General features: G+C 36.6%; 1 protein-coding gene and 2 pseudogenes across 1 annotated transcript; 2 read left to right on the forward strand and 1 right to left on the reverse strand.

The window, feature by feature from the left end:
• Nucleotides 1-7553: 7553 nt before the first annotated feature.
• Nucleotides 7554-7870, forward strand: LOC113632248 (60S ribosomal protein L36a-like; annotated as a pseudogene).
• A 20820-nt stretch (nt 7871-28690) lies between these two features.
• On the reverse strand, nt 28691-97471 carry ETNK1 (ethanolamine kinase 1). The gene is made up of 8 exons (XM_027129435.1): nt 97075-97471; nt 73489-73748; nt 64075-64215; nt 59514-59656; nt 50440-50523; nt 48495-48655; nt 34732-34805; nt 28691-34402 (listed from the first exon to the last, which is right to left on the reverse strand). The coding sequence occupies exons 1-8, from the start codon at nt 97228-97230 to the stop codon at nt 34330-34332; spliced, it is 1092 nt and encodes a 363-aa protein (XP_026985236.1). The 5' UTR covers nt 97231-97471; the 3' UTR covers nt 28691-34329.
• Nucleotides 97472-101242: 3771 nt separating this feature from the next.
• LOC113632249 (S-phase kinase-associated protein 1 pseudogene) lies at nt 101243-106824 on the forward strand (annotated as a pseudogene).
• Nucleotides 106825-125920: the final 19096 nt, after the last annotated feature.

Raw genomic sequence — 125920 nt, forward strand, 5'->3', positions numbered from 1 at the left:
GCCTGGAAGCCTAAAAGAGCACAACATATTTGGAAACTTCAAGTGGCTCCGTATGTCCCGAATAAAAGGTTGTGGAGCAGAAGATAAGACTGGCAGAAGTCTGTTAGAGGCAAATTAGGAAAACACTTGTTCTTCGTGACAAGGAGTTTGAACTCCAGGCTATGGGGAATCAGTAAAGAATGTTAAATGAGGAAGTGACATGATTGACATTCTTTTTTTAAATTTTATTAATCAGCTTTGTTTTAAGCAGATGTGGTGTATAATTCCCTAGAATTTTAAAAAAAATTTTTATTTTATATTAGAGTATGGTTGATTTACCACGCTGTGTTACTTTCAGGTGCACAGCAAAGTGACTAAGTTATACATAGACATATATCTATCCTTTTTCAAATTCTTTTCCTATTTAGGTTATTACAGAATATTGAGCAGAGTTCCCTGTGCTATACAGTAGGTCCTTGTTGGTTATCTGTTTTATACATAGTAGTGTGTATATGTCAATCCCAAACTCCCAATTTATCCCTCCCCCCCTTTTCCCTTTGGTAACCATAAGTTTATTTTCTGATTTGAAAAATTACTCTGACTGAAGTTGAGGATGAACCAGAGAAAGGAGAAAACATAAGAAAGAATAGAGAGGAGACCTGTAAATGGTTTGTTTCTTCCCCTTTCCCTCTCCTACCTTCTCTCTGTTCCTTCTGAAATAGGAAATATGTCTAAACAAAGGTGATACGTGTGAGGAAGAGATGAACCAACAGATTTCAGAGGTAAGGAAGTAAAATCATCATCAGTACTTTTTGACCAGTCCAATATGGGAGGGAGAAGGCTCTAAGTCTGCCCCCTGGGGCATCACAGAATTCTTCCCTATGATAAATCTTCAGTCATTTGAGAATAATTACCACATTCTTTCCCTCACCACTCAAAAAAGCACTCCTCTTCGAACTAAGAACAATAAAATGCCATTCCCCATCCTACTGTCCTCCAGTGCTTTGATTAGGTAAAGAGGGTGCCTTATCTAAAATTCCTCAACTCAACAATATACCCAAACTCAGTAAGTAGATAAATGCATTCTTCTTCAGCCTATAGGTATTTACACCAGCCAAAACATCCCCCTCGCTGTTCAGCTGTCAAAAAAATATATTAATGCTTCTAAATCAAGAACAAAAATAAAATCACTCAGAAATAAGTTTAACATTTCATATTTTTGGCACTTAAAATATTCCTCTATTGGTGCTATCCTGAGCATATGACTTGCAAAGTGAAGTAGCCATAAATCAGGCTACTCTAATACCGCTCCTCGCAGACATTTGTCAGGAAAAATAATTAACATACTGGCTAAGAGAACACTAATAAAGCAGTGTATTGCATTTCATTTGGTCCTTATTCGACAACAGCAAAGAGTTCCAAAGCAAAAGACAAAGAAAATTAGAATGATCATTATCCTATACCCTGTCCTATTGATGAAGCACATTCTTAATGCTGGCAAAACTCCTGGACCTGATCTTTATTTTTTAACCTACTGATTCTTTTCCATCAGTGACAGACTTGTTCTGCCACAAGAGATGGGTTTCCAACTTGGCCTGAGGGAGGCATGTGGGTTAGAAACAATATTGTCATTGGCCTACTTTTGGCAAGATTGGTGGAAAATCAAACAACTGTTATGTTTTGGAGTTGTGGGCTAATAGTGCCCTCTGTTTTCCATTTTAGCTCCCATCAACAGAATTACCAGATGGCTAAGAAGCCACTATAATAGAGGTAATGTTCCAATATAGTGGGAAAAGACCAACCCAATAAACACGCTAACATTTATCTAGTCACTTAAAATAGCAATCTAAATGTTTAAACATAAATTTTGTTAAAAGAATACATAGCAGAAACTCTTGAAGCCTCACTCCTTTCACCAGAATACTTGGTCTTTTTAGAGCAATATATTCATTGCAGATGCCAGCACTCTCAAAATATCTCATCCATCCTCCAAAATGCCAAACCTTATAACCCAGTGGACCACAATCACCTGCAAGATTTGTAAGATTCTTCCTAAACCCCCCAGAGATTCTGAGTCAGTGGGTCTATGATACAGCATAAGAATCTGTAATTTTAAAGAATTTTTCCAGATGACAGGGGAACCATTTAGAGAAGTGTGAGGTCTACCTCTGGGAGAAATTTTTAAATAAGGGTGTTGGACAGGGAAGCAATCATTTGGGTGGATTTTCAGTTTACATATATCCTCTCCTCCCACCCACAGGTTTCTTCATGCCTCCTAGTGGATGGAGGGTGAAGTACTCAGGGTGGATGTGATCCCTTGATGCTCTTTGGAATAAAGAATCATGGAAAAACAAAAACAAAAAGCTTCCTCTCTTCAAGTGTGAACATGTAAAACTAGTAGGATTCAATTATAGAACCACTGTTTTCTTCAACACCCTCAATTTTGGTTCATTCTATGGGGTTAATGCTTCCTCTGCTCCCGAAAGAAATTCTGGGAAGATGGAATTCGTTTTCGCAGGCATTCTCAGATAAGAAAGTCATTTTGTCTGAAAAAGAGTCTCATAATTGAAAGTCAAAATTACAGAATTTAAAGCTAAAATTTCCCTCCTCCCCCTGTTCGGACCTGCACTCCCAATGGGGACCCACACATTCAGCCTTTTCTCAATTTCCCCTCTTGCTTCTCCCTTTCCTCCATCTCATTCAGTCAGCTTCCTCTCCCCTACGCAAGATTGAAGGTGGAACTGGGGTCAGGAGAGGGAAGGGAGAAGAGGTAAGGACACAGAGAGGAGGTCTTGCCTGACTAAAACCGATGCAATCTGCCACTGGCTCCCTCTGGCTGGCTACTGTGTAAAGCTGACTCACTCATGAGGTGCATGAGTGTTCTTTGTGGAGCTCGTGCCCTCACTGAGACCTGTCACACACAGAACTAGGAAAATCGCTTTGCTCTGGCTCCTGGCTCACAGGTCCTGCAGCAGCTCCTGACTTCCTGCCGCCTTTCTCGATGAGCTCTCTTGCCCTACCCGCCCCAAGTGCTTGGGCAGGATTCAAGGCAGTCCAAGACCAGCTTTCTTTCTCACAGGTGGCCCACATTTGATCCATGGAAAAGACTCATGTCATTCTCTGTCCCATCATCCAAGCAGGGAGCTCTAACCAGAGAATCTTGCTTTTAGGTGCTTAAAGCATGTGTCAGACATCGGTCAACTCTGCCCCGTGAACAACAGGAAACCAATGTATTCCTTTGAAGCATATTTTGCTTGACTTAAAGCAAGAAGAAGCCTCTCCTACTTCATCTCCATGAGGAAAGGGGATGAGCAACATACTAAAAACTCTCTCTAAAGAGTCGTCTCTTATATCTCCAACAAAGTCCTCTCAATCTCTCCAACTTCTTTCATAGACTGGCGCCAGATGATCTGCAAAATCAGTCCATAACTACCATCTTCTCAAAATGTGTCTAAGTGAGGCTGCACCTCACTTGGCATGCAGTGCTCCTATTGTCTTGCGGCCTCAGGGATTTAAAGAGTTCCCTTTTACATTCGGGTGGCTAAAATCCTAGTCTTTTAGGCTGCCAAACTGAGAAGGGCAATGAATTTCCATTAGAGGATCTGAACATGCCCTGCATTCACTTGGCCCTTTGACATTTGAAATCTGGGCAGACTGGCAGGTCCCGTTTGCCAAGGAGCAATTACTTCTGTAGTAATTAGGTCTGAAATCATGTTGCCTCTTTGAATCAAAAGCAGTTATCTGCACGATATAACATTCAACCAGTGCAGACACAGAAGAGAAAATAAACAGCCAATGTTTCTTCCACCAGATGCAGCACTGAATTTCACACAGATAAAGATTCTGAGAGTATTAAACATTACAAGACTATAATCATAAAAATACCAAAGACTTTTTTTTTTAAATTTCTCTTTGGCTGCGTTGGGTCTTTACTGCTGCACTCGGGCTTTCTCTAGTTGCGGCAAGCAGGGGCTACTCTTTGTTGCAGTGCGCAGGCTTCTCCTTGCAGTGGCTTCTCTTGTTGCGGAGCATGGATTGTAGGCGCACGGGCTTCAGTAGTTGTGGCTCGCGAGCTCTAGAGCACAAACTCAGTAGTTGTGGCGCACAGGCTTAGTTGCTCTGTGGCATGTGGGATCTTCCCCGACCAGGGCTCAAACCCACGTCCCCTGCATTGGCAGGCGGATTCTTAACCACTGCACCACGAGGGAAGCCCCCAAAGAGATTTATTGACTAAAGCCATATTATTGTTATTTCTACTACAATAGGGAAAGAACAGGGGAGCAAAGTGAGGAAAAAGAAGGAATCTTAAGTGGTAAATGGAAAGCAAAAATTTAGATATATCAAGTACTCTGAAGATCAGCTAGTTTGATTGCTTTGTTTTACATAAAATAATAACAATAATAATAGGCAACCCTACTGAGCATTTACTATGCCTTAAGCACATTCTATATGTTAGCTCATTTAATCATCACATATATATGAAAGACTGTGGTAGATTAGATTATTGTTCTTGGGTGTTCACTCATTCCCATTCTCTGCTATGCAACCTCACGGCACGTTATAGAGGGCAGAGTATATTTCTCTACCCCATTGATGTTGGGCTTGGCCATGTGACTTACTTCGACTAATGGGTTGTTAGCACATGTAACACAGATGTGTTTGTGTAATTTGACTTGTCATCCTGAATTCTTGAGATTGTTGTTGGTTCAAGAGGAATGAAGAAACATATGGAGCAGACCTAAACTCAACCTGAAACCTAGAGCCAAGGTCAACCAACGAGCATCTTCAAGCAGATATGACCAACAAACTTGCAAGACCATGAGCCAGGAAAATTAATGCTGTGTAAGTTGCTGAGTTCTGGGCAGATTGGGATGTGGCATTATTTTGGCAACAGCTGACTAACATGGAGACTTAGACAAAGAAAAAAAAATTTTGCCTATGACCACTACCAAAATAGAGTTCAGAATAGTCATATTCCCAGTTTTCTCCCATACTACCAACTTATCTCAATTTAGATACCTTGACTCTAACCTGTGGTCACTGCTGGATGTTAAGAATTTTATTGGGTAAAGAATTCTATATGAAACTCACAGAAATTCTGAATTACTAAGAGAACTAAAAATTTCCTCCTCCCTTTTTTTGTTTTGCTTTTGTTTTTGCTGTGCATGAGATAAAGACAAGCAAAAGGACATCTACAGTTTGACTCAAGCAACATATCAGCTTTAGAATGAACAAGAATAAAGCAAATTGGCAAAAGTTTTTCATGCAAAATGAACCATCAAATCCCAGGACTAGAAGCATATAAATCCTTGGCATTAATCAATGGGTATTTATTGAGTGCTCATGCAACGTTAAGCTGAGGGCAAAGATGGCAGTGGGGAGTGGTTGCTTACTGAGTGGTTAAAAATAAAAGTATGAAAGAGAGATCTTCCCTTGAGAAATTTTATCCTCATTAAAAAGTAACTCTTGGGACTTCCTTGTTGGCGCGGTGATTAAGAATCTGCCTGCCAATGCAGGGGTCATGGGTTCAATCCCTGGTCCAGGAAGATCTCACATGCCACGGAGCACCTAAGCCTGTGCACCACAACTACTGAGCTTGCGCTCTGGAGCCCGTGAGCCACAACTACTGAAGTCCGTGTGCTCTAGGGCCCGCGTGCCGCAATTACTGAGACCAAGTGCTGCAACTACTGAAGTCTTTGTGCCTAGAGCCCGTGCTCTGCAATAAGAGAAGCCACCTCAGTGAGAAGCCCATGCACCTCAATGAAGAGTAGCCCCCAATCGCCACAACTAGAGAAAGCCTGCGCGCAGCAACGAAGACCCAACGTGGCCAAAAATAATAAATAAAATTTTTTTTAAAAAAAGTAACTCTCATAGGTTCAAATCATTGCTTCAAATCCCAAAACAAAACAACAACAAAAAATCCCAAAACATTCAGAACTGCATGGAAAGTCTTAATTTGCTTCAAAAATAAATTCCAAATTTGCTAACAAACAAAAACATCTACCCCACCCTCAAATAAAACCTACAGCAAACATCAACACAATAGTGAAACTTTTAGAGCATTAACTTTAAAATTAGAAAAAAGGCAAAAGCCTGATATCACCATTTCTATTCACATTATACAGGATATCTGAACCAGTAAAATAAGAAAAAGAAAATAAGTCAAAAACATGAGAACTAAACAGGAAAAGTCAACAGCCATCATTTTATGCTTGTATACATAGAAAACTCAAAAAAAAATTATATAGGTAAAGTGTTAGAACTATTAAGACTTTTATTTTTTTTTTGGCGGTACGCGGGCCTCTCACTGTCGTGGCCTCTCCCGTTGCAGGGCACAGGCTCCAGACGCACAGTCTCCGCGGCCATGGCTCACTGGCCCAGCCGCTCCGTGGCATGTGGGATCCTCCTGGACCGGGGCACGAACCCGTGTCCCCTGCATCGGCAGGCGGACTCTCCACCACTGCGCCACCAGGGAAGCCCACTATTAAGACATTTTAACAAGGTACCTAGATATAAGATTATTAGTTTTAAAATCCATATTAAAAAGTTGATTGTACATTTACACACCAGAAACATTTACAATACACTTTTAAAAATACCCCCCTTAAAAATCAAAAATTAAAAAGAGTTGTATAAATAAATTTCACAAAATCTTTGCAAGATCTCCAAGAAGAAAAATATATTACTTCACTGGAAGGCATGAAAGATGACTTAAATAAATGAGAGACATACCATGTTCATGGATTACATGAACATGTATATATTCTAACCATATCAGTTATCCCTAACATGTTCTGTATATTCAATTTAATTCTAATCACAGTTCAGTAGGTTTTATGGAACACTAAAAGCTAATTTTTTAATCATATGTAGATTAATGGGTAAATAGAGAGATGGACAGTTATGTGACAAAGCAATATGGCAAAAGGTTACTTATAGAATCTAAGTAGTGGGTTCATGGGTGTTTGTTTGCTATAAAATTCTTTCAACTTCTTTTCATTCTTGGAACTTTTCATAATAAAATGTTGGGGGAAAATCATATGGAAATGTCAACAGCTCAGAATAGCCCAGACACTCCTGAAAAGGAAGAGCCAGGTGCTTTACCACACAGGAAAATTTTGAATAAAAATTATAATAATTAAGAGAGTGTGGCATTGGTATGGGAACAGAAAAACAAATCAATGGACTATAATAGAAATCAGGCATTTATGAAAACCTGATTTATTTCAGATCTGACATTATAGATCACTGGGAAAAGGGTGGATCATTCATTAAATGGTTCTAGGAAAACTGGTATGCAAATAAAAAATAATTAAAATGTTAACAACAAAACTTTAAAACTCAGGAAAAAAATCAAGAGAATATCTTTTAAATATCTTTAAATTAATCAAGGCACAAAAAAGTATATAATAAAACCTTTTGCAAAAAGACTTTAAAACAGAGAAGATATATATATATATATATATATATATATATATATATATATATATATTAGGGTTACTAAAAGGATAAGGAAAACATTATTAAAATTTATGGAGTGTTTTTCTTCTCATGCCAATAACACTCTTGCAAACATGGTGAACATTTTTAAAATCCACTGGACTTTCTGTAAGAAGGGTGGCAACACCAACCCCCCCAAAATGACAGTGCAAGAAGGGCAAGAGTCCTCAGTATGCCCAGGGAAAGCAGCATTATAACAGGAATCAGAGCGACTATGGTAAGCATAGACTAAGCTGTTTTTTCTGGAAAAGGCTAAAACTACAAAGAAGATTGCACTAAGGCTTGAACGCATTGAGCCCAAATGTAGATCTAAAAGAATCCTGGATATTTAGAGATGCAAGCTTTGGAACTGGGAGGAGATAAGAGAAAAGGCCAAGGGATCCAGATCTAAGCTTCATCTTGTGTTTGGTTATGAAGACAATACAATTTTGAGGTTATGTTCACTTCATTTGGTTGCTTTGTTCTTCGGGGAGGGAAATAAGCTAGTGTCATCAACAAAACTCCCCTTGTGGGGAAATTTACACTTTAAAAAATTGTGTGGAGTGGAGGGATGAGGATACAATTTGGAATGAGCATATCAGGAGCCACAGGTGTAGTAGTAATGATCTATTTTTTTAATTGGGTGATATATATGAATGTTTATTTTATTTATAGTTATAAAACTGGATACATACTATTTTATATATGATATAATACGCAAATTAAAGATTTTAGGTCAAATGCAGGATGCTAAGAAACCTAATAGGAAAGTAAAAAATCTAAAAAGCTAATCGAGATAGAAAGATAAGCAAACTCTCTTAAAACCTTAACGTTTTCATGTCCCTCAACTTTAAAGAAAATAAGCCAAAATAAAGGTGGCACTAGCTTATATTTTACTTTAGTAAATTTGGTAAGGCATCCATGAAGTATAATCTAGAAGCTTAAAAACTACACAGGACTTCATGAAGTTCTTTTTTATTAGCCTTTCAAAATTTATGAATTGTAGCTAAGTATGTCTTTCTGTCTTAGGAAAGAGAGCAAGGGAGTGGAAATTATGACCAAATATCCTTCCCTCCCTCCTTCCTTCCATCCTTTCTCTCTTCTTCTGTATTAATTTTAATTTTCTAATACTGTATAACAAATTACAAAAAGAAGAAGAAGAAGGAGAAGGAGAAGGGGAGGAAGAAGAAGAAGAGGAAGAAGAAGATATTAGAATATCCATAGGAGTTCTGTTTTGCGTTAGCACCAGAGGTGTTTTCAAGTGTATCAGACCTCCTCGATGCTGTAAAACAGAATTCATTAACTCAGTCTCGTTTAATCATTCTAGAAGCAACAGTAACAGCAGCAGAATGAAAGTCAAATCCAGAGTGAATTAGTCATAGCTTTTCTGTGATGCTGGTTTTGTTTTTTTTTTTTTAATGGCATTAGCTAACATTTTTATCCCACTGACCCCTGTACCGTCCGAATTGTATACAGCATGTATACTCACCACGGAGAAGCACACTCCTCTTCTGTCTTATTTCTTCCTCGTCTCTTTACAGCCTGTGGTGCTACCTTGGGGCCTTAGAGGCATTTCATCCAAATATCCACATTCGCACAAAATGTTCCAACACCTTCCCAGTACAATCCTTGACATTTTCCCTGCCCTCCCTGAGAAGCATGTGCTGTGAACCTGCTCCTTCTTGCATGTGAAATGGCAGCTGGGCTCATTAATGGTTCCCTCAGATCCTCTACGTCCTTTATTCCTCAAAACAAACTCTTTGGCTCCATTCATAACAGGTCTGATAGCACCCTAAATAAAGTGCCGAGACTTTGCTTCCCATTAAAGGGTACGGGTTAGACATGGATGGAGGTATAAAATGGTACGTGTCCTATCAAAGTATTCCCAGATTCCCTTAATTACACTTAGGGAGTTGTTCCCTTTGAATCCCCTAAACAGGTGGTGAGTGATGTTTTCTTTTTCCCTCAGGGGCTACTAGCCTACAATATAATCATTTAACTGGGAAACACACGGGTTATGCTGAAGTCATTCATTGTATATATATCTGGTATACCTAGCATTACTGAGCATATATGGTTACCATGCACTGTGTGAAGCAATTTATATGTATTATTTTTACCAATCTTTATAACTCTGTAAGTTATGTTTAATTACCAATATCCATTTAAACATAAGGAGACTGAGGTACAGGGAGTGTATTAATGTGTCCGAAGTCACTCAGCTAGCAAGTGGCCAGACCAGGAATCAGACCTGGTCAGTCTGGCCCCAGAGCCTGAGCCATACTCACTGACTGCCTTCCCCTTCACCCTGGGTGAAGCTCTGCAGTAGGTCCTAGAGTCATGTGCATGGATGCTGAAGACAATATTTCTGCCCCACATCCACCAGAGCATAAATTCGAAGAAAAACACCTTAAAATCTATTACAGAGCTAAGAACAGAGTGGTGGTCCAGCATGGAAAGTGGAATAACTAACTCAGCCTAGAGGATTGAAGAAAGCTTCCCCAGGGGAGTGACATTCAAGCCACAAATGTGACAAAGAATATCTGAGGAAGAACAGACTATAAAGTACAATGTTATAAAAGGGGATGTACCAGGAAAGGCAAGAAGCTTGATATGATGGCACGAGACGTGGGACCATGGAGAGAGGAAGAGGATGAGAGTGACAAGAGACTGAAAGGTTAAGTTAGGCCTTAACTGTGATGCTAAAAAGTCTGCATATTGTTTTCAGGTAAGGGAGCCAACTGCTTTTAAGCAAAAGTATTACATTATTAACGTTAACTCTTGAGTTGCTTTTTTTTTTTTTTTTTTTTTAAAGAATATTAGCCAAGTTAAAGTACAGATAATGGAGTAGAGAGAAAGACCAGAAGAAAAGGCACCTGTTTGGAAGCCAAGACAATAGCAAAAGCAAGACATAAAGAAGGGCGGCTTCCCTGGTGGCACAGTGGTTAAGAATCCACCTGCCAATGCAGGGGACACGGGTTCGAGCCCTGGTCTGGGAAGATCCCACATGCCACGGAGCAACTAAGCCCGTGCACCACAACTACTGAGCCTGCACTCTAGAGTCCATGAGCCACAACTACTGAGCCCGCAGTGCTGCAACTACTGAAGCCCACACGCCTAGAGCCCGTGCTCTGCAACAAGAGAAGCCACCGCAATGAGAAGCCTGCGCACAGCAAAGAAGAGTAGCCCCCGCTCGCTGCAACTAGAGAAAGTCCGTGTGCAGCAACGAAGACCCAACACAGCCAAAAATAAATAAAATAAAATTAATTTTTTAAAAAAATGCTTTTAAAAAAAAAAGACATAAAAAGGGCCTGAGGCAGACCAGTGGGAAGGAAAGGCCAGAACAAGACACAGGAAAAAATTTCTCCACACGACTTACTCCACCATTTCCATACCATATAGTTACTTAATAATTTGTTTATTTTCTGTCTCTCACTAGATTATAAGTTCCATGAAAACTTACAAGGATTTTTGCTGAATCCTTAGTGCCTAGAACACTGCCCCACAGAACCTCCATAAATATGTTTAGAATAAGTGAAGTAAATTCAAAGGAATTGAGGGATAAATTGGATTTAAGAGATGAGAGAGTTAAATGACTGAAACTTCTAGCTAAGGAAACTGAATGGATGGTGATAGAGCTCAAGAACCCACAAGACAGTTTTAAAGTGTCTACAGAATTCAGATTGATATATGTTGAAGGCTGTTTAATGTTTGGAACTGGAACACCAGGGAAAAGTTGAGACTGATTTTAGAGATTTTGGAGTCATCAGTATAGAGTTAGAAAGAGTCCTGAAGTCATGGAAATGGACAAAACCAGGCAGAGCCTGTGAGAGGGAAGGAGAAGAGAAGTAAGGAAACCACGAGCAACCACAAAATTTAAGAGATATTATAACCAAGAAGGACTCTATGGGGCTTTCCCAGGAAAGACCCCCCACCTCCCCTCCCCATGTCCCCTCTGCCTGCCTCTTGTCTGTAGAAAAACTTTAGCCAAAGAAAAATAAATTTAAACAGAGAAATGAGAAAATGCAAAAAGCAAAGGAAAATAGTCAAATAAGACAAAATAATAATAGTTCAACCATTAAGCAAAGTCAAGGACCTTTAGTTCCTCCTCAAGGGCTATAGATAATATTTGGAGCCATATCCTTCGAGCTGCTTTGCAGATTCTGAAACCCCCACCAGGTGGAAGGAGTTAACTACATGATGACCAGACTGTAGCCATGACATGAGTTGCTCCATCTTACACAATTCCGAGAACAGGTTTCAAGGGAAACGGGAAGGAACCAGCCCTGGAACTGAAGATTAACTGTACCTAAAACAATCAAGATGACACTGATCAGACCACCACATGACCAATTTCAAGATGATTGTTGGAGCTGACTGTGCTGTTCTGCATGTAACCCCCTCTCTCTGCCTATACACCCTTGAAACTCCCCTTTAAAGGATCCTGCCCTGTGAGGGGCAGTTGGGAGTTGGTTCTTTGGGACATGAGTCCACCTTCTCCCCAGGTTGCTGGCCTCCTGAATAAAGCGACCTTTCCTTTCCCACCAACACTTCTCTCTCAAGCATTGGCTTTCAAGCAGTGAGCAGCCAGACCTGAATTTGTTGACAATAGGAGAGCCTGTAACAGAAATAAAGAAGAAACAGTGAGAAAGCTAAGAGGAAAACTGGGAGAGAAGGGTGTTCTGGAAAAACCAGAGGGGAGAGTCTTGAAAAGCAGAGCCTGGGGTTGAGTTGTGCCATTAACCTTATCTGAGTAAAATCAAATGAAGATAGAAATCAACTATACTTCAATAAAAATTTTTTTAATAAAAATAAATAAGTAAATAGAAAAAATTGAATGAAGATAGAAAATAGGACTTTTTTTCCTTTATTAAAAAAAAAAACCACAACTTGCACCAGAGCACATGGACTGGAAGGCAGAGCAACACTTCCCCTTGAGCCAAGGATCTTTGTGAAGGACAAAACCTGCTGGACTCCCAGGAGGTGGTCCTTGCTAGGAATTAGGCAAGGAATTATTTCAGGGTAGTGAGACCAGAATGCAAGGACCAATAGAGTCATCAATCTAAGATAACGGAGAAAAGAAAAGTAAAGGAGAACAGGGCAGGAGATGGAAACGATCCATCTTTGAGTTTAAGGAGCATGGGGAAGGTTTGAATCAGAGGAAGATAGAACTTGTTAAAGGTTAGAAAAAGGGTGATCTGATCTGTATTGATAGTTCACCTGAGGTTGGATCCTAGTGCCACAAATTGCACAGGTGTGTAATTTTTTCCAACAGGGTTCAGAAGTTCAGTAACAGGAGCAAAGAAAGCAAGTGGTTAGCTTCATCTTAAATTTCTGTAGAAATTTACATAATGCTCTACTACCCATTTTAAAAATTGACAGCAATCACAAAAGTCTAGACTGTAGGAAACTATAGGAAAAATAATTTTAGTTCCCTAAACAAATAAATCATAAGTTGAAAGAGAGAGAAAGAAAGCAGGAATCTGTACATTGAAAAAATATGAAGAGAAGGAGCAACGCATCACAATGTGGGGACATATTTGGATATTGATTCCAGCAGACAAATTATAAAATAATATTTAAAAATTGGCATGACAGGCATTAGAAATGTGAACATTAACTGGGTTTTGTGCTATTAAGGAATTACTCACATTTTTGGAGTAACATTGCCATTGTGGTTTTGCTTAAGAGTCCTCAGGTTTGAGAGATTGATACAGACACACTTACAGATGAACTTGGTACAGGGCTGGAGCTTGCTTCAAAATAATCTGGGAAGGGCTTCCCTGGAGGCGCAGTGGTTGAGAGTCCGCCTGCCAATGCAGGGGACACGGGTTCGTGCCCCGGTCCGGGAAGATCCCACATGCCGCGGCGCGGCTGGGCCCGTAAGCCATGGCCGCTGAGCCTGCGTGTCCGGAGCCTGTGCTCCGCAATGGGAGAGGCCACAACAGTGAGAGGCCCGGGTACGCCCCCACCAAAAAAAAAAAAAAAAAAACCTGGGAAGTGGGAAAGTGGGTGGGGACATAGGTGAAGTAAAATTGGCTATGAATTGATAACTGCAGCTGGGTGATAGGTACGTAGGGATTCATTATACTATTCCATGCACTTTCATATAGGTTTCAATTTTTCTATAACAGATTTTGTTTAAGGACAAAACAAGATTCTATTCAGTGAATAATGGAAAAATTGCATTACTCCTAATCATGGCCAGTTAGGGAGATAATGAAAGAGAGGGGAAATTTTTAAAGGGAGGATACACAAGTCAGAAAAAGGCAGAAAGATGAAAAGGACTGGAACACAGAGAAATAAAGGCATAAATACAAACAGAAAAAGAGGAAGCAACCAAGTGAAAGACAGACTTGTGAAATGACATTACCACCTTGTGGTCTTTTAGGATATTGCCCCTAAATACTCCAGCCATGATGTTTTTTCACACCTGTAGGCATTTGTGGGGATGTCATGCCTACACTTGCACCAGGTGTAACTGAGGTCATGGCCATACCTAAGCTTCTGTCTGGAGGTTTATTATTTGTGACTGAAATTTAGTTGACTCTCCTAATATTTTCAGACTGTACTTCCACTCATTCTCACAAGGTTCCCACATTTACTAAGTTTTATCATCCTGAATGTCCCACTTTATATATTCAGGATTAGCTTCTAGTTTGGTATTTCAGGACTTTGTGAACAAATCTTTGTTCACCTTATCCAAACCCTTAGTATTTTATTTTATTTTATTTTTTAAAAAACAGCTTTATCGAGATATAATTGATATCCAAAAAATTGGACATATTTAATGCATACAATTTGATGACTTTGGAGATATGCCAAAACCATCAGGACAATCAAGGTAATAAACCTATTCATCACCTCTATTTGTTATATCATCTACTTGCCACTCTAACTCCAGCCTAATCTTAATTTCCAATTCCTCCATCTCCTTGTGCAGTCTACTCACGTTTCTCTAACCTTGTCCAACTCCACAGAAGTTACTTTTCATTGCAGTATATGACAGAGCAGCATACGGTATTCATACAGTGTGGGAGTGCCCCCACGAGACAAAGGAAAGGATTGGAAATGTGGAACCAAAGGGATTCTATAGCTAAAGTGGCCCCACTATTCAGTCAGATGACCCAAAGAAGAACGTTCCATCTCATACTCAACAGCCCAAATAGCCCCGATGTGATTGCTATCACCTGGTATTATCTTTTAAATTCCGCCTCCTCTCCATCCACACTCCTCCTGTGTGAGCTCTTGCTGGACTCCCTGGCATGGACTATGCTAGTCTCCAAGCTAGCCTCCTTGCTTCCATCCGGTAGTGCCCTCACCTGACCCTCCACACTGCATCTAGTTACTTCTCCAAGATGCAGAGCAATCCTGTGATTCTCCGCTTAATACCTTCCAGGATTTCCTAACATCCACGAGAAAAAAAATCCTAAATGCAGACCGCCAAGCTCTTCCCAACACAATTCCTGCTTTCTAGTCTTATCCACTGCAGTGTCCCCAACGTACACACTCCGCTCCAGCCATGCCAGCCTGCTTGCTATTCCCAAGAAGGCCACTGAATGTGTCACACTCCCTTGCCTTGGCACAGATTGTTATTTCCGTCTGAAAACCCATTCTTATGCCTGGTTAACTCCTAATCTTGGTTTGTCTTAACTTAGACACTGAGTTAAGACTCAGACCTAACACAGCTGACCGCACTTCCCACCTGAGTGTTCCCATAGCACCTTAACGCTATTCCACTTAACTTATTGTGTTGTGATGATGTGTTTACAGGTCTCTCTACAGCCCTGCCTCTAGCCCCTTTAGACTCAAATGGAAGACAACTGGAACTGTGCTGTACTTATTTAAGCTTTCCCAGAACTTAGCACAGTGGCCCGCAAGGCGTGGGTATGCAATAAAGATTGGCTGCCTTCTCCTCTGCAGCTATTTGTGGAAATCTGATCTCCAAAGTATAGAGTGGGTGGCCAGAGCTTTAATGAAGAAAAGAGATACCATTTGGAGCTGATTGGGTTGGGTATTTTTTAATGATTCTTAGCCAGTGTTAGCAAGGATTCTCTCTTAAACTTCAGCGAGGAAGTAAAAATGTGTTCAAGTCTTGCAGAAGTAAATACAACAAAATATATCAAACATATGTATATCATTAAACCCAGAATTCCACGTGTAGGAACTGAAATTGACAATATGCACAAAAAGCTTGATACAAGAATATTTGTCACTTGACAATATGCACAAAAACCTTGATATAAGAATATTTGTCACAGCAGTATTGATACAGCCTAAAAAAAATCTGGGAACCCAAAATGTCGAGAATAGGAGCTTTAAAAAGCAAATTGCAGTATAACCATATGATGGAATTCTAGGCAGTCATTAAAAACTATATAACATGAAATTTAAAATTATTCTCTTGAAAAGCAAAAAACAAACGCTGGTTATAAAACAACTGTGGCCAACTTAATAGTGCATGCATGTGTGTGTGTGTGTGTGTGTGTGTGCACATGTGCATGCATGTGTTTATTTCTATCATGGACTAATGCAATAGACTTATGTACATACATACACTTATACACAAACATAAGATACCCATGCATAGTCAAAGTTTGGGAAATATGTATAACCAAAATGGAAATAGGTTTATAAATAATGTAATTGTTGGCTCCTCTGTACTTTCTTTTCTTTTCCCCTGTATTTTATTTATTTATCTTTTAACATCTTTATTGGAGTATAATTGCTTTGCAATGGTGTGTTAGTTTCTGCTGTATAACGAAGTGAATCAGCTATACATATTTCTCTGTACTTTCTGATTTTTCTCCAGTGAACAGGTATTGCCTTTAAAATAAAAAGGGGAAAAATAAAGGGTGGGTTTTTTTTTTGTTTTTTGTTTTTTTTTTAAGATAAGAGGAAGAAGAAAGGAAAGGCGGCGGAGTCCCTGAGGCCGTCAAGAGAGAACCTAGGAAGCTGGCCTGAATCTAAAAGAGCATCTGAATCTTAATAACACAAAAACCAATGGAGTTTTATAGAAGGTTAAGCCAATTGGTCATATGTGCCTTAGTGTCAAGTACTCAGATCAATATGTACTTGAGGTCAGTGTCAGTGAATGGAAATGATTTGAAGAGGAGGGAGCTAGAAAGAGGAGGTGATATCTGTCAATATTATGGGTCAGACTGTTCACATAACCCTTGTTTCCTTGGTTGCCCTAGCTCACCCCTTCACTCGCCTCCATCCTTACTACAGGGACTTGGAGAATACTAGAAACTTCCTTTATTCATGGAGAACAGGAGGGATATCTGTGGAAGTAGTGCACAAAGAATATCTAGGCCAAGTGTCTGCCCAGACTATCTGGATCTTCTTCACCAGACCTGGGCATCCCTCCCCTAACCCAGAGCTCAGTGGACAGAGCTTAGTGCTTGGAAATTTATTAAGTTTAGGTTTCATCAAAAATTTCATACTGTTTGATTTACAAAGAAAACCAATAGGGAAAATCTCCTGTCTCACTAGAATGGATATCAAATATTCATTTTGAAAATTCTTTTGTTCTGACAAAAAAACCCCACTAAAATCATACTAGATGAAAGAGGGAGTTGAAGGTTGTGATGATTAATTGTATGTGTCAACCTGACTGTGTCAAGCGATACCTCGATGGCTGGTTAAACGTTATTTCTGGGTGTGTCTATGAGGGTGTTTCCAGAAGAGGTTAGCATTTGAATTGGTGGACTGAGTAAACCGGATGGCCCTCCCCAGCGTGGATGGGCATCATCCAACCTACTGAGGGAGGTGAAGGAAGGGAAGCTGTGCCCTCAGCTTGACTGTTTCACCTGGACCATCAATCTTTTCCTGCCCTCAGTGCTTCCTGTTCTCAGGCCATCGGACCCAGGCCGGAAACTACACCATTGACTCTCTAGCTCTCGGGCCTTTGAACTACACCATCGGCTTTCCTGGGTCTCCAGCTTGCAGACAGCAGACCATGGGACTTCTCAGCCATATGTATATGTATATATCCTATTGGTTCTGTTTCTCTAGAGAAATCTAACTAATAGAAAGATGAAGTAGAGATAGCAAGCATACACTAATTTTAAAGAACTTTTTGGCTGTGAAGTCGAGAGAGAAGGGTGGAGGTGAAGAGAGGTATGCATTGTTATTTTGTTTGCTTTAAGGCAAAAAGAGACTTTTGCATTCTCGTGTCTCATGAGGAAAGCTATTAGAAGGGAAATATTGAACATAAAGGAGAGGACACAGAGGGAGGCCTTGGGATCGAATGAGATGGAGAGCATTAGAGCATCTCTACTTCCAAGGTTGCAGAAAAGTAAGTTATGGAGATGCATAACATTTGAAGTTTTGAAGATGTACTGTGGTGGGACTTTTTATTTGATTCTTTGTGAAATTAGAGGCAAGATCAACTGCTAGAGGGAAAGGAGTGTACAGGGGGTGGAATAGTCGTTTTAAGAGCATGATATATTTTTGGATAATGTTTTCTTGGAAAAGATACTTCATCACAGGTGGTGTTCTCTGGGAAGCAGACACTGGGACAGAGTCGGGGGTACAAAGGATCACTAGTAAGTAACACCTGTGAAAGAGGAATTATGCTGTACCAGAAGCTCAGGGTTGTTCTCTATTGTTGGACATTCAGAGGAAGCAGATCCGACTTGGTAGGTAGGAATTCATGCTATTAAGCTCATACATCATAGCCTTCATCATAGCCTTCATCACTGTTAATGTGGTCACATCATCTATGTGCCCATCGTGCTAGCCCTAGCGTGGCCACTGATATAGGCTGGCAACGTCAAAGCCCAAGCCATTCTGACTGCTTATTTGCTTAGTGCCTCTCCCATGGTGGATTCTATCTGGGCCATGGCTAATGTAAGAATGATCTTTACACATCATGTCCACTCCCATATACTCATCCATATGTCTCTTAGATCTTGTCACCAGTCTCCCGATCTTTTTTCCTTCTATCTCTGACCAACTTGTCACTGCTGTTAGTCCTCATACAGTGTAACTTCCTTCCACACGAAGTGGACAGCCTAGTGTACCATCCACTGGGAATATTTTCCTTCACTGTAATTTTTTCAAGACCACACTGAGTGGAGCAGTAATTCAGCTGCTGCCCACACCAAGCTTACATCTACAAAACAAGCCAAACCGTCTATCAAGCTAGCTGAGGATTTTCCGCCTTCCTTCAGCTGGTCCTACAGGCCCTCCCACGTGACCAAAGGTGTGAACTGGAGGGGCAGTGGTGCGAATATGATGGATAATGTAGGGCGTGGGTTATCTGCTCATTCATTCTGCTTGAATCTTTTGGTCCTGCTCATACTTGGTCCAGATGTATTATTTCCAACCTATAATGGACTGCCACTGAGCCCACCTGACTTTATAACCTGGTATGACCAACAGGATCCAGATCATGATGGCCATTTTAAGACACATGGTTACTTGGGGTCCCATGTTCAACTGTTCCATCTCTACTGGGGACCAGTAGCACACTAACAGCTATTTTTCAAAAGGCAATTAATTCTCTGCTGCAGATGGCAAGACTTTACTCCCAAACCTCAAGGGGCCAGTTTGTGATTCTTCCACTGGGAGAAACTCCTCATTGAATCTTTCTCTACCATTGACACCTCCAACACTGTAAGGTCTATGAAACCATACAGCCCAAGTGGCTGAGCTACTTACACCAAAGTTTCCATTTGTTGCCGAGGTTACCAGTTCTAAGCCCCACTCGAATCTGGCAGTCTCCCATATCACTCACTATATGGGAGGAAGCAGTATTCTTAGGTGTGGAATGTGGTGCCTCTGGAATCCAAACAGACCTATTATGCAGTGATTCCTTCTTCATAGTCAAAAATGCACAATATAGCATTTTCTCATTTCCTTTGGGAGGGGACATCATTCCATATTCTGACCACGGGACTCCTAGAAACTTTACTTAAGAGGTAGATCTATGAATCATCTTAGGGCTTATCATGTATGTGTTTTACCAAGGCCTCCAGCACGCTAGCTACCCCTGACCCCGTTTATCTTGCCTCATCAGCAGAATGTCATTGCTGTAATGGATCAATATGATGTTCCAGGGGATGTCCAGATGGTCTAGATCTATTCGGACTATATTATGTCAGAGAATGAGAAAGTTAAACATTTCCTGGAATAAGATTACAAATATATATTGTTTTTCCTTCCGTGTAAATGAATACTCTCTCTGATCCTGGCATGGCTTAAGTGTGTCTCATGTCAATCAGAGGCAAAAAAGGACATCAATCAGAAGTACCCATTTGCATCACAGAGCAATGGTCTTGAAAGCCCTCAAAGAAGAGAGGTGCAATGCAGTCACCCTGGGAGAACTGCCCAAGTCTAAGGAGTGCAGTAACCACCCTGAGTACCAGCAGAAGAAGGGCATGCAGAGTAAAGGATGCTAAAAACCACGCTCCCTGCCCTTGGGTGCTGTAGACCAGAGCCAGTACCATGGTCAAAACATATAGTAGAGAATCAATGCATGGGCCTACAAGTGGTTCAATCCCAGGAGTCAGCAGTAGACCATTGGTAACCCAGAACCCTACTCATTCTGGTCATACGTGAGAAAGAGTCATTTTAAAAGCAGCACATGAGAACTCTTCAGGCAGTGGTCTTGAATGACCCGTTGATGTGCTGTAGCTAGCTGATACCAGCTCATGAGAGCCAACTGTTAGCATCTCTTCCCAACTCTGCAATCAGTGACATCAAGTTAGTAGCCTGAAATTGGCCACGGTGAGAGTTTTTATACCATGGGAACTGGCAAACACTTCAGGGCTTTCTTGTGAGATAGCTGGTTGTTAAAGTGCTCTTAAAGGCCAAGCTACGTTGGAGACTACGAAACTGTAGGAGCATCAACTAGCAAAATTGTGCCCCCAGCAGGGCCAGCCCCAGAGGCAAGAGTGGATGAGGCATATGGTTGGATATATCAAAGCCTAAGGATTGGTTAGACAATGATGGGAGAAAAACAGAGGTGGCCAGTGGGTGAGGATGCTGGTAGGAGGGCCTGAGGTGACACACCAGAGTCTAGGCTATATAACAATGACAGGCCAGAAGAGGGATGTTTGGACAGAAAAGGAAGAGGTCCAAGTTCTGGAGGTTTTAATGAAGGAAGAGAAAAAGTAAGGTGGAAGAAAATGAAAATGGAAGAAGTTAGATGAATAGGAAAGTGTAGCTAACAGTTTTATATTTCTGGGGTGCATTTTCAGATGACGACCTAGGCATAGACTATGATCAACCAGATAGGACGCTGATATGAAATGGAAATGTTAAAATTTGAAGAGGGTAAAGAACTTCCAGCCTGGGTTGCTGGAGAGACATTCTCAGGTACAGCTAAGTTGTCCGTGGTGATGACAGCAGTGGGGATGAGAGAGGACTGTGACTGAGATCCTGAAGCCCCTTGTGGGCAAGGAGGCCTGACCAGAAAATGACAGTAAGAAGAACAGGTTGAGTATGGCATAGTTCATGAACTTCACATAAGGCAAGTGTCTGCTGGAAAGAAACAGTAGTGGAAGGCTAAGAAAAATTCTACAGTGCTCTGGGCCCTAGGCACACAGATTAAAGAAAGCATGAGCAGCCTCTGCTCTGGGGACTCTGACTAAGTGGTATCCTCAGGAGAGAAGCTGTTCTCAGTTCAGGCAAAGAAGAAAATACCTTGTGAAACAGTTAATGTTTTTATACACTCTTTCCTTAAACCCCACCCCCTAACACACCCACACATACTACCTACTTGCCTTCCCTACGTACAACAGAAAAACCCTAAGATAGTCTGTGTTCCTGCCATCTGTATCAGTCAGCTTGGGCTGCCATAACAAAACACCGAATTAGGTGCCTTAAACAATATTTATTTTCTCACAGTTCTAGAGCCTGGACATCCAAGATCAAGGTGCCAGTTGATTAGATTTCTAATGAGAAACCTTCTTCCTTTCTAATGAGAAACTCTCTTCCTGGGTTGTAAACGCTGTGTGCTCACAAGCCCTTGCCTCAGCGAATGAGCGCGTGAAGGGAGTGAGCAAGCTCTCTAGTGTCTCTTCTTATATGGACAGTAATCCTATTGGATCGGGGCCCCAGCCTTAAGAATTCATTTAACCTGAATTACTTCCTTAGAGGCCCCATTTCTATGCTGGGGGTTAGGACTTCAACATATGAATTTGGGGGAACACAAACATTCAGTCCATAAAACCATTCAAAAGCTACACAAAAATGACCCTTATTTGGCAAGATCCTACATAATATTTCAGAGATAAAAGACTCAAAGAAGTGAAACTCAAAGCCTGAGACCTCCAAAGACAAGGTACCTCCCTGCAGTAGCCAGTGTTCAGATAAGGTGAAGCTATGGGGAGGGTCAGCTCATGTACCAGCTGCGTGACTCAGCCGTTTAAGTAGGGGGCACAGCAAGGGAAGGGCAGGGATGTACCAAAGTGCAGAATAATACCGAAGAGTCCCAAGTTTTATACGGAATCTTTTCAAAAGTATTTTGGTTACTGTATTCTAGCATTTTAGAACTAGAAGGGACTCTAGCGGTAATCTCATTTAATCTGATCATTTTACAAATGAGAAAATGAAGTCCACAGGACTCCTGGTCATTACTGGGAGTTCCTGCCACCTGAACAGAAGGATCTTTCTACTATGTGACACTTTACCTCTAGTTTCTGGCTGTCTCCAAAAAGATGTTCTGAGTTGACAAGGAAAAAGAACAGAAACTAAACTCCACTCAACCTATACAAAGACTGGTGCTATTACCAACCCCCCTCTAAGCTTTCATTTTTTTATTGCAAAAGATAAAAGAGCTGCTGTTGTCAACATAGTATCAGGTAACATGAAGACAAAGGAAAAGAATGCTGCTCCTCTAACCTAGGAAGGACACTCACTGGCAAAGGTAGCCAAGTGGTTACTTTTCTTGTTGATTTTTCTTTTTAGACCATTTCAAAGCTGGAACTCAGAAATCTTTTTTAGCAGGATTGCTTTAAGTTGTTAGGGATGTCATAAAGACAGCCTTTTACAAGGCACCTACACAGCCTTCTGCTTCCATGTGAAAAAAAAAAAGAATAACTGCAAGAAGCACAATAAAATTTTAAATTCTTTTCAAAGTGTTACAAAGAGAAGAAAGAGAACAGTCTGAGTTAGATTTGTCAAATGTGGTGAGAATAAAAAGGCAATCCTTTATCAACTTATTACTAAATATATAGTTTTTAATAAAAGAGACTAAATCATTTTCAACTATTAAGATTCACAATACAGAGACTTCCCTGGTGGCGCAGTGGTTAAGAATCTGCCTGCCAATGCAGGGGACACAGGTTCAATCTCTGGTCCCGGAAGATCCCACATGCCGCGGAGGAACTAACCCCGTGTGGCACAACTCCTGAAGCCGGCACGCCTAGCGCCCATGCTCTGCAACAAGAGAAGCCGCCGCAAGAAGCCCGCGCACTGCAGCAAAGAGTAGCCCCCGCTCGCCACAACTAGAGAAAGCTCGCACACAGCAACGAAGACCCAACACAGCCAAATAACTAAATATTTATTATTAAAAAAAAAAAAAGATTCACAATACAAAGAGTGGAGAGAAACTGTGAGAGAAACTGCAGTAGAAACCAGAATGTTTGATTCATAATCTTGTGTTGAATTAAAGTACAGTAAAAATACTTGATATGTCGGAGTAGTTTTAGGTTGATTCCTCTTTTGTGATATTCTGGTTGGGTTAAGGGAGCAGAGGAGACAGTCCAATGTAACTGCCAAATCTTTAGTTAAAAAGTAGATTGTTACCTGCATAACAAGTTATTAATGATGGCCACTTTAAAAAATAAAGTTCTGGTATAAATCAATCATGTTTGGCTTGGGTTTTATTGACACTTATACAATATTATGAGAAAAACAATTATAGATTCTGACTGAAACTCATCTAGAGAGAAAAAAATCTTTCACTGCTTGTTTTAATGTTAGACATACATTTTAAAAAATATACACTGGTTGAGGGGGCTTGAAAAGCTGCTGGGATGCTAGATTCTAAGAACACTGAATTCTGGTCATCTCCAGGAAATCAACAACAGTTAACAAAATATCTCAAACTTTTCCAAATTTGGGCTCAACTATATAAATTAACATCAAGCCATGCAGAAGTATATGTAAAAAAGTAGAATGGATTTCTAACTTCCAAAGTAGTGAAGTATAGCTCCCCTAATGAAATCACTTTTCAGGTATCACATCAACTCAGGAAAAGTGATTCTGGATAGCCATTTCCGAGGCTCATCTGTCTCCAAGATCAACCACTGCCTTTTGATTTTACTTGCTTTTTGCTCGATTGGAAATATTTCCTAATTATTCAATACTTTGATTCATTCATTTAACAAACATAAAGTGAAGTCCCATTACATAACTAGCGCTATGTAAGGTTATGATACCATAAAGATAAAGAAGGCTCATGTTGTGAAGGCTCATAAAGTATACCTGGGGAGGCAAACTTATAGCCAGACAATCCTGGATACGTTCACTGATAAGAGGTGTCCTGGGCACTGCAGTGAAGCAGAGGAAAGGGCCAGAAGGGACAACGGCGCAAACACGGAGATGGCTTTCTGGAAGCGATACTTCCAAAGTAGTTTGCACAAAGTTTTTAAAAGCTTTAACAAAGTCAAGAATTAACCTGGTCAAGAGGATAAGAAACATGGAAAAAAGCACAGAGTTTTGAACAAGATTGACATGTCCCAGAACTATAAGTAGATGGGTGTTGCTCTATCTGAAAATATAAGGCAGTAGGTGAGAAGAATCTGAAGCTGAAAAGAAGAGATGAGACCAAACCAAGGAAGACTGTGCTTGGAGAGCCATTTTAAACAGTGAAATCGTCAACAAAAAGCACAAAAATGGAAAAAACGTGGTACTAAATACGTAACGAAAAGAACATTTACAGTATGAGAGCTAAAACAAAAGGCAGAACATCAGCTTGTTCAACCTCAGCTGGGAATTCATGTGTCAAGGGACTCAAATTTTTCATCACTCTGCACAGGCACAAGTCCACAAATGACCACAAAAGTGCCCCCAAAATTGACTTTCCCAAAAAATAAATAAATTTTAGCACGTAGGCGAATTCACAAATATGGAATCCATGGATAATGAGGATAAACTGTGTGTGTACTCACACATACACACATAAATATATACATGTGTAACACTACACACTGACAATAGAGAATACGCCTTCTTCAAGAACACAGGTTAACAGCGCCCAAAGTGAATCATATATTAGGTCAAAATATCAATAATTACCATAAAGTAGAAACAAAAACACTCTCTGATCACAATGAAATAAATCAAGATATTAAGAACAAAACCAAAATTAAAAAGGTTCTTCCACCTAGAAATTAAACTTGGGTAAAAAGGAAAATATATACAAATTACACAATTTCTGAATAATAATTAAAACACTGCAAGTTAGAATATATGGTTTTTGTTAACATCTGTGCTAATTTACCGTATCAGTTAAATTCCCAACTGAAAAAGCTACATTAAAGAGGTTCCACATTGAATGATGGAGGAATATCTCCTATTGGACCAAAGTTCTCACAGATAGCTATAAAATTGGGATATAAAACTACCTAAGAGCACTAGAAAGCAATAAATAGCAAAAGAAACCAGATCAGGATTTACATTTAGAAAAAGAGAATGGCACTGAGTTTCCCATATTATTAACCTGAGGGCAAGCCACAAGTCAGAGGTTTGTGGGGCACCTAAAACTCAAAAAACCTGCAGTCTTTACTTGACAAGCCAGAGGACAGAGTTCAAAGTAACCGCAACAGCTGGAAAGTATGGAAAGAAATTCTGAGAGAGACCCAGAGATGACACTAAAATCTGCATACAGACCGACCAAATCTCTGGCTGACTTGTAAACTACACAGGTGTGGGGCACATTCCAAACAGCCCAACTAAATCTAAAAAAAAAAAAAAAACTGATCAAAAATTTTAGCTGCTGTCCACCAAGGAGAGCCAGAGTTTGAGTACAGCCAAGTTACATGCCTGCTAAAACAAACAAAATCAATACTTTTCAGAGGATCATAGCAGAATCAAGAGTCTCTACAACATATCAATCACAAGTCCAGGAAACAAATCAAAACTACTAGACATACAAAGAAACAGGAAGATACGAACCATACTCAAAAGAAACCAAATCAACAGATGGTCCCTGGGATGATCCATTGTTGAAATTCGTGGACAAGGATTTTAAAGCAACCATGCTCAAGGATGCAAAGACTATACTTATATTGAATAAATAGAAAATTTAAAGAAAAATAGAAACTCTAAAAAACAATGAAATGGAAATTATAGAACTGAAAATAATATCCAAAATTTAAAAAGTCACTGAATGGACATAACAGCAGTTTGGAAATTAGAAGGGAGGAAAGAAGTCAACGAAGTATGAAGACAGATGAACAGAATAATCCAATCTGGAAAACAGAGGAAACAGACATTGGAAAAATAATGAACAGAGCCTTAGTGACCTGCTGAACAACTTCAGTCTAACCATGTGTAATTAGGGACCCATAAAGGGAAGAGAGAACGAGTCTGAATATAATACTTGAAGAAATAATGGCTGAAACTTCCCCAATTTGGTAAAAGACATAAATTTACAGATTCAAAATGGTCAAAATTCAAGCAGAATCATAAATACAAAGGAAATCACATCTAAATAATCAAATTGCTAAAAACCAATTAAATACAGGTCATGCAAGCAGCCAAAAAAAAAAAAAAAAACAAACAAAAACCCCAAAATACCACACTACAAACAGAGGACATTCATTTGAATGATCACCAACTCATCACAGGTCAAAACTGTTCTTAGGAAATACAAGTATTGAAATATTAAGGGGTAAAGAAGATTTATGTGTGTAAATTGCTCAAGTAATTCACAAAAAGAAATAGAAAATGGTAAAGCAAAGGAAGTAAAATATTACTGGGGGAATCTGGAAGAGGATATATGGGAGTGCATTGAAGCATTCTTCTGACTTTTCTAGTATTTCCTAATTCTGTCAACTGATGGAATTTAGAAGCAGTAATGCCCAACAATGAACAATTAAGGCAACCAGGCCTTAATTTCTAAATATTCTCTAAAAAAAAAAAAAAAAATGTCAGGGATCCGTGAAGAAATAGCTGAATTGAGGGTTGGGGCAGGGAAAGTACAAACCTAGCCTGGAACACCTTATGTTGCCAGAAAAGGAAGTGCTCTAAAAATGAGGTGGGCAATGTTGAAAGAATACAGCAGCCAACTTGAAGGAGCTCTCAATCACCAATCTAGAAATAAACTGAGGAACAGAATGACTGTAATAGAATTATAGCCCACAGAATATCCTTGTGTCCTTACTGCTTGGATAAATAAATAAAGGTAAATAATAAAGGTACAGCTCTTCCTTACAGTAAAATTCCAATTTATGAATGTAGAAGGAAAGAGAGAAATAGAAAATCAACATCATGCAAACATCACAATATTGCTGCAGGAAAAAACTGCCAGTGGATGCTAAAATTAATAGCAAAGAAACCACACAACTTCCAAGTATCCTCTTCTACCAGCTATTACCAATTAAAAGTAAAACGTGGGGAGAGAAACCTGGCAGACACTTCAATTAAGTAACTAAGGTTAAAACCACTAGTAACATATGTATTAACATCTTACACCTCATATGATACACTGAAAAGGACCTATTTCTATGGTAGTCTTGACAAAAATACCTATCTGTATTATCAGAGTAAGGAAATAAGAAAAACAAATATGAAATGGTAGAGGCAAGGAAGAACTCTGGAAAGCTGAATCAGAAACTGGAGGTGTCAGTATGGACTCAATTTCTAAAACATATATGAGTATGAGCATGTGTGCATGCGCACACACACACACGTGCGCGCGCGTTCCCTTGCTCTGCCAGCTAAAAGGGCCTAAGATCAGTAATATCCCAGGAGCAATGAGCATCCCTAGTTCTCAGATCTAAATTTCTAAATACTAACACCCCCAAAAGGAACCAGGCTCCTTGGAGAAAATGCCTGATTCCAGGGGTCAGGAAGGGAAGTACAAAATTAGTCTGCAATTTCTTGTTTTACTAGAAGGTAAGGAAGTGCTCAAAAAATTTCGGGGTATATCAAGAGGACATAGGAACCAGATTTGATGGGGTTCCCCCAAGCCAAATCTCAGACAATTTAACATCAATATATGTAAGTGTAGTAACAAATTATAATGCATTGAATAAAACAGAAACCCATGAGTATATACTTAAAATACGGTCCCATGCATGGCAGATCAGAGAAAGATAACAGACACAAGAGGATGATTCCTTACAGTAAACAGAGATAGATAGATGATAGACAAGATATTCCTTACAGTAAAAGGTTGATATACGTGAAGCATGCAGCAGCACTAGAAGTGACTATTTTGCAGCCATCACAATAAAGACTGGTTTAGATAATTATCAAGTATTGTTAAATCAGGGGAGGAGGACAGGAGATGTTTGCCAAGGAGCAAAATACTTAAATCTTAAAGTATCTCCCCACAGACTGCTTATTAGTTACCACAGGGAAAACAACTATACAGTGACGACATAGAACAATACTTTGACCAGGTGATCAAAATTAACATCAACATTGATTTCCTCACATGTGATACTCTAACAAGGACAAATCACTTCTGTAGTATTTTGGCTGTGATACATAACCTCAATCTAATCATTAGAAAACACCAGACAAACCCAAATTGGAAGGCATTCTAATAAAACAAACACACACACACTGCTGACTATTTTCATTATGGAAAATTGATCTTCATGATAAACATTATCTGAAGGTAGAAATCATATCTTATCTTTGTATCTCCACCATCTATCACACTACCTGACAATTAGAAACTGAGCTTAACTAACATTAGTTGAATGGATAGTCCTTGCCTAGACTGTAAGATGCTAAGTCCCAAACAGTGTCTCTATTCCTGCTTCCAGCCCCAAGCACAGTGAAAACACAAAGTATAGTGCCTAGAATAATGAATTTTTAAACTAGGTAAACAAAATTTGTTCATAATTTATACAATATTCTACACTCTCATCTCAACCAAATTTTCAAAAGTAAACTTTTTTCAAAACTTTTAAACACTATATTAAAAAACCAGAGATTAGAAATTTAAAGACTCACTTCAAATATACAAATAGTTATACACGAACATTTAAAAGCTTTTTCTACAATAGGAAAACCACAAAAATAAGTTGAAGTAACAAGATTTATGGATACAAGCAGTTAGAACTCAACTTTATTGTTACAACCAATTTTTATTTACAGAATATAAATCTCTTCAAAAAGATACATTCCTTTATTTAATCAATGATAAAAGGCCTTATTAAACAGAAATAAAGCCTAAACATCACTTATATTTAAACAGAAATACAGATTCATTAAAAGTTTATGAACACATAGCAAAACTGCATTTTTATTTAAGCAGTTACATGAATGAGGCTGTTTTTAATTTTCTTCACTGGTAACCCCATTTTAACCAGAGAACAAATTTTACTTAAATTAACAGTAGTAAAAATGTAAAAATTAAATTTTAAACATGAAAAGAAGCAACAAAAAACAGGAAGTATCTTCATTACCAAACAGATTAACAAGTTCCCAGACACTCAGATACTTTCTGAGGCATATCAAAACACCTACATCAAACGTTGCATTCATTTGAGAGGTATCAATACATTTTCAGTGCTGAGACTATTTGTAGCACTTACAGTATTTACAGAGCAGCATTATACTACTATGGTTCACATTTGAGAAACATAAATTTAACCTTTATGTCACAATTTCCCAATTCAACATACAGCTAATGCAATGACAATTATTCATTTTGGTTTTTTCTTCTGAAACTGATAAGGACATTGTCATTTAAGAATATGTAATAATGCCAGGTCTTCTTTCTTAAAATAATGGTATATTTTAAAATCCAAATACTTCAAATCATGGAAACTTCACCCAGCTACACAAAGGCTCCTAAATACAGTAGAGTTTAAAAGTTTCCTTTTTGCAGATTCTACCAATTTATAATTACTTTAGTACATGTAAGTAACAGGAAACTTCTTCAGATTGTTGAACAATAAAAATTACAGGGTGTCACTACGTAATTTAAGTAGCACCACAGTACAACCATGCAAGTGCTCTCATTTCCTCCACTGCTTTGGGGGTCTTTCCCAGTTCACAGGAGCTAGTTTACACAGATACTATCAGGTCTTAATCTCTCAAAGTTCCTTTTGAAATTTAACTAATGGAACAATTCAAATCAGCCACCTTTTTCTTACCCTTCACTAACTAGTTCAAATGTAACATGTAATGTTTTCAATTTGTATAAACACCTTGTGTTTTGTTAAAATGATTTATGGTATTAATACCATTAATGGGCAAGGTGTAGACAAAAATATGCCTACATTTAGGGATTAAGAGTATTTTACAGAGCAATTTTTTCGTAACTAGAAAGCCATAGGATGCATAACGAACACAGATTTTAACTTGCTGTTTGATAACATCAGTAGCATAGTAAGTGCATTAAGTATAGGAAAGAAGAGAAAGCAGATTTCAGGACAGAAACCTACTAAAAACTTGAATTCTGAATGCCTCAAAGTCAAAAGGGTATTTTCTATAAGCACTATATTATTTTTTCTATCCAAATAGTTTAAATCTGTCCATTTCAAATTATGATCCAGAAAGGAAAATTTTAGTGTTAAAAACTGTTCAGAAAAGTCTAATTCATTGTGTAATATATCTTATTAATTTCAGTTTTCAAGTATTCAAGTAATGCAAACTCAAGCATTTTCTTTTATAGCAATACATTTATGGACTAAACTTCAAAGATGGGGAAAAATTCATTTAAAATAATCGTTACACTTTTCTGTCTGAAGACATCAAACCCAAGACATAACACTGTAATCTCACAAGTGGTATGTAGCAGAAAAAAAAGGTGGTTCCATATAACTAATGTCTTTCGTTTAAAAAAGAAACAAAAACAAAAGAGATTGCCTTAATATGTAACTAAGTTTCCAGTCAAAGACATTCTAAAAATCTAATGAAGAAAATTCAGAGCAAATCAATTTTGAAATAAAGATAAAGCTGCTTTACCACATACTTATAATTCACTTTCCTTTGTGCATAAAAACTACTAGCATTTGCCTTTTGTGTAAAGTAGTGCAAGTTGCTGCCAATAACAAAACTCTCCTAGCATAAAGCATTGTTAACTTTGTCTATCAATTGAATGACTAATATTAAAAGCTTAAGTCTATATCACTTTGGAATGCAGTATAAAATGCTTATTAAAAGCAATTTAAAGCAGAAATCAAACTGATAGTTTTCTCATTTACATTATGAAGGAATTCAAAAATGGTACAGAAAGCTTTGTGTAATGTAAAAAAGAAATATCCATATAACTTTAAAAGTGGAGGTTTTTAACTTAATTGAGAGTGTTTGGGGGGAATTTTTCCTTTAAATCTGGAAGGTTTCATAATAAATATATTTATGAAGTTAAATATTTTTAGTTCAGCAAAAATGGAATTAGCAGTCATTAAAAGAGCACATACCTTTTCTGTGTTTTACAATCCCATAATGAACAACTTTATACTTAGAGAAGCCAACTGAGACATGCTTAAGTTGAACTAGGAGCTATTACTTATCATCTCCCTTGTATATGTGGGACTTAAGATTCACACTGAGATATATAAAAACTCAAAGGTTTTTTTTGTAGAAAAAGGTTAACAGCCTTGAAAACAGAAAAGGATAACACTTCAGTCTGCAATCATAAAATTATATTTTTAATTTGCTTTAGCTTAGAGTCATGACTCAAATAATGGAATTCTAACAATGTATTAATTTACTGCTTGCAGGAATCTAACCTCCAAAAACTAGTGGTCAACTAAAGTTTGAAAAAAAGTCATATTAGGCACTGAGAGGCTAAATAAATAAGTACTGACATTAACAAAAACTGACAAACCCTATTTCCAGTTCCTCTTGTTATCCCACTGTGCAGCCCGATTTGTTGGCTATTTCCAGTCTAAAACCAAAGAGCTGGATCATGACCTTACAGAAAAATGTCTACAAAAGGGAAAAGAATGCAAAACAATACACAATCTCATATGCAACATACAAGTCACACTAATTTACAAATTTTTATTTACACTGTTTTATATACATTCCAGGCAGACCTAGTTGATGAGTTTTGTGCTCATATTGATCTCAAATGATCATGTGAACAGTATGATTTACTACCACATCTCTTTAATTCCCAGAAAGTGGTGGTAGCATGGGGTCAGGAGGGGAAAAAATCAAGTATTACTGGTCAGTTAAGATCATACAAGTATGTAAGGAACAAAGGGAAAACAAACTGTGGAATTTTGCTTGCTAAAGCATCCAGGCCACTATGGTCTATTGACTAACACTGAGTATACATGAATGCCACTTCTCTAACAACCATTTTCATATTTACAAAATGAGCTTACTATCAGTTGAGTTATTAGGTAAGGCATTCAAGTTCCTTAGCTTAACATAAAAAGGCAAAAGACATCTCAGCAAGCCACAGGACAAATTTTAGAGGGATGTTTTCCCTTTAGAATCCCTTAAATGATCAATTAAAAGGGAAGCAAATTTTGAACCCTATTATTAGGCTGAAGCATGATCCCAAAAACCTGTACAGGAAGTGGGAACATCATAATACCCAAAATCTAGCCTAAAAGTGGGGGAAATATCTTAAATAGCTTATTTTGTTCCCAAGATTCATTGCCTAGGGCTAAAGTGAGAGCCTTTATTCCCCTTTACATTCACTTCTATATGAATCTCTCTGAACCACTTACAAGAGTATCACAGCTAGCAGCTAGGCACAATCTACCAGCAATGGCTCAGTGAATCTCTATTCAAAATAGTTTGAAGAATATGGAGTAAGGTAGAAAAATGATCTTCTCTCTTCCCACAGTTCTCCAAGATATAATCTGCACTTTTAAGAAGTCGGAAAGCAAGAGTACTACATATTCTTCATTGTTCTAAGAAAATGTTCCAGCCCCAGATGAAATTCCACCAAAAACAATTTTTCAAGTTCACTCTAACATTATATAAAAAGCTATTCATTGTTTAATTGGTTCCTTTCATTTAGTTAATTAGGTAAAATTCTATTGATCCTACAGTAATATGGTTTATAAAAACAGAAGTGAACATTTGTAACATTGGGGAGGTAGAAAACAAATCTTGGTCTAACACTGTTAATATAGACACAAAACAGATTTTAAGATTCTATTCATGTAACTAGAATTTACCATTTTAAATGGCCTGTAAGTGTTTCTACTTACTTTATTAGCTTTAAACATCTTGAGATAATCCAAGTATTTTAAAGCACTTATCTGAGAATACAAGTCACTTGGAATAATACATCAGACTCCCCAGAAGATTTCTCAGAGGATTAATTTGTAGTTGCATATTCTGAATATGCAGATCCATTAAGCCAACTTTGTACATGGGCACTTATGTGACCAAAGTGCAAAGCTTGTCAGACTCATTTTCTAAGTAAAGTTAACCATGACTGCTCAACTCTACACAGCAGTCTTCAAAACTGGATGCTTGCTTATCTATCTCAAAGATCTAAGTTCCTTCCAAATAATAACTGCCATCCTCTCACTCTCAAACAGACAAAAACAAACAAACAAAATCAAAAGAAATCAAACCAAACAGAAGCCCTCCTACCAGGAGTATTTTTGCTTAATTCACATTGTTATATCAGATTTTAAGTGTACAAGATTCATGTTCTAAAGGTTCCTTATTTAATTCTTTTAACCATCTCAACTTATTTCTCTGAAACTATTGATACATTTATCAAGTAATCATTTGCTATCATTCTAAAGACATGGAGCCAGACTAAAACATTAAAACCACACTGTAAGGAATGAATCTGAAGAAGTAAAAAAGAATTAAACTAAATGACATTTTCTTGTTCCCAAGTATGATAAGCATTGTTTCAAAAATTAACAATTGCTGTACTAGCTACTATTTAATAACAAACAAAATATACAACATCTCAATAAGTAAAACAAAATTTTTGGTTAGAAACAATTTGATATAGTAAAATTTTAAAAACAAACTGTAACTTAAATGACCATATATAGTATGTGAAAACATTATTTAATACAGATTTTGGTAACATAAAATCATCATATATCTATTCCAGGATTATATGGTAAATATTAATATTTATACTGCCAGACTATGTAGCAAGAGGGGAATTTAATTCTAAGATGTTCCCCCCAAAAAAATGCTTTCCAGTACTCCAGAAAGATGTACCACTAGCATAGACAGTGAATGTACTTCACTCTCCTAAACAGATATTTTTCTATGAACATCTTAATTTATCTAAACCAGTGTCTGGCATTCCAAGAGTAAATGATTCATTTAACTAACAGTGTGTCAAAATAAAAAGGTTACACTAAACACCTAAAATGTTTACTAAAATTAATGTTATTAAAGTAAAACTTAAAAGAAAATTTTCTCTGGAAAATTTTTGTTGCTTACACTCAACAAACAGATGAAACAGATGAAAACAGTCACAGAATTCATGTTAAATTTATAATAAATAATTAACATATAACATAGATTAAATTATCAAAGGATTAAACTGACATCTTTATACCTTTTTGCTGATTTAACAAACTTCTAACCCACCACATACTGAGAGCAGTAGGTGTATTTCTTAACATCATTCTATTTAAAAAATAAATTGGTTGTTTAGAAGCATAATTTGTAAAGCAAGATAACCAAATTAAAATAATTTTAACATATATTGGCTTTTTGGAATTTCTTAAAATATCCACAAGCATTGTTCAGCTACTTAAGAATAATTAAATGTCTTCTTTACTCAGGCACCTTTAATGCAGTAACCTCAGGCTTCATCTTAAAGTATTGGTTAAAACGAACAATTGCATACCTATTGAGAAAAGAGAGTAACAACGTAATTACAGCTAAAAACCTTAATCCTTTGTTTATTTCCACCCACCCGTTCTAAACTGATTTTTTTTAAGTTTTTAAATTTTCAAGGGACATATTTTTAGTTTATTGCACCACCTACTGGACACTTTTCTAATACTGAAATCATTTAACAGATTATACCAGATTTCCTTGCAGACCAATTTATTAAATGTATGCAACCTCTGCAACATTTGACTAAAAATAATAACTACAATGTCCCCTATAAATTCTAAATGTAAATCCCAAGAGTAGAGACAAATGTAATGCATACAGTAAAATTAAACTTACCCAAGGAAATCAAACTCAATAGTGGAGTATTTGGCTTGAATCAAAGCCCACAATCCCCAAAAGAAATGTGAAGCCTAAAAAAAGGGAAGAAAAATCAAGAATTATGATAATGCATTTCTTTGTAAAACAAATATTGAATTGTAAGTTTCTTCCTTTTTCATCAACTCCATGAACAATACTTTCTTGATGCTTTTTTAACACAAAGTATCTAAAACACAGGTAATACTGAAGTGTACAGTTATCTGGATGGCTATAGACCACTTTTGTCCACAAAAGAGGTTATAATAAATTATAATCACTAAAAAATAAATAGAGCCCAGTTCCTGTATCCTGCTTTGTGTGGGCAGTTTGGCACCAGCACTGATACATGTTGTTAGTTAAGTGTTTTTAATGGGTCATAATTGCTAACAGGATTTCCTATAAAATACATTACCAAAGGATTTTGTTTCTTAAAATATATACAAAAAGGAAAATCCAAATCTCAAAAATAAAACATATACTGAAACCTGAAGATGTTCAGGGGGTGACAAATTTCTGAAATCAATTTTTATTGACCCAACAATTCTGCGCAATCAACAATGATATAAAGTTACACAACTTGACTTATGTTGGAGAAAAATGAGTCTTAGGACTTAAAGAGTAAACAGATGACTGTATAATTAGGAGCTGCACAATAATTTTGTATGTGTGCTTTACAATCTATTTTCATTTAAACACGATATTTTAAGATTCTGAGGGAGGAACCAAGATGGTGCAGTAGAATGACATGCTCTCACTCCCTCTTGTGAGAACACCAGAATCACAACTAGCTGCTGGACAATCACTGACAGGAAGAAACTGGAACTCACCAAAAAAGATACCCCATATCCAAAGACAAAGGAGAAGCCACAATGAGACGGTAGGAGGGGTGCAATCACAGTAAAATCAAATCCCATAACTGCACGGTGGGTGACTCACAGACTGGAGAACACTTATACCACAGAAGTCCACCCACTGGCATGAAGGTTCTGAGCCCCACGTCAGGCTTCCCAACCTAGGGGTCCAGCAATGGGAGGAAGAACTCTTAGAGAATCAGACTTTAGAAGGCTAGAGGGATTTGATTGCAGGACTTCAACAGGACCGGGGGAAACAGAGACTCCACTCTTGGAGGGCACACACAAAGTAGTGTGCGCCTCGGGACCCAGGGGAAGGAGCAGTGACCCCAGGGGAGACTGAACCAGACCTACCTGCTAGTGTTGGAGGGTCTCCTGCAGAGGCGGGGGGTGGCTCTGTTTCACTGGGGGATGGGGACAATGGCAGCAGAAGTTCTGAAAGAACTCCTTGGTGTGTGCCCTCCTAGAGTCTGTCATTAAGCCCCACCAAAGAGCCCAGGTAGGCCCCAGTATTGGGTTGCCTCAGGCCAAACAACCAGCAGGGAGGGAACCCAGCCCCACCCATCAGCAGTCAAGTAGATTAAAGTTTTACTGAGCTCTGCCCACCAGAGCAACAGTCAGCTCTACCCACCACCAGTCCCTCCCATCAGACTTACACAAGGCTCTTAGACAGCCTCATCCACCAGAGGGTAGACAGCAGAAGAAAGAAGAACTACAATCCTGCAGCCTGTGGAACAAAAACCACATTCACAAAAAGATAGACAAGATGAAAAGGCACAGGACTATGTACCAGACGAAGAAACAAGATAAAACCCCAGTAAAACAACTAAATGAAGTGGAGATAGGAAACCTTCCAGAAAAACAATTCAGAATGATAGTGTAGATGATCCATGACCTCAGAAAAAGAATGGAGGCAAAGACTGAGAAGATGCAAGAAATGTTTAACAAAGACCTAGAAGAATTAAAGAACAAACAAACAGAGATGAACAATACAATAAGTGAAATGAAAACTACACTAGAAGGAATCAATAGCAGAATAACTGAGGCAGAAGAACGGATAGGCGACCTGGAAGACAGAATGCTGGAATTCACTGCTGCGGAACAGAATAAAGAAAAAAGAATGAAAAGAAATGAAGACAGCCTAAGAGACCCCTGGGACAACATTAAACACAACAACATTCGCATTATAGGGGTCCCAGAAGGAGAAGAGAGAGAGAAAGGACCCAAGATAATATTTGAAGACATTATAGTCGAAAACTTCCCTAACATGGGAAGGGAAATAGCCACCCAAGTCCAGGAAGTGCAGCGAGTCCCATACAGGATAAACCCAAGGAGAAACATGCCAAGACACATAGTAATCAAATTGGCAAAAATTCAAGACAAAGGAAAATTATTTAAAGCAGCAAAGAAAAATGACAAATAACATACAAGGGAACTCCCATAAGGTTAATAGCTGATTTCTCAGCAGAAACTCTACAAGCCAGAAGGGAGTGGCATGATATACTTAAATGGATGAAAGGGAAGAGCCCACAACGAAGATTACTCTAGCCAGCAAGGATCTCATTCAGATTCCATGGAGCAATCAAAAGCTTTACAGATAAGCAAAAGCTAAGAGAATTCAGCACCACCAAACCAGCTCTACAACAAATGCTAAAGGAACTTCTCTAAGTGGGAAACACAAGAGGAGAAAAAGACCTACAGAAACAAACCCAAAACAATTAAGAAAATGGTCCTAGGAACATACATATCGATAATTACCTTAAACATAAATGGATTAAATGCTCCAACCAAAAGACACAGGCTTGCTGAATGAATACAAAAACAAGACCCATATATATGCTGTCTACAAGAGACCCACTTCAGACCTAGGGACACATCCAGACTGAAAGCAAGGGAATGGAAAAAGATATTCCATGCAAATGGAAATCAAAAGAAAGCTGGAGTAGCAATACTCATATCAGATAAAATAGACTTTAAAATAATGTTACAAGAGACAAGGAAGGACACTACATAATGATCAAGGAATCAATCAAAGAAGAAGATATAACAATTAGAAATATATATGCACCCAACATAGGAGCACCTCAATACATAAGGCAACTGCTAACAGCTCTAAAAGAGGAAATCGACAGTAACACAATAATAGTGGGAGACTTTAACACCTCACTTACACCAATGGACAGATCATCCAAAATGAAAATAAATAAGGAAACAGAAGCTTTAAATGACACAAGAGACCAGATAGATTTAATTGATATTTATAGGACATTCCATCCAAAAACAGCAGATGACACTTTCTTCTCAAGTGCACACGGAACATTCTCCAGGATAGATCACAGCTTTGGTCACAAATCAAGTCTCAGTAAATTTAAGAAAATTGAAATCATCTCAAGCATCTTTTCTGATCACAACGCTATGAGATTAGAAATGAATTACGGGAAAAAAATGTAAAATACACAAACACATGGAGGCTAAACAATACGGTACTAAATAACCAAGAGATCACTGAAGAAATCAAAGAGGAAATCAAAAACTACCTAGAGACAAATGACAATGAAAACACGACAATCCAAAACCTATGGGATGCAGCAAAAGCAGTTCTAAGAGGGAAGTTTATACCTATACAAGCCTACCTCAAGAAACAAGAAAAACCTCAAGTAAACAATCTAACCTTACACCTAAAGGAACTAGAGAAAGAAGAACAAACAAAACCCAAAGTTAGCAGAAGGAAAGAAATCATAAAGATCAGAGCAGACATAAATGAAATACAAACATAGGAAAGATCAATAAAACTAAAAGCTGGTTCTTTGAGAAGTTAAACAAAATTGATAAACCATTAGCCAGACTCATCAAGAAAAAGAGGGAGAGGACTCAAATCAATAAAATCAGAAATGAAAAAGAAGTTACAACAGACACCACAGAAATACAAAGCATCCTAAGAGATTACTAAAGACAACTCTATGCCAATAAAATGGACAACCTGGAAGAAATAGATGAATTCTTAGAAAGGTATAACCTTCCAAGACTGAACCAGGAAGAAATAGAAAATATGAACCAACCAATCACAAGTAATGAAATTGAAACTGTGATTAAAAATCTTCCAACAACAAAAGTCCAGGACCAGATGGCTTCACAGCTGAATTCTATCAAACATTTAGAGAACAGCAAACACCCATCCTTCTCAAGCTCTCCCAAAAAACTGCAGAGGAAGAAACACTCCCAAACTCATTCTATGGGGCCACCCCCTGATATGAAAACCAGACAAAGATACTACAAAAAAGGAAAATTACAGACCAATATCACTGATGAATATAGATGCAAAAATCCTCAGCAAAATACTAGCAAACAGAATCCAACAACACATTAAAAGGATCATACACCATGATCAAGTGGAATTTATCCCAGGGATGCAAGGATTCTTCAATATATGCAAATCAATCAATATGATACACTATATTTACAAACTGAAGAATAAAAACCATATGATCATCTCAACAAATGCAGAAAAAGCTTTTGACAAAATTCAACACCCATTTATGATAAAAACTCTCCAGAAAGTGGGCACAGGGGGAACCTACCTCAACATAATAAAGGCCATATACGACAAACCCACCACAAACATCATTCTCAATGGTGAAAAACTGAAAGCATTTTCTCTAAGATCAGGAACTGGACAAGGATGTCCACTCTCAACACTATTATTCAACATAGTTTTGGACATCCTAGCCACAGCAATCAGAGAAGAAAAAGAAATAAAAGGGATACAAATTGGAAAAGAAGAAGTAAAACTGTCACTGTTAATAGATTACATGATACTACAGAGAATCCTAAAAATGCCACCAGAAAACTACTAGAGCTAATCAATGAATTTGGTAAAGCTGCAGGATACAAAATTAATGCACAGAAATCTCCTGCATTCTTATACACTAATGATGAAAAATCTGAAAGAAAAATTAAGGAAACACTCCCATTTACCATTGCAACAAAAAGAATGAAATACCTAGGAATAAACCTACCTAAGGAGACAAAAGACCTGTATGTATAAAACTATAAGACACTGATGAAAGAAATTAAAGATGATACAAATAGATGGAGAGATATACCATGTTCTTGGATTGGAAGAATCAACATTGTGAAAATGACTCTACTACCCAAAGCAATCTACAGATTCAATGCAATCCCTATCAAATTACCAATGGCATTTTTTACAGAACTAGAACAAAAAATCTTAAAATTTGTATGGAGACACAAAAGACCCCGAATAGCCAAAGCAGTCTTGAGGGAAAAAATCGGAGCTGGAGGAATCAGACTCCCTGACTTCAGACTATACTACAAAGCTACAGTAATCAAGACAATACGGTACTCGCACAAAAACAGAAACATAGATCAATGGAACAAGATAGAAAGCTCAGAGATAAACCCACGCACCTATGGTCAACTAATCGATGACAAAGGAGGCAAGGATGTACAATGGAGAAAAGACAGTCTCTTCAATAAGTGGTGCTGGGAAAACTGGACAGCTACATGTAAAAGAATGAAATTAGAACACTCCCTGACACGATACACAAAAATAAACTCAAAATGGATTCAGGACCTAAATGTAAGACCAGACACTATAAAACTCTTAGAGGAAAACATAGAAAGAACACTCTTTGACATAAATGACAGCAAGATCTTTTCTGATCCACCTCCTAGAGTAATGGAAATAAAAACAAAAATGAACAAATGGAACCTAATGAAACTTCAAAGCTTTTGCACAGCAAAGGAAACCATAAACAAGACGAAAAGACAACCCTCAGAATGGGAGAAAATATTTGCAAATGAATCAATGGACAAAGGATTAATCTCCGAAATATATAAACAGCTCATTCAGCTCAATATTAAAGAAACAGTCAACCCAATCCAAAAATGGGCAGAAGACCTAAATAGACATTTCTCCAAAGAAGACATACAGATGGCCGAGAAGCACATGAAAAGCTGCTCAACGTCACTAATTATTAGAGAAATGCAAATCAAAACTACAATGAGGTATCACCTCACACCAGTTAGAAAGGGCATCATGAGAAAATCTACAAACAACGAATGCTGGAGAGGGTGTGGAGAAAAGGGAACCCTCTTGCACTGTTGGTGCAAGAATGTTGATGGGAATGTAAATTGATACAACCACTATGGAGAACAGTATGGAGGTTCATTAAAAAACTAAAAATAGAATTACCATATGATCCAGCAATCCCACTACTGGGCATATATCCAGAGAAAACCACAATTCAAAAAGGCACATGCGGGCTTCCCTGGTGGTGCAGTGGTTTAGAGTCCTCCTGCTGATGCAGGGGACACGGGTTCGTGCCCCGGTCCGGGAAGATCCCACATGCCACGGAGCAGGTAGGCCCGTGAGCCATGGCCGCTGAGCCTGCGCGTCTGGAGCCTGTGCTCCGCAACGGGAGAGGCCACAACAGTGAGAGGCCCGCGTACTGCAAAAAAAAAACAAAAACAAAAAGACACATGCACCCCAATGTTCATTGCAGCACTATTTACAATAGCCAGGTCAGGGAAGCAACCTAAATGCCCACTGACAAACGAATGGATAAAGAAGTTGTGGTACACATATACAATGGAATATTACTCAGCCATAAAGAGGAACGAAACTGAGTCATTTGTTAAGACATGGATGGATCTAGAGACTGTCATACAGAGTGAAGTAAGTCAGAAAGAGAAAAACAAATATCGTATATTAATGCATATATGTGGAATGTAAAAAAATGGTACAGATGAACCGGTTTGCAGGGCAGAAGTTGAGACACAGATGTAGAGAACAAACATATGGACACCAAGTGGGGAAAGTGGCGTGGGGGGGATGGTGGTGTGATGAATTGGGCGATTGGGATTGACATGTATACACTGATGTGTATAAAATGGATAACTAACAAGAACCTGCTGTATAAAAAAATAAATTAAATTAAATTAAAAGAAGAAAAAGAAGCAGACTCACAGATAAAAGGAACAAACTAGTGGTTACCACTTGTGGGGATGGGCAATATAGGGGTGGGGGAAAAAAGGGTTATCATAGGGTTATATGAAGTCACGTGTGTGAAACTTTTGGAAATTGTAAAGCACTACAAAATTTTTAAAATCTTTCATTCAATAAAAAATTATGTACAATTAAAAAGAAAATCTGGCAGTGTTTTGGTCAGTTCAGTAAAGCTACACAGAAAAGACTGCCAAGCATATGCTGGCTCCTAGTTTTTATGCCTTTTGTGGTTCAGATGCATTTCTTTCATTCTGATTACTCAGGAAAAGTTATCTCCAGCTTGCTTTTTCCCATTATTTTCTGTCTACTTTACTGTCTTCAATTTATCTTGTTTAATGACAGATTTTTAAAGCAGTTGGTATTTTACTTTTTTAGTCATCATTCTTTTTATATCCCTACTTATTACATCTTATTAGAAAACCTATTTTGTTCTGTGTTTCAGTTTTTTCTGCTACATATTTATGAGACTTCCAATTGGCTTTCTCTTTGAAAGCATTAAACAGAATATTGGTATAAATTATATTGTACATACAAGCAAAAATAAAATAGTTGCATGTGTACTTTTTTAACATTTACATAGATAGATACTTGGCTTACATTTATCTCTACCTATGCATCTTTTGATTAGCTATAATCCACATCCAAATATTTAGACTATCTGTTCTCATATATTGAAAATGGATTGATCTATATTTTTCCCTACTGGAATCGTACCTTACTATATATCCAGCTTTAATTTTCATATCTTCCTATAGTGGTCAGATTCTACTAAGTTTTACCATTGCATTGTACTCCTTAGCTTTTCTAGGCTGGGACTACACAACACTGCATTAAACAGAGTTAAATATTTGATAATCTAAAAAAAAAAAAGTTTCTGATAACACTAAGACTTCACTTCCCAAGAAATACTCTATTCTAACTAGAAATACTATAACTAGAAAAAAATTACTAGGTGTGTGGTTGTAAGCAACTTAATTAACCCCTCTGTACGTCTGTTCTCTCATCTGTAAAATGCAAGTGAGATATTATAATTTATAATAAGATATAGACATTTGATCTTCATTCACTGTTCCTGGCTCATAGCTCCTTGGACTTTCCTAAGCATAGAGCAACTGGAAGCATCTTTTGTTACAATATTTGGTCTTTTGTCATTGGTTCCTGAAATAGTTCCACAGCTATAATGTGAAAGGAATGTCTTTGTTATTCTTAACAAGCCCCTTTCAACCACATGTTAATGAGGTATCTTTTGGAAAGCCCCTAAACTTGAGGGCTGGTTGCCAGGGGAACTAACCACATGATTAGAAGGTTGGAACTTTCCGCCCCACCACCTCCAGACTTCCAGGGAGGGAAGAGGGAATGAAAACTGAGATGGCCAGTGGTTTAATCAATCTTGCTTTGGTAATGAAGCGTCCACTAAAACCTAAAATGAAGGAGTTTGGAGAGCTTCCATATTTCGTGAACCAGATGACCTACGCACATGTTGGGAGGGTGGTACACCCGAAACTCCACAGGAACGTAAGTTCCTACACCCAGGACACTTCCAGACCTCACCGTACTATACCTCTTCATCCAACTGTTCTTTTGTATCCCTATAATATCCTTTATGATAAACTGGTAAACAAATGTAAACGTTTCTTTGAGTTCTGTGAGCCACTCTAGCAAATTAATAGGCCCCAAGGAGGGAGTTGTGGAAGCCTCCCATTTAAAGCCAGTGGACTTGCGAGTGGCATCTAAAGGGGCAAGGGGGCAGTCTTGTGGGACTGAACCTTTAACCTATGGAATCTGACACTTATCTCCAGGTAGATAGTGTCAGACCTGAGTTAAATTTGTAGGACACCCAATCACTGCCTACTGAGAACTAGAGAACTGATTGGTGTGTGGAAAAAAAAATCACATCGGAGCAGCTGGCATACAACAAACGTTCAATAAAATGTTAATTATTAATTATATGAAACCAGAATGACAAAAATGATGAAGATTTTTTAAAATGGTCTTCTTTCTGTCTAAGGAAGTGTCTCAGGTATTGAAAAGTGATTTATGAGATGAGATGCCTTCCTTCTTTTGAAAGTCTAAATCAGTGGTTCTCAAAGTGGTCCATGAATCCATGGAAGACTCTGAGGCCCAAAACTATTTTCATAATAATACTAATATGTTACTTGTCTTTTCGACTATGTTTACATTTGCAATGATGAAAAAGCAATACTGGGTGAAGCTCCTGGTACCTTAACATAAGTCAAGGCAGTGGTACCAAAATGAATTAGTATAGTAGTCTTATTCTTCACCACCACCACACACTCACAGTACAAATCCAGTCTCACTAAAGAATGTCCTTTAATAGTTAAAGTCCTTTAACTATTAATTTTATTAAATCTCCACCCCTGAGTACATGATATTCTGATATTCTGTGGGATGATATAGGAAGTACAAATAAAGCATGTCTGATGCATACCCAAGGCATGAAGGCTGTCTCAAGGAAAACCACATATGACTGAGTTGTGACCTAAACTTGCACATTTTTAATGGAACGTCATTTTTACTTGAAGAACAACTGACATATGAACTAGAGTTATTAGACTTGGGTATTTGGCAGACATTTCTCAAATATAAAAAAGAGAACTTGTCATTTCAATGAGAATAAATGACAGTATTTGTTGCCAATGACAGACTTTGACTATTCAACATAAAATTAGAACTTTGGAAAATCTGTATTCAACTCTGTGAGCTTATCAGCTTCTCAATAAAGTACTAAAACTCTTCTGATACTGGTGGTGATATCAATAAATGTGATTTTTTAAATATCATATAATGAGATGTATCAACTTTTAGAAGATCTATACAGCTCAATAAATCCATATTTTCCAAATAACTAATGAATGACATTCAAATTACAAAATCACACATTGGTAAAAGAACCATTCAAAGTGCAAGATAAACTAATGGAGTTTCATGTAATAGAATACAAAAGTTAACTTATGTGTTCAGATTGAACATTACAATTAACCTTTAAGAAACTATCACTTGCTGAGTTTTGGTGAAGCATCAAAAAAGAATATCCACAATTCCCTGAAAAGGCAAAACACTCCTCTTTTCCAACAACCCTATGTGTGCGAAACAGGACTATCTTCATATACTTCAACCAAAACAATACATTGTAAGAGATGAAATGCAGGAGCAAACATGAGAATACAGCTTTTGTTATGCCAGACATTACAGAGGTTTGCAAAAGTAAAAAATTATGTCATCCTTCTCACTGAAGTGTTTTTTGATTTGGAAAATAGCTATTTTTCATTTTTAAAATGCTGTTTATGTTAACATGAGTTTTTTAAAAAAACATGTATTTAATAAATATTTTGAATTTGTTTTAATTTCCAAGATGGTAAATACTGATAATTAAACCATATAAACAAAATCTCGTAGAGGTCTTCAAAAAAGTTTTTGAAGAGTAAAATAAGGTACTGAGACCAAAAAGTTTGAGAACCACTAGTCTTAATCACCTCAGCATATTCTAATGATATAAAAATCATCTGCAAGTGGTATCATAATCTCTTCCTATTAGGTGGGTTCTGTAGTAGAAAAGACTAAAATCAGGGGACATTCTACACCTAAAAATAACATAACATTCTACACTTAAAAATAGCAGTGCTGGCAAATGTATTTCTCAATTTTATTCATATAGTAATGGAAAATAACTAAATAATTCTAAACTAGAGAAGCATTATACATAAAACTTCACTTTTTTGGTAGGTAACACCTTTTATAGGGTGAAAAATTAAAAATTTATATGTAACATTAGACTCATGAACAGATAAAAGGGGAAGTGAGGAAATAGCCCATTTGTCATTTTGCATTCTCCAAAATGGCAAATAGAGAATATTTAAGTACAAATAATATAATAATCTGTGATTCTATGATTTACTAATACTACTTCTCTCAGATTTGGAAGTTATGGATATGTAAGTCTATCAAAGGGTATTTTAATTCCTAGGCTACCCACATCTGTTGCAAAGAAAAATTAAAAGCTTTATATGGTGAACAAATAACTAAAATGAATCCTCAAACTGTTTCCTGAAAACCTCAATATAACTTTAATATTTTACTTAGAAAGAATCTGAAGTCTGCCAACAATGTGTCTAAAAACTCCTCAAAGCTTAAAAAACCCCTGTATTCCCTATTTGGTTTTGTAATGCAAATACCTACTTTTGTTTGTCATCTCCTCAACATTCATTAATTATAGTAAACAATTAATTAGAAGTGAAATCTTTTAATACTGAGGAAGTCTGATCATACCATTTACTGAACATTTATTTATTTAGAACATTACCAAACATTTACCAAACATTTATTTACCAAACAATAAACATTTACCAAACATTTATTTATTTAGAACAGCTACACCTTGATCTTATTCAAACCTCTTTTCCTCCCTTATCAAAACAGCTTTATAATGTATGTATGTGCTGTCTTCTTCATAACAAGTGATCAAGGAAAGAGGAGGAAACAGTATTTAAGACACATCCATAAGGAACAAGAGGAACTTGCCAGAGAATACAGGGAAAAGGGCATTCTAGGTAGAAAGGAATAATCTATACAAAAGCATACAGGCTTAAAACACCCTGGAGTGTTTAGAAAACAAGATGACTCTGCCAGAGAGGAGGTGGTAGGTGAGAAATTTAGTGGGAAATAAGACAATTTGTAGATGCTATCATTTGGATTTCATTCTGTAAGTCACAGGGAGTCATAAAGTAGGAAAGTGACACAATCAGATTCATAAATTAGATTCTAGTTATTAGAAAGAGCACTTTTAAAATATACAGTGTGAATTACAGACAGAAAAAACCTGCAGGTAAAGAGACCAGTAAAGACTAACATAGGTGAGAGACAAAGGCCTTAATCAAAGGTCATGCAATTAAGGAGAAAGGGTTGGAATTGACAGAATTTTAGAATAGAATCTGAAAATAGAAAAAATGTGAGAAGAAGAGGAACACATGAAAAAAAATTCCTTCTTTCCTGGTTTCAGAATACAGCAACAGAATGGACAGCATTTTAATTAAGTCAAGATAGTACAATAAAGAATAAAGAATGGGACAGAGGATAGGATGCAGAAAATAAAATTCAAGTTTGGACACCTTGTGGTCAAATACTAATGGGACCCTGGATAGATACAGTCAGTACTGATCTGGAGCCTGTCAGTGGGATCATTAACAGAAAGGGCAATAAAAGTCATGGGACTAGATCACCCAATAGAAGTATATAAAGTGGGGAACTCCCCAGCAGTCCAGTGGTTAGGACTCCATGCTCTCACTGCTGAGGGTGTGGGTTCAATCCCTGGTCAGGGAACTAAGATCCCACGAGCCGTGTGGCACGGCCAAAAAAAAAAAGTATATAATGTACATAAAATGAAAGGAGGGAAGCCCAAAATCCGAACACTAGGAAACACTAGCATGTAAGAGGGTTGGAGGAAGAGTAAGAAGAAAGAGGAGCCAGAGAAGGAGACAAGCAGGAGGGCACAAAAGAGGAAAACCAAGGAAGAATGGGACCACAAAAATTAACGAAAGGAAAAATTGCAATCAATGGAAAATAATGTCAAATGCTATGGACAGATCAAGTAAGATAAAGACTGAAGAGTTTTAACTGGATTTAGCAATTATGTCATTATTGTTAAGAAAACCCTATATTCTCTACTTTAAGATCATGCTTAAATAGAATAAATAGAAACAGCAGGCATCCTAGGACCAACTGGAGAGCATGTCATTAATTTAACCAACAGTTCGACTCAAAATAGACATCAAAACAGCAGGTAAAGAAGTCACATTTCAGCACACCCTCTTACTTAAGATGTATTCTGTACGGCTCTGGGGGAATGCTGCTCTTAAGACTATGGAAACAGTACACCTGTGAGCCACCAATAGGGTCTATTTGTGAAGACTACATAGCTAATGTTCCCCATGTCAACTGCAGAGAATTATATTAAAACTAAAAAGAAGTAGTAGCTAAAATAACTTCAACCCAGTATTCAATTTAATTAGTCTCAACACCTTAGCTGAAAGCTTATTCTAATGGCATCACGTCATTCTCAAAAGGTAATTTAAATGAACTAAAATTTGAAAACATAAATGCATTTAGAGTAAAGAGAAGTGGGTCTTGAAAATAATAAAGCATTACAATATCAAAGAGGCAGGAAATAACTGCTTATCAAAAGAAGCTCAGTAAGACAAAATACTGGTGGTTATGAAAACATAATTCTACCAGTCCTTCCAATCTACTTTTATCATGTTAACATTATATGTTAACATGTTAACATGTGATGATTAAATATATTGTGGAAAAACCTTACTACCCATACATCTGTCCTTGATTATGTTTTTTATAACATAAAGAAAGAGGGCTTCCCTGGTGGCGCAGTGGTTTGGAGTCCGCCTGCCGATGCAGGGGACACGGGTTCGTGCCCCGGTCTGGGAGGATCCCACATGCCGCAGAGCGGCTGGGCCCGTGGGCCATGGCCGCTGAGCCTGCGCGTCCAGAGCCTGTGCTCCACGACGGGAGGGGCCACAGCAGTGAGAGGCCCATTAATCCTAACTCTAACTAGAATCCATTCATTAAACAAATAATTTCACTGAGCACTTAACCATGTGGCTAGGCACTGTTGTTCTAGAGGCTGGGGATATAGCAGTGAATGAAACAAAATTTTTGTCTTCAAAAGCATTATAGTGGGGGAATTTTAAACAATCTCATTTTGTCATTATTTTAAACAAATAACAAGTTCACAAAACTCAAAATGGGCAACTGTTTAAAAAATGATGAAAATTTTTAGTTTTTAACATTATATCAAGAATCTTTCATTAATTGTTTAAATTTAAACTTACCAATGCAAACTGATTGACTTGAATGAAGAGTATTTCTACTTCCTTTTCAGTAACTTCAGACCCAAAACCCTTATATTCTTTGTACGCTTCAAGGTAAGAACGCAGCCACTGGCCTTGCAGTTCTCTATCTGGATAAAGACTATAGTCTACATCACTCACACCTAAAATAGAAAAGAAAGTACACTGAGATTTTTAAGAACACATTACACATCTTGTGCAAACTTTAATAATCCCTACCATCTACATATTTTTTCAGAAAAAAATTATTAAATGTTTCCATTTGGGGCTGAAATACTAGATATTATTAAGTAAATAGCATTTATTAGAATAATAAACCAATCATAATGTATTCCAAATTAAATTCTAGTGTACAATACAGTTGATCACCATAATCAATTCTCATTGCCTCAATTTTTCCTCAAAGTATGAAGCTTGAATCACCTGCATCAGAAGCCACAAATCTTCGATTTTAATAAGTACCTCAGGAGATTCTTATGAGATTCTTATGCACACTAATATCTAGAGCATTTCCTAGAACTGTAGCTCTAAAGCTTCTTTAATCATTTCTCACAGAGTAAGAAATATATTTTTATATTGAAACCTTATACACACACCTGATACTAAGTTTCACAGAACAATATTTACCCTAACTACACCTTCCAATTCTGATACTTTCTATTTCTTTTCCATTCCTTGCTTTAATTACCCCACATACCTGATCTCATGATGTACAGTTTGAAAAATACTAATCTTAGTTCATAGTATTTTGCCCAGTGTTCAAGGTTCTTCCTAAGTTGATCCAAACTTACTTCTCTGGTCTTATGACACTCTATTCTCCTTCATGGATTTTATATCCTACAGAAATAGGTATACTCATCTTGAAGATTTCTTCCTTCTTCCTGCAGTGCCCTCTCTTTCTCTTCTATCTGCACAACCAAACTCTAACTTTTTCAATTTTTTTCTACACAAAATCATATTAAGATCACTCTTTGGTATCCACAGCAGCGACTATCCATATTACTAACACGGTGATATCTCATTATATGCACAACTGCTTTCCCTTCCTATAGATATTTATGTACAACATGTATCTGGGGATACGGCAATGTATATAGGCTTGGTGGAGGGAAATAACTGAAAACATGTAAACTAAAACTTTCCCCCAACTCTCTTTACCCAGTCTGGTAACTTAGAAGTATGTGAAAATACATGAATACATAAATATATAAAAATACAAATTCAGCAATGAAAAGTTCCTGCTAGGTATAAACCATCCAGGGGAATTCCCTAATCTTCACTATTTTAGAGCATTTCATGTTTCTAAATATAGCCATAAAATGTATTTTAAATTAATTATACTTACATTAAAAAACTTAAACTTTTACCTTTGATGGTAATAAAAGATTATTTTCAGGGGTAAAAATGACCAGCTTTTCAATTATTCATAGCCAATGACCAAAAAAAAAAAAAAAAAAAAATTCTTGAGCTTTTTAGTTAAACAACATTCCAAAAGCCCTACTACACAATAGAAACAGCAAAGGCTTTTAAATGATTAAAAAGTTGTTTTCAAATCTTAGTTCTTTGCATTTTACTGTGACCTTGGTGAGTTACTTTACTCATTTGTAAACTGGGAATATTACCCAACTTATTGTTGGGTAGAAAAAATCAGATGAGATGAGATTTACGAAGCAACTATGTCAATTCTTAACAAAAGCCACACACACAAAAAGCCACAATCATTATTTTCCTTAAGAAATTAAGGAAGAGGTCATCATCTCTTTCCTCCAATAATAAAGAAAAACCAAAAAGGTCAGGAAGAAAATAAAAATTGTTGCTCCTACCCCCAGCTGATCTTCTTTAAAGAAAAGAAAAAACAATTCAAAAAGCATCCTTTCAAAATTATATATGCTACTCCATTAGAGGAACATGTTCCTCTAGATTTTACCTGCAAATTCATTGAAATGATTTCCAATATCATATGCCAGGTAGTTGTATCCAGAATATTCATAATCAATGAACTGTACATCACCTATGTGAGACACAAAAACAGAGACATAAGAAATCACATATAGGATCAGAAAATCCCTATGCTATTTATAATTAAATAGCTTCCAATATTTTGTCTCATTGTACGTGCTTGGTTACATGCACTTCTGAGACAATACAGGGTAAGGCTGTGAATTTTATGGCAATGAGCTTTACAAAATTCAAATTATTTATCTGGGTCAACAGCTTCTTTGTGAACATTAATGTCCACTACACTACAGAAAAGTCAAAATACAGTCATTCTCCAAGTTCAAACAAAAGCAAAATATGTCTTTAACCACATGGGGGCATCAGTTACTTAAAAATTCAAGTTTGGTTAGAAATGAAAACTATCTTTGGAAACTTAATAATCTACGCAACTTTAACAAAAAATTAATCTATGATACTCCAACAGTGAATTGACAAGCTAATCTATATATGGAAATAAAATACAGACTTTCAAAGACTTAAATTCTGAGAACCCTGCACTTGCTGATCAACATAACACCATGCCTAATTTAAGAAGTTAGTTGCTATCAAACTCTTACATATTCCTGGAATGCTACATAATTAAGGTTTCCAATAGCATATTTGAGCAGCCTTAAGGTGGTTGTTTTATCATTTAAAAAGAGCAAAGGTATAGTTGCTTTTAAATATTTTTTTAATTTGAGAAATTTTTACATAAACTAAAGAGATTCCTATTCTAAATTAGTGCTAAATACAGATACAGATATGCGTATTTCATTATAATTCTCCAAAGACTATCCTGTTCCGCCTGCCCAGGGGACAAACTCCTGCTTATAAACACTTCATTTTCGAGTACTGAGTATTAGAGAGGGTTTGGCTCAACAGAGATATAGGTCCTATTTTTTAAAAGACGAGAAAAAGAGAGAGAGAAAGAGAGACAGAGTGAAACATTTAAAAAAAAAAATCAAAATGGGTCACTGTCCACATCAAGGGATCACAAACTCAAAGGCTAACAGGGCTCAACAGTTAAAATGGATACATGAACAGAGATGGCTATAAGAATAGTTTCTAAGCTGCTGATATTGAGAAAATGCACAGCATATGTCTAGTTACATTGTCTTTTAAAACATCAAGCTGAGGTAACAAAACAAACTTCTGGTTTATACACACTGGCTTTTTCCAGATAAAAGAGCTTTTGAACTGTCATGTGTCATACAGATTTATATGTTTAATCTGGGGATGTATGTTGATCATATTCAAACTCAGAAAAAGAATTATATGACAGAAAAATGTAATGGCAAGTGGAGTATTTTAGACAAAAGCCAAAAAATTTAATGTAATTGTATTTAATATTTAATTCAAAATTTTTATAATAGTCAAGTCTAGAGTAAAATAAGTGAGATTACCAAAGTATAAAAGCCCAGTTACCAAAATCTATATGCATATTGACAAAATAATATAAGGTTTTTAAAAGTTGGTAACTACATAAACCACTACAACTCAACCAGTTTAAATTCCTGAATTCACAAAAACTATTCCACAGAAAGTCTTAGCGTTAACCAAATCACTTCACTAAACTTGCAGGATGGGAAGACAGAACAAGCTTTAACCAAATCACTTTACTAATAAGCTCCGAAATGAAAAGTCAGAACATATTTAAAAATTTTTTTCTAGGTACCCTTGGGAATGAGAGAGTAAAGACCACCATCATGACAAAATACTTTGCAGCCATGATAAAAATTTCATTTTCAAAAATTATTAAATGACCAGGAGAATTACAAATGTTATATGAAAAAAGACATAAAATAGTAAACACACTGATCCAAATTATTAAAATATTATGCCTGAAGAGAGGAAAAAAGAAAAAAAAAATATAATGCATAGGGGAAAAAAGATGAATGGAAATAAACCAAAACAAAATGTTTCTACTAGTTTCATTTCAGATGGTAGACAAGTGACCTTTCTTCCTTTATTCTTTGCAATAAACACTACTTTTAGGAGGAAAAAAAAAATGACAGTTTAAAAAGATTAAGATGAATAAGAGGCTAAACACGATTTGAGAAATACCTAACCACCCAGCCTTCAAGAAATCAGGATTCCAGAGGATTTACCAAGTTGTATTACTGAGCCAACCAAATAGTTTTAATAAACAATGTTTTAAATTGCAGCTGTTGATTGCTTTAGCTCTTTTAAACACAAATTCTTGTAGAGCTCATATTAACTGTTACATGCCAATAAAAATACACAGCCCAGTCCTGAAGCTTACTTTTGCCACATAAACAAAAGCTTCAATTTCAATTTTCAAAATTATATTTAGAATTTGGCAAACATAAATAAAATGGCAGGTAAAACATGCCTGCTTATAAATACAATTTAAATAAAGCATAGATCATTTTAACAAAAGTTAAAATCTGTTTCAGTATGAAAATTTTAGCAATGACTTTTTGTAGTAGCATTAATTCATTAAAACTAGCCTTTATTTTTAAATGCTATGTTGAGTTTATAAATAATGAAATTTTAAAAATAAGAAAATGAAGCTAACAAGATACAGATGAGGCTGTTACCAGGCTCCGTGCATGTGAACAAGTGATGCGATAAACCTCCAGTCAGTGCGTTTAAGAAGCACGGGTGCGCCGCCACATGGCAGCAACAATGGCATACCTAATCTGTAGCAGATGAAGAAAATTTGGCAAACTCACATTTTACAAGACACAAAGCTTAAAAGGAAAAAAAAATTTTTTTAATCTGCATTAACTATTCTTTTCAAACAACTGCAAACAAAGTGGAACTCAACCTTAAATTTAATCTTCTGCAACAAAGTAAAATTAAAGAGGCCTGCTTCCCTTATTTCGGGTGCCAGAAAAATCAAATTACTGGAAAATGCTTTCCTACCAAAAAAATGCACTGAACTTTTTTCTTCTACAAATTTAACTTCTGAATTCTAAATTTTCCAAGTATTTAGAGGAACATCCACATCACTATAATAATTAATAGCTCATATGGCATGACTATCTTGTTAATTCTTTAAGATACGAATTTTTAATTGGGGATTCAAGGGTGGAAAGAAAATGAGAATACTCCTGAAAATTTTACACAAAATTTTATATAGGCAGATTCTGAGGGGATTCTCAATTTTCCAGATTCTCAAGGGATCCTTGACCTCTAAAAAGTAAAGCATTGCTTTAAGAGCTAAGACTATATTTTATCTGTATATAATTAGCACACAGTGGGTAAAGCATAAGATTACTGAATAAAACTATAATCTGAATGTTCAAATGCTACATTTTTCTTTTTTCGTTTCTTACGTATCTTCGCAGTAATGAAATCCACACTCTACTGAGTTAAATTGTTCAAATTTCAGTACAGTTTAAATAATATTTAAAGTACTTTAAAACCAAAAAAATTAGCTTATTAACTAAGGCTATATAATTCACATGATACATTCATTTGGACTCCTTTTATTTATTGTTGTTACAGAGAAATGGATAAAGATGAAAAGCAAAATAACCAATATGAGAACCTGAAAATGTTTCCAACTCACTCTACTTGCTCTACAGTGTTATGTAAGGCAGAAAGAGAACGGAGAGAAAAAGTAACCATGATTACACTAATGTTGGCAAAATGCTCTCTAATACACAGAAAAAGGAAGTATTCTGTTCTGGGAAACTTTCGCTTCATCCCTTACTCTAGCGTCCAGTAACTTTACCCTGGACGTGTACACCTTCACCACACAGCACTCATCATTCTGAATGTAAACTTTTGTATTGTGACTGACTCGTCCACTACATGGCACATGGCTTCCTGGAGAGGCAGTAGGTCCCTTCCACTTTTCCTTATGCAATCCACAGAGCAAATCCTAGCACACAGGAAGTATTCAAATGCTAGTGAAATAAATGGAAGTTTTGCAGAAAATGCTCAGACACAATGATAACACATATTTAAATGGAAGCGGGGGATAGCATGAAATATTGAGGAACAAAATATGGCATTTCTGACATTCTTATTCCAGTATATGACTGAACATATAGTGGGAATGAATGTATGAGTAAAGAAAAAACACTGAACTAGTAACTATTTAAGGTAGCTCTTCCTTGATAGTTCAGGTTTTTACAGTCCATTTAAAGTTTTTTATTACCTGATTTAGGGTTATTTTATTTTATACTAAATAGTGATCCAGACTACAAGTTAAAACAAGGTTAAGATTATCCTTCATAAAAATTCCACCCTGGAAAATATAGGTTAGCAAATAAAAATATAATTTAAATTTTAAAATAAAACAAAAAACTTGTTTAAATATCAATAAAATAACAACCATATCAATGCCTTTTCATGAATAACAATAAAGTGGATAAGATTTAGAGTCAATCAAGTGACTAAGAATGGTGACTCACCCATTTTCTATTTATATTGTTTTATTTAAAACTCTAAAGAAAAACCTGGCTTACTCTGTAATTCCCAGAAAAGCTTCCTTTTTCTTCCACTCATTTTTTATTTCCTTAAATAGCTGTGAATCAGCTTCTCGCATTTGCTGACAGAGAAAATAATCAATGGCAGCCATTTTAAGTTACAATTAGGTCTTCAAGTGAACTTTTTATGAAGCTTTTATGAATGGGGGAAAAGGAGAAACAAAACAGCCACCAATAAACATTCTGACAGAGCATCAAGACATGAGACAACAAACTCAAAAGCTTTAGCAATTACTTCTAACATGTCAGCAGTTAAAGGATTAGTTGAAATTAAAATATTAGATTTGAAGTCAGTCAATAAGCAATACTGAAATTTGTTCTACTTAGTATAAATTCTTTTTAATTAATTGCTGATTAATTTAAAAGATGACTGATGTAAGTCTTATCTTACAATTCTGGAGCGAGAACCACTGCTTTTGGTTTTACTATTATATAACAAATTCTATCATCATATCATTAAGTATACTTTTCTTACCTTTTTAAGATGTCATTTCACTGAAGCCAAGGAATGGGCTGCTGTCTTACCAACCACCTAATTCCTGGCACTGACTAACTTTTCAAAAATCTTGACAGCTACCATCAACTTCAGAAAGGAAGCTTACTCTTCTCCCATATTCCTGAGTCCTGTCAACTGACATGATGAAAACAAGTAGAAGCAGTATTTCTTCTGTGATGCCTACCAGTTCTGTAACATTCGCAGGTGAAAATGCCTATAAACTGCAGGGTGCTCACAGTCTTGTGTGTGTGTATATATGAGTACGTATATATACATATACATATATACATTTTTAAACTTTAATCACTCAAGTTATAGTTAAGATAGAATCTGTAAATTGCACTTAAAGATAATCTGAATTGTCACCGCATACCAATGAGCCATAAATCCTTCTGGCTTATACTGATAGTAACCATTTTCACTTTTTCAGAATCAGATACATTTTGTATAATGCATCTCCTATAAACATAATACAGGGGTTGGCAAACAATGTGTTCTCAAGTCAAATCCACCTCAGTGCCTGTTTCTGTAAACAAAGTTTCATTGGAACACAGCCACACATATTTGTTCATGAATTATATGAACAGTATATGGCTGTGTTTGTGCCACAACACAGATCTGAATAGTGGAAACAGAGACTATAACATGGGACGAAAAGTCTAAAGTATGTACTACATAGCCCCTTACAGAAAACGTTTGCCAACTCCTATCACGGTATAATAACTGCAACTGAGAGCTGCTAAGCACCTAGTCTGGTGCTATTTACATTACATGCATCATCTAAAATCTTGCCAGGAACCATCTGAAGTAGATATCATCTCCTAAGTTTCAAATAAAGCAAATAAAAGTTCTAGACTATCAGCAGTATAAGCACTTCCTAGAAATCTGCTAAACATGCAGAGTCCTAAGCCCATCAGTAGAAATTCTTGTTCAGATGGTCTTGGATGGAGCCCAGAAACCTACATGTTTCCCAAGTACCCTAGGTGATTCTGGTGCAGATAGTAAAGGATCAAATATAAACACTTAATGAAGAGATAAAATGAATTGTCTAATACCACCTACTTCCATATGTGATTAAGCAGGGATTTGAACACGAGTGTGCTTGGTTCCAAAATCTATATTCTTTTTGACTTCTCTTTTAAGTTACTTAAGAGTTAAGAGTTTGATTGCTCTTTTAAGAGTAATATATCTGCTTGTAAGAGTTACTTAGAGATTTTTAATCTAGTTACAACATATAAAAAAATCTAACACTACGTTTGAAAAGTACATGCAAAGACTTCAAGATGATCCAATATAAATTCATGAAGTTTAACTAAAATTTGTACTTCCAAGAAATTAAGGGTCTGAAACACACTACAGAGAGATACTGAGATTGATGATGCAAAGGCTAGTCCCGTGGCTTTCATCTTGTTATTTTTATATGTATCATAGGTGGATACAAAATGGTGAAGTCCTGACCTCAAATCACATGAATGATTTAACAAGTGATAACAAATCAAACACATTTGTGAACATAATATATAGCTTAATCATTTATTCTTTGTAGAAACCATTTTAATTTGAAAAGACTTGACACTTGGCTTTTAGATGCTATAATCAATTAACAAGTTCAGGTAAAGAACTTTGCAGTGCACATTTCTAATTTTCATGATCCTCCTTGATATTGCAATTATAAGTACTAATGCTATGCTACAGCTCAAATATATATATTTTCTGCTTATTAAACTTACTAAATTTATATAATTTACCTTTTATAAAGTATGAGGCATGTTACTTCTCCTTATAACTAAAGACAAATATGTCATAGTCACATTACTTCAAAACCATTAGCTCCTAATTTGAAACAGAGTAAGATAATAATAAAAAGAACAAGCTTCTTGCCATTGTCATGAGTTTCAGATTTTACCTGAACAATATTCCAACCATGTTTTCTTAATGCTTATGTATCAACTAATCACATAGGAATTGATTTTAATGGATGCCACAAAGTCCAAAGTAGCCTTCCTAACGGACAGTATAAAGCCATTGGTAAGAAAAAAATAACAGAATATCTCCACAACTAACACACAAACACAACCACAAAGACAAGAAGAAACAAATGGTACATAACAGACTTCTGTGAAGAAGGGCAAACTCTAAAACCTGTATCAACATATTTACACTTGTTGAACTGCGAGTTTTATTCTTCTGTGTAGGGAAGAAAAATTAGACACAAAAGTATGATTTAGGTAACTCGTGGTAAAGTAAACAATGACAACCTTGAACTCTTAAAGCCAGACTGAAGCATAAATATTTTATTTGAAAATATGAGAACTTTTCATATCACTAATCAGTAGTTTAGATAGGCAACTGGTTAAATAAAAAAGTAAAAATTAATTTTTTTACCTAAGACATAGTAATCTGATTTTTTTGGTCCCTTATGTTTTAGATTATAAACAAGTTTGTTCAGTGAAATGAATATTCAAAAGAAACTTATAAAATTAAAATATGAAAAGTTAAAATGATATTCCAAAGGAAATAACAGATTCTCTTAATTAACTTGCAGTTAAAAATAAAGCTGAGTGTCCACTTCAAATGTAAGATGAAGACCCTCACTTGAAATTCCGTTATATAAAATAATGTGTTTATTAGATCTTGCACTGAACTTAAAAGCTAATATACATCGCTTTAATGCATAACTAATACTCTAGTCTCACAAATGGCATTGAGATTTGGTTACTAGTATACAATGTAGTACATATATACTATGACAATTATATATAATAAATGGATAATAATAAATTAAAGGACACTGTCAAGTACTTAATGTTTTGGGGTACACCTGAAGTTTTCAAAAAACGATTCCACACAGACTTCAAGACATTCAAAATAAAGATGTTAGCTCAGAAAATTTTTTAAAAATAGAATCTCTAATCCAAATTAAAATATCAAATATAAAAGGTACTTAAGTGTGTTTTTGAAAATATGTGCTTCAGTCTACCACCCTTGACAGTGTTCTTTGGTTCGTTTTCTTCAAATTAAAGTCAGTTACAAATATTAAAAGCTTTTGCATTAGCATAGTCTCAGCTTACAATCTGATAAGAATGGTCATAAATAGTAATTTAACATAATATGACCACTTAATCAGAATTCTTTGGCTTCAATATCTTCACAACAGCACACTTTTAATTCAAAATAATCTTCCAACTATGATACCTATGTTCAAAACTGGTTTCCTACAAAATGCAATAGCTTCAAAGTTTCAAATAGACTTTTTGAATTAATACTAATCTTTCAACCAAAATTATGTTTTAAAAATGCCAATGTAGTATTGAAGGGCACCTACCGCTTTAGCAACCAAACCTCAAACCACTTTATCCAATAATATAATACAACCAAGTGTTTCTTAACTATAAAAACACAGAGAATTTGAATACAGCAAGATAGGAACAATCCCAAAAAACATTTCACCAAAAAGTTCACTGACCATCTCAAAAAATGTTAAAACAATTTACTAAATTGTCTTGATTATTACTTTAGTAGATAAAATTTCAGCAACTACAAATAAAATTTCCTCCATCTGTGGCTCCCTCCTTAGCATCAAAATATCTAACAAATCAGTATAATAAACAGGTAATAGGAAACCTAGAGACATATTTGCTTCTAATACTGCTGTCCCCCCCGACACTCAAAAAATTTCTATATTTATAAAATAGTACAATGTCAGCTGGTTTTTCAATTACTCCCATTACAAGCAGGTGCATTTTCAAACCATGAACTACCAAATATTTACAATTAAATTCATAAACCAAGTCATTTTATCATTTTTCATTTAAAACTCTAACAGAAACCAAAAACTGTTTCTAATAAACCAATTCTAAGAAACATATTTTATACAACTATAAAGAGAATATACACTCCTAATTTAGCACAGTTACCATGACTTTGTAACCAAAAGAAAATGTTGAAGACTGCACACATGTTTTTAACCCTTGCGTTTGAATTAAATTTACTGACACAAAGATCAAAGGATTGTTAAGAACATGAAGAAAAAAACCTTACTCACTGCTAAAGTCAAACACCTACCTTGTTTCTCATTGTAGATTATATTCTTACACAACAGATCATTATGGCAAAGCACAACAGGTGAGCCCAGGTTAGAAAGAATCTTCTTCATCCAAGTCATTTCTTCCTGAAGAATCTGAGAGCTTGGGATATCACTTAGGAACCTTTCAGTTTAAAAAAAAAAAAAAAGAGTTATATCTTGTTTATATTAATGGCAACATTTTTTAAAGTTTCATTAAGGAATAAAATCTTCTTTTCTTTTCTTTTTGTCATATAGAACTGATTTTTTTCCTTCTAGTTTTATTAAGATATAATTGACACACACAGCACTGTGTAAGTTTAAGGTGTACAGCATAACTTGACTTACATACATCACGGAATGATTACTATAATAAGGTTAATGAGCAGCCATCATCTCACAAAGATACAAAATAAAAGAAAAAGAAAAAAATTATAGTTTTCTTGTAATGAGAACTCATGATTTACTCTCTTAACAACTTTCATATATAACGTACAGCAGTGTTAATTTATCATGTTTTATATTACATCCCTAGCACTTATTTATTTTGTAACTATAAGTTTGAACCTCTTGCCTACTTTCATCCAATTCCCCCTTCCCCATACCCCACCTCTGGTAACCACAGATCTGATCTCTTTTTCTCTGAGTTTGTTTGTTTTTCAAATATAAATGACCTGCAGCACTATGTTACTTTCTGGTGCATGACACAGTAATTCGATATTTCTATACATACCAAAGAAAATCTATTTTTAATAAGTCCTTTCCATTTAAATGCACAGACTTCTGAATTAAAGCAAGCCAATTATTCTAAAGATTAGAATACAGAAAAACCATTAAAAAGAACTTAAACATGAATAAAAAGAAACAGATCAACAGTTAAAATGCAGGGCAGAAAAGTAAAAAATGTATCAGTACAAAATGGGGTGAGGGAATAATATATATATCTAACAGCTAACAATTACTACCACTATTCTAAATGTCTTATGTTTATGTCCATTTTATAGATGGGGGAAACCAAGACACAAAGAGTTAAATAAAAAGTTTAAGTATATTATGTAAAGTTACAAAGATAGTCCATTAAAGAACTAAAACATCTATTTCAAGCTTGGAAGGGTGAATGTAGTATAAACCAGCTAAAGTCACATTTGATAGTCAATAGATATTATCTACTATTGATAAATCAACTCATTATTATATGATAATCATACAATCATTAATCATATAAAATTATGATACTATCATACGGTAACCACATCACAGAATACTCATCTTTACAGAGAACTGCCTCAGTAGTCAGACTGGGAAGGGTGAGTGTTGGTATGGCAAGAAGGATTAGTGATCATGGCTTTTTATCCTACACTCTTTTCTGTACTATTTATTGTGCTGTATTTGTAATAATTTGATAAAAATACAACGGAACAAAAATAAGGTGCTACTACTAATTCTTCAATAGCACCATCAGGCTTACAAAATAAGTTCTCTTCATTCTTTCTCTATATCGTCTCTCAAATTACCCCTTACATTTCCATTTTATAACACAAAAAAATTCTGTATCACTGAGTTTACTTTAATGAATTTGCCTATTCATTGTTCTCCCCACTCCTGCATTCTCTTCTACACATACCTTCCAACAGAGATCCTTATATGCGCTTTTTAAAATGGTGAAATTATTCAAGAATTTATTTTAAAAGTACTGAGTTGAATGGAAATAATAGGATTCAAAGGATTATTAACATAATTACAATCATGTACAGACAAAAAGGAATGGAAGAAAATATGAAACATTTTTAATATTTTAACTGTTTTTAATGTTTTAGTTGTATATTTTCTGTTGGGGGGAGGTTCTTTCATTATTTACCACACTGCATCTCCAGCTTTACCCAAGTATCACTAACCTCAAGCATTTGAAGTAACCTTCTCTGACTAATAATAATTTTAAAAATAGCAGCTAACATTTATTTAGCACTTATATGGCCAAGCACGGTTCTAAGAAATTTGTATATACCAACTCAATTAATCCTCACAGAACCCCTAAAAGGTAAATATACTACCTTTGTTATTTATGTTTTACGGAAGAATAAATAGGTAATTTGTCCAAGGTTACACAGCAGAACTGAGATTTGATCCCAGGCAGTCTGGCTCCAGTCTTGTACTCTTAATCCATACAGTACCATACTGCCTCTCAACTCTGCACCACTGCCATCTACTTATTCTAAAGTGATTTTTCCCAAAATCTTTCAATAAAATAGCTATTTCAAAAGAGAATTTTTTTTGTTTTTATGTTATCACTTTCTGAATATCCAATACACCTGACACACTTCCAGGTGTCTGCCTATCCCAGTTAAAGGGGTATAATATCCCTATCCATTCAAAGTTTGACAAACTTTGTAAATAAAGCACACACAGAGTGAGTCAAACTAATCTTTGAAATAATCAAGCTCAAAACAATACAGCTATTTTTCGCTAATGAGTTATAAAAAATTAAAAGAAACGAGAAAAAAAAAATCCACAGGTCCTGCTTACTTCTGTTGTTCTTAAAGCAAAGACTTCCTGAATACAAAAGCTGAAATCTTCATGTACACTTTAGGTATAAAGACAAAATAAAATTTCCAATTTTTGCACTAGTATTAATCACACTATGGAAAAACACGTCTGGTGTGGTTTCTGAGGCATGTGCCGCCGAATATTTCAGAAGGTCCCAGCAGGACTGTGCTCTGCATGTCTGTCAAGAGTGGCTGCGATGGAGGAGGAGGAGGAGGACTCAGCTCACCGGCTCCCACTGGCGCCATCAAAACGACAACTACTTACAGAGCTGCTTACTCTTGACGAGAAAGACCAGAAGACTGGCACAAAAGATTTTTTAAAGGTATAAAGAAGAAGCCACAAGAAGACGAGTAGAAGGGGCAGAGATGCAGCACAGTCAAGACCCGTACCCCTGGGTGGGCAACCCACAAACGGGAGGATAATTACAATTGCAGAGGTTCTCCACAGGAGAGAGGACAAGCCCCACAGCAGGATCCCTAGCCTGGGGACTCCTGCACTGGGAAGACATTTGGCTTTTTAAGGGCACACTTTCAGGAGAACCAGAGGGCTGTGGGAAACAGAGACTCCACGCTTAAAGGGCATATACAAAATCTCACACACTCTGGCATCCAGGGCAGAAGCAGTAATTTGAAAGGAGCCTGAGTCAGACCTACCCGTTGATCTTCAAGAGCCTCCTGGAGAGGCAGGAGGCAAATGGAGCCCACCCTGGGCTAAGAGACACCGGCAGCAGCCATTTTGGGGAGCTCACTCTACCAGGAGGACACTCGCCCTGGTAAGTGCCATTCTGGAACCCTCCCTCTAGCTTACTGGCACCAGGACCCAGGCCCGCCCTAGCAGGCCAAGTTTTAGGACCCCTTGGGTCCCTCAGGCAGCATCCAGGGATCTTGCCCCACCCACCAGCAAGCTGACACCAATTTCCAGGACATGCTGGACACCAAAGCCAGCTGTGCCAGGAACCAACTTTGCCCACTGGGGGTCTAATACCAACTCTGGGGAACCCCAGGGCCCTGCAGCCAGAAACGCTGGGACCTGGCTCCACCCAGCAGCAGACCAGCACTAGGCCCAGGACCCTCTGGGATCTGGGCCCTTTCCACCAGCAGGCCGACACTACATCCGGGACCTCTGGTCCCACAACCTGCTCCCCCAGACTCAGTTCTGCCCACCAGAAGGCCAGCACTAGCCCCCTTAACCCTGCTGCATGTTGTATATGAAAGTTGTTAAGAGAGTAAATCCTAAGGGTTCTCATCACAAGGCAAAATAATTTTTTCTATGTCTTTAATTGTTTATTTATGATGGATGTTCACTAAACTTACTGTAGTAAGCACTTCATAATGCATATAAGTCAAATCATTATGCTGTACACAAACTTACACAGTGCTGTATGTCAATTATGTCTCAATAAAACTGGAAGAAAAGAAACATGTTTATATTATTTGGATTCTAAATATTGATTTACACATTTTTCTATATAGGAAATGAAATACCTTAGTCACTCTGAACCTGAAGTCCTACAAAAGCTGAGACTCCAGTAAATTAATTTTCAACATCATGAGACTTATATAGTCACAGTAAACTAAAACCCAAACTTTTTCATACTCCAAGTATGTCCCAGTATAGATCTCTAGGCCCCTTCAGAACAGCCTTCCTTTGGACAGAAGGAATTTTTTTTAAAAGGTCTCTATTGTCAACTCACACTACGAAAAATGTACCCATTCATAGTAATCTTTATATTATGTTTACTGCCAAATAAACACTCCATATTTGTTTCTTGGCTCACCACTTCCCCACTTTTATAGGGGTTGATTATTTTTCTTCTTTTTTTTTTGAGTCAGCTGTAGGAAGGGAAGGAAATTTCTGTAGTGCCTTTTGAGAGTCAAATGAATTAATGCTTATTTTACTTAAATGCAAAGAGATAAACCAAACCAGATTTTATACACAAAAACCTTACAGTTATCTTTGAAACCCAATATATGAGCAAAGCAATGTAAAACATAATTTAAAATGTAAAAGTAATTTTACCTTTTATTAATATCTTCATCTGCAAATCCTGTGGGAATGAGAGAGAAATATTTTCCCATCTTTAGCCATAGGTTAGATTTGGGAATCCAGCCATTGTGTGCATGAATAGCATGGATTTTAGCAAGCTGACGTGCTATAAGCCTGTTTAAAAACAAAACAGCATAAAAAAGAAAGTGTTAAGAACCATACAGTTCATATCTACTCATAGGTAAACTAAAATAACTAGGGTGCCTTTATCTTATAACATGATTTATTTTTACCATATACAAGATTCAAAATAATATGGCAAGTCAACTCTCACAAGGAGAGGCAAACAAATGTTTAAAGCATAAGTAGGAAAAACACCTAAAATTAATACAGTAATTAAATATTGTGTCCAAAAGGGACTGAGTGTCTGGATATAGGCAGCCTATTTTGAATATACAATGTTTGTGACCAGCAGAACAATACACGACTATAAATGATTTCAAGGCACGTATTAGATATTAATCACTGATGCATTTAAATTACACTGAGTCATTTTAATTTTGAGCTTTTGAAGTCACTGAAGTTAAAGGGCAAAAGGGGCTAAAGTAAAAAGGTAAATGCGCAGATAAATAGGTTTTATGAGTTAATTTCTGTGTGTTGTTAACAATACTCTGAATAAACGTTAGGATTTTATGATGTCAGAATCAATATTGATATAACAACAAAATAGTTTGAAGCTGTGTAGTATATTTGTGTCCACACCATCTTTGTATCTGCAGAACCTAGTACAGCAAATGCTAATGGAGGAATAAGCATACCAAATAGAAATAAGAACTAAATTACCACATAGTCCATAGAATAGTAGGTAGAAACATGACTTAACAATAATCTACAAATAAAAGAACTTCAAACTGGCAAATTTTCAAGATGCTAACAATCTAATGTAACGTTCCTCAAAGTACAGTCCTAGGACCTACAACATAGCACCACTTAGGAATTTCTAAGGTTCCACCTCGGATAATCTCTATGGGTAGGCCCCAGCACTGCATTTTAAACAAGATTTCCAGGTGATCCTAATTCACTGTATAATTTGAGAGGCACTAATATAATGCTCCAATTCTGCTTCTGAAGTCACTGAGGTTAAAGGGCAAAAGGGACTAAAGTAAAAAGGTAAGCGGGCAGATAAATAGGTTCAGTGAGTTAATTCCTATAACTGTGTTAACAAGGTCTCTGAACAAACATTAGCTTGGCTATGTACTAAAATCAATCTTTGGAAACTTAAAAAAAAAAGAAAGAAAGAGAATAATACAGAGGCCTGGGTATTACCCCGAGAAATTAATTGGTTTGGGGTGCAGCCAGGGCGTCAAGATATTTTAAAAGCTTCCCAGATGACTAATACACAAAAACCACTTAACTAAGTACACAGGGAATCTAGCATTGTAGTAACCCTTCACCAATCTGTGATTAAATAACACACTTTTATTATATTTTTATACTACAGTGAATATTCTCATCTATCTAGTTTTATTATTTAATAAGAGTCCTGACTTTCCTTTGGAGAAACTTCCATCCCCCTCACTTTTAGTTCACTTTTGGTTCAGTCAGAGCTCATCTCAATCCTAACTCCCTATCCCACCGGCACCACTAACTTTAGGAGCAAAGAGATGACACAGACTTGCCCAGAGCATTCCATCCTTCAGGCCAGAGTGATCGGTTCAGGGCATATTACCCAAGCTAGGCCAAAAAGGTTTGATTCCAAGACTTTGGTTGAAGCTACTGACTTTGGTTGAGGCGATCAGAAAAGGAGGGACACACTCCCCACACTGCAAATTGATTAGATAAACCTGTCACTGCTAAGAATCATAATTGTCACTCCTTAGAAAAGTCTGCCAGAATAAAAAAGGTAACACAACAAAACAGACAGTGATATTCCTAATGGCACTATTAGAGCCCCTGGATCCACCCATGCTTGAACTTAGTATTCTCAGATATATGAATCGACAAATTCCTCCTTCTTTGAGTCAGTCTGAATTTTCAAATTATTATTCTCAATAAGTCCTAATGCATCTCAGAAGTGTTTAGGCATTACTGCCAGTGAGTTTCAGTTCTACTACAAGAAATATTTGATGTTTTGTTTGAAAGGACACAGCATTAAAGAACCAATAGATTGACTAATATTCTTCATCTTTCAGTTTGGATGACTGTAATTCAGCTGACCACATCTCATTTGATGTTTGATGATCTAAAAAATATTTCACAGTAGGGGAAAATGCTCAATGCCTATTAGGAGCAGAAAATTGCTATTGGTCTGACAGTACTTGATGCAACGAAAAGAGGTCTATAGGACATAGCCCTTGCAAATCTTTGATACCCAAAGCTGTAACTGAATTAGCTGTTACCCTACTGATTCTCTCATGTACCCAGGTACAGAAATTGGTGAGTTTCTCTTGTCTTCAGAGTACCACTGGATTTTATTACTGAATTTAAAATAAGTAATAAAATATTTGTAATGCTGTTCTTTAACCCACCTAAATTTTTAAAGAGAAACCTGCTTATATTGTTATTCTGAAGCTTAAAGTTTACATGTAGATCACATTCAGCAAGCTCCTCAGCCTAAAACTGCTGCCAAGTGTAGTGTCTGATGCATTCAATATTTTCTCCTTGTTTTCTACCGTGGAAAATAAGTATGATGAGGTTTCACTGTAATTGAGTAAAATTTGCTTTCGGCCTTTATTTTGATGATTAAGTTAGGATTCTATGGATGCTGAAGTTATGTGAAAGGAGAGACATAGATATATCTGAGAATATCTTTCACCTTTAAGGCACTGCATTCTTGTCTAAAATGGAAAATTTGGCGGATTTGAGAATAAAATATAATTGAGTATGCAACCATGTGAAGAATAAATCTTATTTTGGGGGGAAAAAAAGAATCCTAATGCATTACCAAAATATTAAAATCTGTGATCTTTTTAGGTATGTGTGTTTGGGTCCATACCTCTGAAATTACCAAATAAACATTTTTATATAAATTAAATAATTATTGCTTAAATGATCTTCCCCAAGACCATATACTCTACAAGAATATAGGAAAAAAATCTATTTTCATATCAACCTCTCATACAGTATTTGCATAAAAAGCTAGGCCCAAATGAACATGTAGTACTTTAAGCATCAGGAACCTTCATGATAATAAAAGTGATAATAAAATCAAAACAAAGGAGAGTACAAATATACACATATATACATGCAAACACACATATACATACATAGATGTGTATGTGTGTGTGACACATAACTATTTGAAGCCACTAAAACCTGGTTTTAAAACTTTAAGGAGGGGAATTGGAACAAAAGGCCTGAAGAAAGGTAATCCATGTTACATAAAACTCAAGGGGCAATCTATATCAACAGAACATTATGACCTAGAAATGTTTACTCAACAAATGAGACCAGTGATTCAGAAGAAGGGTCACATATTAGAACAGGTATTTAATACCAGAAAATTTTATTTGCTGTTTTAAAAATAAATAATAATGCCTATTTTTTATAGTTTTACCCCAGAGTTTGTATGAGACCCTGATTTGCAAAACACAAAATGTAGTCTCAGAAGTTGTCCAAATATAAGTTATTTAGCTAGGAGTGACTGGAATGACAATTCTAAGGTAAATACTTCAAAATGGCCACAACTCCAAGGGGTTCTTACACGTTAATGGAATCTGTTGAACATGAATAGCTGCTACAAGAAAAAGCACCTACTAATTTTGATTGTCTTGACTCTTTTGGCAGAAAGGTGGCTAAGTGGAGCTGAGCCAGGATTTGAACTGATCATATGATGCAAAGGCCAAGGCCTTTCCACTATAATATACTGCAGTAACACTGCACAGAATTAGTTGGGTTTTCTTCTGACTTTTCCCTTGTATTTTAAGTCTAAACTTAAGCAAATCATTTCATTTCTCTGAGTCTCAGATTTCTTACAAGGAAAATCAAATTACTGGCGTAATCTTAAAGCTCTCCTTCAAATCTGACGTGATATGCCCCTGAATACCAGAAAAAAATTTACATAAACATTTACTCAATTTGGAGATTTAAGTTCAATAATGACAACAGGAATTTCACATTCATATTCATATACAAAGATCCTGTAGACTAACTTCCCATTTCATACCAATTTCCTACTAGGTTTAATAGAAATGTTAAATATATATAAACTATGGAGTGAAAGGCAAATTTTCCAAATTTGATTTTTATCAAAAATTATCAAATATATTCTCCTTTGAACAAATTTCTGAAATTACAAGTGAAATTATAAAAATTATTTTATATGCAATTTTAAAAACATTTCTGCATAACATGATATAAACCTACTCAAATGGAAAACAAACTAAATTATTAACAACCACCATACAATAGCAAAATTAATATTTGCAAAAAAACTATACCAAAACTTAAGAGCTAATGATTAATATTTTCTAAAGTAAACTATAGATATTTACCTTATCTACAGGTGCACTGTTAAAATAGAATTCGATTATATAAGGGACAAAGTTAATGTTAAATGATAACATCATGCTTACATAATAGGTAAAAATATATTCAGAAGAGTGTTTAAAATGTTTTGTAACATTTTCCTATGTAATTAAAAAAAATGGCAGCAAATAATAATAGTATAGTTGACATTGCTTTATCAATACTACTGATAAATACTATCACTAAGTTATCATACAAGGGGCAAAGACCATGCCTTATTCTTCTATCCTAGCATTCAGCACTAAAAGGAGGTACTTAACAGATATCTGATGAATAAGGATCATCATCTTGGCAACAGACTCAGGATACATTTAGAAACTTACCATAGGATTCTACCACTATTAGAGTTTTTCTCTGGTGGATTAAAATTTATCCTGGATTTTTAAAAATCTCATATAATAAGAACTGTGCCAAAATTAATGCCTAGCTACAGAAAAACAAAATGACCATCCATTTGAAATACTGCCTGTCCTTTAACAAGACATCTTGTATAATAAGCCTTTTTTGCAAAATCTAGGATTCAAGTCAATTTCTACAGGTCTCAGAACTACCAGTGTATCTTTTCTGTAGCAAAATTAACAAGGAAAGGAAGAAAATCTAATACAAATATCCTCGTGGAAATAACAAGTATAGTTCAACTGCAAGCATAGCAGCTACATACTTAAAAACTAGGCTTTGCTAAGAGATTTTTAAAATTAAATAAATCCTACTTACAAGTTCCATACTCATCTAAAATTTTTGATAAATTGGTGTTGAACAAAACACGCAATTTGTGAAGGATGGCTTTGTTAGGAAAATTTATGGTTTTTACTAGTAAATGAATTCACCAAAGTTGCAGAACACAAAATCAACACATAAAATACATTGCAGTTCTACATTATTGATGAACAATCCAAAAAGGAAATTAAGAAAACAATTCCATTTACAATAGCAACAAAAAGAATAAAATACTTAGGAATAAAGTTAACCAATGAGGTAAAAGATTTCTATACTTAAAACTACAAAATGTTCCTGAAAAAAATTAAATACAGAAATAAATGGAAAGACATTCCATGTTTGTGGACTGGAAGACTTAACATTGCTAAGATGTCAATACTACCCAAAGTGATCTTTAAATTCAATACAATCCCTATCAAAATCCCAACAGCATTTTTTGCATAAACAGAAAAAAATCCACCCTAAAATTCAAATGTAATTTTAAGGAACCCCAGATAGCTAAAACAAGCTGGAGAAAGAAGAATAAAGTTGGAAGTCTCACACTTCCTGATTTCAAAACTTATTACAAAGCTACAGTTATCAAAACAGAGCAGCACTTGCATAGCCTCAGACATACAGACAAATGGAATAGACAGCTCCAAAATAAACCCTCCAATTTATGATCAAATGATTTTCAATAAGGATGCCAAAACCATTCAATGGCAAAGGACAGTCTTTTCCACAGCTGGTGCTGGAAAAACAGGATATCCACATGTAAAAGAAAGACGTTCCTTAATCCTTTCCTTAAATCATACATAAAAATTAACTCAAAGTGGATCAAAAATCTAAATGTAAGAGCTAAAAAAACTATAAAACCCTTAGAAGAAAACATAGGAGAAAAGCTTCATGACACAGAACTTGGTAACAATTTCTTGGATATGACACCAATAGCACAGACAATAAAAGTAAAAACAGATAAACTGGACTACATACATCAAAATTTAGAACTGTGCATCAACGGACAAAATCAACAGAGTGAAAAGGCAACCCATGGAATTAAGTATTTGAAGTCATATATGTGATAAGGAGTTAATATCCAGAATACATAAAGTACTCTTACATCTAGACAACAAAAAAAAAGTCCCATTAGAAAATTGGAAGAGGACTTGAAATGACATTTCCCCCAAGAAGATACACAAATGGCCGAGAAGCATAAGAAAAGACGCTAAACGTGACTAATCATTAGGGAAATAGAAATCAAAACCACAATGAGATACCACCTCCTTGCAATTAGGATGGCTACTATCAAAAAAACAAAATAATAAGTGTTGGCAAGGACTTGGAGAAACTGGAACCCTTGTGCACTGTTGGTGGGAATGTAAATTGGTGCAGCCACTATGGGAAACAGTAAGGCAGTTCCTAAAAATATTAAAAATAGAATGACCATATGATCCAGCAATTCCACTTCTGATTATATACCCAAAGGAATTGAAAACAGGGTCTCAAAAAGATATCTGCACACCCATGTTCATAACAGTATTATTCACAACAGTGAAAAAGTATCAACAGAAGTGACCCAAATGTCCATCCATGGATTAATGAGTAAACAAAACATGGCCTACATATAAAATGGAATATTACTCAGCCTTAAAAAGGAAGGAAATTCTGACACGCTACAACGTGGATGAACCCTGAAGACATTATGCTAAGTGAAATAAGCCAGTCACAAAAAGACAAAAAGGTATGATTCCACTTACATAAGGTACCTAGAGCAGTCAAATTCATGCAGACAGAAAGTAAGATCGTTGCCAAGGCTGGGGGTAGGGGAGAATGGGAAGTTGTTGTTCAATGGATATAAAATTTTAGTTTTGCAAGACGAAAAGAACTGTGGAGACTGGCTGCACAGCAATGTGAATGTACTTAACACTATGGAACTGTATACTTAAAAAATGATTAAGATGGGAAATTTTGTTATGTGTATTTTATCACAATTAAAAATAAAAAATGTTAACTAAATTAATTAAATGGTCATAAGAAAGAATACAGTTCTTAAAAAGAACTGTATTAGAGCAATTCAATTGTTTTCTATTAGTAAATTTTATGTACAACAGAGAAAAAACTAGGTAATAAAAAACTAAGATTTCTGATTTTCACTATCATAGATTGGTCCTTCTACCTAGTCTCAGTAAGATAAGGTTTTACTGCACTAACATCAAGGCAAATGCTACTTTAAATTCTATACTCAATAAAGCCAAATGTTTGAAAATCTCAAGGCTGCAGAGAATCTCCTCAAACACCCACTAATACTCACTAATTGCTCCTCTCTTGGAAGCTTTTTAAAAATTATAATAACAGGCATTTTTTTGAAACTGGAAAAAAAAAATCCCTAATCCTACCATCCCAACAGAATTTATTTCTTTTTTACAAACTCCCTTTGAGTTTTCACATAAGCAAATTATTTCCTTATTGTAGCCACAGTTCAACTAGTAAGCTGATATTTTTCCTCTTAGTCCTGCATCAGACATCTTGTATGTTTCAGACAATATGAGTTGTTATGACACAATCAAGCATATGACTTTCTTTTATGACTTACTATATAATGTCCTATTAATTTCCGAAAGACAACATTACCAATTTTACTTGCAACTCACAGTGTATCAGTTCCACTACAATACCCTCAGCACTGGAAGTTGGTGTTTTTTAGTTATGCTTCTTGATAAGTGAGCAATAACTCATTTTAAATTGCATTTCTCCCATTATGTCTGTTGCTGAGTGGCTTTAATTATACTTCAGCCAGTATTTCCAGCAAGAGGCAAGTTTTAGAGAAATACTTGATAAGAAAATTCCTAAACACCTTAATTTGAATTAAAAAAATTTTGAAGGTCTCTGCAATACTTGATTGCTACACAAAAGTTCAAATTAAAAAGATCATGATAAACTTCCATAAGTTGAATTACTAGTTAAGCATTAGCTTGATGCTATTCGTCTTTACCTATCATCTCCCTCAGACTCCTCCATGCTCTGCCTCATCCTTTAAAATCCAATTCAAATGTTACCTCAGTTAAACACTGCCTAATTTCCCAACTATACCACAGTAAATTATTTGTACTTTTTTTGAAAACCTTTTCTGTTCCTCTGTGTATACTATTTACCTTATTTTTTCCCCAAGGTTATTGTCTGTCACAGACTGTAAATTACTAGTAGAGCAGCTGACTGAATCATTTTTCCTCCCCTAGACTACATTAAACATAAATACATTCCAATGCCTTTTATATTCAAAGTAGATACTCTTTATTATAATCATAATATAGGCAAGTAGCTATGTCTGAAGAAGCCAAAGCAAGAGAATACTGTGAACTTTGATCTATGGCTCAAGACCCTTTCAGGAAGTTTGTGAGGTTAAAACTATTTTCATAAAGTATTATTTACCTTTTTCACTCTCATTTTCTAACAAGTGTACAGTACAGTTTTGAGAAGCTACGTGAAGTGGTGTGATGATATCATCATGTTGACCGACAGCTAAAAGGACATGCACTTGATAATCTTTCATTCTAAAAACTTTGTGTTCTAATTTCTAACATAGTAAACGCTGATAAATATAATTCACATAAACAAAAGCTCTTTGGGTCCTCAATAACCTTTTAAGAGTTGTAAAAGGGTCTTGAGACCGAAATGTTTGAGCACTTTTGATTTAAACTATCAATGAACTTGCTGTTTTCAAATCAAGCCCAAAAGAAAATTTTAGCAATTTTAGAAAAATGATCAAGCATATGCAAGACATTATTCTTATAGAAAACATAATACTTTGAATTAAATAATTTTTAAGTTTAAAAAGTAACAAAGGCGTGTTAACAGAATTAAGACTCATAGTAAGCAAGAACTCTGAAGCTATGAGCAGCTGAGTAACGAAACTTAGTAATAAGAAATGTGTAATGCTTTGATTCAAGCACTACTTTAAAAAATTGAGAAGCCTTGACCTTCTGCGAAAGGCTAATCCAAAACCTCTCGCAGTCCTTTCTTTTGCAAAGAGTTAATTATGAGAATTCAGAAAAAAGGAATGTTTTTTCTTTAGCAAAAATAAAACAAAACCCAAACAAAAGAAAGTTTCTAAATTAACCAAATAGTTGCCTAAAGAAAGAAAAGGCAGTTTTAAAAAACATTTCCTTAGTGCACTTAATACTCTTATTTTTCAAAAGGACAAATTATTTAGGAAAAGAAATGTACCTGAAAATGGCAGGGTTGCAGACATGCTTTGGATCCAATGCTTCTCCCTGTATAAATTCATAGCACAGTCCATTATTGAAGGTACAGTAGAGTTGTGGTGCACAGCCGTGAGCCTGCAACACTCGGAAACTCTTCACTTCCTCATCTCGATCAACTAACAACTCAGTCTTATTGCCATAAATTCGCACCAGGACTACATCCTCCATTGTATTACCCACGTAACAGCCAATAAGTTTGTTTGTGATTCCATCTGTGAAAAGCTGCCCAAAAAAAAAAGAAAAAATGGGGGAAAAACAATTATTTACTTTTAATGAAGGAATAGGAGATAACTTGAAAATCATTAAATACTAATTGAAAGAAAATATCTACTTAATATAACTTTTGAATACAATTTTGCCTAACATGTCTATAATTTTAATTGTAGATTTAAACAAAACAGAATACCACTGTTTACTATGTTGTGTTGTACAACAAACACGTTCTCTCTCCTATATCTAAATAGATTGGAAAGTCTCTGAAGACAGGGAAAGTGGCTCTCTTGCTAGCATAGTATATGATATAAAAAAGTCTTTAATAATGTTCATAAGTTTAAATATACAAATATAATATACCATAATTTATATTATGGTAAATCTCCAATTTATAAAAAAACTCAACTTTAAATGTTATTTCCAAAGATTACTTAACATAATATGTATAAAAAATTGTTTTAAGTATTCGGGTTATAATAATTTAAACTTGAATGCTACAGCTAAAAAAAAAAAAAGAAGCACAACCTTAATTAGAGGAAGATAGAGATTTCTCAGGTATTTTCTAAAAGGGAGTTTGAGGACTCTTCAAGAGTCTTAAGTACTTAAAGTCCTTTTTAGATTTGAGTACAATGGTATATTAAAAAGTAAACAGATGATTAGCAATATTAGTTCTCTAAGTCTATTCAAAATTGTAGCTTTCATTTTCCTCTACACTACTTTGACACTAAAACTAATTTTCTATTTACCCAATTATAACTCAGAGCTTTTGGAGGCTCTCAGTGGAATAAAGGGATAAAAGGTAAAAGTGAAAGTAAGCATTAAGGACATTTTTCCAAAGACAACTGGGAAAGAACAGGAATAATGGACAAAGAATAAGTTTTAAATGTATACACATTAAACTAATGCCTGAGAAAGAAGGTAAACGTTTCTGTTTTGATAAGATTGTTGTAATGATAAATGACATCTGAAAAGGCTTTAGATCTTAAGCTGAAATTTGAAAGAAAATATTTATGTATCCTTATTCACCTTTGAATATCTATGTTTTTTGGGTATGCAGAGACATACAAACTTTGCTTTCCACGTAGATTTCAAAAAGATGGTATGTAGGGAGACACTGACAAGAAGCATATGTCCTTAAACTAAATTCCATCATTTTATTAAAATCTATGTTGAAAGCATGTTGTTTCCTATTAAAATGCCATAACAACTCACACATATTATTCTGTAACTCCTCCACATGTCATGTAGAGATGAAGTATTTCAATTATTGTAATGAAGTTTGAGAAGCTAACATTCTGAAATGCTTGTAATGAAAGACACTCTACACTCCTCAAAAGCCAGGAGTGAAATCTATGTTTTCTACATCCTCCTAACAAATAGTAAGGACTTAATACTTAAACACTAGCTTGTCTTCTTGATCTAGCTTATAACAAATTCATTCTTTCACTCTTGCCTATAATAATAAATTTCTTTAATTGTGCACGCTATATTGTACATTTATGTGTACATGCAGAAACGTACATACAAAGACATATGCACTTAAAAAGGCTAGAAATGGATAACATTACGGGATAAGATTATTGAATACTATATAGACATTTATAAGTATAACATAGAGTCACAACTCCAATGACACTAACCCTAACATACTCTGTTGCACAAAACAGCCACATATTTGCAATGAAATGATAGTCACAATAAACCCCTGGAGCAAAAAAATAAATATATGAATAACTTCATTTACAAAAGTAGTTTATGTATAAATAAGGATAAAAATGTCTGCAGAGATATCCAATAAAATATTAGGTAGTTTAAATCTTGTCTCCTGTTTTCTTATTTCTCTCTAAGTAGTTTAAACTTTTCTCGTTTGGCTTATATATGTTTTCTCACTTCTTTTTTTTTTCCCGTAATCAATCTAGTTTACACGTGAAAAAATTAAAATAGCGAGAAAAACGAAAGGGGCTAGGAACTGACATGGCAGGTACAGCAAGGCCTGGAGATTCTGCTGAACATAAGCAATTTCATAGAACATCAATATCAGATGAGGCCACTCTGTGACCATAATGCATCAAGACAAAAACAAAGTCACTCTGTAATCATGTCTGAACAAAGACAAAATTATGCATTTTTTCCAAACCACAAAAATGACCAAGCACTCCCCTATTCTGGCTAATGTGAGGGACTGCCGTTCCTTTTCCAGGAACAGCTTTGGTCCTGCTTCATTCCTCCAGTCCTCTAGGTAAGATAAATTACCCACACAGTCGTAGACTTGCCCCACTTCCTTCCTGACAACACCCAAATCCAGAGGAAAGCCTTGCTTCCTTGAACCCTCTCCCAAATCACCAAATTCAAATCTTATACGAAGTCCTTTCTAACACCCACATACTGAGAGCCCCACCATTCCCCATGGAATAAGTCTTCCTTAAGGAAGGAGTAATAAACCCAATTTGTTCGGCTTATCCTAATGATCTCTTGATGGAGATTTCTGACTTTAAAGATGTATGGACAGTGCTTTTTGCTCTTGGATGGTTCCCACCTCATATATAAACCAACAATTAATTCAAGGTGCTTCAGCCTTCTGAAACACACATTTAAAAACATACTAGGCATATGCTAGGTATGTGTACTATACTAGATATATACTAGAAATATAAAATTCCACCTCAATGGAGGGGGGACAAAACTACTACAAATCTCATGGAGCTCCTTTTCACATGGTTTATCCTGCACTGTTTGTCAAGTATTTAAGATAATACCAGTTCAGAGGATGAGCTACAGAGCAACACTGCTTGACTATAAATTCTAGCTGTGTCATCTGTAAGCTGAGTGACTTTAGGCAAGTCACTTACCTGTATGTGCTTCATTCATCTCATGTTTAATATCAGCACATTAGAATCTGCTTTATAGGTTTTTATGAGAATGACTTAATATACACAAAAGCACAACAGTTCCTGACACAAACTAAGCTCTTATCAAATATGTAGATAACTACATATTTAAATTTGAACACAAGACAGAAAAATAATTCATGATGAGATCATAAAAGTTAATAATTAAGACAACATCTATGTTATAGATTAACCCTAGATTGTATGCTGCTGCACTGGTACCACCTAGCAAACCTTGAAAGCAAGACCCAAAGATGCAAACTATTCCCAAAGAACTACAAAAACTATCGAGTGCCTAACAAGGTAAAATTCACAATGTCTAATATCCAATTAAAGATTATTCGGCATGGGGAAATCCCTGGCGGTCCAGCAGTTAGGACTCTGCGCTCTCATTGCCAAGGGCGCAGTTTCAGTCCCTGCTCGGGGAACTAAGATCTCACAAGCTGGGTGAGGCGGCCAAAAAGAAAAAGATTATCAGGCATGCAAAAAGGGCAGAAAAATACAACCCACAATGGGGGGTGAGAGGGGGGTCAATTAATTGAAACCAACCAGAACTGACACAGATGTTAGAATTAGCAGGTGTTAAAACTGTATTCCAAGAAAAAAGTGTGTTGTATTCTTACAACAAAAAATTAAGCAGAGTCACTGAAGACATAAAAAAGACCCAAATTAAACTTCTCAAGATGTCTGAAGGGAAAACACACTTAGATGGGATTTAACACTAGGTTAGGTAGTAGAAAAAACAATTTAGCAAATTTGAAGACATAGGAATAGAAACTATGCAAAACAAAATACAGAGGGAAACATGAATTACCAAAGAGAGAGAGAGAAGAGCATCCATTAGCTGAGAGACTACATATAAAATTTGAGTCCTCAAAGAAAGGGAAAAAGAGAACAGAAACATTTTTAAAGAAATGACAGTCAAAAGTTTTCCAAATTTGATGAAAACCTGTAAACTCAAGATCCAAGAAGCTCAACAAGCCCAAGCCAAAGAAACATGAAGAAAACTACACCAAGGCACCTCATAATAAAATTGCTTAAAACCAGAGATAAATCATTTAATGGTACCAATTCATTTTAATCTTCCATTCACTCAGGCACATTTCAGTCACCTTGACCCCTCCCTCTCCATCCCCCACATAAAATGTTTTCTTCCTAGGTAATTCTTAAATCCACTCCTGTTTCTCCATCCCCTTGTCAATCTCCTATCTGCAGTATTTTAATAACCTCATTGGTCTCTCTTACGCCAGTTTAACCACCTTCCCACCTTCCAAAAAAATTCACTCACTAACTGCCACCAAAATAATCCATCTAAAATACAAACATGAACATGATGACTGGCAATCTTCAACTGACTCCACACTGTTTAGAGGATAAAGTTTAAGTTCCTTAGGGTGTACAAGTTCCACAATACCTCCCAAGTTATCTAGTGATCTACCTGACAAATTCACCCTTCTTTTCCTTTGCCTCACTAACTTCTAACTTCCTTCAAAATTCCAACACAGGAGTTATAACCTCCAGGAGACAATTCCTAAACTCAGATAAGACATAAATACTTCTCAGTGCTTGCTAGTGACCTATATATAGCATTACTAAAATGCACTGTAGGAACTTCCCTGGCGGTCCTGTGGTTAAGACTCCACAGTCCTAATGCAGGGGGCACAGGTTCAATCCCTGGTCGAGAAACTAAGATCCCACATGTTGCACAGCACAGCCAAAAACAAAAACAATGTACTGTAATTTCTTAATTATATTTGCCACTCCATATTTACTGTGAGTTCCTCTGAGATTTGGAACACACAGAAAGAAGAAAAAATAAAGGTGAAAAACAGGAATATAAAAGATGTGTCAAAGAGGAAAAAAAAGTATGATGGTACAGTGAAAAACTCAACCATATAAGTAGTTACATTAAATGTAAAAGAACTAAATAATCCAATTAAAAAACTAAGTATGGGGCTTCCCTGGTGGCACAGTGGTTGAGAGCCCACCTGCCGATGCAGGGGACACGGGTTCGTGCCCCGATCCGGGAAGATCCCACATGCCGCAGAGCGGCTGGGCCCGTGGGCCATGGCCGCTGAGCCTGCGCATCTGGAGCCTTTGCTCCACAAGGGGAGAGGCCACAGCAGTGAGAGGCCCACGTACCGCAAGAAAAAAAGAAAAGTTACAGAAGAAGGAGCAAAGCAAAAATCTATGACACCAAATAAATGAAGATGAAATAAGCAAGCTACCTGAAAAAAATTCAGAGTAATGGTAGTAAAGATGATCCAAAATCTCGGAAATAAAATGGAGAAAATAAAACATTTAACAAGGATCTAGGAGAACTGAAGAGCAAAGAAACAGTGATGAACAACATAATAACTGAAATTAAAAATACTCTAGAAGGAATCAATAGCAGAATTACTTGAGGCAGAGGAACAGATAAGTGAGCTGGATGATAAAATGATGGAGATAACTGCCAGGGAGCAGAATAAAGAAAAAAGAACAGAAAGAATTGAGGACAGTCTCAGAGACATCTGGGACAATATTAAACGGACCAACATTCAAATTATAGGGGTCCCATAAGAAGAAGATAAAAAGAAAGGGTCTGAGAAAATATTTGAAGAGATTATAGTCAAAAACATCCCTAACATGGGAAAGGAAATAGTCAATCAAGTCCAGGAAGCACAGAGAGTCCCATATAGGATAAATCCAAAGAGAAACATGCCGAGACACATATTAATCAAACTATCAAAAATTAAATACAAAGAAAAAATATTAAAAGCAGCAAGGGAAAAGTAACAAATAACATACAAGCGAATCCTCGTAATTTCTCTAAGCGGGAAACACAAAAGAACAAAAAGACCCACAAAAACAAACCCAAATCAACTAAGAAAATGGTAATAGGAACATATATATTGATAATCACCTTGAATGTAAATGGATTAAATGCTCCAACCAAAAGACATAGACTGGCTGAACGGATACAAAAACAAGACTCGTATATATGCCGTCTACAATAAACCCCCTTCAGACCTAGGGACACATACAGACTGAAAGTGAGAGGATGGAAAAAGATATTCCATGCAAATAGAAACCACAAGAAAGGTGGAGTAGCAATACTCATATCAGATAAAATAGACCTTAAAATAAAGACAGTTACAAGAGATAAAGAAGGACACTACATAATGATCAAGGGATCAATCCAAGAAGAAAACATAACAATTATAAATATTTATGCACCCAACATAGAAGCACCTCAATGTATAAGGCAAATGCTAACAGTCATAAAAGGAAAAATCGACAGTAACACAATAATAGTGGGGGACTCTAATACCTCACTACACACCAATAGAAAGATCATCCAGACAGAAAATAAATAAGGAAACACAAGCTTTAAATGACACAACAGACTAGATAGACTTAATTGATATTTTTAGGACATTCCACCCGAAGGCAGAAGTACACTTTCTTCTCAAGTGCACACAGTACATTCTCCAGAATAGATCACACCTTGGGTCACAAATCAAGCCTTGGAAAATGTAAGAAAACTGAAATCGTATCAAGCATCTTTTCTGAACACAATGCTATGAGATTAGAAATCAATTACAGGAAATAAACAGTAAAAGCCACAAACACATGGAGGCTAAACAGTGTGCTGCTAAATAACCAAGATCACTGAAGAAATCAAAGAGGAAATCAAAAAGTACCTATAAACAAATAACAATGAAAACAAAACGATCTAATACCTATGGGACATAGCAAAAGCAGTTCCAAGAGGGAAGTTCACAACAATTCAAGCTCACTACAAAAAACAAGAAAAATCTCAAATAAACAATCTAACCTTACACCTAAAGCAAGTAGAAAAAGAAGAACAAACAAAACCCAAAGTTAGTAGAAGGAAAGAAACCACAAAGATCAGAGCAGAAATAAATGAAATGGAAACAAAGAAAACAATAGCAAAGATCAATAAAACTAAAAGCTGGTTCCCTGAGAAGATAAACAAAATTGATAAACCTTTGGCCAGACTCATCAAGAAAAAAGGAGACAGGACTCAAATCAATAAAATTAGAAATGAAAAAGGAGAGATTACAACTGACACCACAGAAATACAAAGGATCATAAGAGACTACTACAAGCAACTATATGCCAATAAAAGGGACAACCCAAAAGAAATGATCGAATTCTTGGAAAAGTACAAACTTCCAAGACTGAACCAGGAGGAATTAGAAAATATAAACAGACCAATCACAGTTAATTAAATTGAAACTGTAATTTAAAATCTTCCAGCAAACATAAGTCCAGGACCAGATGGTTTCACAGGAGAATTTTATCAAACATTTAGAGAAGAGTTAACCCCATCCTTCTCAAACTCTTGCAAAAAAAAAAAAATTGCGGAGGAAAAAAAAAAAAAATTGTGGAGGGAGGAACACTCCCAAACTCCTTCTATGAGGCCATAATCACCCTGATATCAAAACCAGACAAAGATATCACACACACAAAAAAGATTACAGGCCAAAATCACTGATGAACATAGACGTAAAAATCCTCAACAAAATACTAGCAAACAGAATCCAACAACACATTTAAAGGATCATACACCATGATCAAGTGGGATTTATCCCAGGGATGTAAGGATTCCTCCATATATGCAAAACAATCAATGTGATACACCATATTAACAAATTAAAGAATAAAAACCATATGATCATCTCAATAGATGCAGAAAAAGCTTTTGACAAAATTCAACACCCATTTATGATAAAAACTCTCCAGAAAGTAGGTATAGAGGGAAGCTACCTCAAAATAATAAAAGTCATATATGACAAACCCACAGCAAACATCATTCTCAATGGTGAAACACTGAAAGCATTTCCTCTAAGATTAGGAACAAGACAAGGATGCCCACTCTTGCCACTAATATTCAACATAGTATTGGAAGTCGTAGCCACAGCAATCAGAGAAGAAAAAGAAACAAAAGGAATACAAATGGGAAAAGAAGAATTAAAACTGTCACTGTTTGCAGATGACATGATAGTATACATAGAAAATCCTAAAGATGCCACCTGAAAACTACTAGTACTAATCAATGAATTTTAAGGTTGCAGGATACAAAATTAATGCACAGAAATCTCTTGTATTCCTATACACTAACAATGAAAGATCAGAAAGAGAAATTAAGGAAACAATCCCATTTACCATCACAACAAAAAAGAATCAAATACCTAAGAATAAATCTACCTAAGGAAGCAAAAGACCTGTACTCAGAAAACTATAAAACATTGATGAAAGAAATCAAAAATAACATAAACAGATGGAGAGATATACCATGCTCCTGGATTGGAAGAATCAATATTGTGAAAATGACTATACTACCCAAAGCAATCTACAATTCAATGCAATCCCTATCAAACTACCAATGGCATTTTTCACAGAACTAGAACAAGAAATTTTACAATTTGTATGGAAACACAAAAGACCCCGAATAGCCAAAGCAACCTTAAGAAAGAAAAACATAGCTGGAGGAATCAGGCTCCCTGACTTCAGACTATACTACAAAGCTACAGTAATCAAGACAGTATGGTATTCGCACAAACACAGAAATATAGATCAATGGAACAGGACAGAAAGCCCAGAGATAAACCCACACACATATGGTCACCTCATCTTTGACAAAGGAGGCAAGAATATACAATGGAGAAAAGACAGACTCTTCAATAAGTGGTGCTGGAAAAAATGGACACCTACACATAAAAGAATGAAATTAAAACACCCCCTAACACCATACACAACAATAAACTCAAAGTGGATTAAGGACCTAAATGTAAGGCCAGACACTATAAAACTCTTAGAGGAAAACACAGGCAGAACAATCTATGACATAAATCACAGCAAGATCCTTTTGATCCACCTCCTAGAGTAAGGGAAATAAAAACAAAAATAAACAAATGGGACCTAATGAAACTTAAAAGCTTTTGCACAGCAAAGGAAAGCATAAACAAGTGAAAAGACAACCCTCAGAATGGGAGAAAATATTTGCAAATGAAGCAACTGACAAAGGATTAATCTCCAAAATATACAAGAAGCTCATGTAGCTCAATATCAAAAAACAAACCCAATCCAAAAATGGGTGGAAGACCTAAATAGACGTTTCTCCAAAGAAGACACAGATGGCCAACAAATACATGAAAAGATGCTCAATATCACTAATCATTAGAGAAATGTAAATCAAAACTACAATGAGGTATCACCTCACACTGGTTAGAATGGCCATCATCAAAAAATCTACAAACAGGGCTTCCCGGGTGGTGCAGTGGTTGAGAGTCCGCTTGCCGATGCGGGGGACGCGGGTTCGTGCCCCGGTCCAGGATGATCCCGCGTGCCGCAGAGCCGCTGGGCCCGTAAGCTATGGCCACTGAGCCTGCGCGTCCGGAGCCTGTGCTCCGCGGTGGGAGAGACCGCAGCAGTGAGAGGCCCGCGAACCGCAAAAAAAAAAAAAAAAAAAAAAAAACAACAAACAAAAAATGCTGGAGAAGGTGTGGAGAAAAGGGAACCCTCCTGCACTGTTGGTGGGAATGTAAACTGATACAGCCACTATGGAGAACAGTATGGAGGTTCCTTAAGAAACTAAAAATAGAACTACCATATGACCCAGCAATCCCACTACTGGGCATACACCCTGAGAAAACCATAATTCAAAAATAGACATGTACCACAATATTCATTGCAGCAGTATTTATAATAGCCAGGACATGAAAACAACCTAGATGTCCATCAGCAGATGAATGGATAAAGAAGATGTGGCACATATATACAATAGAATATCAACCATAAAAAGGAACGAAATTGAGTTATTTGTAGTGGAGTGGATGGACCTAGAATCTGTCATACAGAGTGAAGTAAGTCAGAAAGAGAAAAACGAATTATCGTATGCTAACGCATATATATGGAATTTTAAAAAGTAGTACTGATGAACATAGTGGCAGGGCAGGAATAAAGAGGCAGACGTAGAGAACGGACTTGAGGGCATGGGTAGGGGAAGGGGAAGCTGGGATGAAGTGAGACAGTAGCACTGACATATACACTACCAAATGTAAGGCTAGTGGGAAGCTGCTGCATGGCACAGAGAGATCAGCTTGGTGCTTTGTGACGATAGAGGGATGGGATAGGGAGGGTGGGAGGAAGGCTCAAGAGGAAGGGGCTATGGGGATATATGCATACATATAGCTGATTCACTTTGTTGTACAGAAACTAACACAACACTGTAAAGCATTTATACTCCAATAAAGATGTGGGGGAAAAAAAGACATGACAACAACAGAAGTAGGAATAGGAAAGCAAAAAACAAAACTGTCATTATTTGCAGAAACAGAGAAAATGCACAAAGTATCTAAATTAAAAGAAATAATTAGAACGTGTGAAAAATTCAATGTATTAACATATCAATTGAATTTCTCTATACCAACAGCAAACCTTTTTTTAAAATGATATTCTTTAAATAATATCAGAAAGCATCAAATTTCTGGGGGGAAAATGACGTGAAAAATGCAAGATCTCTACATTGAAAACTTCAAAAGTTTGAGAGAAACTAAATAAATAAATGGGATATACCATATTTATAGATTCTAAGACTCAATATTGTTAATGAATTCACTTCTCCTCAAATATCTATAGATTCCACAAAAATATCAATCAAAATGTCATCTAGTTTCTTTTGAGGAAATTGAAAAGCTGAGTCTACAATTTACATGGCAATTTAAAAAGCCAAGAACAGTCAAGGCAATTTTAAAGAAGAAAAAAAAAAAAGTTAGTGTCTCATACCAAGGATTATAGTAACTATACCATACCAAGACCTAGAAGCAAAACCTGAGAGTAGTCAAGACACTGTGATACTGGTACAATAATAGACAAAACAGACTAAAGGAACAGAATTCATAAAGAGACCCACATACAGTGCCACCTGGTTTATGACAAAGGTAACACTATAATGGTGGAAAAATGGTGGTTTCAGGAAACACTATAATGGGGAGAAAATGGTCTTTTCAATAAGTGATACTGGATCACTGGATACTGAGAGCCATTCGGAAGAAAAATGAGTCATGACCTCCTCCACCTTCACCATAAACAATTTCAGATCAAAATGTAAAATAGCAAAACAATAAAGTTTCTATAAAACATAGAGGAATATCTTCAGGACTTTGGCATAGGAAGAGATCAAGACACAAAACATGCTACCCATAAAGAAAATATTGAAAAACTGGTGTTAAGACTATCAAAAGACACTATTAAGAGTGAAAATACAAGCCACCAACTGGCAGAAAACATTTATAATACATTTCTTTAAAAAAAGGACTCGGGGGCTTACCTGGTGGCTCAGTGGTTGAGAGTCTGCCTGCCAATGCAGGGGACACGGGTTCGTGCCCCAGTCTGGGAAGATCCCAACATGCCGCGGAGCAGCTGGGTCCGTGAGCCATGGCCGCTGAGCCTGCGCGTCCGCACCCTGTGCTCCACAGCGGGAGAGGCCACAACTGTGAGAGGCACGCGTACCGCAAAAAAAAAAAAAAAAAAAAAAAAAAAAAAGGGACTCGGGAATTCCCTGGCGGCCCAGTGGTTAGGACTCCGCGCTTCCACGGCTGGGGAGCCTGGGTTCAATCCTTACTAAGATACTGCAAAGCCGTGCAGCGTGGCCAAAAAAAATTAAAAAGAACTCAAATATAGAATATGTAAAGAACATCTACAAATCATTAGGAAAAAAATAATCCAGGAGAAAAATTAGCCAAAAAAACTTGAACAGGCATCTCAAAATAGAAGACATTCAAATATCCGACCCACAGAAAAAAGATGCACTAGTTATTAAGAGAATGCAAATCAAACCCATAATAAGATACCCTTAATGCCTACCCGAATGATAACAATGAAGACAGATAATAACAATTGTTGGTAAAAATGCAGCACCCCTGAAACACTCATACAGTATTGCCATTAGGGGTATAAATTGACACAACCACTTTGGAAAACTTAAAGTATCTACTAAAGCTAAAAATACATACCAGATGACCCAGCAAGTCTACTTCTAAGTATCCGCCTAACAGAAACAGATATTCACACTCATCAAAAAACATACAGCTATGTTCACAGCAGCATAATTTGTAATAGCCAAAAACCGAAAACAACCCAAGTGTCCACCAACAGAAGATAAATAAACTGAGGTATATTCTTACAATGAGAATAAGAAAGAACTAACTATATATACAGAAATAAATCTCATAACTTTAGCATATGCCACCCCCCCAAAAAAAAGTATATACCATACGATTCCATTAAAAAAAATTCATAGAGAGGGAAAGCTACGATATAAAATCAGGATAGGAGTAACACTTGCTTGGGGAGAGTTGATGGATAGTGACTCCAAAAGAGTGTAAGAGAGGATTCTGGGGTACCATTTCCCAAATCTGTTTCCTGACTTGGATACTTATTACATGGGTGTGGTTGCTTTGTAGGAAAATTCATCAGGTTCTACACTTAAGATTTGTGCACTTTTTATTATGTATATCACACATCAACAACAAATTTAACTAGAAAAGAGTTAATGTAATATTCAGATCAGAAAAAATGTACTGCCAGTTAATCTTTTGATTACCTTCAACTCACAGTAACCCTAGAGAAAATTTCCTAAAACGATAAGGTTTTTAAAACTGAAAATAAATGCATAGGTACTTTAGTACTTTGGTTTAAATTTAATTAATTTTAATTTACTATCTTAAAGAGGAGATACAGATATACATACAGATACATATCCTCTCATATATATATAAAATAAAATAAAATTTCTTTCATGTATTACATTTTCAACAGAGATGATATCACCACCAAAGGAGCAAAAGTTGGTTACTGAGGGAAGAAAAAAAATCTAGAGATGTTACAATGGTTTGTGGCTCTCTAAAGCTCGACTCTACCTGCAAAATCCTATTCTTTAGTATTTAATTTCTCCTGTTAGGTAAAAATTAACATAATTTAACCTTCTCTTCAGAGAGTAATTACTAAAACGTTGAGAAAGAGTGGAACATAGAACACAGAGATATTCAATAAATGTTTGCTTTTATATATATAGACTGAATGATCGATTTGTAGAATGAAAAAACTATGACCTAGGTTAAGTTCTCATATTTTTCCAAAGTCATACAATGGCAAAACAGGATAAAAACCTGATGTCATGACTCTTAATCTGTTTCAGGGATACACCCTCAAGTTTATGGGTTCGCTAGCATGACCCTAGACTCACTGTAACATTGTTAAGTATTATCTGAAAAACGAATAAGGAAGGGGCAGTGGATGATCAATCCCTGATGCCTAGGTGTTTGCCAGATTCCCCACAGTATGAAACAGCAGGCATGCTGTCATCTATTACAAGAGGTAAAAGTAAGTGAAACCTAAAAATGATAGCTCCAACCCCAGAACAGCTGTCCCTGAATCCACAATAAAGTGCAAAATAATGAGAAATTGGCTAAATGTGTGATTCCTTGGCTGCTGTTAGCCATACTACCTACGACAGAAAGATAAAGACCGTTTTAGGGTAGATCTTGATGTTGCACCAACCCGGGTTCCAGATGGTCCGATACAACATCAGGCTGCTAAGCACAGAACTGTCACAAAAGAGTTCGTGCTCCACAGCAGATAACTCTTCTTTGACCTCTGTAACTCATCCTCTGTTTACCAAAATGATTCAGGTGGGAAGGGCACAAAATAAGGAAACTACTGAAACCTGAGGATATAGTGTAAAGTTGTCTCATCATCAGAATGGTCAAGTTAGGAGCAATCTATGGTTTGAAGTCCATGGCATGTTTAGGCTAATGCAGGACCCACAGCTTACTACTGAACAGTCCTGAATGGCTGCAACTAACCCAAACATACAGCAACCTAATCCCAGCAAGACTGCTAGACTGGAAGAATGGATAGAAGTGGCTACTAAGTCAGTTTCCTGAGAAGGGGAATTGTGCGGTCCTTCCTCTGCATGCAAAGTGGATCGATCACTCCAGATGAAGTGGCTGATATACTGCATATGCAGGCCATACAAGACTGGCCTTACAGCGACCAGGATATTCAACCACTTAATATGCCCCACCCCTAGGTCATGGTGAATACCATGATAAAGGTTTCTCCTTCTACATGGGTCCCCCATGTAACTCTCCTGTTACCAACATAAACTGTTCAGGATGCTGGATCTGATTTGCTGTCTCAAGCTTCCCTTTACAGGTCTTAGGGATGATAGTAAGAAAACTAAATTACAAGTAAGCAGAAAAGATAAGGGAGATGGCAAATGACTTGTCCCAATAGAGTGAAAGTTTTTCATGGTTATCAAAAAACTGGATGAATAAAGCAGACATTGATGGGGTTGAAGCAAAACTTTTTAATGAAGCATTATCAGATTGGATGGACTGATGGGACCTGCTAGTGGTCTCCCAGCATTGAGTGCCCCGAACAAATCCACCATATTTACTCTAGCTTGGGAGATTTTAAAAAGCCAGGGTACAAAGATGATATTAAGAGTCTGCCACCAATTTGGAAATAAGCAAATTGACTGTGAGGCCAAGATCTTGGCCCAACCCTCAGCAGCTGGGAACCCAAGGCCAAATTCACATAAGTGGGTAAAATGGCCTAGAGGTAGAGAAGAAACCTTTTGACAGGGAAGCCCAATGCACTGAATCCAAAACCTATGTGAGAGACTCTTAAAGGAGCAAGTTACCCTGCGAGGACATGAAGATGCCACTGTTGATGGTGAATATTTGTATGCAAAGTGGAGTGCTGGAACAGGTATTATGAGAGGTGGTTCTGTCTCCTTTGCCAGAATGTAATACTGAGATAAATATGTTCTATAGTAACACTTTCCCTATTTTAGTACTGTAACAGAAGACATAAATTCACCGTTCAGCCAGGACTAATTGACCATATCAATTAGGAACTTAAAGAATTGCCCAAACCTGCACAGGTTGCTCTTTGAAGCAATACAGAATACCCGGTGGACAAAAAGAAATTACAGTTTTAATGACACCTTAGAAGTTAAAGTGATTATCAGTGAACTTGAAGGTCATCTTGAGAAGCCCAAAACATAATCCAATACCTTCTTTCAGTACGTGACACTGCCCTGCAACTACAAACGCTGAGATGATAAAAATATTAAACTCTACCTTAGCTACTAATGAAATTTCTTTAGTCCTTAAAGATGATTAAGATACCAAGCAGAGTTTCGATATTTATTTATGGTCTAAAATGACCGATTAACTACTGAATTCAAATGAATGAGCTTGCACAGGCCAATACAACGGGAAAGACAAGCTTCAATTATTCTTTAAGACAATGGCTACTGGACCAGCCCATAAGCCTAGAAAGATGGAATTAATGCATGTCAGTTAACCGTTTTGTGGAAGTAACTATTGGATTCCACCATCTTCGAAAATAACAAAATTAAAAGTAATGTAAAAACAAAACAAAATACCATTTTCATGTATCTAACCGGCAAAAATTTTTTTAATTTAATATCAGAGGTTGGACAAGGTATAGAGAAAAGGATACTTTCCAACACTGTTTTGAGGAGTATAAATTATATGAAACTGAGAAATAGCATAACAGTTTTGTGTCGACTTGGATTAACTACAATACCCAGTTATTCAAACACTAATTTAGATGCAGCTCTGAAGGTATTTTGCAGACGTATTAACCAGATAACTTCAAGTAAAAGAGATTAGTCCCCATGAATGAGCCTCATTCAATCAGGTGAAGAGTTGTAAAAGCAAAACTTCAGTTTTCCTGAACATATGCTGCCTTAAGACTACAACATCAACTCCTGCCTGAGAGCTTCCAGCTTACCAGAGAATGCCCTACAAATTTCAGATTTACCAGCCTCCACACTTGTGTGAGCCAATTCCTTGAAGATTATGATTTTTTTTCTTTTACTTTTAACCTTTTAATTCCACTAATAAGAATTTACTCTATGGATATACTTAGAAAAGTTATCCAAAATATATGTATAAAAGCAGATCACTGCAATACTTTTTTTAATACCTAAAAAATAAAAACAACTCAATTTTTTTTTAAAAACATGGGGCAGGTTATATATACTGACATGGAGATGTCTAAGATATATTATTTTTAAAATCAAGATACAGAATAACTTACTTATGTATACAAAAAAGAATATAGTTATATTTACTATATTTATAAACATAGGTAGATAATGTACGCTGGTAAATCTATAATTTGATAATTTTTTATAAGTTCAAAAGAGATTGTTCACAAAATTATCTTTGGGGAGAATGACTCAGTGTTGGGGGGGCTAGATTTTTTACTTTTCATTTTATAGCCTTGTTTTTTAAGGGCATGTATCATTTGTATTTTTTAAACAAAATCAACAGGGTTAGAATATGAGCCTTTCTAATTTTCCTCTTTATACTCTTTACAATTTTTTTTAAAACCTCACTTTAAAAGTAATTAAGTCACATGATGTTTAACATGACCAAATATTATGTCTGTAGCTATCAAAAATTGTGGTCAATACCATACCAACATGGGAAAATATTTATGAAAGGCTACATGAAAAAACGGAATACAAATTGTACATACAGATGGCCAAACACATGAAAAGAAGCTCAACATCACTAATTATTAGAGAAATGCAAATCAAAACTACAATGAGATATCACCTCACACCCATCAGAATGGCCATCATCAAAAAAATCTACAAACAAACGCTGGAGAAGGTCTGGAGAAAAGGAAACAATCTTGCACTGTTGGTGGGAATGTAAATTGATACAGTCACTATGGAAAACAATATGGAAGTTTCTTAAAAAACTAAAAATAGAACTACCATATGAGCCAGAATACTGGGCATATACCCAGAGAAATCCATAATTCAAAAAGACACATGAGGCTTCCCTGGTGGTGCAGCTGTTAAGAATCCGCCTGCCGATGCAGGGGACATGGGTTTGATCCCTGGTCCGGGAAGATCCCACAAGCAGCAGAGCAACTAAGCCTGTGCACCACAACTACTGAGCCTGCGCTCTATAATCCGTGAGTCACAACTACTGAGCCTGTGTGCCACACTACTGAAGCCCTGTGCGCCTAGAGCCCATGCTCCGCAACAAGAGAAGCCACCACAATGAGAAGCCTGTGCACTGCTATGAAGAGTAGTAGCCCCGCTCACAGCAAGTACAGAAAGCTCGCACGCAGCAACGAAGACCCAATGCAGCCAAAAATAAATAAATAAATTTATTTTAAAAAAGACACGCAGGGCTTCCCTGGTGACGCAGTGGTTGAGAGTCTGCCTGCCGATGCAGGGGACAAGGGTTCGTGCCCCAGTCCGGGAAGATCCCACATGCCGCGGAGCGGCTGGGCCCATGAGCCATGGCCACTGAGCCTTCGCGTCCGGAGCCTATGCTCCGCAACGGGAGAGGCCACAACAGTGAGAGGCCCACGTACCGCAAAAAAAAATAAAAATAAAAAAAGACATGCACTCCAATGTTCATAGCAGCACTATTTACAATAGCCAGGTCATGAAAACAACCTAAATGTCCATCAACAGAGGAATGGATAATGAAAATGCGGTACATATATACAATGGAATATTATTCAGCCATAAAAAGGAACGAAATTGGGTCATTTGTAGAGATGTGGATGGACCTAGAGAGTGTTATACAGTGAAGTAAGTCCAGAAAGAGAAAAACAAATATCGTATATTAACGCATATATGTGGAATCTAGAAAAATGGTATAGATGACCCTATATGCCAAGCAGAAATAGAAACACAGACATAGAGAACAAATGTACGGATTCCAAGCGGGAAAGGGGTGGGGTGGAAGGAATTGGGAGATTGGGACTGACACATATACACTATTGATACTATGTATAAAACAGACAACTGATGGGAACATACTGTATAGCACAGGTAACTCTACTTAATACACTGTGGTGTCCTAAATGGGAGGGAAATCCAAAAGGGAGGGAATATATGTATATGTATGGCTGATTCACTTTGCTGCGCAGTAGAAGCTAACACAACATTGTAAAGCAACTATACTCCAATAAAAATTAATTTTTAAAAATTGTACATAAGGTTCGATAACAACTATGTAAAATATTTAAGGGAGAAATTGAAGGTAATAAACAAAACAAAACAGTTGATTTTTTTAATAAACTATGAATAGGAAGTGGGTAGTTTTCTACTCAAAGTTTTAATATTGTGATATATCTTTTCAGTAAAACTAAATTACTTCATGATCATATAGTCTCTTATTTAAAAAATTCATACACAGTATATTTTCTCAGAGTACTGGAAAAAATGACTAATTCAAAATATTCTGTTTGTTAACAATTTTTTTTTAAACTGCTATTGTGATTACCACTAGAGGGAGGGAAAAGTTAGGAGCAGGAAGAGAAAGGGGAGATATTCTGGGCTGCTGGTAATATTTTCTCTTTCCCTGGGCTGGGGTTACGAAGGTATTTATTCTACAACAATTTATGTTTCATTCATTTTTCTGTTTGTTTGTTATGTCTCACAGTTTTTAAAAGGGTGATAAAAATTTACCTATTTATAGTCCATCAGATATATCAGAGCAAAATAACTCCTTATAAGACAAAATCCTGGGGACTTTCCCTGGCAGTCCAGTGATTAAGACTCTGTGTTTCCACTGCAGGGGGGCGTGAATTCAACCCCTGGTCAGGGAACTAAGATCCCACATGCCACGCAGCGTGGCCAAAAGATTAAAAGAAAAAAAAAAAAAAAGATAAAATTCTGAAAAATACAACCTGATTCCTTAAATATACTTTTCATTACTTCCCTTATTTTTGTCACCCACAAAAAAAAAAAAAACCTTAAGCTTCCCACTTCCTCCCTCACCTGCAAGCAATTAACAAGTCCTGAACATTTATTTTCTGAAATGTCAAATCTGTCCCTTATTTCCATCTTCAAGGCCACTATCCTAATTTGGATCCCAGCACCGCTTGTCTGTACTAAAATAAGTCTCTCCTAGGTAGTCTTTCACAAACATTTTTTAATGCAATACACAGAAAGAAATGTATTTATCCTCTAATTCAGCACATATATACTTTTATATAAAACTAAAAGCTTCACAAGATAATACTTACCTTATTACTTGCAATGCACTCTGATCTATCCTATCACATCTTATTTTAACTCATCTTTTTAAACTGAAGTGGTTTCAACCCACTATACTGATTTAGCATCCTTAGTGTGCAATAACCATCAGTTTCAAAACCACCAATGTCCTTTGTAAGTGATCACTTAATCCCCAATTCAAAGCATTTCCTTCAATGAATGCTGCCTAAATTGTAATCTGCCACTTCTCTAAAATATATATGATATAACTTACCTGCTTAAAAACATTCACCAGCTTCCCATCACGTCCTAGATAATAAAATACCACCTCCTTAAAGAGGCATAAAACCTTCGTATCTAAGCACTCCCTTATTTGAAAATCACTCCCACTTCTATTCTTGTTCATACACCATTCTGTCCAAGATACTCATAGTCTAGCTTTTGTGAAAGCAGTTTTTCTTTGCCCAGAAATACTTCCCCATTCCATCTCCTATCTTTCCTTCCAAGCTCAGTTCAGGTACCCCATCTTCTATTAAGCCTTCCCTCCTCCAATCTCCCATGGCTACCTTCTGCTACAAGGAATGCTGCTGAGAAGTAGCATTATGCCAGTACAAAAAAATACATGTTAAAATTACTGAATTTTAGGAGCTTACAATTCTTTCCTAACAACTTTCCACTTACAAATGGTGGGGGGAGAGCCTGGGGGAAGTTGGAGTACTAAAACATACTATGTATAATTTTACGTATTTCATTTAATTCTCCTGATACTCTTAGTAGTAAAGTAGTAAAATTAGTACTAGTAGTAAAATGACTATGAGTACTATAGTTGTTAAATTCTACTATTTTCTACTATGCTACTATTTTCCAAGGTAGAGAGTAAGTCCTTTTTATAGAGATTTTAAAATTTGCCAAAGGTGACAAAAGGCTGGAATCAGGACTCAAAAACCATCTTCTTGGGTTTCCCTGGTGGCGCAGTGGTTGAGAGTCCGCCGGCCGATGCAGGGGACACGGGTTCGTGCCCCGGTCCAGGAAGATCCCACATGCTGCGGAGCGGCTGGGACCGTAAGCCATGGCCGCTGAGCCTGCGCGTCTGGAGCCTGTGCTCCGCAATGGGAGAGGCCACAACAGTAAGAGGCCCGCATACCGCAAAAACAAAAACAAAAACAAAAAAAACCCATCTTCTTTCCACTACACTACGCTGAGGTCCCAGAGAGGTGAAGTGGTTTGCTCAGTCCAAGTCACACAGCTATTAATACCTGAAAATAAACTAGTACAGTAGGCTCCTGACTTTTTGGCCACATGTTATCCACATATATAGGAACCTATCAAACAACACATCTCTCTTAGCCATAGTCAAATTGTCTTAGGTCCTACCACCCACTCAAATACTTTACTATTAGATAGTAACTATCTTAAAAGAAAGCTGAAGTGAATCCCGTTTCCAAAATAATGTCACATGTGGAAAAGTAATGCAAATTTATGTTTAAGGAACTTAAAGCAAAATCTTTCTATGAGCCAAAGATTTAATTTTTAAAAAATTACTGATTTCACACAGAAATGGCTTCCCTGTCTTAATCATAATATACAAACATAAACTTTTCTCAAAGAGCAATAATTCATAAGATGAGTTCTCATCTCAGATCTACCATTACAAACTCCCAAGTTCACTTTCATTTAACTATAAAATACATATTAGCAGTCTACATCTATCTCACAGGGTCATTGGGAGAATGTATGTGAAAGTGCTTTCTTTATAAATAGTAAAATATTATTAAATAAAAAACATTGTGACTGGTATTGTTTTAGAACCACTCTGCCTATTATAAGATACTACACTCCACAAAGCTCACCACTCCTTTTATATTGTATTCTTTTAATTTTGCACAGATAGGGAAAAAATAATTAAACTTTTTAAGACTCTATCTAAAATGAGATATATTATCCCCTGTGTCCATAAGTTGTGAGCAAAGACTGGGCCGTCTATTATTCTGAATGCATTGAAGTCTTTTTCTGTTTGCTTCTGGATTTTCCAAAATGCTCTCAATAGTTCAGCTGTAGGAGTAAGTGCCAGGTAAAATAAGTATTACTAGAGTAAGCTTCTAAGGTATGTTTAAAGCATTTTATTCACATAAGAATTTTAGAAAAAATCTTTTTAAAATATGGGCTACATTACTGATACCTGTTTTAATCTGTTGACTATTATGTTAGGTATGATGTTTATCTTTATACCTCAAAGGATATAAAAGCAAATCTCAAAAGAAAATATTCCCATTGATATTTACTAAAGAAATCCTGAAGCATCATAAAAGCAGAGTTTATAATGACCTAGAATGTGGGAGTCAGATCTACCATACTGAGAGATGAATAACCATCTACTCTGCTTAGCAGTTGTTCCAGCTTCTGGATCAATAGCTTTACTTGCAAATGGAGGGATTATATTTCTAAATAACAATCACCCTAAGGGCAAAAAAAAAAATGGTAGTATTTACCTTCACTTACAAATAAGTATATTAGAAGTTTGGACAATGAGTCCAAAGGTCTTAAAGTCAAAAGCTGCTACATGGGTATCAGATTAAGATTCAATCCCAAGTACAACAATCAAAAAACAGTTTGATGTTAGCATATTTTATCCTTTTTTTTTTTTTAAACCGATATCCTGGCTTTACTTCACTGAGTTTCACCTAAAAAGATAGTACCTATCTAAAATGGTTGTTCGGGGGATTAAATGATTAAAAACACACCTAATGTACCTCTGGGTAGCTATTCCTGCTGTTCTACAGACAAACACATCAACTGAAATTCCAGTCTTCAAAGCTTCAAACTCTTAAGTCTCTGCTTAAAAAGTAATATGGTTTGCCAGTACCAGAGTTTACCACGAAGTAGCAATGTTTTTAATTAATATCTGTTTAATTTATAATTGACTGCCAGAATATAACTCATTTTAATAAATATAAAGATCTTCTATAATAAACTACAAATAAGTTAATGAATAATAAACTAAAGAAGTCTAGAGTTTCAAATTGTAAGTTTCAATTAAACTAATTTTCCTTAAAGAAAATATACTATTTTTTTTTAATTACACATGAAAATCATTTTGGATTCACTATGTCCTACATACTTGGCTAACAAACATCCCTTAAATTTTCAAAATTTTTGTCTTAACTTTTTTCCAAAACATATGGGTCCTTTTAATCTGCTCCTAACTCTTCTAGGCAGTAAGAACTGAAGCCAACATTCATGAAAGCTGAAGTGTCGAGAACTGTTCTGGGCCCTAGGGCACTGTTCATGTTTTATTCATTTTTGTATAGGTGACTACTTTACCAAAGAATCTGAGATACTGTTAAGTCAATTAACATTGCTGAAACAAATCAGTCAACAAAATAAGGCAGATGATGTGGCTACTTCAAATGAATACTCTTACATTATTGCTCAGATTTGAAACAAACCTAAAATATGCCAGCCTTTAAAATTACTCTGTGTTTGCAAGGGAAAAGGAGGTTCATTTTCGTATATAGTATCTGAAACTCCAAAAGTTAAATACAAATTAGTATTCAAAATAAATTTCATGTATGCTTAATCGTAACTTATTAGAAATAAGCTATTTAAAAATGCATAGGTTCTTAAGGACGTTTTCTCCCAATTTTTGTCTATCTATGAACACTGTGGCTCAGGAAAAAGAAATATTCACAAGCCGCTGATCCTTCTAACATCAGATATTGTTAGTTTTACTAAGATGACTAAAACATTTTCAGAAGTACCGATACAAATAAAATAACGTGTGCAGGGCTACTGAAGAACCCATGAGGACCTCGGTCATTACTTTGGAATCGAGTACTGTCGCCAATCCCAGGACTTGAGAAGGTAAGACTTAGGGTGAGCATCAATGGGAGTACACCGACGGGGGAGGGAAGGAAAATGAAAAGATCAGAGATTAATTACCACATTATTTGTGAAAGGCGAGGAGATGGTGGCTTGGGCCGATGGGCGAGGACCCCTCGCAAGGGAGTGGAAAACGTTCTTTTCGCACTTAGAAGGGACAGGGGAGTGGGAGGAGGGGCAACGATCAACAGGAACCTTCCCGAGGTGGAAGGGGTGCGTCACGAACGTAGCCGCCTCTGGAAAGAGAAAAGCCGCCCTCAGGACGACCTCAATAAGCAATGGTGAAGGAAAAGGGGGAGTGACCTTCCTAGGTGTGACGGAGGAAATACAGGATCACTTCCCAAAGAACGGAGGGAGACGACGTTCCCAGAGGTCCTGCCGGCTCACCGGGGACTAGAAGGGATGGTGAGACCGCCCCCGCCCCCCGGCCCCCCGGGGCCGCGTCAAGGCCGGCTGAGACCCGGGGCTGAGGTGTGGGCGTTACCTGCAGGGTCACCTCCTGAGGGTCCCAGTGCGGCCGCAGGTGTCGCAGGAGGCTCAGGGCCCCCTCCCGGCAGCGCTGCTCCTCCTGATCCTGCACCGTGACGTCCAGCTTGGGGACCTCCGGGGAGCCGGGCGGGACGTGGATGTAATTGGCCATGGCCCAGGCTACGGCAGAGACTACCACAACTACGACGGCGACGGCGACCACGAGAACGGCGGGCGCCGACAGGCTGCTGGATCCTTCCGTCCCGGGGCGCCCTCGCGGGAGGGCTGGGGGCGTTCAGAATAACGGCAGAGCGGTAGGAGAACAGCTGGTGGCGGCACTCTCGCCGACCCAGGTCTGGATAGCGGCTGAACTGACCAGCGACTGCTCACGGGGAATATCCGTCTCGTCTGCGCTCGGCCGCCGGCGGGCGCGGAGCATGCCGGGACTGGCCTGACGCTGGCGTCACGCGCGGGGCGGGGCCTCGGCTGCGTTAGGATCAAGGCGGAGTTTCTAGCCGCGGGCACAATGGGCCTAGTGCCTGGAGTTAGGTTCCTCGGCCGTTATCGGACAGTGCGGTGCGTGCTGCTAGTCTTTAAAACGTGGGGCTCCCGCTTGGAATGATCCTGAGCCCTGCCAAGCCCCGAACGAAAGGCTCTGAAGCTTTAGCTCACCTCATCGGGAGGGTCTTGGGGTCTGGGTTTGAGGTAGGGCTGAGTTTTTCTGGGAAGCCAGGGAAGTGCCCTGAAATAACTCCAGGATCAGCTTCTGAATTTGGCCTGAGTCTGGGCAAGCTGGGTTAACTGGGTCTCCTTGATCTCAGAGCCGCTGTGCACTGAGGACTAACCACATGGTTGGGTTGGCAACTAAATTCCCATCAGCAGTGTACGGAGATCATGGTATTTGGGACAGTTAAGATATTTGGGTAAGAAAGCGACTGCACTTCAAGATGTGTTTTTAAGGTCAGATGTTTGATCATACCGAGAGTTATTCAGAGTCAGCCAAAACAGGTTATAGTGTAGGATGAAGATGGAAGGAATGGAGTTTTGGGGCTCAGCCGCTAGATGCCTGTTTCAGGGTATCCCTGAGTGGGCCTTGAAAGGGCTACCTTCAAACTTTTAGTCTCATTGTCTTACAGCACCTAATTCCCCTGCTAGGGGAATATTGGAAACTGGGTAATCCACAAGTAATTTATTGGGACCTCCTAATTTTCCCAGTGATTTCAGGAAAATGGGTTGAGATTTGACCTCTTAATGTCTTGCCTGCAGCATTTGGTAAATGGTGAATACGTTTGTTAGTGGTAAATTAAGTCGCTAACTGGACTCAGCTTAATTAACAGTCAAAATGTTTATCTCATTAACATCAGTTTACATTCTGATTGTTCAGAAAGAACCTACTTACCTTTGTAAATCACAAAATAAATAGCTCACTATCAATAAAGTTAAACTTCATAAATTAAAAAGAAGGAGAAGAGAGTTTTATAGACAGCAAGACAGTTGATTCAACATTTTCCAGACTTAGTCTCTTTTTTAAATCGTATACTAGGAGAAACTCTAAATTATGCATTCCTTTCAATTTGGGGAGAAATAATCAATATACTAATTTCACATTTCAGGTAGTATCTGTTGTTGTTGGGTTTTTTTGGTTTTTAATTTTTTGGGCGGCACCATTGGATCCTAGCTCCCCATCCAACCAGGCCCTCGGCAGTGAAATCGTGAAGTCCTAACCACTGGATCACCAGGGAATTCCCTCTATTGTATCTTTGTATAATTTGTATTTTTTATTATTAAACAGTTGGCATTTTAAGAATTTTGAAGCTATGGTTTGAATTGTGAAATGATTTAATAGCAAATTACAAAAATTATTTGGGGGATTATACAAGTTTGTAATTTTAATGAAGTATCCATTAATAACTAGAAAGACCTAAAAAAAAAAAAAACAAAAAAACCTATTAGGTACCTAAGTATAAAACTAACAAAAGATGTGTAAGACCCTTATGGATGAAATTATATTAATGGAGAAATGAACCATATCCATGAATAAGAAAAGATACTTATTGAAAAGATCTGTTTTCACTAAACAAACCAATAAGTATAGTGCAGTTACAATTAAATCTCAATTGCGTATTTCACAGAACTTGTTGAAGTGGCATTAAAATTCACACCAAAACTTAAGGTCGAAGAGAAGCTGCTATAATTCTTTGTCGGGGCGGGAGGGTTAGAGAATAAGTTGGGAGAACACATCCTACCAGGATTTATGATATAACGGTTTAAGAATGGGCAAATAGACAAGTGGAGCATGATAAAGATTCCAGAAAAAGACCTACACACGTGTGAGATCTTTGAATATGATAAAAGTGACATTGAAAATTAGGAAAGGATGGAGAAACAGTACTGGAATAACTGCTATTTGTATGGGAAAATTTTTTTGATCCCACTGTTACCCAAAAACAGGGTTTGCCTCTTCGTGGGTGTCAAGCCAAAAGACACAACCAAGGCAAAGAGCTGGAGAAGGTAGTATTTATTACTTGCAGCAAGTGAGAACACCAGGGATCTTTCCCAAAGCAACGTCTCCTCGAACAGCAAAATTGGAGAAGTTTTAAGCTAAGGGAACATGCATATTCATGAATATGCTTGAGTTAAGGAGAATTCAGCATATTATTGGGGCAAAGGTCAACAGAGTCCAAGCTTTAGTCTTGGACTAAAGGGCGGGGGGGGGGGGGGGGGGTTGCTTAGTTCCTGTAGAACAACTCAAAGATATGTATCAGATTACGTATATCCACTGAGGAGGAACTAGGACTGTTTTATAGCTGAACTGCTGCTGCTTGACTGCTTTTCCACTGTTGCTACATTCCTTTGTTCCCTTAAGATCATTAATTACTGAGACCTGTTCAAGGGCAAGCATTGCAGCCAAGCTTAGATCACAAAATGGCTTAGGCCAAAAATGGCTTCTCTTATGTCAAGAAAGCCATGCCTGGTTTTCTTTCTCTGGGGACCCCCTAGCCTATCTGCTTACAGACTTAATTAAAATTTAAAACTTCTGCTCTGTGAAAAACTTCTCTGTGTTAAGGGAATGCAAATCCAAGACACAGACTGGGAGAAAATATTTGCAACAACAGATATCTGATGAAAGATTTGTATCTGAAATATGCAAATAACTCTGAAAACGTAACAATTGGAAAACAACCCAGTTTAAAAATGGCCAAAGGATCAGAACAGCCACCTCACCCCAAGATGAAATACAGACAGCAAACAAGCATATGAAAACATGTTCAACATCATGTCATTAGGGAATTGCAACTTAAAACTACGAGATAACACTACACACCTATTAGAATGGCTGAAATCCAAAATACAACACATGCTGGTGAAGATGTACAGAAACAGGACCTCTCATTCATCACTGGTGGGATGCAAAATGGTACAGCCACTTTGGAAGAGTCTGGAAGATTCTTACAAAGCTAAACATAGTCTTACCATATGATCCATAATCATTCTCCTTGATATTTACCCAAATGAGTTGAAAATGTACATCCACACAAAAAACCTGCACATGAATATTTATAGAATCTTCATTCATAATTGCCAAAACTTGGAAACAACCAAGATATCTGTGAATAGGTGAGTAAGAATAAAAAAAACTAAAACAACAACAACAAAAACTACTGGTACATCTATTCAATGGAATATTATTCAGCAATAATAAGGAATGAGGGATCAATCCACCCAAAAAAAAAAGGAATCTTAAATGCATATTGTTAAGTCAAGGCAGCCAATCTGAAAAGGCTATAAAATGATTCCAACTGTATTACATTCTGGAAAAAGCAAAACAATATTAGACACAATAAAAACATCAGTGGTTGCCAAGTGTCTAGCCAGAGGGAGGGAAGGATGAATAGATGGGGCACAGGGAATTTTAGAGCTGTGAAACTACTCTGTATGATACTGTAATGGCGGATAGATGGCATGAATTTTACAAAACCCATAGAACTGTACAACACAAAGAGTGAACCCTCATGTAAACTAGAGGCTTTAGTTCATACTTATGTCTTTGACAAGGCAGTAGTTATTTTCAAAATGTGAATGAATGAATGAAAAAAGTGTATAAGAAAATATAGGATTGGTTGGCCTTGTTCTCCACTTTTCTGTTTTGCTTTTTGCAGATGCCACCCTGCTCTCATCAGCCGCTGGCCCGCCATCTCCTTGAGCCCTAACACCATGCCTTCAATTAAGTTGCAGAGTTCTGGTGGAGAGATATTTGAAGTTGATGTTGAAATTGCGAAACAATCTGTGACTATTAAGACCATGTTGGAAGATTTGGGAATGGATGATGAAGGAGATGTTGATCCAGTCCCCTTGCCAAATGTTCATGCAGCAATATTAAAAAAGGTCATTCAGGGGTGCACCCACCACAAGGATGATCTGCCTCCTCCTGAGGATGGTGAGGACAAAGAAGAGTGAACAGATGATATCCCTGTTTGGGATCAAGAATTCCTGAAAGTTGACCAAGGAACACTTTTTGAGCTTATATTGGCAGCAAACTACTTAGACATCAAAGGTTTGCTTGATGTTACCTGCAGGACTGTTGCCAATATGATCAAGGGGAAAATTCCTGAGGAGATTCGAAAGACATTCAATATCAAAAATGATTTTACTGGGGCTTCCCTGGTGGCACAGTGGTTGAGAGTCCACCTGCCGATGCAGGGGACATGGGTTCGTGCCCCGGTCCGGGAAGATGCCACATGCCGCGGAGCGGCTGGGCCCGTGAGCCATGGCCGCTGAGCCTGTGCGTCCGGAGCCTGTGCTCCGAAATGGGAGAGGCCACAGCAGTGAGAGGCCCACGTACCACAAAAAAAAAAAAAAAAAGAGGAAGCCCAGGTACACAAAGAGAACCAGTGGTGTGAGAAGTGACATTTTGTGTCTGATGCTGTAACACTGTAAGGATTGTTCCAAATACTAGTTGCACTGCTTTGTTTATAGTTGTTAATATTAGAAAAACAGTCCACAAATGCAGCAGCAAATCAGTTGTATTAGCAGAATGTTGTCCTCATTGCATGTGTAGTTTCAGTACTGATTCCAAACTTATGGCTCAGTTTCTTCTAGTATGATCAAAAGTTCTTTTTTCTTTGCTCTGAATAAAATTGAACTGTGGGTTCTCTATAGAAAGTAGCATTTTGGGCTCTCCCTCTTTTTGTAAAGCAATTTCTGCCTAGCTTATTGTCCGGTTAACTTTAGTTTAGTGACTTTTAAAAGTTGACATTGTAGGGACTTCCCTGGTGGTGCAGTGGTTAAGAATCTGCCTGCCAATGCGAGGGACATGGGTTTGATCCCCGGTCTGGGAGGATCCCACATGCCACAGAGCAGCTGAGCCCATGCGCCACAACTACTGAGCCTGCACTCTAGAGCCCACGAGTCACAACTACTGAAGGCCGGGCGCCTAGAGCCTGTGCTCTGCAACAAGAGAAGCCCCTGCTCACCTCAACTAGAGAAAGCCCATGTGCAGCAACAAAGACCCAATGCAGCCAAAAATAAATAAATTAAATAAATAAATTTTTTAAAAAAATTCTTTAAAAGTTGGCATTGTAAGTAAAACAACTTGCAAAAAATTTTCTGAAATAGAATTAACAATGTATTATCTTTATTCATGAGTTGGAAACTGGAAAAAGGCTACCTGAGGTAAATGTTATCAGAGTGGGGTTATCAGAATGTCTTCCAGCTTCCTGGAGTCAGAGTACCACTGGTATTGATTAGCCTGTATGTAGCAGGGCTCCGTTAATTGGATCTGAGGACTTGTTTTTGCATTTTTAATCCTCTCAGCTTTGAATATGTTGGCTAGAGGCTCAGTTACTACTCAGTTTGTGTTTTGGGAGGAAACAGAATTAGACAGTTTGCTGGCTTTTCAATTATAAAAGACACTTAACCCATGTGGTGTGTCATCTTTTTATAATCAGTAATCCTATGTGGGGAAAACCATAAACACTACTTGCATGTAAAAAATAATTTAACCTTTAACGTTAAAATGTATGGCATAACCCAGAAAGCATCAGTCATGAATGCAAGATACTTTCAATAAAAAGTAAGTCACATAAAAAAAAAAAGAAAAAGAAAATATAGATATATAGGATCAAGTCTCCGTGACTGCAAGTTAAGGAAAGATTTTATAAAGAAGTCTCATAAAGCAAACACCCTGAAGGAAAAGGACTGACAAATTTGAAAACATTAAAATTTAAAACTTCATGAAATTAAGTCATAAAAAAGATAAAAGATAATTGTGACATATATGATGAAAAAAGGATTAGTATTCAGAATACCACTAATCAATAAGAAACCAAACCACCCGAGAGAAAAATGGGAAAAGAATATTAATTTTCAGAAGAAATCCAAACAGCAAATAAGCTTACAAAAATAATACTTCTATAACTAATAATCAAGGCAATGCAAATTAAAACAACAACAGACAGCATTTTATACCCATCCGTTAGATTGGAAAAGTTTTTGAATTCTGACAGGGCCAAGTGTACATTACTGGTGGGAAGATACATTTATTTAAAAAAAATAAAACTATGGAGAGAAATTTTGCAGTATTTAATCAAGTTGAAGATAGGCATTCTTTACCATCCACCAATTTCAATTCCAGGTATATACAAAAATCCCACATATGTACATGAGGAAGTGTGTACAAGAATGTACACTGCAGTATTAGTCTTAATGGCTTATAACTGGCAACAACCCAGCTGTCCCTCAGTAAGCAAATAATTAGACAGATGATTGATAGATAACAGATAGATGGATAAATAGATAAGAAATATCCTACAACAGACTAATGATGGTAGGTGGAATACATCTATCTACTTATACATACATTCAGGAGACAACAGGGGCCCTAGAAGTCAGAAATCAAACAGTAGCTTTGAGGACCCAACAGCAACCATACCTCTGGTTAGTTTGCAAATAGCTGACTTCTCTGTTTCTTCTCTCTCCACCTGTTTTTGTCTCATTCTCTGCTTCTTGAAATCACACTCACTCTTCAGAGCTTAACCTCCAGCAATCATCTTCACGGAGCTTATGTGGATTTTCCTAATCTAAATTTACTTCTTTTATGCATCCGTTAGAACACCTAAAAAATTCTGCCTTGTGCCACCCACACTGTAGATTTAAATCATAAAGATTGTGCCACATATAAAAGACTAGTAAAATGTTTATAACTTGCTACATAATAAGCATTTTGTATGAGGGAATAAAAGGATCACTGAATATACATCCAAAGGCTCTAGTCATAAATATTTTAATGACAATGGAGTTAACTTTAGTTAGCAGAGTAATAGCATAAAGAATTTGCAGAAGAAAATATTATGTGAAACGAGATTATATGGACGTGTCTAATAGCTAGATCATCCCCCAAACTGAACACAAGTTTAAAATGAAGTCACTCTTGTACGCCTAACAGAGAATCAGGGTTAGTTAATGTCATTGTAGACTGAACTGAAGATTCAGAAATCCAGAACCCCTGTGATTCCTGGTGTTCAAGGATGTGCATGCTCTGCTCCACTGCTCCCCCTCTGAAAAAAAGAAAAAGAAAGAGACTCTAGGTGTTTGGATTTTCAGATGTTACATAAAAATGAAGCTACACGTGTTCTGCTCTTCACAACTTTAAGAGAGCCTAAGGGAGCTGGCCATCTATAAAGCTACTATAACAAACACATGTATGCTCAGCTATATTAATAAAAGCTAATAAATATTTAACTCTATAAAACATGTCTACTAGTGCTTGTTCTAGCTTGCCTCTTTTTCATGTTCTTAGAATCAGATTATAACTCTATTTCATATAATAGACTAATTCCTTAGTAGCAAGATTCTATCATTTTTCTCTTAATAGCCTCCATGGTCTCAAGACAGTATCTTGCATATCGTAAATTACAATTGTGGATTTAGTAGAACAGAAATATTTCAAATGTTTCCTAATTATAAGAATCTAAAATATGTAAGGGGAAAAAATGTTTTTAAAGATATATGGGTAATGAGAGGGAATACACCTTACCAAATATTGAATCATATTATAAAGGCATAAGTTGAGAGGCTGGCACAGAAATAAACAGATCCCAAAAAAGAAAAATCCATGTATAAATGGGTATTCTACACGTAATAAAGATTAATAGTTTAAATCAGTGAGGAAAAGCAGATTAATTAAAAAATAATGTTGAAATCATATTTTTCACAGTATTTGTTAAAATTGATTTAGCAGTTTTTATTATTGTTATTTATTTTTTTCCTATCTTTTTTGGTGTTTTTTTTTTTTTTTTTTTTTTTTGGCCATGCAGTGCAGCGGCTTGCAGGATTTTAGTTCCCTGACCAGGAATTTAACCGGGGCCCTCAGCAGTGAAAGCATGGAGTCCTAACCACTGGACAGCCAGGGAATTCCTTATTATTGTTATTTAAGTGGTATTAATTAAAAGTTCACAAGTGCTGATCAATATTTCATCTTAATTCTATATAAATCAGTGGCAAAAAACATCATTTTAAAAATGAAGAAACAGGGAATTCCCTGTTGGTCCAGTGTTTCACTGCTATGGGTCCAGGTTCAATCCCTGGTCAGGGAACTAAGATCTCACAAGCCATGTAGCATGGCCAACAACAACAAAAAAATCCTGTGGTTTTTTAAATTCATTTTTCCAGGACTTAGCTGATGATTGTCATTTAATAGGCACTTAATAATTATTTGCTGAATAATAAAATGGGTGACAGACTAAATATGTTCTGCATTATACTTTAAAGCAATTTTTTCAGACTCCTAATGTATACTGAATCACTCTATATTGTTTTACTACCATTCCAACTTTCTCCCAAATGTACCCAATAGCTTAAACACCAATTCCCAAGTTAAACATTTAATATCTCTATTCTCATTACTATTCGGTCCTCCATAAGAAGTGTTTGAAACTGTATTTTGATAGTTGGAAGTAAGGATTTCAGAGCAATTGTGTATGCACACAAACTACAAAGGGCTAATGCCTACTACTTGTGTGCCTACAGTGCATGAAAAATACACAAGTAAGGGCCACTTTCTCCAGCTTCAGACTCTACCTTGTTCCAAAGGATGAAACTTTACTTTCTAGCTCATTAAAGCATATTATACAGAGACTGGAGAGATAATGAAGGGGATGAAAAGAATTTGAGCTTTGTAAGTAGACAATCCTGCTGTAGAATTTGAGCAATTTATTTAATCTCCTTTAACCTCAGTTTCCCCATCTGCAAAATAGTGCTAATAACAGGTCTGTGGAGATTTAAATAGATGATTATCAAATCGTCAGGATAATGCCTGGTCCTAGTAAAGGCTCAAATATTATTACTAAGTTTTCATCTGGATTAAATGAAATGGTACATAATAATTAGCTATTATTAAATGAGATGGTGTATTATTATTAGATAATAAAAGGTAAAAGTCTTCCTTAACTTCGTTCAGGGGTATTGTTCCAATGCTTAAACCTTAGTTCAGCAAAGGAATTTCAAAATCTAGAACTAAGTTATGGTTTGGGGGTCTGCGTAACGAAGGAAGCTTCTCTCTTCTTTCCTTGGGAGAGGTGTATCAGAGACTAGAGGAGAATATTCTGGGGGAAGGGTAAGGAAAATATCAAGGACCTACTTTCTCTGGCCCTTTGTGATCCACTAGGTCAGCTCGTGTTACTCTCCTTTTCTTCCCTTTGTATATTTTAAAGCTGCTCTGAGTAACACGACCCGGAAAGAGAGCACAATAGCAGGGAATGAGGAATGAGGCAGTAACTGGCAGCTCAGTGATAATGTCTGCAAGGTACCTAAAACCAGAGCAGATGCGAGGAGACAGGCCATTATTTTGGAGGATTATAGATAATGAAAACTCTGAAGATTGCTAAAGAGTTAAGAGAAATACTAGTTTTTCAAGGAAGATGGGCAGAATGTCGCCCTATTAATCATAAACTGGTGAGATAAACCAGGATTGCCTAGGTAACTACTATATACTGTAACAGATTATTTAAGCCAACCAACAGTAACCACCCAGAAGAGATTTAAATACAGTAAGGCAAAATTCTGATGGTTTAAAGAGAACAAAGCCTACTATACTAATTAATTAACTTTTATGATGGTGTCAGGCCATTAGCGATAATGAGAAAACATCGTATTTCATGTGTTTGGACTTTGGTGAGATGTGATTCTTTCTTCTTGTCAACACATTAGGACCATATGGCCTAGGATCCAGTATTATAAATTAGAAAGAAAACTGACTGAATATCTTATCCAAATGGTTAAAAGTACCATGGATGCCGAAATGTGCCAGATGGGGTTACTTAAGGATCAGTTCTAGGGTTTTTTAATATACTTATACGTGACAAGTATGAGACATTGTAGAAAACCAGCAGGAGTTTCTACCCACTCCAGCACCCCTGAGTCAGTGCTCAGCGATAAAAATAGCCCAACCAAGGTACACATTCTTAACCCAAAACCATATGTCTGAAACAAATATGTAAGAGGTGGCTAATACACAGACATATGGAAAAAATAAAAAGTTGGGTTGAGGAGAAAAGAGGAAGAGGCAGAGTGGTAAAAAAAAAAAGTTCAAATAATGTAAAGTGTTCTAATTAGCCATAAAAAGAATACAAAACATGTATTTCTATAGATACAAATTATTCTTTTAATATTAATTGTATCTTTTTTTTTTTTTTTTTTTTTTTTTGTGGTACGCGGGCCTCTCACTATTGTGGCCTCTCCCGTTGCAGAGCACAGGCTCCAGACGTGCAGGCTCAGCGGCCATGGCTCACGGGCCCAGCCGCTCCGCGGCATGTGGGATCCTCCCAGTCCGGGGCACGAACGCCCATCCCCTGCATCGGCAGGCAGACTCTCAACCACTGCGCCACCAGGGAAGCCCATATTAATTGTATCTCACAAAATAATAAATGTTAAAACTGGACACATACCGGAATTCCCTGGCAGCACAGACAAAAAAAAAAAAAAAGAAAGAAAAAGAAATAGAAAAAAAATTAAAACAAAACAAAACAACAGGACACATGACAAATCATACGAAAGCAAAATTATTAATCTGATGTTAAATTGAAGGGCACAACATTAAGAGGCAAATGAATATTCCTTTTCTTTTAGAAACTTTCAGGGGTGATAGAAATGCTCTGTTTTTTAAATAAATTTATTTATTTATGTACTTATTTTTGGCTGCATTGTGTCTTCGTTGCTGCGTGTGGGATTTCTCTAGTTGCAGCGAGCGGGGGCTACTCTTTGTTGTGGTGCACAGACTTCTCATTGCGGTGGCTTCTCTTGGTTGCGGAGCACGGGCTTCAGTAGTTGTAGCACACGGGCTCAGTAGTTGTGGCTTGTGGACCTAGTTGCTCCATGGCATGTGGGATCTTCCCGGACCAGGTCTCAAACCCATGTCCCCTGCATTGGCAGGAGAATTCCTAACCACTGTGCCACCAGGGAAGATCAAATGAATATTCTTCTAAATAAAAACTGAGGCAAAAAGGAAATTAAAAATACAGTAAAAATATTTGGTAAATAATTGATATGAAAACAGTATCACAAGATAGGCCTCTGCTAAATCAGAACTCACACTTGTAGGTTAATTTATGATTTTGTGTTTATCATCAAAATTAAAAAAGAGAAAATAAGCACTGTATTTTTCATTGAAAAAAATACCCCAAGGGAAAGGGGGTGGTGGGCACAAGCCCCAAAAAATTAATCTCTCTTTCAACTTAGCCAAGGCTATCTTAGCTGTTATAGAATATGCAAACATAAATGGGATTCTTATGTACTGCCAATAACTAGTTTGGGAGAAAAAAATTGTTTTAATCGTATTGGCAATGGCATCCAAAAGAATAAATTACCCAGGAATAGAGATGTGTAAGAATGTTTCTCCTATAGTACACACTCATTTTTTTAAACTATAAAATATTAACATGTATAAAGAAATATCCTGTATTTTTTTTTTTAACTCAGCAATAATTATCAATAACATTAGCTCCAGATGATTTGGTTAAAAGTAATTTAATCACTATAGCAAATGAGGAATTCCATGGTGGTCCAGTAATTAGGACTCGGTGCTTTCACAACTGAGGACCAGGGTTCAATCCCTGGTCTGGGAACTAAGATCCCACAAGCCAAGCAACCAGAAAAAAAAAAAAAAAAAAAAAAATCACAAGTGAGCAAAATGACAAAGTGATCAAAACATATTTCCAGTAATTTTAAATTTCACACACGTGATGCCCCGTTTAGCAATTTCTTCATACATCATTTAAAATTTTTGTCTGTTTCAGAATTTTTTCAGATTATTTTTGCTTTTCTTCTCAAGTATTTACAGCTGCTCTGAGCTATTTAAAATAGTGAAGTTTGAAAGTAATCTAAGTATTCAAAACTAGATGATTTGTGATATGCCTGTGTAGCACAAATTTATGCAATCAATAAATTAAAATGTGGTTTCAAAATTGTACATTTTGAAATGAAAACAAAATAAAATGTATATAATGTCTTTGCAATTTAAAACATTGTGTGTGTGTGTCTTTGTGGGAGCAGAAAAGGAATTAGGAAGATAGATGCCACTGCCTTAACAGAGGTCATGATTGCTTTTTCTTTCTTTCCCTGTCTTTCTTTCTTTCTTCCTTTCTTTCTTTCTTTCTTCCCTTCTTTCAAAATATTTATTTATTTATTTGGCTGTGCTGGGTCGTAGTTGTGGCATGCGGGATCTTTTAGTTCCCCACATCTTTACCAACACTTTTCTTTTTATAATGGCCATACTAGCAAGTGTAAGATGATATCTCATTGTAGTTTTGATGGCATTTCCTTGACGATTAGTGATGCTGAACATATTTTTATATACCCATCGGCCATTTGTATGTCCTCTTTAAAGAAATATCTATGTACAGGGCTTCCCTTGTGGCGCAGTGGTTGAGGGTCTGCCTGCCGTTCAGGGGACACGGGTTCGTGCCCCGGTCCGGGAAGATCCCACATGCCACAGAGCGGCTGGGCCCGTGAGCCATGGCCGCTGAGCCTGTGCTTCCGGATCCTGTGCTCCGCAGTGGGAGAGGCCACAGCAGTGAGAGGCCCGCGTACCACAAAAAAAAAAAAAAAAAAAGAAATATCTATGTATTAAGTCCTTAACCCATTTTTAAGTTGGATTATTTGGATTTTTGCTATTGAGCTGTAGGAGTTTCTTCTATATTTTAGATATTATTTCTTTTTCAGATATATGGTTTGCAAATATTTTCTCTCAGTCCATAGGTTGTGTTTCACTCTGTTGATTGTTTGCTGCACAGAAGCTTTTTAGTTTGACATACTCCCATTAGTCTATTTTTCCTTTCATTGTCTGTGCTTTGGTGCCATATGCAAGAAATCATTGCCAAGACCAATGTTATGAAGTTTTTCCACTAAGCTTTCTTCCAGGAATTTTACTTAGTTTCAGGTCTTATGCTTAAGTCTTTAATCCATTTTGTGTTGATCTTTGTGTTGGTGTAAGTGACCAGTTGCATTTTTTTGCATGTGGATATTCAGTTTTCCCATTATCATTTTTTGAAGAGACTATCCTTTCCCCATTGTATACAATACATCTTGGCACCCCTGTCAAAGATCATTTCAATGTATATGTATGGGTTTATTTCTGGGTTCTCTATTCTATTCAATTGGTCTATATGCCTGTGTTTACACCAGTACCATGCTGTTTTGATTACTGTACCTTTGTAATATGTTTTGAAATCAGGGAGTGTGGGGTCTCCAGCTTTATTTTTCTTTATCAAGATTGTTTTGGCAATATAGAGTCCTTTATGGTTCCATGTGAATTTTGATTCTTTTCAATTTTACTAAATAAATTGAATTTATTGAGTCTAAAAGGAAGGACTATTTAGGTCTCTCTAAATGACAGAAACAAAATATAATTACAGCACATGCTATTTTGTGTAATTTTCTCACCTCGCTAAACCTTGGCAAAGATTTTTAAAATTAATTTCTATTGAAATATAATAGACAAATAAAATTGTAAAATATTTTAAGGGTACAACACGATGATTAGATACAGCCATTGACATTTTGATAGGAACTGCACTGAATCTGTAGCTTGCTTTGGGTAGTATGGACATTTTAACAGTATTCATTCTTCCAATCCATGAATGCAGGATGTCTTTTGATTTATTTGTGTCTAATTTGTTTTAGCAGTGTGTCATAATTCGTTGAATCATTCTATTTCAGTGGATGTTTTGTTTTTCCCAATTGTCCTCTATTATAATTAACATTTTGAGTAACATCTTTGTGCATGTATCTTTACTTTCATTTCTGATTACTTCCTTATGATAGATTCAAAAAATAAGATGACTGTTCCAAAAGCTATAGCTATGTTTAAGATTTGATTCATGATGTCATATTGCTTTCCCAAAAGTCTTTTTCAGACTAACTTTCTATAAGCCAAGTGCATGCCCATCTGCCCTTATTGTTTAAGTCATGGAGATCTGGGGGACTGTATGTTAGCTGCAGTAAAACCCAGTGTATCCTGAATGTTACTTATGACTTTAGAAAAGGTTTAGATTACAGCACCAAAATGATTAAGGTTTGGGAAGACTTTTTATGTTTTTTGAAACTTCACAGCATAAGATAAAATCTAAATTGAATCAAAAGCTTTGTATTGGGGAGCTAGCAGAAATTTTATAATGATTTCAAATGTCTATTGGGAACTCTGAAATGGAAAGTCAAGAGACATTTTGTGAAGCAGATGAAATGAAATTGGTTATGTCAAATAATATCACTGAGTGTTAAATTCTGCCAAGTAGGGAGAATTTACATGAGAAATGTTCCTTTGAATCCCATTTGAAATTCTAGAGCCTGAAATAAAGATGATTCTGACTATTTTGGTATAGGTAATATAACTTAGTTGTTAATAATAGGTCCTTTACTAAAATTCTCAAAACCCGAAGTCTCTAAAAACCAAATAAATATATATATATAGATATATATTTTTTTTACATTTGGCCCAAACTAGTTGGGTACCAAATTCAGACCTGAAGTGAAATCAAACTACATAGAGTCCTCATTTGTTCCACTCCATGTGAATTAACAAGTTTAAGTCAGATATATTCATTTCTTTGCTTATGGGGAGGTTCCCAGACTCTGCTGAAAATGTTATATAAATTTTGGTAAATGCTCTCCTTTACTTTTGTAAAATCTGAAGAATTCTGAATTCCGAAACATATCAAACCTCATGGTTTTCTGGTAAGGGATTACATACTTGTAATTGTTAAGATTTTTTAATAATGTGTACTGTGTGCCAGATTATTCTAAGGGCTATATTTATTTTACCTTAATTTATCTTAAAAATACTTATGAGAAAGATATAGTGGTTATTTCCATTTTACAGATGAGAAAACTGACACACACAAAGGTGAAGTAATTTACAAGGGGTGGAGCCTAAATTCATATCATGGCTCCAATCAGACAGCTGGACTAGCTCAGCTGGCTTTTGAATCAGAGTGCAAGGCTAACTTAGCAATAAAATCGGGCTAGTTTAATGACCACTCACACTCAGTTTTCTCATTGTAAAATGAGAATAATATGATTAGCTAGCTTACCTGATTACTATCCAGATTAAATAAAACAAGTAAATGACTTAACACAGTGGCACATAGTACCTATTCAATATACCTGTGCTGTTGTTATAAATGTTGGTCACTTTAAGTCAACCTGAACTGTCAGTCTCAATGGGGACCTTGAAATACTTCGAAGCAACTTAGAATTTGCATCAATAAAAAAGTAAAATATCTGTTTGGACTACCTAGGAAGACACCTTAAAGAAATATGAAATCAAATGAAATCCAAATGAAACCAAAAGTTTTGCTTGTGCGATGGTTTGACCTGTAGAACAGTATTTAACACAGAGTAGGTAATCAATAAATATTTCTTGAATGAACAGGGTTGTAAAGTTATAAAGAGGCAGCCACATGCTTCAAATTGTGAAATGATGATATATGATGGTAGATAATAAAAATGTTAATGGGTTCATTGGCTTCCTACAAATAAACAGTAGAGTCCACAGTCTATATTTCATTAGAGTTGTGCTGAAGATCCTGCCATACTTGTCTGGCAAGACATCTAACAAAGAATAAGAGAACAGAGCTTTGCTTTCCATTTCAGTCCCTCAGGCTACAAACTGGCCAAGACGGGGGAAGAGGGGCACTTGGGTGAGCAGAAGTGGGTCAAATGAGGCTGAATTTTAAATATGATTGGAAAGCTCTGGGTTCTGCCTGGGATGTCCTTAAGAGATGAGGCAGGGGGATTTGATATGAGTTCAAGTCATTTAGAAAAATATAAGCTTTATGTTTATACTATATTGAGGGGACACGATCTAAAACTAGTTATGTGTATTTTTCTGACAAAAGGGCTTTGAAAAACTTTGAGCCTGTAGAGAGTTTAAGAACCCATAAGATACTTCAGAAGAAAATAATTTATAATATATATGCATCACCTGGTAGTAACATTAGTAACAAATACATTGTGTACCAGAACTGTGACATTATTTGTTTCACTTAATTTTATCATGCTAGAAATACCACTTGTGAATTGTGATTAATGATTTATAATAAAAGCAGTAGAGCTTTCTCTCCCCGAGAGCAACTCACCTACCCAGGCCACATTGATCACTTAATCACTGCCGGTCGATTTATTGGGAGCAAATAAATAGCCTGTTTTGGAAAAAGAAAGCCAAAAACAGTAGAACACCCGAAGTTATGTCCCTCCAGTTTGTGCCTGAAAAAAGCTCCTACTTATATTTCAAGACCAGTACAGATCAACAAAATGAAAAGGCAACTTACGGAATGGGAGAAAATATTTGCAAACCAAATATCTGACAAGTGATTACTATTCAAAATATGTAAGGGGGCTTCCCTGGTGGCGCAGTGGTTGAGAGTCTGCCTGCCGATGCAGGGGACACGGGTTCGTGCCCCGGCCTGGGAAGATCCCACATGCCGTGGAGCGGCTGGGCCCGTGAGCCACAGCCACTGAGCCTGCACGTCCGGAGCCTGTGCTCCGAAACAAGAGAGGCCACAACAGCGAGAGGCCCGCGTACCACGAAAAAAAAAAATGTAAGGAACTCATACAGCTTAATAGCAAAACAAGAAATAATCTGGTTTTAAAATGGGCAAAGGACCTGAATAGACATTTTTCCAAAGAAGGCATACACATGGTCAACAGTACAAGAAACGGTACTCAGCATCATGAATCACCAGGAAAGTGCAAATCAAAACCACAATGAGGGGCTTCCCTGGTGGCGCAGAGGTTAAGAATCTGCCTGCCAATGCAGGGGACATGGGTTCGAGACCTAGTCCAGGAAGATCCCACGTGCCACAGAGCAAGTAAGCCCATGCGCTACGACTACTGAGCCCATGCACCACAACTACTGAAGCCCGTGTGCCTAGGGCCCGTGCTCCACAACAATAGAAACCACCACAGTGAGAAGCCCGCGCACCGCAACGAAGAGTAGCCCCTGCACAGCAACGAAGAACCAATGCAGCAAATAAATAAATAAATAAATTTTATTAAAAACACACACACACACACACACACACACTGAGCTATCACCTCACACCTGTTAGAGTCACTATTATCAAAAAGACAAGTGACAAATAAGTGCTAGTGAGTGTGTGGAGAAAAGGGAACACTTGGGCACTGGTGGTGGAAATGTAAATTGGTGCAGCTACCATGGAAAACAGTATGGAGCGGTCTCAAAAATTAAAAATAGACTACCATATGATCCAGCAATGCCACTTCTGGGTATTTATCTGAACAAAATGAAAACACTAACTCAAAAAGAGATATGAATCCCCATGTTTACTGCAGCATTATTTACAGTAGCCAAGATATGGAAGTAACCTAAGTGTCCATTGATGGATGCATGGCTAAAGAAAATTTGGTGTGTGTGTGTATATATATACAGACATTTATATATCATATACCATAAAAAAAGAAACAAATCATGTCATTTGCTGCAACATGAATGAGGCCGGAGGGCATTATGCTAAGTGAAATAAGTCAAAGCCAAATATTGTATGACCTCACTTAAATGTGGAATCTAAAAAAACCCAAACTCATAGAAAGAGAGCAGATTGGTTGTGGGGTTTGGTGAGAGAAAGGAATGAGTGAAGATAGTCAGAGTACAAGCTTCCAGTTATAAGTTCTGGGGATCTAGTGTACAGCATGGGCGTATAGTGAATGGTACTGTACTGTATACTTGAAAGTTGCTGAAAGTGAAACCTAAAAATTCATATCACACACACAAAAATGTTAACTGTGTGAGGTGATGGTTGGGTTAATTAACTTCATTTCACAATATATACTTACGTCAAATCATCATATTGTACATCTTAAACTTACATAGTGTCATATGTCAATTATACCTCAATAAAGCTAAAAACAAAAAAGAAACAATTGTTTTGGAACTAAATAGAGATGGGGGTTGTGCATTTACACATTACATTACATTGTGAATGTACTGAATGCCACTGAACTGTTCAGTTTTAAATGGTTAATTTTATGTTATGTCAATTTCATGTCAATAAAAAAAAGAAAGAAAAAGACCAGTAAAAATGTCACCTTTGGTAAAGTTATAACTAATAGGCCTTCATATCATATTGTATTACAATTATCTGTTTATGCTTCTACTTCCCTAACTGGATTATGTTCTTAAGGAGAGGAACTGCTTTTTTTTTTTTTTTTTTTTTTTTTTCTGTACGCGGGCCTCTCACCGCTGTGGCCTCTCCAGCGGCGGAGCACAGGCTCCGGACGCACAGGCTCAGCAGCCATGGCTCACGGGCCCAGCCGCTCCGCGGCACGTGGGATTCTCCTGGACCGGAGCACGAACCTGAGGCCCCCGCATCGGCAGGCGGACTCCCAACCACTGCGCCACCAGGGAAGCCCAGGAACTGCATTTTATTTGTTTTGTATTCCTTACCTAGCCCGCTGCCTCAAATAGTAGGCATTTAAGAAATGACTGAGGTAATTACTGAATTAAGTCACATGTATTTCTCATCATTGAAAAGTTGAAGTTAAGTTTTGGATAACTAGCACATTTTGGGAAAGTCATCGATGTTTGTGATCATGAAGTGCTGAATGTGCTAGGTTATTAAGACCTTTTTTCATAAGATTACAGGAGATTTACCTAACAGAGCTGATAATTGACTTTATCACCCACCAAATTGCTGACACTAACACAGCTGCTAAAATTATAAAAAGCATCTAAATTGTGTTGGCTTTCTAAAGGTTGCTCTGTTTACTTCGGGCTGTGGCGAACTTATTACTAAGTCAACGAACAGTTCTAAGAGATCTTAATTTCCCAGTAACGTGAGAGTGAGCTCAATGGTGGAATATGACCTAAGGCTTGCAATTCTACACGAGTGTTTAACTTCTTCAAGTAACTCATTAACTATTTGCCTTGCAAATAGAAAGGGCATGATGATTCTGAAAGAACTAAGCAGACTAATAAACGTTTCTGGAAATGGGAAATCCTTCACAATTTTACACTGTTATAGTGCTACACAGCTTGAGTTGACTTTCATTCACTGAGATATTCCCTCACATTTTTCACTGTGTGTGTAACTATCCAAACCTCAAATGTGGTGCAGTTAGGGTTGTAAAGGCTTCATCTGAACTTTGTTTTGTGACTCATTTCTCATAACAGGGAACTTTCAACTTGGCACATACTCAAATATGTGCACAGAAATAATTCTTCAAAGAAATAAACATGGTGAAACAGTGATGAATTTAAAAAAACATTCTATTAAAAAAGCTAATTTAATATTGTTTTGTGCAGATTCTTTTATATGGTTGTATATCTTTTAGATTCTAACTAAAAGTGACATTGGAATTAATATGGCTATTTTCTTAGTTTTACAAGTCTGACTACAGGTATCTTCATCTCTGTTGACTTGGGTAATGTGTCTAATGTAAATATAAAACTTTCTCAAATAAAGGAGAAATATTTTCGAAGTAGTACTAAGTGAAAACCAAGTTTAGCAACAATCTAGACATTTATTCCTGTCTTGTTCATCTTTTGTTTTTCTGTCAAAAAAAAAAAAACAAACTCTGAATTAATTATTTTACAATTTAAGAGTACTTAAACTGAGCTGCAATTAAAGGATTTTCTTTCTTTTTGGTACATAACTATGTTTTCCGCACATAGATGGGTAACTTGAACAAGGAAAGTAATAGTTCCACTGAACTGAGTGCAAATCAGACTTTTATAGGATTGTTATTAATTTATAATGCCATTAATATAAAGACAAAAGAATAATACTCTTTTAATGAGTATGTGGATAAACATAACCAGAAAATCTAGGCTAATTATATCTGTGCTCCCTGGGAGTTAAAGTAATAACGGTAGTTACTAATATAGAACTAACATTTATTGACCATTACTCCATGACAGCCAGTGGTCTGCACACTTTGTGAATATCATTAACCTTCACAAACACTATGAAAGAGAACCATGATGAGACACGGGTTCTGAGGGGAAAAGGTGTAGGACAAGAAAGGGAATAAAGTTTTGGACAGAGAGGTTAGTCATAAACTTAGCAGGAGAGCTCGGTTTTAGGTGGACTAGGTTTCAGTTCTGTTTCTGTTCATCTGTCCTAGGGAAATGTTCAATAAGAAAGAAGCAGTGAGTACCAATATATTCATCATAGTAGTTTTTAAATAGTAGAAAAATAGAAATAATATCAATCCAATTGTAGAATAATGATGCATTAACCACAGTCTATTCATTGGATAGAACCTTATGCTCTTATTGAAAAGATGTTTCACATAATGTGTACCAGTATAGAAAAATGTTTGTTGATAAAGGGAAACACTCTCAAAGAAATACAGTTCAAGTAGCCAAATATTTTTTAAGGAATTCTAATAATTTCCTTGGCTCTCCTCTAAAATTGTTAATAACTACCCTTTGATACACCCCAGTGACACTTCCTATATCTCTTTTTCTCTCCTTTTCAATTTTCTGTGAACCCATATTACTCTGGATCCTCTTATTTAAAAGCCACACTCCAACACACTTCCCCTTTTCTCAACTGTTTTGCGTTTCTGTTCATGCCTCTTTGTCACTTTTTTTGTTTGTTTTTTTTTGTTTTTGGCTGCATTGGGTCTTGTTGCTGCTTGCGGGCTTTCTCTAGTTGCGGCGAGCGGGGGCTATGCTTAGCTGCGGTGTGCAGCCTTCTCATTGCCATGGCCTCTCTTGTTGCGGAGCACAGGCTCTAGGTGAGTGGGCTTCAGTAGTTGTGGCATGAGGACTCAGTAGTTGTGGCTCGCGGGCTCTAGAGCGCAGGCTCAGCAGTTGTGGTGCACGGGCTTACTTGCTCTGCAGCATGTGGGATCTTCCCAGACCAGGGATCGAATCCATGTCCCCTGCATTGGCAGGCATATTCCCAACCACTGCACCACCAGGGAAGTCCCTGTCACTTATTTTTAAATTACCCTAGCTTTTTCAATTAGCTTTTCTCTTCTTCCCGCCCCTTACTAATCTTGAACTGTGCATCTCAAAAATCCATCAATACAGCCTAGCAGAGTGACCTTTTCTCTGGAGGAAAAGACAGGGCGCTAGGACAAAACAAAACAAAGCAAAACAAAAACAAAGTCAGCATTTTCTTTTTTAGCAGAGGGAGTGTCATTTCCACACTAAGAATTTTTTTTATCCTGTTCAATTATGAACATGCTAACAGAATTTAAGATATCAAATATTGAAACTTGTTATCAAGTTCCAAATATTGAAACTTGGTATTCAAGTATGATTATCAAACTGTTTTTTTTTTTGTTTAAATGTATCAACTTATAAATACTTGCACCAGAAATCCATCGTATAAGCCTTTATCAACATTGGGTATTTTACTTCTTTGTCTCTTTTTTCATGTGAAACTAGGAAAAATTATTTTCAAATACTGATAAATACACAGTTACAAGAATAGTAACATAAATGGAAGAACTAAAATATAAAGCACTAGAAAGTTCTCCCCGCCGAAAGGGCAAGGATTTTGTGGTACAAATGAAAACTTTTATTGGAACTATGTCCTAGGATCCTGCCACTCCCTTGCTTTGTCACATAAGTATGATTTACATATATCCTAGGTACACTGAGAGGTCAGAGTGCTGAGAAGTAGCCAGTTGTTAATAGGGAATATGTCAAGAGGAAGTAAAACAGAAGTATGGACTTAAAAATACTTTAAATTGCTTCCTTGTTTTTGATTTTTTAAAAAATTTCCATTTCTAAACATAATTGATATCACTAGAGCCCTGCTGCTCTCTTTGATTAAATGAGAAAAGATTAATTGCTGTACTTTGCACCACACTAGATACTTCCTGTAATATCCTGTTTTCTGTTAACTACTTAATCAATAATTCAATTAAAACTCAGTAAAATTGTAAGTAGGTGGGATGAAGTCTCATGAGGTCTTGGATTTACTTTAAAATACTTCAGCAATAAAAAGAAAGAAAAGGAGGGTGGATAAAGCCAGGATGGCTAATACTGATAAGTTTTAAAATCTCTGTGTTGCATGTCTTAGGGTTCATTATACTAGCCGCTCCACCTTTGTGAGTGTTTGTAATTTTTCATAATAGGATTAAAATCAGTAGTTACATTGAAGGCAATTTCAAGCTCTTAGCTTTAAAGAATAAGATTTCACATTCTATCGATGAAGATTTTTTTGATTTATGCAGAATAGCATTGAAAATTTCATATATCTGAAAATGTTGTAACCATCCAAGGATGGAAGAAAAACCATGTATACCATAAATATCAGATTTAATATATTTTGACATTAACAGTAACACCAATGCATTTTTTATTACAAGTGAAAAATCAAACTGCTCCTTGATTCCAAGATTCTTCACTAGCTCTCTCCCACTTCCCACATCACCCCTCTTCTTGCCCTTGTACCTCTGGAAATTTAGCTCTCAATTATTGTTTTACACCATAACTCTACTTTCTTAGGAAAATCACCTGTGTATAAAATAGTGTTGCTTGTATTTTAAAATTAAAGGAAATTAACTTAGAGCAGTTACAGTGGACAAAGCAAGAGGTATTTAAATCCATACCGCCTGTCCACAGCCACAGATTTCCTCATCCTAAAACCTGACTTAATTCCAACCTTGTTTCCTTATCTGAATAGTTCTGAATAGATCTCACTCTTGATTTCCCCCCACAAGTCCCATTTTTGCCTTGAAATCTCACCAAACATCTCCCTTCACAGAGATGTGTTTCTGCCTCCAAATTCCTATCACATTTACCACTTACGTTCATACTCTTCTCTATTGTTACATTTAAGTATCTGAACTGAAATGGAACTTTTCTGAGAGCAGTGACTGCTTTCTAGATCTCTCTGAGCTCTCAAGGGGTTGAATGTGATGTTTTGTACATAGGCTGAACATTAGACTAAAACTCTGCTTTGGTCAGAACACATGCGTTCTTCCCCTACCCCTCTTTGGTTCCTTTTAGCTTAGTAACCAGCACGGACAATCGAATGTGAATCTTAGGGCTTTTATTGGCTTACCTAGCAACCAGGAGGGTTCCCAAGGATACAAACTCTGAAGACATACCCTTTTGATATGGTAATGAATGAAACAAAGGAGGTAGTCCTAAAACAGAGTACAGTTCCAACAAATTGGAATCATAGGTCAATATTAGAACTACTGTATAATGAACCGTGGCTTTCTGGTCACAGGAGGAGCCATTATTGCCCTCTCTATAATCAAACGTTTTACTTCAGTCACATCAAACAAACATCTCTAGCATTTTAAAAATGAAATAATGAGGACATATAGAGGAGTACCAAGAACGATATTACAACCAACCATGTTCACATAAGCCAGATTTAGCAAACATTAGCCATTTTTCCTAAGAAATAAAAATTATTGAGTTGAAGCCCTCTTACCTGGTTTTCTTTCCTCTTTCCCCAGAAGAACAGCTATCCTGAAGTTGAAATGTATATTCTTCTTATACATGTTTTTATACTTTTTAGAGTATGTATATATCCATTATATGCTATGTAGTATTATTCTGCATGTTTACAAATGCACAAATGTTACACAAATATTATATAATGCACTGTATCCTGCAAACTGCTTTTTCATTAAAAATTATGCACAGGTTTCCCCCGCTGTCTGAAAGTTCATAGACCGTTCCTGTGAAAACTTTCCTAAGTCAAAATTCTGTAAAGCGAAGAAACAATTTCCTCAGGACACATCCTGCTAACGGGGTGCACAAATTAAGTCGAGATAAAGCACGATACTCACACAGTTCAAAGCTATGGCGGCTTGATGCTGAGTGTAATTCCCAGGGAAGCAGCTTGGCGTGCCATTCTCACTGCTCTGGCACACACTGCTTCTATAATCGTTGGCTGCAAAACAAATGCTGAAGGCGATTTTCACTTTTTGCCATTTTCCTAAAGGTAAAAGTCCTCTTTGGATTTCATTAGATTAGTGTAAACACATACTAATGTAGGTCTTTGGTGAAAGGGAAGTGGCATAAAGCAAACGTTTGGAAAGTGGGGCATACCTGTATTTGAGATTGATGCCTGCAGATCTATTTAATAGATTCGTTTTAATTGCTGCATAGGATTCCATAGAGTGAATAACATACAATTTGCTTACTTATCGAAAAGCATTTAAATTATTTCCAATTTTTTGGAAATTATACCAAAAAAAGCCACAGTGAATAACTTTTACATGAGGACATGTGTGAGAATCCCTTTAGCGTATATATTTGAACATGAAAAAGACGTTAATATGATAAATTCTTACAGATTTTCTGGGGTTGGACCATGCTTATATTCATGAAATAAATCTTATTTGGGCATAACTTTTTTTCAATTACTAGATTAGAAACACATTTTGTTTATGATCTTTGGCTCTAGTTCATATGTGAGGTTTGTCTATGATGTTATTTTCTTGTAGAACATTTAATTTTGGTACCAAGGTTACACAGCTTCATAAAATGATTTGGGGACCTTCGTGGTGGCACAGTGGTTAAGAATCCGCCTGCCAATGCAGGGGACATGGGTTCAAGCCCTGATCTGGGAAGATCCCACATGCTGCGCAGCAACTAAGCTCACGCGCCACAGCTACTGAGCCTGCGCTCTAGACCCTGTGAGCCACAACTACTGAAGCCCGTGTACCTAGAGCCCATGCTCCGCAACAAGAGAAGCCACCGCAATGAGAAGCCCGCGCACCACAGCAAAGAGTAGCCCCCGCTCGCCGCAACTAGAGAAAGCCCTCTCGCGGCTACGAAGATGCAACACAGCCAAAAATAAATAAATAAATTTAAAAAAATGATTTGGGCAACTTCCCTTCTATTACTATTTCTAAAAGTTTGATTACAACAGAACTCATTTCACATTTTAAAATCACTGGAGAACCTTTGTTTTGTTGATATGTTTTGAATACTTTTTCAATAAATATTGGAAAGTTAGCTTTTCCAGAACATTACCCATTTAACAATATTTTTATATTTATTGATGAGGTGATTCACAATATTTTTCTTATAGTTTTAACAGTCTAAACTGTATCTATAGTTATATTCTCTTTTCATCCAAATATTATTTATTTATGGCTTCTCTTTATTTATTTATTTTATTTATTTTTTTTTTTTGCGGTACGCGGGCCTCTCACTGTTGTGGCCTCTCCCGTTGCGGAGCACAGGCTCCAGACGCGCAGGCTCAGCGGCCATGCCTCACGGGCCCAGCCGCTCCGCAGCATGTGGGATCTTCCCGGACCGGGGCAGGAACCCGTGTCCCTTGCATCGGCAGGTGGACTCTCAACCACTGCGCCACCAGGGAAGCCCATTCTCTTTATTTTTTATTTTTGCTAGAGATATACTATTTTATTAATTTCTTCAAAGAATAAGCTTCTCCATTTACCTATTGTCTCTTTTTTCTCATTATTTTCTACTCATTATTATTTCTATTTTCTTTGTCATTGCTTTATTATTCTTTTTGTAAGTATTCCATGTGTGCTTAAAAATATACATTTTTCTGATTATTGTGTGTAGTAGGTCTATTAAAAAATGAATCAAACTCTTTCACTTGTATTATTCAAATGTTCTATATATCCTTTAGAATTACATTTGTTTGATTCTTCAGTTTCCAATAGCATTGACAGTTTTTTCTTGAAATGTATTGCTAGAAATACATATACCAATATCTTCATTATTATAACTTTTCATGTGTCAATTCTTTCTCATGATGCAGCATTCATTTGTAACAGTATTAAATTTTTTGCCTTAAGTTTTTGTCTGCTGTTAATATTTCTATATCAACTGTCTTTTGCATAGTATTTTCCTTGCTTAATTTTTCCTTGCTTAACTTTTTCCATCATTTTACTTTCAGCCTTTTCATGTTGTTTTGTTATCAGTATATCTTTTATAAGCAGCATATAACTGTATTTCTATGAATTTTTATTTTGAAATTATGTTGGACTTGCAAAAAGTTGAAAATCTAGTACAAAGAATTTTTATATACCCTTCACAAAACCCTCAACTGTTTACATTTTGAAAAATCACAATACAATTATCAAAATCAGAGAATTAACCCTGACACAATACTACTAACTAAGCAGTAGAGTTTATTTAAATTTTGCCAATTACCCACTGTCATTTTTAAGCCCAGGATTCAATCTAGAACATTAACTTTCTTCAATTCTGAAAATTTTTCAGTTTTCTGGTATTTCGTCACCTTGACAATTTTGAGGAGTACTGTACAGTTGTTTCATAGAATGTCCTCAACTTGGATCTCATTTTTCCTCATGATGACATTCAGGTTATGTATTTTTGACAAGAATACAACATAAGTGATGTTTTGTCCATCTCAGTGCATCCTATCAGGAAGTGCATAATATTGATATCTCACTAGTGATGTTGATTGTAATCACTAGGTTAAGATAATGTCTGCTAGCTTTCTCCACTGTAAAATTTCTATTTTTCCTTTTGTAATTAATATGTATCTTATGGAAAGGTACTCTAAGACTGTAAATATCCTGTTTCTGAATATACATTTGCCTACATCCATCGATGACACTTGTCTGAAACAATTATTGCCATGGTGTTTGCCACGTTGTTATTTTCTATTTGCACTATGCTTTCTACATTTGTTAATTAAAGTTCTCCGGTAAAGAAGAGCTTTCCCTCTCCACTTGTGGAATAAGAAAGGTATTTGTTCTTTGTCCCCAGTTCCTGGCACAGCGCACCTAAAACCCCTGGAATTTCCTGAGTGATAAGGGTGTTGTGAGCATCTTTTGTTCTAATACACTGAGTTTCGGCAGGCCCATAGATAGTTTCAGGATGACAGCTGGTCCTCAGAAAGACCAAACTTTGATTAGAAGCTTGGAATGTTCAGCCCCACCCATCACTAACCTCTAGTGAGAGAAGAGGGGCTAAAGACTAAGCTAGTTACCAGTGGCCAAAATCATGCCTACACAGTGAAACTTCCATTAAGTCTCCCAAATGACAGGGCCCAGGGAGCTCCCAAGTTGGTGAATACATCCACGTGCCAGGAGGGTGGCGCACCCCAGCTCCACAGTCTCCTGGGTTCAGGACCCTTCTGGACCTTGTCTTATGTACTTCTTCATCTAGCTACTTATTTGTATCCTTTATAATAAACTGTAATAGTAAGTATAGCAATTTCTGGAGTTCTGCAAGTTGTTCTAGCAAATTATTGAAACTGAGGAAAGGTTTAAAGAAACTGACTTTGTGGCCAAATTGGACAGAACTGTGGATAACCTGGGTGTAACTTGTGACTGACATCTGCAGTGAGGGCAGTCTTGTGGGACTGAGCCCTTAAATCTGAGGAGTCTAATATTCGTACTAGGTCGTTACTGTCCAAACTGAATTGTTGAATTGTAGCCACCTGGTTGAGGTTGTAGAGTTGGACAAGTGATGATGGGAAAGACACCATGTATTTGCCATCATTGTGGATTTGTATTTTATTTTAAACGTTATAATTAATGGTATGCTGGAGACAATTTATACTGGCCCAGAAGAGCCATTTGTTACCTTCTGTGAAATCTGTCGGCTGGTTGTTAAATACAATTACACACACACATTCTACACAAATGGTGGCATTTTTATGTACTATTTTGACCTTGACTTTTCATTAATGATATATCTTGGAGATTGTTCTGTGTTAACAGAACTTTTTTTTAAACAGATACATTGAATTCCTTTTTTACTTTTAAGATGATCTAAGTTTGCTTTCATTATGATTGGTCTATGTGTAGATTATTTTATTTTATAATATTTTATTTTGGACTTTGGTATACTCCCTGATTTTCAAGATTTATGGCTTTCTTTAAGTCTGGAGTATCTTATTTATTATCTCTTCAAATACTAGTTCCCACCATGCCATCTCTTTTTTTGAAACTCCTCTTATTGCTTACTGATTATGCCACTTAATTACATAGATATCAAAATTGCAGAAGTATCATTTCAGTTAGTAGCAAAACCTATGCCCTGTGTTTTTCTTAAGGTAAGCTTTTGTTAAAAAAAAAAAAAGACACCCCAATATACAGTGGCTTTAAAATGTCATTATTTAGTGCTCTCATATGTAAAAACCCTGGGGTGATTGGGCCATGTTTTCTGGACGGTTCTGCTCCACAACAAGTCATTAAATGAACCTGTTTCCCTCAGCCTGCATCTCCACCATTGCCTAGGGTGAGAGTTCTTAATCATTTTTGTGCCGTGAACTCCTTTGGCACTCTACTCAAGCGTATGGACTTTCTCTCAGAATATTGTTTTTTTTTTTTTTTTTTTTTTTTTCAGAATATTGTTTTTATTTTTGTTTTTTTTGCAGTACGCGGGCCTCTCACTGTTTTGGCCTCTCCCGTTG

Source organism: Aethalodelphis obliquidens, unplaced genomic scaffold (genome assembly GCF_003676395.1).
Source record: "Aethalodelphis obliquidens isolate GAN/ISIS:26980383/991018 unplaced genomic scaffold, ASM367639v1 scaffold36, whole genome shotgun sequence".
Taxonomy (NCBI): domain Eukaryota; kingdom Metazoa; phylum Chordata; class Mammalia; order Artiodactyla; family Delphinidae; genus Aethalodelphis; species Aethalodelphis obliquidens.

Coding starts and splice junctions, on each gene's coding strand:
- ETNK1 (XM_027129435.1), bottom strand. CDS start 97,230: ATGGCCAATTACATCCACGTCCCGCCCGGCTCCCCGGAGGTCCCCAAG. Junction 73,749..97,074: donor CTCAGGAGGTGACCCTGCAG/GTAACGCCCACA, acceptor TTTTTTGGGCAG/CTTTTCACAGATGGAATCAC. Junction 59,657..64,074: donor GATGAAGATATTAATAAAAG/GTAAAATTACTT, acceptor TTAAACTGAAAG/GTTCCTAAGTGATATCCCAA.